This window comes from Heptranchias perlo, chromosome 38, assembly GCF_035084215.1.
Source record: "Heptranchias perlo isolate sHepPer1 chromosome 38, sHepPer1.hap1, whole genome shotgun sequence".
Taxonomy (NCBI): domain Eukaryota; kingdom Metazoa; phylum Chordata; class Chondrichthyes; order Hexanchiformes; family Hexanchidae; genus Heptranchias; species Heptranchias perlo.
The window spans coordinates 11,575,304-11,718,844 of NC_090362.1; the positions used below are offsets into that span (position 1 = coordinate 11,575,304).

At 47.0% G+C, this 143,541-nt stretch overlaps 4 protein-coding genes and 1 non-coding gene across 5 annotated transcripts; 2 read left to right on the plus strand and 3 right to left on the minus strand.

Annotated features, from left to right (window-relative positions):
- Positions 1-1,645: 1,645 nt before the first annotated feature.
- Positions 1,646-24,013, minus strand: snx33 (sorting nexin 33). Its single transcript, XM_067973443.1, has 2 exons — positions 22,225-24,013; positions 1,646-5,951 (listed from the first exon to the last, which is right to left on the minus strand). Exons 1-2 carry the CDS (start codon positions 23,663-23,665, stop codon positions 5,698-5,700), a joined length of 1,695 nt encoding a protein of 564 aa, XP_067829544.1. The 5' UTR covers positions 23,666-24,013; the 3' UTR covers positions 1,646-5,697.
- A 7,558-nt stretch (positions 24,014-31,571) lies between these two features.
- Positions 31,572-69,512, plus strand: LOC137304750 (sorting nexin-1-like). The gene is made up of 15 exons (XM_067973444.1): positions 31,572-31,711; positions 46,043-46,139; positions 47,316-47,446; positions 48,276-48,363; positions 51,552-51,595; positions 51,945-52,086; positions 52,635-52,713; positions 57,831-57,906; positions 59,230-59,343; positions 60,573-60,666; positions 63,194-63,399; positions 64,185-64,328; positions 66,003-66,083; positions 66,246-66,317; positions 67,594-69,512. Exons 1-15 carry the CDS (start codon positions 31,619-31,621, stop codon positions 67,642-67,644), a joined length of 1,512 nt encoding a protein of 503 aa, XP_067829545.1. The 5' UTR covers positions 31,572-31,618; the 3' UTR covers positions 67,645-69,512.
- Positions 69,513-83,291: 13,779 nt separating this feature from the next.
- LOC137304752 (sorting nexin-24-like) lies at positions 83,292-93,708 on the plus strand. Its single transcript, XM_067973445.1, has 7 exons — positions 83,292-83,773; positions 86,816-86,899; positions 88,182-88,286; positions 88,406-88,494; positions 90,812-90,844; positions 91,416-91,477; positions 92,825-93,708. The coding sequence occupies exons 1-7, from the start codon at positions 83,606-83,608 to the stop codon at positions 92,959-92,961; spliced, it is 678 nt and encodes a 225-aa protein (XP_067829546.1). The 5' UTR covers positions 83,292-83,605; the 3' UTR covers positions 92,962-93,708.
- Positions 93,690-98,753, minus strand: ppib (peptidylprolyl isomerase B (cyclophilin B)). Its single transcript, XM_067973446.1, has 5 exons — positions 98,577-98,753; positions 96,411-96,524; positions 96,081-96,174; positions 94,335-94,519; positions 93,690-94,033 (listed from the first exon to the last, which is right to left on the minus strand). The coding sequence occupies exons 1-5, from the start codon at positions 98,706-98,708 to the stop codon at positions 93,911-93,913; spliced, it is 648 nt and encodes a 215-aa protein (XP_067829547.1). The 5' UTR covers positions 98,709-98,753; the 3' UTR covers positions 93,690-93,910.
- On the minus strand, positions 96,241-96,384 carry LOC137304857 (small nucleolar RNA SNORA79). The gene has a single exon (XR_010958647.1). It is a non-coding gene; the product is annotated as a small nucleolar RNA SNORA79 (small nucleolar RNA).
- Positions 98,754-143,541: the final 44,788 nt, after the last annotated feature.

Sequence of the window (143,541 nt, forward strand, 5' to 3'; positions counted from 1 at the left end):
ACGCCTATGGAGGAGCCCAATCCAATATGGCAGGTGGCGCACTTCCGGCACGGAATGAGTGCGCGCACGCCGTCCGCCATATTGGACCCCTAGACTCCTGCAAAACCGCACAGCGCCATCGAATTTCTAGGCCTTGCTGTTTCTCACAGTTCACTGGACATAGTGTGAAGATTTTACATGGTCAGCAATTCCATAACTGGAACCTGAGTGATAAAACTGGATTACTTGTACTTGCTGAAACTCAACACCAGTTGCAAGTAGCAACGTAGCAAACTGGTCCTTGCACCAAACCTACAAAGCAAGATTATGTCTAATCACTGTGCATCTGATATAATCTTCTTTGAATATACCCACCTAAAATTGACCTTCACAGCTGAGGAAGTTTATAAGATTCAGGAGCAGTCCTGGGAGACGGGAAGTGAAAGGGCATGAAGGGGATTGAATATCTCAGTATCTCTAATATCCCAGAGGTGTGATGTTACGCCTCTGTGAGCTGCTTATTGCAAACTCTATACCCTTGCCATGACTCCACCCCCTCCCCGGCCACTGCCTCAGGCTGAACCAGCCTGTTCACAGCCACAGTGTCCTTTTTGACCCCTATTTGATACCCCCGTCCACCTCAACCCCTACTTCAGCGCAATTGCAACTAAAACCCCTCACCAGCGCCTTTGTTACCTCCAGACTCGACTATTCCAATGCTCTTCTGGCTGGCCTCCCATCCTGCACCCTCTGTAAACTTCAGCTTATCCAAAACTCCCATCTCCTATCCCGCACCAAGTACCACTCACCCATCACCCTTGTCCTTGCTGACTTGCATTGGCTCCCAGTCCCCCAACACCTCAAATTTACAATTCTCATCTCTTCATGGCCTCACCCCTCCCTATCTCTGTAACCCCCACCCCTCCCCTGAACTCTACATTTCTCCGACTCCTGGCATCCTGTGCATCGCCGCTCCCACTGCCCCATCATTGGTTGCCGTGCCATCAGGTGCCTAGGCACCATGCTCTGAAATTCCCTCCCTAAACCCCTTCACTTCTCTCCTCCTTCGCTGTTTGCCTCCACTCATCCTTCCCCAACTTAAATTTTCCTCTAATCCGCAAAGGCTGCAGGATGTGCTGTTAAGGATGGGTTTGATACTAGCCATTATGTGTCTGATATAAAGATACTGGCGTGTCTCAGGATGTTTCTAGCATTCCCACAAGATCAAGGAATCACTGTAAAACTTGGCGATATGTTCCACAGGAATCCTTTCAGCTCAACAAGCGAGCTTGGCTTGTGATCAGTGGATAATCCCGACAGCTACCACATTTATCCCAAGGAGTGACAGCCTCGAAGGAGACAATTCCTGTTGTCAACACTTATGATGCAGCGTGTCACATTCATCATAACAATGGAAATAGAAAGAGAGAGAGAGAAAGCTTCATACTTACACAGGGAGGGTAAAGGTCACACTCAGTGTAACAAATTCAGAGAATATTGCTCAGTCATTTCCACTGAAAGCAGTTCCAACAATAAGAACTTTCTGTTCCCTGACACCCAAAACCTGCTATCAGAATAATATCCAAAAGTATCACATTATCTTATCTTCCTTGGAGAGCAGATTCGGGACCAGCCAATCAGGATTTCTACAACAAGTACAAACGTATTTTCTGTTTTGTCATTTTATTTTGTATTTTCTTTCTCTGATGTCTGTGCACGTTATTATTCATTGTAGACAGAGTAATAAGGTCTGGGTCTCTGCCCATTATTACCCATTGTAGACAGAGTAATAGTGACTGGGTTTGTGCCCATTATTACTCATTGTAGACAGAGTAATAGTGACTGGGTTTGTGCCCATTATTACTCATTGTAGACAGAGTAATAGGGTCTGGGTCTGGGTCTGTGCCCATGATTACCCATTGTAGACAGAATAATAGGGTCTGGGTCTGTGCCCGTTATTACCCATTGTAGACAGAGTAATAGGGTCTGGGTCTGTGCCCGTTATTACCCATTGGAGATAGAATAATAGGGTCTGGGTCTGTGCTCATTATTACCCATTGTAGACAGAGTAATAGGGTCTGGGTCTGTGCCCATTATTACCCATTGTAGATAGAGTAATAGGGTCTGGGTCTGTGCCCATTATTACCCATTGTAGACAGAGTAATAGGGTCTGGGTCTGTGCCCGTTATTACCCATTGTAGACAGAGTAATAGGGTCTGGGTCTGTGCCCGTTATTACCCATTGTAGACAGAGTAATAGGGTCTGGGTCTGTGCCCGTTATTACCCATTGGAGATAGAATAATAGGGTCTGGGTCTGTGCTCATTATTACCCATTGTAGACAGAGTAATAGGGTCTGGGTCTGTGCCCATTATTACCCATTGTAGATAGAGTAATAGGGTCTGGGTCTGTGCCCATTATTACCCATTGTAGACAGAGTAATAGGGTCTGGGTCTGTGCCCGTTATTACCCATTGTAGACAGAGTAATAGGGTCTGGGTCTGTGCCCGTTATTACCCATTGTAGACAGAGTAATAGGGTCTGGGTCTGTGCCCATTATTACCCATTGTAGACTGAGTAATAGTGACTGGGTCTGTGCCCATTATTACTCATTGCAGACAGAGTAATAGGGTCTGGGTCTGTGCCCATGATTACCCATTGTAGACAGAGTAATAGGGTCTGGGTCTGTGCCCGTTATTACCCATTGTAGACAGAGTAATAGGGTCTGGGTCTGTGCCCGTTATTACCCATCGTAGTCAGAGTAATAGGGTCTGGGTCCGTGCCCGTTATTATCCAAACTATGAGTTCTCTGTCTCACTTGTTCATCGGGAACGTGCTGAGTGTTTCCCAGTGAGGAAGAGTGGGCCTTTTCCTAAATATTCGCTCTTCGTCTCCTGAAGGCACTGACTGTCGCTGAGGTACGGGTTCATGAGTGGCAGGCACTGCCTGATGCCTCCTCGAAATGGCCATCCTTCCTGTATGAGCCAAGACATTGAGGCCCCAAAAATCCACAGGCTCTGTGATTCTGGCACCCGGGAAGTTAGCGGTTTGTACAGCACCGAAACTCACTGAGTGGTGCATTTATATACAGCCTTCAGACTGTCAGTCCCTGGGAGTCAGTTTGGAAAAATGTTAGAGCAGTATTGGATTGGGATTCTGGCTTATCCCAGCCGTCCTCAAGCTGGGTTTACAGCTCAGGCTGTCTGAGATAAGGATTAGTCCTGCTCCCGCCCAAACCAAGTCCCCACTAAGATCCCCAAAGGTGAGGAGATGAGGGTATGTGAAGGACTGATAGAAATAACATGAATTCTACAGTTAGTGTAATCCCAGGCTTTATGGCTAGAGATGTGATGCAATAGTGTTTACATTACTGTCCAACTCCTGCTGTAACCAGCACGGTCAATTTACAGGTGATACCATAGCTTCAACATTTGGACAGAGATTTGTTGCTACATTGATGTCACTATTACTTCTCGAATAGCATATCTGGAAACTCTCTGATGAAGACACGCTACATCTTGACTGAGTACACTGCCCATCGCCTGCCCCTCTGAGTCACATTGATGTGTTCTCAGTCCTTCTGGAACATTCCATGCGTATTGATCATCATATATGGTTACCATTATGCAATCTTTATATTGAGAATATTAAATATTGCAGATATATCACTGTTTTATAATCAGGCCTGATTATCAGTGTACAATTGAAGAATGATATACAGCTCTGAGTAACATTGTAGTGGAACAGTTTTAAAGAATACAATCTAAAGTGCAGTGTACTCCTTGAACAGTCCGACACACCAGGAGCAATGTTATTGGCACATCACAACTACGGGCTAAATCACAGTGTCAAATTGTCACCAGGGGCCTTCACACCGGTTTGGAGTGCGATCACGCCCTTTATCTATCATAGCCTCTTATTACTCACACTCCGTCTCCATCACTTCATCTTCTCATGCATCCTGCTGTGAACTCCAATCCTCTCTCGTTTTCTCACTCTCTTCAGACTCTGCTGCTGTACATTCAGTTACCATTTGCCAATAATATGGTTTGAAGCCCAATACCATTATCCCAGCAAAAGCAAACCCAATATTCAAGAACATGGGCCTGCCAAACCAATAGGATGGTCCAAAGATTTCTAGCCTAGCGATTGCTAGCACGATGCTCTACCACAGTTTACATCCTACCTGTAAAACTAAAGGCTCCTCTATTTTCGCATGTCTCCCTGCACATCCCTGTGTAGAAAAGGGTTAACTATCACAACCGTTAAAACATCATATGAAGATATCCCATAACTGCCACAGTTAGATACCTAGAGCAAGCTCTGATGGCGGTTTCCGGGTGAAGCCATATTCCCTCTGCCAGAAAATGAATGTAAACCTTGGGAGCTGGGAGAAATGACCTGCAACCCTCATCTGAAATAATGTTGTGTCCCCCCTTTCGGGAAATAAAATCTCCTGTAAGTGTCATTAAAGATAAAACCGTCCTGAATTAGTGTGGCTGTCCCTGCTTCAAGGTGTCCTGAAATACATGGTCCCTCTGGAGTTGGATGTGGTTTAGCAGAATCTTGATGCCTGCCTTGGTTTGTAGAATGATCCACAGCAATCAAAGATTTCCAGGTAACACATAAAGAGGGTGGTACTGGTGAACAACACACTCTGAACTGGTTCTTAAAACACAACGTGTAAACGGCTCTGAGTTATCCATAGCGTGAAAACGCAATTTGAAGTGGTGATGTTGAGAGGCAAAATGTTCTTATTAAACATTGGACTGGCTGCCTTCAGTGTCACGGTTCCTTCTGAGTAGTGACTGTACCTGTTACTGGGTGCTGAAGGGGACTGGGGGAAGAGTCAAGGGGATTAGGGGAAAAGTCAAGGGGATTGGGGGAAAAGTCAAGGGCATTGGGGGAAAAGTCAAGGGCATTGGGGGAAAAGTCAAGGGCATTGGGGGAAAAGTCAAGGGCATTGGGGGAAGAATCAAGGGCATTGGGGGAAAAGTCAAGGAGATTGGGGGAAGAACCAAGGGCATTGGGGGAAAAGTCAAGGAGATTGGGGAAGAATTAAGGGCATTGGGGGAAGAATCAAGGGCATTGGGGGAAAAGTCAAGGAGATTGGGGAAGAATCAAGGGCATTGGGGGAAAAGTCAAGGAGATTGGGGGAAAAGTCAAGGGGATTAGGGGAAAAGTCAAGGGCATTGGGGGAAGAATCAAGGGCATTGGGGGAAAAGTCAAGGGCATTGGGGGAAAAGTCAAGGGCATTGGGGGAAAAGTCAAGGAGAGGGGGGGAAAAGTCAAGGAGATTGGGGGAAAAGTCAAGGAGACTGGGGGAAGAGTCAAGGGGGATTGGGGGAAAAGTCAAGGAGATTGGGGGAAGAGTCAAGGGCATTAGGGGAAAAGTCAAGGGGATGGGGGAAAAGTCAAAGGGGATTGGGGGAAAAGTCAAGGAGATTGGGGGAAGAGTCAAGGGGGATTGGGGAAGAGTCAAGGGGGATTGGGGAAGAGTCAAGGGGGATTGGGGAAGAGTCAAGGGGGATTGGGGAAGAGTCAAGGGGGATTGGGGGAAGAGTCAAGGATTGGGGGAAGAGTCAAGGGGGATTGGGGGAAGAGTCAAGGGGATTGCGGAGAGAGACAAGAGGATTGGGGAAAGAGTCTCAGCAGCCTTTCCAGCTGCTGATAGGCTGAAATTCTTCCTTGTCAAGCCGAAAGAGTTTCAGGGTCCCTCAGTTACAGCGTGTCGTACAAGTGCAGAGTCCGCTCCAGCTGCTGGCTGATCCGCTGATAGAAGAGGATCTGCTGCTGGAGGTAAGACTGCATCATGTGCTTGAAATCCACGATCCTGCGCTTGTGGAAATGGTTCATCTCGGCCTGTAGAGCAAATCCAACCACCCGGCAGCGCTTCTTTATCCCATCTGCCTGCTCCTGATCCATCTTTCCTTCATCGCTCATCCTCTGACTGTCCTTCACCTTGGCAAAGGCACCTGTAACCAACAAAGACACACACCCATCAGTCAGCACATAGCCCACATCAGACTTTCCCCAATTGGATTTGTTTGATTTCTACTTTTTACTACGTTACAAATTCCCACAAGGTACTTTTACCATTTTAAATACACAGCAGGACACAATCATCTGGTCACCAAAGCAATGATTTCACCGCAACACCAATTGTATCCACAGTTTCCAATATTTTTAAAGTGGGAGTTTTATTTTTGTACCCCCAGCTCCTTCCCCTCCTTTCCTGAAGGTGCTGATAGCCGTGGCTCAGTGGGTAGCACTCTCGCCTGAGTCAGCAGGTTGTGGGTTAACGTCCCACTCCAGAGACTTGCGCACAAAATCCAGGCCAACACTCCCAGTGCACAATGAGGGAGTGCTGCACTGTCGGAGGTGCTGACTTTCGGATGAGACATTAAACCGAGGCCCCGTCTGCCCTCTCAGGTGGATGTGAAAGATCTCACAGCATTATTTTACGAAAACAAGTGAGTGGGAGTTCTCCCAATGTCTTGGCCAATATTTATCCCTCAACCAACACCACAAAAAAAGAGATTAACTGGATCATTCATGTTATTGCTATTGGTGGGATCCTGTTCTGCACAAATTGGCTGCCGTATTTGTCTACATTAGAACAGTGATTATACTTCAAAAGAACTTCATTGGCTGTAAAGTCCAGTGGGATGTCCTGAGGACGCGAAAGGCACTGTATAAATGCAAGTCCCTTATTTCCAACTTTGATTCCTTGGGCACCAGCAGCCCTCCTGTACCTCAGCGAAGTAGCCTGTCTTCATGCACGAGCATAGCGGTGTTTGCTGGTTGGCTATTTTACTGTTGCCAGCATCACAGCTGAGCCCTCGCCCGCCACCGATACAAGAGTCACCAGACAGAAATTAGCCCCGGTGTATTGAGACTGACTAATGCTGCCCCAGTTGCGATCAATCTTTGGATGGTTCTGAATCTATATATCTCAGTTCCACACTGGATAATGCATTTACCAACTGAGCACTGGAGGAGCCTTTTTAATCAGAGTTTTAACCAACCTGAACAGTATGCGCTGCTGCAAAGACAGCGCCTCTCGCAGGGCCAATCTATTACTGCAGCAACATGGTGGCTCTGGAACAGACTGTTCCAGGAACCAATATCTGCTTCTCTCTCCACAGATGCCACCTGATCTGTTGAGTGTTTCCAGCGTTCTGTTTTTTTTAATTGGAAAAAGAGACTATAAAATACCTTAACCGTGTAACATTTCAAAGATGTGCCTTCATCCTCTACCTCACCAGCTCCAGCCATGACCCATGACGTTCTACTATGAACAGTCACATACTCAACAAAAAAACAGTTTGAATCCTTTGACCCTGTAAATGCATGACTTTTAACCTTTGACCCAATAAATGTATGACTTTTAACCTTTGACCCAACAAATGTATGACTTTTAACCTTTGACCTAGTAAATGCATGACGTTTAACCACTGACCCAATAAATGTATGACTTTTAACCTTTAACCCAGTAATGCAAAACCTTTGGCCTTTGTTCTTCCAACTAGCTACTAGTTAAGGTGCTTCCGGCACTTTATAATTGACTGATAAAGCTTTTTTGTTTCTAAGCTGAATGAACGTCAATGAAATTTTCTATATTTTATAAATGTTAAATAAAAGTAAGGTCCCAGCCCAACTACTAATGGGTGCTTCATATATGAGGAGCTAGTTTGAATTCTGTTTAACTGGTAGACAAAGGGGAAGGGTTAATGAATCTCACTGTTTTGAGCACAGCTACCGAGGATTCGAACACCCAAACACAGAATGATGGAGGAACAACTCCCGTGGGGCACATCAAACAAATGACGAGCAGCATAATATATCCAATCCAATGCATTAATTGACATCCAAACAGCACTAACAAGACTATGAATCAAATTGCTTGACAGTATAGAAACTCTCCTATCAAGGGTAAACCAGACCAGAGCTCCTGTCAGCAGTGTTTCTATAGTTACACTGAACTAGCTCTTTTGCCAATGGCATTTTCATAGCATGCCTAGACTAGTGTACCCGCTTTGGTGTGCCATCTTGCCGTCCGCCGGAAGCAGGGGTCCCCAATGGAGGGCTCTCGATGCAGGAGTCCTCCCCTGCACCATTGGGGATTTGGGACGGAGAGTATTTCACGGAGTAGTCTCGTCCAATAGGTTTTTAAGCCACTTCACGGACTCCCAGGCAGACTGTACCTTTTGCGGCCTGGATAACCCTGTGTTTCACGTTTATACGAGTGTGAGAGGTTACAGCCTCTGGCTCATTATTTGAAGGGGCTGCTCCTCGTCTTCTGGTTGCACTTCAGTCCCACGCTCCTGATCTTTGGACACCCGGTGCAGAGGGGGGCCGACAAGTCGGAGGACCTCCTCGTGGGTCTGTCCTGGGCCTGGCCAAGGTGGCCATCTGGGTTGGACATGGCCCATGGGGGAAGTCACTCTGGCTGCCTGCTTCCCTTCTGCGGCATTCTCTGTGCCCGGGTTTCCCTGAAGAAGGAGCATGTGGTGTCTGCTGGTACACTTGAGGCCTTCCGTGGCAGGTGGGCACTGCAGGGACTGGAGTGTGTAGTGGACAATGCAAATAATATTATTATTTAATTTGTTAAGTTTCCTTTTTCTATTTTTATGATTTAGTTTTCTATTTGTGCCCCTCTAAAAAGGGGACACTTCTGTTAGTTTATTTTGATTGATGACACTGGGGAAACCTAATGTCTCCATATGGCCAATTAAAAGAGTAGACTAGTGTAATTATGGAAACATGGTTGACAGGAAGCCTAGTTTAGTGTACCATAAAAATGGCCCTGATAGGCGTAGTTCAGTGGTGGTTATCAGTTGCATTTAACTAGACCATTCAATGATGCTTCCATAATTACACAAGATAAGACCTTGAACCAATCCTAATATCCACTCCCATGATTGAAATGATTCAGCAACAGGACGACAGGTTAAAGTCCTCCCACGTCCGTCACCTAGCTCTGACGAGCAACAGAACTCGGTAGACAAAAAGTTAATAACTGGAACCCAGTGACTCAGCTCCAGACTCTGGGTTCCTAGACACTGATGGTTGCCAGAAATCATGGGAGTGATTTCAGAATATGATATCATGTCCCAAAGCAGTCCTTTTTTTTTAAGAAGGATTAATGGAGATCATGCTGGGATAACTCGAAATTGCAGTCAAGACCAACTCACTCCAATAGAAAAAGACATTTAAAACCCTCAGAAACTAATTATGAAGGGTTTTGATAGAGGAGATAGGGAGAAACTGTTTCCATTGGCTGGAGGGTCGGTAACCAGAGGACAGAGATTTAAGGTAATTGGCAAAAGAACCAGAGGGAAGATGAGGAGACATTTTTTTTTTATGCAGCAAGTTGTTGTGATCTGGAATGCACTGCCTGAAAGGGTGGTGGAAGCAGATTCAATAGTAACTTTCAAAAGGGAGTTGGATAAATACTTGAAAATGAAAAATTTGCAGGGCTATGGGGAAAGAGCAGGGGAGCGGCACTAATTGGATAGCTCTGTCAAAAAAACGGTCAGTACAGGCACAATGGGCAGAATGGCCTCCTTCTGTGCTGTAATATTCTATGAAATGACATTACAAGAATAGAGCAACAGGTGTGGCCAAAAGGTCACCTTTCTGTCAGACTATAGATTGGACTGATCCAAGCCAGAACTTTAAGTATAGATGAGATGGTGGTAATCACAGCCCCCTTATCACCTCTACTGACTATGATCAGCTAATTCAGCACAGACCCAGGACCCAACCTGGGGGCCCTCACACTCTGCACCGTCCCATACTTCACTATGCACTCAGTTATACCCACAAAACCAAAAGGAAACCAGTTAACAGAATGTTTTAAGCCTACTTTCAAATCTGGGACTGTCAGGTCTTTTCTGTCCTCCAGCACTGGGTGAAGGAAAGGAGGAAGGAAGAATTCAAGCAAAACAAACACAGAAATAGGACAGGAATACAAATGGTTAGGAATGAAAAGGAGAGGAAATAATTAACTGAAGGAAAATTAATGAAAGAGAAAAAAAACTGCAATCAAATTTGACGTGAAATAGGCTTTCTATCTCAGAGACCCATAAAGATGTTATCAGGCCTTAGTACTCCATGTAAAACAAAACAGGCAGAAAAAAACTTGAGTGTTATTGTAGCGTGAGAGCACAAACAGCACTTCCGAGGGAGAGAGAGAGAGAGAGGAGAAACCCAAAGCTTTGGAAAAATGCACTCCTGGACAGCAGCCACTCTTTATGAACACAGCAGCTCAAGGTAAACAGCAGGACAGGAAACTTAACAAAACTTCCGTCAGCCTCAAGGAAAGAACAGTCTGGTTTTCGTAACATTTCAAATGGTCACGATGAGGCTAACCCTAACTGTAGTACCCTCTCTCTATGCTGTTGCTCGTTGGTGCATTATTCCTCTTCCTATGGAGGGGGTTGCTGAGTTATATTAAAGAATATTAAACTCAGAATAATATTTTAAAGGGCAGTTCACGCTAAAAATATTCCCAGCTATTTTCTTGTTCTCTTGAAATTTCTTTCCTGTGTCTTCGAGAGAAATAAGTGAAGTCTTCAGCTAGTCTGAGAGAAGCTGCATTTAGTATCTAAGCAATCTGGTCACCTTCTCCCCAAATCCCCAACCCCACCTATCCACCATGTCCCCAACCCCACCTATCCACCATGTCCCCAACCCCACCTATCCACCATGTCCCCAACCCCACCTATCTACCATGTCCCCAACCTCATCTATCCACCTTGTCCCCAACCCCATCTTCACACCATATCCTCAACCCCATCTTCACACCATATCCCCAACCCCACCTTCTCCCCATATCCCCAACCCCACCTTCTCCCCATATCCCCAACCCCACCTTCTCCCCATATCCCCAACCCCATCTTCTCCCCATATGCCCAACCCCACCTACTCATATCCTCAACCTCACCTTCTCCCCATATCCCCCACCCCACCTTCTCACCATAGTCCCAACACCAACTATCCATCATATTCCCAATCCCACCTACCCACCATATCCCCAACCCCACCTTCTCACCATATCCCTAACCCCACCTTCTCACCATATCCTCAATCCCACTTTCTCACCATATCCCCAATCCCTCTCTTTCCAGATACACATCTAATTATCTTTTGAACCCATTTATATTTTCCATTTTAATGACCTTTCTGGCAACTTATTATACAACTCTATTATCTAAGTATCAGCCTTGGCTCAGTTGTAGCACTCTTGCCTCTGAATCAGAAGGTTATGGCTCCTAGCCTAACACTTCAGTACAGCACAGAGGGAGTGCTTGGCCAACATTCTTCCCTCAACCAACACCACCAAAAGCAGATTATGTGGTCATTTTTCTCACTTGCTGTTTGAGATCTTGTGTGTAAATTGGCTGCTGTATTTGCCTACATAACACAGTGACTGAACTTCAAATTTAATTCATTGACTGTGGAACACTTTGTGAAGTCCTGAGGTCATGAAAGGCACTATATAAATGTACAAGTTCTTCTTTTCTTTGGGTGAAAAGATTTCACCAGTTCTTCCCTTCTTACTCCTAACTTCCTCATTTTAACTTGTACTCCCTGGGAATTGAACCCTTTGCTAGGGTGCAATATTTGCCTCTGTGCTAGTGTACGAAGGTCATTGGTACAGAGCTCAGCAAAGGCAAAGTATATCTTGCCAGCAGTTTCTGGGAACCTTGGGTTGATGCGGAGCTGCACTGTGCCTGATTCGGGGGCCCTCTGTAGAAAACTGCTGCATTCCTCAGCATGATCGGGAACAGGAAATGCAGGGAAATTCCCACAAAGATTAATCTGTTTACAATCCAGTGAACAAAATGTATGAGATGGGAAAAATGACTCAGTGATATTTCAGCAGAAGTGAAACATACATAAATGTTGTTTATTCTAAAGCCCCTGAAGAGAATGTAACAGACTGCAGGAATGACATTAGTGTCTATGTAGCTCCTTCTCAGAAGGTCATGGGTTCAAGCCCTGCTCCAAAGACTTGAGTCTTGAATCGCAGTTGACACTATTCTGCAGTACTGAGGGAGAGCTGCACGGTTGGGGGGGCAGTACTGAGGGAGAGCTGCACTGTCAGGGGGGCAGTACTGAGGGATCGCTGCAGTTGGAGGGGCAGTACTGATGGAGAGCTGCATTGTAGGAGGGTCAGTACTGAGGGAGTGTTGCACTGTTGGAGGGGCAGTACTTAAGGACCGCTGCACTATCGGAGGGGCAATACTGATGGATTGCCGCACTGTCGGAGGGGCAGTACTGAGGGAGTGCTGCGCTGTCGGAGGGGCAGTACTGAGGGAGTGCTGCACTGTCAGAGGGGCAGTACTGAGGGAGTGCTGCACTGTCGGAGGGGCAGTACTGAGGGAGTTCTGCACTGTCAGAGGGGCAGTACTGAGGGAGTGCTGCACTGTCGGAGGGGCAGTAGAGGGAGTGCTGCGCTGTCGGAGGGGCAGTACTGAGGGACTGCTGCACTGTCAGAGGGGCAGTACTGAGGGAGTGCTGCACTGTCAGGGGGCAGTACTGAGGGAGTGCTGCACTGTTGGAGGGGCAGTACTGAGGGAGTATTGCACTGTTGGAGGGTCAGTACTGAGGGAGTGTTGCACTGTTGGAGGGGCAGTACTTAAGGACCGCTGCACTATCGGAGGGGCAATACTGATGGATCGCTGCACTGTCGGAGGGGCAGTACTGAGGGAGTGCTGCGCTGTTGGAGGGGCAGTACTGAGGGAGTGCTGCACTGTCGGAGGGGCAGTACTGAGGGAGTGCTGCACTGTCGGAGGGGCAGTACTGAGGGAGTGCTGCACTGTCGAAGGGGCAGTGTTGTTTGTACAATAATGTTTGCGGGATCATGCTGTGCACAAATCGGCTGCTGTATACTTTGATGAGACAGCCTGAGGACATGATAAAGTGTTATTTCTTCAGCCAAGAGCTTTTCCCAGACCAAAATCCATTTGAGGAATCTCGTTTAGGACACATTGCTTGTGCTCCACAGACTATAAGAGTGAGTGTGTGAATGCATGAGAGTGAGAGTGAGTGCCAACATATGTGTGAGTGTGCATGTGGGTCACCCATACATGTACAATCTCTCTTTCTATTAATGATGTGGAGATGCCGGTGATGGACTGGGGTTGACAATTGTAAACAATTTTACAACACCAAGTTATAGTCCAGCAATTTTATTTTAAATTCACAAGCTTTCGGAGATTTTCTCCTTCCTCAGGCAAACATTTGCCTGAGGAAGGAGAAAATCTCCGAAAGCTTGTGAATTTAAAATAAAATTGCTGGACTATAACTTGGTGTTGTAAAATTGTTTACAATCTTTCTATTAAGTTTTGTTACTTTCCTTATTTACCTTGGAATAAAATATACAGACAAACATAAACATACTTGCTCACACACACTCTCCATCACACTTAAAACAAACACACAAATGTACACTCTCAACAAAACACTGAAACATATGCAGGCTCACTCATGACTCCAGCATTCACAAACACACACATCCTCACACGTAGACAGAACCAATACACATACATACTTGACACAAACATACACATCCTCTCACACGTAGACAGAACCAATACACATACACACTTGACACAAACAAACACATCCTCTCACACGTAGACAGAACCAATACACATACACATTTGACACAAACACACACAAGGTAACCCAAGATGTGGAGATGCCGGTGATGGACTGGGGTTGACAATTGTAAACAATTTTACAACACCAAGTTATAGTCCAACAACCCAAGACACAGATAAAGATTTACACTCACACACAACACCAATCCTCATTCACTCAGTCACAGAGAAAAACAAGACAACAGCTCAGCCCAAGTGATTGGAAATAAAGGAGCCGGTAACTGGATCAGGATCCAGACCCCAGTCACGGGCTCTTGAATTTCAACTTCAATTTCCAAACACAAGACAGGCTGGTACCGAGGAGCGAGACATCGCTGCTAAGGTTTAGTTTTTGTAAACAATTTTACAACACCAAGTTATAGTCCAGCAATTTTATTTTAAATTCACAAGCTTTCGGAGGCTTCCTCCTTCCTCAGGTGAACGTTCACCTGAGGAAGGAGGAAGCCTCCGAAAGCTTGTGAATTTAAAATAAAATTGCTGGACTATAACTTGGTGTTGTAAAATTGTTTATAATTGTCAACCCCAGTCCATCACCGGCATCTCCACATCAAGGTTTAGTTTGACCTTGATTCCCTGCACTAAGCAGAAGTCTCAATATTTCTCTTTCCTGCCCAACGACACTGCTCTTAGACTGGCTCACTTTCCTCCACATCAAACATGACCTGGATGTAGTTTTGGAGACTCACACGTACCACTGAAAGGATTGATTCTGCTGTCCCTTTAGCCTCGTGCCTGCCTTCTTTTATCTTTCTGGAACCGTCTCACTAATTTATCTACCTTCTTGCTTGCAATAATATCCTGATTCTCTATTTTTAAGTGCTATGGAAGGCAGGCCTGAATAGGGGGAGAGTGGTGTCTGGGTGGTATGGTGGGGTAGATAATGGCCAGACTGTTCAGATCAATCTCTTCTCCCTGCTGTAAGGATCGTATGCAGTTTCACTCAGTGAGACCAATGTGTGGAAAAATATGAGATGGGTGCAGTGCACGGTGGTCATCCGATGATGGGAACAAGACATTATTGGGGCTCAACATCTGGAAATAAAAGTGGAAGACGGGAGACTGGACAGGAGAGCATTAGAATAGTCGAGTCTGGAGGTAACAAAAGAATGGATGAGGGTTTCAGCAGCAGATGAGCTGAGGGAGGGGAGGAGACGGGCAATGTTACGGAGGTGGAAGTAGGTGGGTTTTGTGATGAAGAGGATATGGGGTCAGAAGCTTAGCTCTGGGTCAAATAGGACGTCATGGTTGCGAACGGTCTGGTTGAGCCTGAGACAGTGGCCAGGGAGAAGATATTAGATCAGCCACCCATTATAAATGGCTCTCAATTAAATGAAACATTGGGAGAGGTGTTTACCAGATGGCTGATCTGATATCGCCCATTTTACACTATTGCCCGAATTCAAAATTACCCAATGGCTTCGGTCTTCCAATCTTTAATTGAAGGAAATTGTGGCTCATCCAGGACTGGATGTTGGACCAGCAGACTAACAACACAGAGGCAGTGGAGGGGTCAAGAGAGGTGGTGGTGAGGTAGAGCTGGGTGTCGTCAGCGTACATGTGGAACCTGATGTGGAATCTTCGAACGATGTCGCCGAAGGGCTGCATGTAGATGAGAAATGGGAGGGTGCCGAGGATAGATCTGTGTCTATCCTTGGCCCCGTCTGCCTCTGTAGCTGCTATTGTGTTAATAATGGAACACTGGGAGAGCGACACTTAAACAGAGATTCAAACTGAGTCCTCCTGGCTTTTCTTTACCAGAATATCAACAGTCCCTACCGGCCCTTTGGAGGATCAGTTAAGCATTGCCACATTCTGCACTCCCCCCAATAGCTGCACCAGTGCAGCTCACTGATAAATTATCTAGAAATTTCACAGTCCTCCTGAGGAGAGGATGAGGTGTGAAGGAGGGTCATCACCTCCAGCTTTGATGGAAGGAAGCCAGAATTGGTGTAACTGCGTTTGAACATTAGCTTTGGGACGGATAATAACTCTCTGGTTAATTCTGAAAGTACCAGCTCTGTTCAGATCTAAAACACACCCAAGTAAAGTTGTTGCTGCTGAACCAGATTCACACACTCAGGAACACACTCGATTCCCTCTCTGGGTGCCTTGCCCTCAGGTTCCATTTCTCCCCATCTCCGTCATTCTGTAGGTTAAGCCACTGTTCCCACATTCTGTCGATGGACTAGGTGGAGTGGAGTAGGGTAATGGAAGCCAATGACCAGAGCAGCACAATCAGATTGTACTGAAATCCAGAAGGGCAACTTTAACCTAACCTGCCCATTGGGAAACTGAAGGGATGGGGGGGTCCAATGCTGGTTTTACACCCCGCCTGATTCTACTCTCCGTTGAAGTCAACGGAGACAAATATGGGGTGGGGTGTAAAACTGGGGTTCCACCTGATCCCGTGGGTTAACATTACCCCCGCAGCCTCAGCAGGTGAGCTCAGAAACACAACAAGACTATCAGAAGAAGTCCCAATCCATTGTACAAGTTAATTACAATACAAATAGTTACAATCACTTCAATAAAGTGTTCAGCCAACTTCCCAGCAATGAGTGACCTTTGGTTGGGTGTGGCGCTTTCAGACCAGTTCCTTTGTATTGCTAGTAAATATTTGCTGAACAGCTCACTCATCCCATGGCAACTTTCCTGTTGCAGATTTTCCTGCTTTGGTCCTTCTTATAGATGTTCTGACACTCGACTCGACCATAGGACCGGAAGATGTGAACGGAACCTTCTGGAGAGCAGCAGTTTCCTCAGATGTGAATCTTCAGAAGGTTCCATTCACACCTTCCAGTCCCTCTAGACTTCACCGAGTGTCTGGAAATTAGTTTCTTCCTTGGATTGGAAAGACATCCTGGAGAGATACAGGTCTGAGTGGTAAAAATGACGAGTGGTGTGAGAATGTGAGCCCATTAGACAGTGAGTACTGAGCGGTTGGCAGATCAGCCCGACCATTACCTCCCTGCGTTATTTATAACCACGTTCTTGCATTTCAATCTCACGACAGCACACAGGAAAAATCTCCCGCAGCCTTCGATCTGCTAGATTCTTCAGCAGAAGCCTCGATTCCGAAACATCATCTGCATGAACTTCAAAAGACCTTTTGCAAGAATCAAACATCAAAAGGGAAGTATGGAAAAGTTGAATAAACAGGAACGCTACTGGCTCAGACCCTCCGATTTATCATGTTTACCTCATTCTGAACCTAACTTACATCTTCGTGTCTGGCACCAGGGTCCAGGCTGGAGGGAACGGATCAGTACCAAAACCTACCGACCTCCATATGGCTACTGTACCCCCTCAGCCATCCTGGTACTCGCTGGCATGCCATATACTGTTCCTTTTTACCCACACTGGGAACCTACTGCCATGGGTCATGGGTCATTCACCAAACCACAGCTCACATCCATAGGACCTCATTCACGATCCTTGCTGGTTGCTGACGCACGGGGATTCCCCCTACTGTAGGGGATCTGAGACTCGGGATCCCCTTCACGTTGTGCATCTGGCTCTGAACTGCATAACAGTGAGATGACAGCAGTTCTCTGTTGGCGTCTGTTTGGCTGTTTTTTTTCCTGTCATTTGCAGTTTTCCTCTCATATTTTTTATAATGACGGGGGTGGAAGTGAATAAACCGCTATAGTTTATCTCCAAATTAACCTCTACAAAACCAGTAATTGGAGCCTAGTTACCCTGACTGCACCGTTGAGGGGCCTGTAGTCAGTCTTGTAACCACCGCTCTGCCTGCAGGGTGACGATCGTGTGTGCGGTCTTGGCACGTGTCGCACTCTGCGCCAGGTCATGCTTCCGATCGCTGTATAGAAAACACACATGGTACTCGAGGCAGAGGGTGCGGTCTCTGGGGAGCAGGGGACACCTCAGCCAGTTAACATGGAATGATACAGCACAGAAGGAGGTCATTCGGCCCACTGTGCCTATGCCGGCTCTTCGAAAGAGCTGTCCAATTAGTTTCACTCCCCTGCTCTTTCCCCATAGCCCAGCAAATTTCTCCCCTTCAAATATTCAGCCAATTCCCTCTTGAAAGTTCCTACTGAATCTGCTTCCACCATACTTTCAGGCTGCGCATTCTTGATCATAAAGGGTTTTGATAGAGTTAATAAGGAGAAACTGTTTCCATTGGCAGGAGGGTCGGTAACCAGATTTAAGGTAATTGGCAAAAGAACCAGAGACGAGATGAGGAGAAATATTTTTACACAGCGAGTTATGATCTGGAATACACTGCGTGTGATTCAGTTTCTCACTGTCAAGGTCAGGTAAGCAATCGGGGTGTTAGACTCATTGCTGCTTTTATTAAAAATAAAATCAGAGGAAGCAGAATTGCAGTCAGAATAAAATACTGCATTATATCTATATCACATCATCTCTGACAAATCTTTCATGTCTTGCTACGTGGGGCTGTTCTTTCCCCCCATCTCTCTGTCTGGTTGTACATTGGATGCTGTTGACGGTGTGGAGCAGACTCTGACAGGCAGCTGTGATCACCTGTCGGAGAAGCAGGCCCTCCCTCCCTGCTTTGGTTAACTCCATGTCCTCGTTAAGAGTGGAATCATTAGATTGTGTGGGCTGGACACCAGCCAGATTGCCCATAATACTGGCACTGAGCTGCCTCCATCCAGCTACAGGCCAAACTTTAATGCAAATCCGGGGTGGTTTGTGGTACAATGATCAAATTAACCTCTGCAAGGGCGAGGCTTCACACTCACTCCGGCACTTAATCCTCTTCTAGACCCAGTACATATCCTCCTAGTCATGAGTTCTGAGCACCAATACTCCAAGACGAGTACTGGTGGGTGCAGGTCTGTCACTTTATAACACTGGCGTACAGTACTGGTGGGTACTGGTCTGTCACTGTATAACAGTCGGGGACATTATTGGTGGGTACAGGTCCGTCACTGGGGTATGGTACTGTACTGGTGGGTACAGGTCTGTCACTGTACAACACTAGGGTACAGTACTGGTGGGTACAGGTCTGTCACTGTGTAACATTGGGGTACAGTACTGATGAGTGTATGTCGGTCATTGTATAACACTGGGGGACAGTACTGGTGGGTATAGGTATGTGACTGTGAAACACTGGGGTGCGGGTCTGTCACTCTGTAACAATGGGGTACAGTACTGGTGAGTACATGTCTGTCATTGCATAACACTGTGTAACATTGGGGTACAGTACTGGTGGGTACAGATATGCCAGTGTAACACTGGGGTACTGTACTGTACCCATTATTCTGAAAACTAAAAAGGCCCAATTTTAAGGCAGTCGGAGTCTCGAGTTGGGCTTAGTACCCCTGCTTCAGGCTTCCTGGTCCTAAATTCTATCCAATGATTTCTGCTCACATGTGGGCGTTAGGTGATGGCTGAATGGGGCTCAGCCATGATACCCTTCATAATCAAATAGCTTGCCAAGACTGTTAGGCTCACTTGTGGAGAGTCGGCACTTGGGTGAGGCGAGGGACCCCGTGGGTCTGATCCGAGCCGAAGTACAGTGGAGGAAAGGGCAGGAAACTGGGAAAAGGGTTATATCACCTCCTGAAATAAAATCCCTGTTTTGTTTTTGTTTCTTTTAATTTTTTAAGTCCAATCAACAAAACAGGTGTGCCCAGAAATAAGAAGTACTGAGGGGCTTGCTCGCTGCGATGATGTGTATGTGGCACAAGTATGATAAATACTTTCCTGAACACTCAGAAATGAAAATCCTTCAGTGACTGAGTCAAACACCACTCCCATGTCCCGCTGCACGATTTGTACACAAGCACAGAACTTCTTGGACTCCTTCAAGAGAAACACAGTCTGTCTCGAGAGAGAACAACCTGCAACCTTTTGACCCACATTCCCATGTTCACTCAGATCCCCTCTACAACCCCGCCCCCCCCAACCCCGATACTTTTTTTGTCTGTGTACAGGTCTGGTGGGGCATGTATTGGGAGGGTACAATTACTGCTGGGCGTCTCCCAATACACCAAATCCTGTCACTCAGAGGAACATGACAAAGGTCTCAGGAAACGTCTCCTTACTTGGACTAATCCCCATGATGTTCATGGTGTTCACTCAGCACCTCCCCACGGCAGAACACCTAGAATCAGATGAAATTGGGGGCTGGATGCGATTGGGGGTTCCTTTGTCCCCCAACTTCATGAAAGAAAGACAGACTTGCATTTTTATAGTGCCTCTCCTGACCTCAGGGCATCTCAAAGTGCTTCACAGCCAATTAAGTGCTTTTGAATTTAGTCCCTGTTGTAATGTAGGAAACACATCAGCCAATTTGCGCACAGCAAGGTCCCATGGCACGGCAATGTGATAATGATTTAGTGATGTTGGTTGAAGGATAAATATCGGCCAGGACACTGGGGAGAACTCCCCTGCTCTTCTTCAAAATAGCGCCATGGGATCTTTTATGTCCACCTGAGGGGGTAGACGGTGCCTCGGTTTAACGTGTCATCCAATAGACAGCACCTCTGACAGTGCAGCACTCCCTCACTACTGCACTGGAATGTCAGCCTAGATTTTGTGCTCAAGTCTCTGGAATGGGACTCTGAAACCATAACCTTCTGACTCAGAGGTGAGAGTGTTACCCACTGAGCCACGGCTAACACATCATGACACTGCACTGTTGTACCGGCAGCAGGTCCGAAACATAAGGTGCAACAATCCAAACCGTCAAGGGGTGTGAGCTCCTGTCTCAGCTGTACAGCTGTATTGCCATGGAGAGGTACCTGGCACTTTCCCAGAGGAAGGGAGGGGGGAAAAAAAGGGAAAGTCACCCCTGGACTAATCTTCACATCAGCACTGCCTGCCACTTCTGGGCTGTAGTGGAGGCCAAAAAAGAGGGAAAGAGATTAAAAATACCTCAAAAAGTGGCTAATCTAAGTCTTATTTAATAATGAAACTCCATTAAACACTCAAAATAATTGCCCCTGTTGGTAAATCTCTAGCACTTGTAATAAACCGGTTTCCCTTAAGGAAGAAGGCAAGTAAATTCCACACAGAGAAACAAATACATTAGAAATTCGAGCTCCAGTAAAATCCTTTTCCAATATGTTCTCAAGAAGACCAAAACCAGCAAGATTTTGGGGTGTCCCGGTGAACTGGACATCACTCTGGTCGACAGGTGTGTGGAGTAATGAGAGCAGTCAGTGTTGTCAGCACACAGATTGTACACTTCATATACAGTCCATGCTGCTACCTGGGTAACGCACCCCCCCCCCCCCATGTGATGCAATGTCTAATCAGCTCCCTGTTTAGTACATTGTTCAGTCTATACAGCTCCCTGTTTAGTATATTGTTCAGTCTATACAGCTCCCTGTTTAATACATCGTACAGTCTATACAGCTCCCCCGTGTAATGAATTATGCAGTCCATACGTCTCCTCCAATGTAATACACTGCAGTTCATACAGCTGTCCATATGTGACATACTGTCCTTTCTGTACAACTGCTCTTATGTAATATACTGTTCAGTCCTTTCAGCTCTCTGTGTAATTTACCATTCAGGCTGTACAGCTCCTGATTACCATACTGGGTAATCCATGCAACTTCCCCTGTACACTGCACTATTTAGTCCATAAATGTCTCCTTGCGTGTAACACAGTCTTCAGTCCATACAGATCCCCATATAACACTGTTCAGTCCATACAGATCCCCATATAACACACTGTTCAGTCCATACAGATCCCCATATAACACACTGTTCAGTCCATACAGATCCCCATATAACACACTGTTCAGTCCATACAGATCCCCATATAACACACTGTTCAGTCCATACAGATCCCCATATAACACACTGTTCAGTCCATACAGATCTCCATATAACACACTGTTCAGTCCATACAGATCTCCATATAACACACTGTTCAGTCCATACAGATCCCCATATAACACTGTTCAGTCCATACAGATCCCCATATAACACACTGTTCAGTCCATACAGATCCCCATATAACACTGTTCAGTTCATACAGATCCCCATATAACACACTGTTCAGTCCATACAGATCCCCATATAACACACTTCAGTCCATACAGATCCCCATATAACACACTGTTCAGTCCATACAGCTTGTTCTATGTAATCCTAGGTCGAATCTGTATAGCTGTCTTGCTTGTACACTGCCAATAATATAGCTCCTCTGAACATGACAAGATCACCACAGATTACTAGTATATATACAATGAATGGCCGTGGTCCTTGATTTGTCAGATATATAAGATATCTATGGACCTAGACAGATAAGAAAACATTGAGGATTTTGACTGTTTCTATTTCTTTTCTGTACCTGACACAAACTCATTTGTAGTGAGCTCCCAGCTTCCTCACTGACATCAACGTTGAACCCAAAGCATTGTTACATAATGTTTGTCAAAAACCATTGATAAGAGCCATATCTAAATAAGACTATTGGCAAAGGTTGAGCACATCAGGGAGAACCTCACTATCTCAGAGATCTAGTGTATCTTGCAAGATTGGAGGGGATGAAAACAGCAGCTTACATCTGGTACCCAACGTGAATCAAACACGGATATCCGCTATAATTGTAAAATGAGCTTACCTTTCTGAACATGAATGATATCTGGGAAATTGGACAGCAGGCCTTGGTATAGAGAAAGTGTATCCAACATATGGAACAGATCATTCTTGGGTTGTCCTGCAAACATCTCCCCGATGGCTTCATACGTTTTCCCCGTGTTTGAAATGGCCTTGTTCAGAGGGACCGCCAGGTGTGGTTGGTCCATCTCAAACGCCTGACTTATCGAATTAAACGCGTTGCCCAATTTCTGAAATTCCTTCCTGAAGCCTCCAGCGTGTTTCCGGCAGAGATCAGCGGCCACGTTGCTCAGCTGTAGCACGCTGTCATCCAACCTCTTGGAGAAGGTTTTAAACGTGTCCACCCTCTCCTCCACATCCTGAAGATCCTGATGCTCCTGCGGGATTTGGATGGTGAGGAAAGAATTGGCGCCGACCAACTCGTCCTTCTCTGTCCGCCTCTTCCCCTGTTTCCAAGCCCTGTCATCCGTGCAGGTCAGAAAGTGCTGGAATCCTTCGTACTGGGAAAGCACTGGGTGGCTCGTCATGTGGTCCATCCACAGAATCAAGCGCCTCTTGCGTTTTTCAATGAAGTCATCTTCAAATCGGCCCGTGGCCTGTTTCTCGGGCAGATGTGGCACGGAAATCACAGAGAACTTATGCAGCAGCCTGTTATGCAGCCAGTCAAAGTGTTTGTAGCGACGATAGACGGGGTAATTGGTGTGACTAGGGGTCAGCTTGTAGGAGATGTAACTCTTGATGCCCTTAAACTTTGTCTGCTTGGTGGGATCCTCGATGGTGCATGTGAAGGGGTGAGGGCTGTCACTCCACTGAGGCCCGTTGGAACTCATCTCCACACAGTAGGTTTCAGAGGTCTTAAAGACCGAGGGCACCTCACCTAGGATGAAGGCCTCCCCACCAGATCTCACGAAACTTGAAAAACGGTTGAAGTTCTTGCCCACGGCGCTGCTTTTAGTGCTCAGCCTACTGGCGGTGCTATCCTGCCTTTCCACAGACGGCTTTTGCCGGTAAGCCACACTGGGGTAAGAGGAGGCAGTGTACGGATGGCCATTGGTGTCACCAGTCACCCCAGGTTCATCGACCACTGTGCAAGTGTCATCCCAGTCATCCCAATCATCATCGTCATCTTCCTCATAGCTGCCCTGTTGGTAGGGGGCACCAGAGCTTGGGCTGTAGAATGCGGACTGACTCCCTGGGGAGCTGGCAGGGCTGGAGTGATCAGTGAAAGAGGAGTTGGAGGTGTAGGAGGAGGGTGTACTGGGTTTGAGAATTTCCACATAAGAAGCTGGGAAAAGCCCTTTCTTCCCCCGGCTATTCTGGCCTTCCAGCCAACCATCCAAAGACTTCTCGTTAAAAACTAGCAGCTGCTCATTCTCCTCGATGCTGATCTCCTCGGGGTTCTCGCTCTGGAAGCTGTAGAGAGCTTTGGCCTTGATGGAAGCCATGGTCCAGAGGGATTGAAGTATCTCCGGGGGTGTCTGGCAGCCTGGAGATGGGGACTGGAAGGGTTGCGGGCAATCGCTGTCGCTCCAACTCTTTCTACAGCTCCGCTGACTCCATTATCCAGAGCCCAGCCGAGCGAAGCGATGCGAAGGGCGGCTCGGGGCTCCTACCCGGCTCCGGTTGCATTGCCCAGCCCGGCACTTTGCCCCTTTGTGTCCGACTCCCGGTCACAACCAAGACCTGTCCGGAGAGCCTCCGATCGCCAAGCGATGGCCGCGGCCAACTCCTCTTTGTTGTGATGAGCTCGGACTTTGAGGCGCAGCAAAAAAGTTTTGCTGATTGCAAACGAAGTTCTCGACTGCCCTCTAGGTATTGATCTTAGGCTGGCACTTCAGGCATCCAAAGAAACAGACGCAACACGTCCCATTATCCCGCCTATCCCAGCGTTGCCCATTCTGTCTCTTCAGTCAAACTATTTAGATCATTTTCTGAAGGCATTGACTGCTGCTGGGATCTGTCCCACAGGACTGCCCCCTCCTCCTCTCTGGTGTCTCATCCAGTTGGTCATCCTTCATGTGTAGGTGTTATCAGACTATTTGACTGTGATGGGCACAGCCACATCATGTCCTCAAGCGTGACCTTGAGCTGCTGGTCGCTTGCCATTTTAATTGTCCAGCTCACTCCCCCTCTATACCATTCCAATGAAGCTCAGCGCAAGCTCAAGGAACAGCACCTCATCTTTTGATCAGGCACTTTACAACCATCCGGCCTCAACATTGAGTTCAATAACTTGAGATTATCATCACTGCTCCCATGTTCCTGGACAGCAAGTGCTGGTAATGGTTCTGCTGTTGGCATTTACACCTCCTCTGGACCCATCTTTTGTTTCTTTACTTGTCCGATTACCACCCCCTTTTGCCTTGCACCATCGTCCCTTTCGTTATTTAATCACTCCTGCCCTCCACTCTATGCGAGAATCACAGGGGAGAGCAGAATTTGTCATTACCAAGTAGGTGGCGGATTTTCCATAATACAGATGTATTAGACTCCTAATGGCTAACCTGAAGAAGATGCCACATTCATTGAGATTGTGGATTTGACAGGAAACTGAAAGGGTCCTGGTTAAAGCACTTTCCCTTCTGCTCATTGCTCATCCTATAAATATACTTATGTAGGAGTTGGGCAAAATAATGGGCTAAGACTGGCTTCAAGCGTCTAAAACCACAGGAGCTGAGACGCTACACAGCCTGGCCCTTCCTCATCATCACAGACATTCCTGCCACAAGGCCTAATTACAAGTCTTTTATTTCATTCTTCAGATGTCAGAATTGCTGCTTTTCCCACCAGTCTCCAGTAAATTGGTTGATTTTATTCAGAGTCATTGCTTTAAATGCTTTGCGAAATGTTTTTCCAGTGGTTGACTGCGGGTATTTTCTGATATAAAATAGTTAACTAGCTTTTTTTAATTTAACAAGAGTGAAAGCACCATCTACTGGCAGAGTGTGGCAGCACAGCACCAACAAAGGCAAATCTCAGCAGCAGCGGCAACTACGCTTAGACAGCAGAAGTCCATAGTGTCGACCGACTGTGACTGCGCTGCATGGCTTCATTCCAAGCGTCAGAGAGTTCCACTGGATCGTTACTGATCCGATATATTCCAGTTAACCGAGGATGACCCCGTGATCACCTCCAATCCGGAGCAGGTCTGTCCTCGATTCCGATCTTCAGCGCCTGGTTTACGGGAACTATGTCGCTGAGACCAGAGTGCCCAGCGGTGATGATTAATGGTGACTTTAATCTTCTCAAATTCCGTTCTCGTTGCTACATCTGGGTTGTGGACGTTGAACAATCTAATTCCCGGCAGTCGCCTCTGGCAGCGCATATGAAATGCTTCCAGTCTCTTGATGTCTTGTTTAATCCCGATAGCGTCCATGTTTCAAATCCATAGAAAAGTATTGGAAGGACACAGGTCTGGTAGATCTTCTCATCTTGATAGGATTTTCCCATTACAAAGCCTCCTGTTACACAGTCACACCTGAAACAGCACACACTTCAGACACTAGATGGAGCTTCAGATCCCCATATCTACACCGACATCACAAATGGACTTAGGGAAATTCACTTTCTGTGGAAAACTCCATGGGAGATCCACTAGTTTGTCTTTAATTTTATTTGCCACTGTTCTACTACAGATGTTATCGGCATCCTTTTGTAGGTGCTTGGCGACCAAATTTAGTGACTATAATTTTGCCATTTCATTTTTAACACTTTATAACATTTGTTCAGATTACCAAGTATCAGGGTAGAATTGTTGTTGCACTGTACATTGGCCTGATCCTACAAATTGATAAAATAGTGAATAATCCAGGCTGAGGACATCAGAATGTGAACAAGCCCCACAGGCTTGTCCTCAGAGGCCATGAGTCATGCATAGGTTCCAAATGTGTACACACTCCCGCTGAATACAAAACCTGCTTCCAACTGAATCAAAGTTGGTAAATAATGGAATACATGAAACACACTCATTTTATCCTTTCAGACAGTGAATATTAAGAATGTATTTCTTAATCTGGGGGCACAGATACACAAATCACTAAAAGTAGTAATGCAGGTTTAAGGCCATAAAAAAAGCAAACCAAGCACTAGGGTTTATTTCTAAAGGGATAGAATTGAAAAGCAGAGAAGTTATGTTAAACTTGTATAGAACCTTGGTTCGACCACATTTGGAGTACTGTGAACAGTTCTGGTCGCCATAGTATAAAAAGGATATAGAGGCACTGGAGACGGTGCGAAAAAGATTTACTCGGATGATACCAAAAATGAGAGGTTATACCTATCAGGAAAGATTGAGCAGGCTGGGACTTATTTCTCTAGAAAAGAGAAGACCGAGGGGTGACCTGATAGAGGTCTTTAAGATAATGAAAGGGTTTGATAGGGTAGACATCGAGAAGATGTTTCCACTTGTGGGGGAGACCAGAACTAGAGGCCATAAATAAAAGATAGTCACCAATAAATGCAATAGGGAATTCAGGAGAAACTTCTTTACCCAGAGAGTGGTTAGAATGTGGAACTCGCTACCACAAGGAGTAGATGAGGCGGCAAGCATAGATGCATTTAAGGGAAAGCTAGATATACACAAGGGAGAAAAGAATAGAAGGATATGCTGATAGGGTTAGATGAAGGAGAAAGGAAGCTCATGTGGAGCATAAACACTGGCATGGACTTGTTGGGCCGAATGGCCTGTTTCTGTGCTGTATATTCTACGTAATTCTATGTATTTTTAATATTTATGTGCCCGTCATTCCCTTTATCCTTCATCATATAATTATTCTGCAGCTTCATTATATTTCCCTACACTTCAAAAGTACTTAATTGACTGTAAAGCGCTTTGGGACGTCCTGGAGTCGTGAAAGGCGCTATATAAATGCAAGTTCTTATGTAAATTTTCAAAATTGTTTTACTTGCATTCAGTACTGTAAAACAATTCAGGTTTTGTTAAAATTAAAGTAACTGAGTAATGCTATATAGCTTTAACTGAAAACAATTGTAATTAATAGGAGCCTTGCCTTCCATGGAGGGCAAATATGGTCAAGCATGAGATGTATCCAAAAAAACCTCATTCTCAGGATGTGGGCCGTGCTGGTGACACAGACATTTATTGCCCTTCCCTAGTTGCCCTGACTGAGTGGCTTGCTAGTCCAAAGAGGGCAGCTAAGTGTCAACCACATTGGTGTGGGACTGGAGGCACACATAGACCAGACTGGGTAAGGACGGCAGGTTTCATTCCCTAAAGGAAATTAGTGAACCAGTTGGGTTTTTACAACATCCGACAGCTTCATGGTCAATTTTACTCGTATTTCCAGATTTTAAAAAAACTGAATTCAAATTCTCAAACTGTTATGGTGGGATATGAACTCATGGGGGTAAAAATTGGATAGGGCCTGGTTTTGGGCGGGGGTAACGTGATCCACCATTACCCAGCGCCCAATGGCCCCTGCGCAGGCCGGACGAGACTTTCGTCAGGCCTGAGGACTTACCTGCGATCTGCGTTGGAAATCAGCGTTGAATGAGGATTCCATGCAATCTGCACTTTCCATCAACAGGGGGAGCTCCATTCTCTTAAAGGCAGGCTGTCTGTTAGAAATCTCTTAAAGGTACCTGTTATTTCCTGAAAATAACAGTCTGCTGTCTGCACGGAGTCTGAACAGATATCAGACATCACACTCGTAAAACACAGTGGGAGACACCGGGGGACGAAGTCAATGCCAGGCGCACAGCATCATGAACATGGATGCAGTGCAGGAAGAAGTTCAATGCTTTGATATGAGCGGTCAAGGTGAATGAGATCAACTGTCAAGTGGCGTCTCTTACCAACTGCACCACTAGCCGCATCCACTGCTCCACGCACTACACCCTCCATCACCCATATACCAACAAACTCTTTCCATCAGTACTCAATTCTTCCAATCAGATGCTTCCTTTCATCCTTACACATTACCACCGTTGCAAGCCGCCCACCCACAACTCACAGGCCACACACTGGCAGCTATTCAACCATGACAGGCACATCACCCAGATACATGTCCCGCTTTCTTGCAAGAGAAGATGACGCAAGTAAGTGGCAGTGGCATTTAGCCCCTCAAGCCTGTTCCACCATTCAATGAGATCATGCTGGACCTGTGACCTCACTCCATATACCCACCTTAGCCCCATATCCCTTAATACCCTTGGTTCAGAGAAAACTATCAATCTCAAATTTAGAATTCACAATTGAGCTAACATCAACTGCCATTTGCAGAAGAGCGTTCCAAACTTCTCCCCCTTTGAGTGTAGAAGCGTTTCCTAACTTCACTCCTGCACGTCCTGGCTCTATATGTTAGGCTGATGTCCCCGCGTCCTAGTATTTAAGTATAGGAGACCTCCAAAAACAGTTACAAATGCCTCGGCAGCCAGAAGCAATAATCCAGCCACTAACCTGTAAATCCTGCATGGTCCCTTTAAATAGCGCCGGTGCGGGTCCTTCAGGCAGTCTAAGACACGTTCAAATGGTCGGGGTTAAGACTATGTGTTGAGTTGAGCGTTAAGTGCCAAAATGGTGTCTAGCACTTTAAATCAGCTTTGCACACCGATTGTATCCATTTCTCCTTACCTTACATGCTTCCGGCGTTCGTTACCTGCGCCTGTGCTAACTCCTATACCAAGATGGTGTCCGGTGCACGTCACGCTAGAAAAGTGCGTACGCAGCCAAGACACCATATTGGCACTTCGGGAGGCTGCGTAGCACCGAAACAATGGGTGCTACATGGCTCAATTTAGCGCCCATGTTCTCTGTAACATCACCACCACAACACCATCCCATTCATCAATTACTGGGTTTGGACTGCCCTTGACATCAAGCAGCATTTGACCGAGTGTGGCACCAAGGAGCCCTAGGAAAATTGAAGTCAATGGGAATCAGGGGGAAAACTCTCCAGTGGCTGGAGTCATACCTAGCACAAAGGAAGATGGTAGTGATTGTTGGAGGCCAATCATCTCAGCCCCAGGACATTGCTGCAGGAGTTCCTCAGGGCAGTGTCCTAAGCCTAACCATCTTCAGCAGCTTCATCAATGACCTTCCCTCCATCATAAGGTCAGAAATGGGGATGTTCGCTGATGATTGCACAGTGTTCAGTTCCATTCGCAACCCCTCAGATAATGAAGCAGTCCAAGCCCGCATGAAGCAAGACCTGGACAACATCCAGGCTTGGGCTCATAAGTGGCAAGTGACATTTGCGCCAGACAAGTGCCAGGCAATGACCATCTCCAACAAGAGAGAGTCTAACCACCTCCCCTTGACACTCAACAGCATTACCATCGCCGAATCCCCCACCATCAACATCCTGGGGGTCACCATTGACCAGAAACTTAACTGGACCAGCCATATAAATACTGTGGCTACAAGAGCAGGTCAGAGGCTGGGTATTCTGTGCGGCGAGTGACTCACCTCCTGACTCCACAAAGCCTTTCCACCATCTACAAGGCACACGTCAGGAGTGTGATGGAATACTCTCCACTTGCCTGGATGAGTGCAGCTCCAACAACACTCAAGAAGCTCGACACCATCCAGGACAAAGCAGCCTGCTTGATTGGCACACCATCCACCACCCTAAACATTCACTCCCTTCACCACCGGCGCAGTGTGGCTGCAGTGTGTACCAGGATGCACTGCAGTAACTCGCCAAGGCTTCTTCGACAGCACTTCCCAAACCCGCGACCTCTACCACCTAGAAGGACAAGGGCAGCAGGCACATGGGAACAACACCACCTGCACATTCCCCTCCAAGTCACACACCATCCCGACTTGGAAATATATCGCCGTTCCTTCATCGTCGCTGGGTCAAAATCGTGGAACTCCCTTCCTAACAGCACTGTGGGAGAATCTTCACCACACCGACTGCAGCGGTTCAAGAAGGCAGCTCACCACCACCTTCTCAAGGGCAATTAGGGATGGGCAATAAATGCTGGCCTCACCAGCAACATGAACGAATAAAAAAAATTTATGGACTACAATCCATTAACAGTAGAATGGGATTTCTTATGAGACCACATTATTAATAATTAAGTTTAAGAAGCAGATTTATCTTGCAAAAATAATGAATGAATGAGGATTACACATAGTATGTATTGATAATGCAGGATATATACCAATGTAGGTTGTAAATGATATATGGTGGGGATGATAATAATGAGGATTGAACAAACAAGGGTAAATTTTCACTTTTAGATTAAAATGATTGGACAGAAAATCAGAGAGGTCTTGCAGCTAAATTCCCTGTGAGGCTCTGCACCTGGGACTGTTAAACATGAAAATTTACCTCGATGTGTATGTAGGTGGTGGATATTCTTGACAAGGGCTAAGCATCACAGATCATTTTTCATTTTCTTTCATTCTTGGCTTCCAAAAATAAAGAACATATACTCTAGAATGCTGTCATTGCACACTGGCTGGCCCCTCAGATCCTTTCTGAGAGACCCAATAAGGTACTGAATTAAATGCAGAGTATTATGTAAAGTAGTGCACAAAGGAAGGGTGATAGGCATCCTCCACGAATATTGTTGAAATAGGTAAGTATGCTCAACATGTCCAACCAGGGCAGAGCAGCAATCAATAAACCCAACAGAATGTGGAATCACATAGCCAGAACTGTAGAGTACAAGTCAAGGGAAGTTGTACTTGTGCCCTGGTCAGACCACATGAAAGTCATAGCATCTTACAGGACAGAAGGAGGCCATTCCACCCATGGTGCCTGTGCAAGCTCTTTGGTAGAGCAATCCATTTAGACCCACTGCCCTACCCTTTCCCCCTGCAAAGTTTTCCCTTTCAAGTATTTATCCAATTCCCTTTTGAAAGTTACTATTGAATCTACTTCCACCGCCCTTTCAGGCAGTGCATTCCAGATCATAAGAACTCGCTGCATAAAAAAAATGTCTCCTCATGTCGCCTCTGGCTCTTTTGCTGATTACCTTAAATCTGTGTCCTCTGGTTACCGACCCTCCTGCCACTGGAAACAGTTTCTCCTTATTTACTCTATCAAAACCCTTCTTAATGTTGAACACTTCTATCAAATCTCCCCTTAACCTTCTCTGCTCTGAAGAGAATAATCCCACATTCTCCATTAACCCTCGTGCCATTTAGGACCAACCTTGCTCGACGGTCGCGTGACGTCACGCTCCCGCCTGTCCGGGCCAGCCGGGAACAATAAAGAGTTGTTGACGGAGGGGGCGGGGCCAGGCAGGGCTTGTTGTTGGTGGGCGGGAACAATAAAGAGTTGTTGACGGAGGGGGCGGGGCCAGGAAGGCCCTGTTGTTGGTGGGCGGGAACAATAAAGCGTTGTTGACGGAGGGGGCGGGGCCAGGAAGGCCCTGTTGTTGGTGGGCGGGAACAATAAAGCGTTGTTGCCGTTGTCAGGTACAAAATGGCGGCCGAGAGGACGCCGCCCCCGTTCCCAGAGCTGGAGCGAGAGGACGAGAGTGGAAGTGCTGAGGGCGAGGACATCTTCACTGGCAGCGTGAGTCTGTGTAACAGCCACACCGGCCAAATCTACCCCGGCCTCGGGTTGCTAGGCCGCAGGGCTTGGCTGTTTTTCCCCGGTGTGTGCATCCGGGCTGAGGACACTTGGGCCCCGGGTCGTGGGCGGTGAGAGGGGTCCGGGCTGCTGTCGATTATCGCCTTCTCGACTGTGGGACTGACCAGATCCCGAGTAGCCGAGCGCTGGCCATATCCCACCGGCAGCCGCACGGATCGGGCGCTGGGGCGTGGGGCGCCTATACTGGGAAACAGGGATTCCAGCCGGTGGGTGGGGCATCAGAGGAGAGGTTTAGTTACACAGACAGGGGGTTGGAGGGAGGGAGGGAGGGAGGGGGGTTACTGTGACCCCTATTGGGAAGGGGGGGGGAGATGGAGTGGTGGGGGGGGGGGCTTACACAGACCCCTATTATGGAGTGGGGGGGGGGTTACAGTGACCCCTATTGGGGAGGGGGGGAGTGGGGGGGGGGTTTACAGTGACCCCTATTGGGGAGGGGGGAATGGAGTGGGGGGGGGGGTTACAGTGACCCCTATTGGGGAGGGGGGAATGGAGTGGGGGGGTTACAGTGCCCCCTATTGGGGAGGGGGGAATGGAGTGGGGGGTTACAGTGACCCCTATTGGGGAGGGGGGGAATGGAGTGTGGGGGTTTCAGTGACCCCTATTGGGGAGGGGGGAATGGAGTGTGGGGGTTTCAGTGACCCCTATTGGGGAGGGGGGGGGATGGAGTGTGGGAGTTTCAGTGCCCCCTATTGGGGAGGGGGGAATGGAGTGGGGGGTTACAGTGACCCCTATGGGGGGGTGGGGGAGATGGAATGTGGAGTTACACTGATCCCTATTGGAGTGGGAATTACACTGACCCTTATTGGGAGGAATGGAGTGTATTGGTACTGATTTCTTTTTAGAAGAAGTAGCAGTAAAGCTGATCTTTAATGTTGGCTGATGTGCTTCTTGTGCTCGTGTTACCTATAATTGCTCCCACCACCGACCGTTCTTTACCCTGCTGTTATACACCTTTTCTCCAGCCACAGTTTGGAAGGCCTATCTAGAATTGTGCTGCTGGGTACAATGTTGAGTTTTAAATGACTTGCTTGAGTAGAATGTTTAAATGTTACCTTCATTCAGGTGAGTCTTGAAGTCCCTGTTATTTAAATGCTTCCCATTGCTGCTGCTTTCTAATGGAAAGAGTTTAGCTACTTGTTTCATACAGGGTTGAGTTGAAGATCCCTTTTTCCCCATTAGCTCCATACATGATTGTAGTGACACTGGGTCGGTGTGTGCATCTTGCAAGTCTGTAGAATGTACCTGAGTATAATGCTGTCTATTTTTGATGGTAATGTAACCAGGTTGCACACACTGGAATTTTAGATCCCACAGCTTTGGTTCAAATCCAGTGTCATCAATGAGTGAGAAATTGACTCTGGAAGCAGCATTCAGCTTGGAAATGAGGAATTTGTTTTATGATCAAACTTGACCTATGAAGGTCAAAATTGATAACTGTCAGCACAGTAATAGAGATCCTTATCCTTGCAGCTTTGGCTGTTTCATTGTGATAATGACCAGACTGCCTGAACTTGTTGCAGTACATCTAATGTTCTGTTTAGCTTACTCAAGTTCAACTCTACACAAATAGGGATCAATGTTCGAAAGAAGTGCTCCCTGAGCATAACAAAAGTCACATTTACAGATGAGGATAGAGCTAATCGATAGTGTGATGGAATGTTGTTGTTCTTGCTCAAAGATGTGGTGGTGCTTTTGAGAAACATGTTTACAAATATAACCATAGCATTTTTTTTGCTGCTTGTAATAACTGGAATGAAGTGTTAGTGAAAAGTGGCTTGGTTTTCTGCTGTTTGTTCCTAAGATGTGTGTTGAACTTTTGGGGTCCCAACGGTGCTGGAAAATGAGTATCCTGACTTGTGCTGGTGGTTTGGGGGAAATGAGCAGCATGGATCTCCGTTCAGGCTGGTAACAAGTAAAGGAATCCATGTGTATTTGAAACTGTACGGGGGGAGGTGTATCTCTGGGCGTTGGTACTGGTTCAGACTTCTGTCATGGGGATTGCAATGTCATCTGTTCAAATTTTTACTTGATTTTCAACTTAAAATTTTAGGTCTTCATCTTGCCAATTGAAGTTATTGGCAGTCATCTTGTCCCATCATTTGCAAACATCCATTGCAACATCTTGTTTTTAAATAGTGACTTTCACTTCCCCAACTTGCTGGGAGGAATTGCTGAATAGGTCTGTAGCTGAAGGTTCATAGGGTGCTCCTCCACCATGCCCATTTGGGCTCACTGACCCCTTCGTCAGTTCTCCCATCTGCAATCTCCTTTCATTTAAAATGGGAACATTGTATGGTTGCGAATGTTCAGTTTGTAAAGGGGGTGACTCCCTTTTGAGTTGGGCGATTGTTTATATCTTGGTGCAGCTCACTGCTTGTGTTGACAGCTTTACTTTATGTTCCACATACTTTTTAGTAAACTTCAAATATTGCCACTTTTAAAAAAAAAAAAAAGTTGTACTTTGCTACACAATGGATTTCCTGCAAAATGGCCTGTCTCTTGCATGTTGGCTGCTATGTAAGATGTTATGGACAGAACGCAGGAAAGCTGATTCCTAAACTTCCTTAATGCAGTATACTCTTGATTTTTCTAGCTAGCTTTTTTTCTTTAGATCTCATGTGTTATTGGTCATTGAGTGACTGGCAGGCTTGCGTACTTCCGGTTCAGGAAGATGAATACAGTTACTTGAGAGTGGATTTGGATCGAGTTATTGGTTTTTTTGCATTATTACTTAGCTGTAAGTACTGCAGGTGAAACCCTGGGTAAATAAAAGTGATGGTGTCAGAGACATTAGTGCTACTAACTGAGTCAAGCTGAGCCAAAACTTTGGGTTTATGTGCATAATATGGGCTGACACTCCAGTGTATTACTGAGCAGGTGCCATCCTTTGGATGAGATATTGATAACAAGTTGGACACAGTATAAGTGAACTTCTGTAACTGTATCTCCCTCAACTCTTGCCTCTTCTAGTAAAGATCGCAAGGCACTACTGCAAAGGGAGAGGAGTAACCTATGAACCATAAGCCAGAAACCTTCAGTCACTGTGCCACTTTAAAAGGGTGTTAGCCCAATTTAAAGTCCAGCTCATCAACTCCTCCCAGCAAGATGGCCATCGGTGAAACATTCACTATTTAAAAGTGAGGTTGAAATGGATGTTTGCAAACATTTGGGAGTAAGATGACTGCCAATAACTTTGATTGTGAAGATTAGTTTTTATGACCTTGGTGTTTTTCTGGCTTCTTGGCCACCATTCCACCTTCAATCAAAAAGTGTCAGTCCCATTAAGTCTATAATTCTTAGGTAGAGGGGTCTTATTGGCAACAGAAGCACTGTTATTGGCTTGTACAGAGATGTAAGGAATTTCATGACTGAATTGGGCACCTTTTGCTGGCTTCAGCAATCTAATTGAGTACAGCAGCAAAAGTGCCACACTATGGGTCAGTCATTTCCAATCTGGTTTGAGATTATTCAGTGCATCTATTTAGGAAGTGCCATCATCTGCAGAATCCAGCTATTGGCTGTGATCAAGGTTAAATTGCACAGCCTGAACTGGATCAGGAGACGACCCTGTGTCAGTCAGACTTAACTACATTCAGTACATGTGTAATGAGAACTGCAAAAGCTGAGTGTAGAATCTTTGAAGATGTCAACAGGGAGATGGTGAAGCTGGGAGGAGCAAGAAATCTGAATCTGTGCCTAAGGTTCTGGCAGTTAAGTCAGCAGAAAGGAAACAGAGTGCATCTGCAATATCATACTGAACATTTAAAAAAAAATTGGAGTTTAGTGGTGTTACAATGTTGCCCTTTCACCTGCAGGATCTGGGTTTGGATCCAGACTGGGGGAAGAGGGAATTTTCCCTCCCTGCTGGCTGTATGTATTCAATAGTCAATGAGCTTGGAGTTTTAACCTAGCCCATGATGACTAGAACAGCACAGAAGTGCTGATAAATTGGCAATAGAATTTGGACCACAAGAATATGGTGTGGAAATGAAAACATTACATTAGTTGGGTGAAGACCAGAGACAGTGGCTGAAGTAAACTTTTTTGTAGCAGAGTACTAGGAGCTTTTCTCTATCTAGGAAAATCCAGGAAACTGCATGTAACTTGGCCCATGAATAACTAGAGAATGTTGGTTCATTGTTTTGTGTTTCTGGTAATTGAACAGGTGTTGCTGTGTTTAAGGAAGCAAATTCATCAGACACTGGGTTTGTATTTCCTTTCCACTTTCTATATGGACATAGCCCAGTATCCAGCACTGATACCAATACATTTTAAGATGGCAAACCCATTGTGTTTACAAACAGCTACACTTTCTTGCTTTGCAGGGAACCTATGCACTGCTTCTGAGGTGATCTTTTTGAATTCCATACTGCATGCCTCTCCCTTGTTGTGGAGATTTGAGTCAATTATGGTGCAGGCATGCTATATTTTACCTCCGACCGTAGAGAGACCAGATTGCAGGGTGTGGGTGTGTCTGGTAAAGTGAGAAGAATTCTGCTTGTCAAAGCCTGCTGCATCAGGCATTAGTGTGGGTAGTGCTATCCATCTATCTGTTTTGTGATGAGGCTTTGCTTTATAGGACTTGAGGTCAATCCACTTGAGCCTTGAAGTTTAACAATGAGTGCTGGGATCCTAAGTCCATCTTACTGGTGGCCAAAGAAATGCTTGCCCCTGTAGCTAGAGCTGATAAGTACTACTTGGAGAGTGAGCCCTTCCTGTGTGATTAGTCTCACATTATTTCTCTTCCACTTTAAAATGACGCAAAGAACATCTGTGCAACAGGAATCTTGCCTTGCTTGTCATTCAATCTAAGCTGTAATTTGACTCTGTACTAAAGGGGCTGAGTCCTTGGGTCAAAGCAGAGAAGGCTCTGCAGTGGTGCACATTGACTGCCTAAAATTAGAGTATTCCTTCCCTGTCAGGTATTCAGGAGAAACTTGTTTACCCAGAGAGTGGTTAGAATGTGGAACTTGCTACCACAAGGAGTAGTTGAGGCAAATAGCATAGATGCATTTAAGGGGAAGCTAATAAACACATGAGGGAGAAAGGAGCAGAAGGAAATGTTGATGGGGTTAGATGAAATAGGGAGGGAGGCAGCTCCTGTGGAGCATGGACTTGTTGGCTGTACATTCTATGTAAGGTATGACTTGTACAGACATAATCTTGGGTTTTCATTGCACTTAAAGCAACTGTGAATCATGGGGGAAGCTGTAGTGGACTTGTGACTAATATGTTAAAGCTGCCTGCTTTAAAAACCTTTTTAAATCCTTTTCTGCCTTCCCCTTGCTGGAGTATGGATTTATGGGCACCAACTGCACTTGTTACCTTACTCAAATGGCCTTTAATTTGAGCCTTGACAGTGTTGAAGGGCTGTTTGACCACAGTAGGCATCACAGCTGATCCTGTCTTTACCTTATTCATATGTGCACACTTCCAGCAGAGGTTGCTGCCAAGTGATCAGGAGTTGCAGCCATTTTTGTTTCATTTGTTCATCCCTCCCAGGCTGGTTGTAGTCCTCCTACCAGGTCCTTACTAGAGACCAGAAAACAGCACAGTCTGGGGATTGAACCAGAGGTCTTCCTGGTCTGTGGCACCTGCTATTCGGTCAAGCATTGCTCAGTCAACTGCAAAGTAAAGCTCCCTTTCCTCTACCCCAGTAATGTTCCCCAGCCCTAACTTCTCAAATGGTCCTTGTACTGCACTAGTGTGGGATGTTCTCATGCCACCCATCCTGGCATGAGTGAGCTTGTGAAGTTGTGTACCCATACCCAACAGCCGTGTCACGTAGCAGTGAGCAAGACCACTGTTCGTGCTGACTCAAGTCACATTTTCTTTTTTGGCGTAGAAGTCCAAGATTTACGCACCTTTTTTGAAAACGGCAAATCAGTGACCTAGATAATATGTGGGTCTGCGTGTATGAATTCCCCCTCGCCAGTCCACATCATGTACTTTATTGAACAAATGGAACATAGGAACAGGAGTAGGCCATTCTGCCATTCAGTTAGATTATAGCCGATCTGTATCGTAACTCCATCCACCTGCCTTGGTTCTGCTGTCGGGATCTAATGTCTAGAGTAGCCACAAGTGGAGGGGGTGCATGCACAAAAGTGATTGGCCTTTTTCCCTTGTGAATTTCCAGAAGTTAGTAATGACTTAATTATTAAAAACACAAAATGCTGGACATACAGAATCTAAGAGAAAAGGCTAATTTAATGGTTTTGTGTAGAGACCCTTTTGAAAATTTTCAAAATCCAAGCTCAGCATTTTGTTTATTTCATACTTTCAGCACTTGAAGTTTCTTTAGAGAATAGTCTACTCCAGAGTCCAACCATTTTTTGAACTTAATTATTGGATAATTTGATTTTCTTGTAATTAAACAATATGAATAATGCCAAGTGGGAATGTAGTGTTAACAATTTGAATTAAGTGACTCTTTGTATTGAGAAGCCTGTTACTTGTAAGATCAGTGGGGAACAGTTCCCCTACAACTGAAGGAGGATAGGTGTGAGGGAGAGGAAATTAACCACGAACGAGTGCAGTCGCTGACTCCTGCCACATCTATTGTGAACAATTTTACAACACCAAGTTATAGTCCAACAATTTTATTTTTAATCCCACAAGCTTTCGGAGGCTTCCTCCTTCCTCAGGTGAACGGTGTGGAAATAACATTTTCGAATCCTTCGCATTTTAAAATCACAGAACTTGTTGGACTATAACTTGGTGTTGTAAAATTGTTTACAATTGTCAACCCCAGTCCATCACTGGCATCTCCACATCACATCTATTAAGCACTGTATTTTAGTGCCTTAACCATGGCGCCCTCTGCTGATTGGAAAGTATTTAGTTTATTTGTTTGTTCTGTAATGCCTGTGGACGTAGGTTTTGTCGTGGGAGTGTAGAAAGCCTCGCCCCAGATGCTTCCACTAATCTTGCAGATTACAGGTTTCTAACAGGGTTGTCCATATTTTGTGTGGATCTTCAGTGAAGGATCATCGTGAGCAGGAGTACTTTTCCAACCTGGTTACGTTGGTAGTTGGAGCTTGGTGTGTGTGTTTGACCGTGACCCCTGCCAGATCAAAATCTTGGCATTTATAGAATCATAGAAAGGTTACAGCATGGAAGGAGGCCGTTAGCCCATCGAGTGTGCGCCGGCCCTATGCAAGAGCAATCCAGCTGGTCTCACACCCCTGCAGATTTTTTCCTTTCAAGTACTTATCCAGTTCCCTTTTGAAGGCTATGATTTGAATCTGCCTCCACCACCCCCTCAGGCAATGCATTCCAGATCCTAACCACTTGTGTTTTTTTAAAAAGAAGTTTTTCCTCATGTCACCTTTTTGGTTCTTTTGCCAATCACCTTAAATCTATGGTCCTCTGGTTTTTGACCCTTCTGCCAATGGGAACAGTTTCTCTCTATCTACTCTGTTTCGACCCTCCATGATTTGGAATACCTCTATCCAATCTCCTCGCAACCGTCTGTTCCAAGGAGAACAACCCCAGCTTCTTCAGTCTATCCACGTAACTGAAGTCCCTCATCCCTGGAATCATTCTAGTAAATCTCTTCTGCACCCTTTCTAAGGCATTCAATCTTTCCTAAAGTGCGGTGCCCAGAACTGGACACAATACTCCAGTTGTGGCCGAACCAGTGTTTTATAAAGGTTCATCATGACTTCCATACTTTTGTATTCTGGCTCTATTTATAAAGCCCAGGATCCTGTATGCTTTTTAAACTGCTTTCTCAACCTGCCCTGCCACCTTCAACGATTTGTGCACATCTACCTCCAGATCTCTATTCGTGAACCCCTTTTAGAGTTGTGCCCTCTAGTTTATATTGTCTCTCCTCGTTCATCTTACTGAAATGTATCATTTTTCTGTGTTAAATTTCATCTGCCACATGTCTGCCCATATCCTGTCAATATCCTCTTGAAGTCTATCATCTTCCTCACTGTTTACTACCCTTCCAAGTTTTGTCATCTGCAAATTTTGAAATTGTGCCCTGTGCACCAAAGTCCAAGGCATTAATATATTTCAAGAAAAACAGTGGTCCCAGCACTGACCCTTGGGGAACACCTCTATACACCTCCCTCCAGTACGAAAAACAACCGTTCACACTGTTTCCTGTCACTTAGCCTATTCTGTATCCATGTTGCTACTGCCCCCTTTATTCCATGGACCACAATGATGAAAAGCCTATCATGTGGCACTTTATCAAATGTCGTGTATATGAACTTTCAAAAGGCATCAACTGCATTGCCCTCATCTACCCTCTCTGTTACCTCATCAAAAAACTCTATCAAGTTAGTTAAATACAATTTGCCTTTAACAAATCCGTGCTGACTTTCCCTAATCAATCCACACTCATCCAAGTGACTGCTAATTCTGTCCTGGATTATCGTTTCTAAAAGTTTCCCCGCCACTGAGGTTAAACTGACTGGCCTATAGTTGCTGGGTTTATCCTTACACCCTTTTTTGAACAAGGTTGTAACATTTGCAATTCTCCAGTCCTCTGGCACCACCCCATATCTACGGATGTTTGGAAGATTACGGCCAGTAGCTCTGCAATTTCCACCCTTGCGTCCCTCAGCAACCTAGGATACATCCCATCCGGACTGGGTGACTTATCTGCTTAAAGTACAACTAGCCTTTCTAGTGCCTCTTTATCCCATCCAGTATCTCAACTGTATCTTCCTTTTACTGAGACTCTGGCAGCATCTTCTTCCTTGGTAAAGACAGATGCAAAGTACTCATTTAGTACTTCGGTCATCCTCTCTGTGTCCATGAGTAGATCTCCTTTATGGTCCCTAAGCAGCCCCATCCCTCTTCTTACTACCCGTTTCCAGTTTAGATGCCTGTAGAAGACTTTTGGATTCCCTTTTATGTTGGCTGTCAGTCTGTTCTCATATTTCCTTTTTCACTTCCTCTCTGAACTTTCTATATTCTGCCTGGTTCTCACTTATAAATCTGTCATACGCCCCTTTTTTCCGTTTATATAGAAACGTAGAAAATAAGATCAGGAGTAGGCCATTCAGCTCTTCGAGCCTGCTGTGCCATTCAGTATGATCGTGGCTGATCCTCTATCTCAATATCTCATTCCTGCTCTCTTCCCATACCCCTTGATTCCTTTTGTGTCAAGAAATCTATATCTCCTTAACTATATTCAGTGACTTGGCCTCCACAGCCTTTGGTAGAGAATTGCACAGGTTCACCACCTTCTGAGTGAAGAAATTTCTCCTCATCTCAGTCCTAAATGTTCTACCCCCTAACAGTAAGGCAAAATATAAATCAGGAAATAAGGGGGGCTTGTAAAAAAGGTAATGCAATAATCATGGGTGATTTTAACTTTCACATAGATTGGACAAATCAAATTGGCAAAAATAGCCCTGAGGAGGAGTTCATAGAGTGTATTAGGGACTGTTTCTGAGACCAATATGTCGGGGAACCAACCAGGGAACAGGCCATTTTGGATCTGGTAATGGGTAACGAAACAGGATTGATTAATGATCTCAAAGTAAAGGATCCCTTGGGAAACAGTGATCATAACATGATAGAATTTCACATCCAGTTTGAGAGTGAGGATCTTGGGTCTGAAACTACTGTTAAACTTAAATAAGGGCAATTATAAAGGAATGAGGGTGGAATTGGCTAAAATGGACTGGGTAAACAGATTGGATGGCATGATGGTGGATAAGCAGTGGCAAACATTTAAAAAGACATTTTATGACTCCACAAAAATATATCCCTGTTAGGAGGAAAGATTCCACAAAAAGGGTGAACCAACCATGGCTAACTAAGGAAGTAAAGGATGGTATCAGGTTAAAAGAAAAAGCATACAACATGGCAAAGATTACTAGTAAGCCCGAAGATTGGGAAAACTTTAAAAAACAGTGAAGGATGACTAAAAGAATAATAGAGGGAAGAAATATTAAAAATGACAGTAAAAGCATCTACAAGTATATAAAAAGGAAGAGGGTAGCTAAAGTAAACATTGGTGCCTTAGAAGATGAAACTGGGAAAATAATAATGGAAAACAAGGAAATGGCAGAGGAATTGAACAGATATTTTGTATCTGTCTTCACAGTAGAAGACACTAATAATATACCAATAATAGTAGAAAATCAAGGGGCAAAGGGGAGGGAGGAACTAAAAACTATCACTAGAGAAAAAGTACTAGGTAAACTAATGGGTCTAAAGGCTGACAAGTCCCTTGGACCTGATGGCTTGCCATGTTGTATGCTTTTTCTTTTAACCTGATACCATCCTTTACTTCCTTAGTTAGCCATGGTTGGTTCACCCTTTTGTGGAGTCTTTCCTCCTAACAGGGATATATTTTTGTTGCGAGTCATAAGATGTCTTTTTAAATGCCGGAATTCACTAGATTCTGGAAAGGTCCCAGCGGATTGGAAAACTGCAAACGTAACACCCTTAATCAAGAAGGGAGTGAGACAGAAAGCAGGTAACTATAGACCAGTTAGCCTCACATCTGTCATTGGGAAAATGCTAGAATCCATTATTAAGGAAGTAGTAGCAGGACATTTGGAGACTCATAATAGAATCCAGGAGAGTCAACATGGTTTTATGAAGGGGAAATCGTGTCTGACAAATTTATTAGAGTTCTTTTGAGGAAGTAATGGGCAGGGTGGATAAAGGGGAACCAATGGATTCAGTATATTTGGATTTCCAAAGGGCATTTGATAAGGTGCCACATAAAAGGTTACTGCACAAGATAAGAGCTCATGGTGTTGGGGGTAATATACTGGCATGGATAGAGGAGTGGCTAACTAACAGAAAACAGAGTCGGGATAAAAGGGTCATTTTCAAAATGGCAATCTGTAACTAGTGGGGTGCCGCAGGGCTCGGTGCTGGGGCCTCAACTATGTACAATATATATCAATGACTTGGATGGAGGAACAGTGTCTTGTGGCCAAATTTGCTGATGATACAAAGATAGGTGGAAAAGAAAGTTGCGACGAGGACAGTGTCTGCAAAGGGATATTGACAGGTTAAGTGGGCAAAAATTTGGCAGATGGAATATAATGTGGGAAAATGTGAAGTCATCCACTTTGGGAGGAAAAATAAAGCAAAATATTATTTGAATGGAGAAATACTACAAAATGCTGTGGTACAGAGGGATCTGGGTGTCCTCGTACATGAAACACAAAGTCAACATACAGGTGCAGCAGGTAATCCAGAAGGCAAACAGAATATTGACCTTTATTTCTAGGGGGATAGAGTATAAAAGCAGGGAAGTCATACTACAACTGTACAGGATGCTGGTGAGACCTGGAGTACTGCATACAGTTCTGGTGCCCTTATTTAAGGAAGGACATACTTGCAATGGAGGCAGTTCAGAGAATGTTAACTAGGTTGATTCTGGGTATGGAAGGGTTGTCTTATGAGGAAAGATTGAACAGGTTGGGTCTATACTCATTGGAGTTTAGAAGAATGAGAGGAGACCTTATTGAAACATACAAGATTCTGAGGGGACTTGATAGGGTAGATGCTGAGAGGATGTTACCCCTCATGGGGGAATCTAAAACTAGGAGGCATAGTCTCAGAATAAGGGGTCGCCTGTTTAAGACTGAAATGAGGAGGAATTTCTTCTCCCAGAGGGTTGTGAATCTTTGGAATTCTTTACCCCAAAAAGCTGTGGAGGCTGAGTCATTGAATACATTCAAGGCTGAGTTAGACAAATTTTTGATCAGCAAGGATATGGGGAAAAGGCGGGAAAGTGGAGTTGAGGTAAAAATCAGATCAGCCATGATTTCATTGAATGGCGGAGCAGGCTCGAGGGGCCAAATGGCCTACTCCTGCTCCTATCTCTTATGCTTGTATCCTGTGACTGTGACCCCTCCTTCTAGACTACCCAGCCAGGGAAAACATCCTCCCTGCCAGTCTGTCTAGCCCTGTCAGAATTTTATGTTTCAATGAGATCCCCTCTCATTCTTCTAAAACTCTAGTGAATACAGACCTAGTCGACCCAATCTCTCCTCGTATGACAGTCCTGCCATCCCAGGAATCAGACTGGTGAACCTTTGCTGCACTCCCTCTCTGGCAAGTATATCCTTTCTTAGGTAAAGAGACCAAAACGGCACAATACTCCAGTTGTGGTCTGACCAAGGCCCTGTATAACTGCAGAAAGATATCCTTGCTCTGTACTCACATCCTCTTGCAATGAAGGCCAACATACCATTTGTCTTCCTGACTGCTTGTTGCACCTGCATGTTTGCTTTCAGTGACTGGTGTACAAGGACACCCAGGTCCCTTTGTACATCAACATTTCCCAATCTATCACCATTTAAATAATACTCTGCCTTTCTGTTTTTCCTTCCGAAGTGGATAACTTCACATTTATCCAGATTATATTGTGTGCCATGTATTTGCCCACTCACTCAACTTGTCTAAATCGCCTTGATCATCTTACTCACTCACTTTTGCCATCCAGGGAGCTCTGGCTTTAGTTGCCCTACCTTTCTCTCTTGTGGAAATCTGCCTAGACTGCACCTGATCCATCTCCTCTTTAAAGGCCACCCACTGTTCAATTACAGTTTTGCCTGCCAATCTTTGATTCCAATTTACCCAGGCCAGATCTGTTCTCATCCCTCTAAAATTGGCCCTCCTCCAATTGAGTATTTTTACATTAGAGTGACCTGTGTCCTTTTCCAAAGCTATTCTAAACCTATGATACTATGATCAGTGCTCCCTAAATGCTCCCCCACCGACACTTGTTCCACTTGGCCCGCCTCATTCCCTAGAACCAAGTCCAGCAATGCCTCCTTCCTCGTTGGGCTGGAAACGTACTGGCCAAGAAAGTTATCCTGAACACATTTCAAAAATTCCTCCCCTCTCTTTGCCCCTTATTATTGTTATCCCAGTCTATATTAGGATAGTTGAAGTCTCCAGTTATCACTGCTCTATAGCTCTTGCACCTCTCTAATTTGCCTGCACATTTGCTTCTCTATATCCTTCCCACTAGTTGGTGGCCTATAGAATACACCAGTAGTGTAATGGTACCTTTTTTATTTCTTAACTCTAACCAAATAGATTCTGTTCTTGACCTTTCCAAGACATTCTCTCTCTCTCTCTCTCTCTCTCTCTCTCTAGTACTGCAGTATTCTCCTTAATCAATACTGCCACGCCCCTACTCCTTTCTTTCCTTTCCTATTTTTCCTGAACACCTTGTATCCAGGAATATTTAGTACCCAATCCTGCCCTTTTTTGAGCCAGGTCTCTGTTATCACCACAACATCATTCCCATGTGACTATTTGTGCCTGCAGCTCACCAACCTGCAGCTTTACCACACTTCGTTCATTCACATACATGCACTGCAAACCAGTCTTAGACATTCTTGCACTCTTAGTCTGATCCCACCTAATACTGTACTATTACTTGCTCTAGTGCTATCTTTCTCTCCCGATCCTTTGTGCCCCTTGTTTCTCCTTTTCCATTGCTACATCCTGGCACCCATCCCCCTGCCAAATTAGTTTAAACCCCCCATCATCCCCAAATGGTGAACGGTATGCTTGGAGTTGCTTTATTTTGCTTGCTTTTCTTTTTTTTTACCCCTACCCCCACCCCAGTTCTGCCATCAGTATTGATGATAAATTATTTTGGGAGTTACTTTTTTTTAAGACTTCTGTAGTATGCAGGCCACTTGGGCTTATTCCTCCTTCCACCCTCACCACCTCTTGTCGTCTTTCTCTCTCTGTCCTTCCCACCCTCTTGCAAAAGAACTTGTTTCTAAAAAAAAACTGTTAAAAGATGGAAGTTTTGGACTGAGATTGTTGAACCTTTCATAGGAAGTTATTTGAACAAGGTGGCCAGTTCTGTGGTTTGCTCACCTGGAAACCTGGTTCAGTAGATTGGGGCCCAGTGATGTGCACACTTACCTCATGAGCAAATGCACACTCCTAGCTGAATTCTGAAGGAAAATGAGATTTACTGGGAGCTGTACTTTGTACATTCTCAATAGTGAGAGGCATAAATGCTTGGCGATCCCCTGAGGGGTAATACCCAGAGAGCTGATGCCCGGTTTTGAGACTGGTGAGATGAGCTGATATAAAGAATGAACAATTTTTGGGTCACGCAGCAAGCCAGTGATGCTGCTCAGTGAGCCTTGACCTTGTTAACGGTGGTTGTATTAACTTGTATTGCCAATTGACATTTACCAAACTTGACCTTTTTTAAAAAGCTGTTCATCAATCTTAAGGTGCTAGTGCTTCTAACCCTTTTTAAGTGAATTTTAATGGCTTTTATAGACCAGCCCATCGGAGATGGATTCCACAAAGACTCCCAGCAGCAATTCCAAGACAAATGGTATACATTCTGATGACGATGAGCAAGATATTTTTGCAGGTAAAGAGTTTAAAACTCCAGTAACTATATAAAGCATTACTTTGATTCTCATTGTAAAATCTTTTAGTCTCTGGGCTAGCCAGTTCCATTTGTGTGTTCTGGCATCTGGCTGGTGCAGGGAGGAATCTCCTTGGAGTTACTTTACACAAGGAATGGCACAGGTGCTTGTGGGTGGAGAATCACTCTTTATATTGGAGAGTGACACTTCAGCAGAGACTTGCGACCACCCAAGTTCTGGTTTGCTTTTATTTTTAATCAACATGTCAGTATTGACTAGGTCTGATTGTCCATCTTTTCCACTGCCTCCCTCAAATCCTGAGCGCCGCCTAGTTGGCATGGAGTTTGCTTCATTCACGTTGATTTTCTGATGGGAGTATTGTGCGGCTTGGCTGTAGCACAGTCACAATATAAAAATAGCGATAGTTCTGTACCTATACTACAGATTCACACTGTCATTTTGGAGTAGGCCATCATGTTTTTAAAAGTTGTTTTGCAAATTTAAGAACAGGCTTTCTGTCAGCATTTAGGGGATCCTACATTGAAATTCTTAGCCAGGAAGTGCTTCTGGCGTCTGCAATCCTACACTGCCACCCCACCCTAAAGTTTGTCTCCACTGATATTCTCTAAGGGTAAGATTATGTTTACTAAATCTTTGAGGACTGCAATCCCATGCAGTGTTTCCCTTGACAGGTGTGCTCAGAAGTGCTCACCAGCTCCAATACACTGATATAGAGCATGGACCTGTGGCTGTGATTCACAGTGAACCCCTGAATTTGTGCCACCCTGAACAGTTGCTGTGTGGGAACTTACTGCCAAGGAGGGGTGGTGGGGAGCAGTGCTGTAGGGTTGAGATATGTTAAAACTCTAGGGAGAGACTTGTGCTGGATTCCACTTCCAGCAACTTTTTCAGAGCTGTGAATGGTGGCCTAAAAATATACAGAGCAGTAGATCTGCTGGAGTCTCAGGGTGTTGGCTATAAGTGCTCCAGGGCTGCATTATGAGTACTGTTATATTGAGATTGAGTATCCCAGCCGGTAGCAGGGAGATTGAGTATCTTTGTTGTAAGGACAACTCCTCTTCAACCTGTGAAAGATAATTGTGTGTCCTTTTCGTTGTGGTTAAAACATGCTGAGGGTGATACACTGTGGCTGCACCAAGAATGCTATCTCGTTGCAGAAGCCACTGTGGAGTTATCTCTGGACAGCCCTCCAAATGACAAGAGTCAGACCAAACCAGCCTCTACTGGCCTGTCAATAACAGTGCCACCCAGTACTGCTATCAAATCCCAGACCAAAATGTACCAGGAGGTAAGGATTCAATATGAAGTCTGGACATTGATGCTTTTGTTTAATGCAATTTTACGGTTGTGTTAGTAGACTGACTGCTATTCTTGTGGCTAGATCAGTGTTGGTGTTTGAGGGGGATGTTGCAGCCACCCCTGCTGCTGTTCACAAACACCCTTTCAGCAGGTATACAGGACAGTGATCAGTAGGAACTTTGGTTATTTTCCTCTTCCTAATGGAGTGCTGAAGTCAATAGTAATGCCTCTACCATTAATTAATAGTGTATGCTGGGGGTCAGATTGGAGCTTTCTGGTCTATACAGCTCAGCTTGTCACTGTTTAACTAGCTGGCCCATTGGGGTACTAGTATAGACTGTTCTATAAGTTAGCAGTAGAGTTGTGGGGCAGTGCTGCTTTATAAGGTGCTCTGGTTAACCAACCATCTCAGTTGAACATTCCTGAGGAAGATTAAATATAGAATGGATAATTGTTGAATGCATTTGATCCTTGAAAGGGGTGTTCACACTTGTAATGGACGTGGACTCTATGCATGCCATCCCATTGAAGTACTTTCTTTACTTCCAAGTCATCACCCAGAGAGAGGCCCACAGTGGTGTAGACATCTGATTCCCTGCTGCTTAATCCTTAATTCTTGGCAGTAATTGGCTGTTTTGAAATTGTTAGTGCTTTTCAGGCCTGTAATATTGCCTTGTTCCATCTTAGGAATACTGGTGCTAAGTAGTAAACAAAAGCATAAAGTAGCCATGTCTACTGAAATGTCTTTAGGTTTGCATGTCTTTTGCTGGGTTACTTTAAGGCCTGCTGACTGTGATGCATGTGCTTTCCTCCCTTAGCAATTGGAGGAAGAGGAGGAGGGAGAAGAGGAGGAGGATGAGGATCAATTTGACATGAATGTTACAGTAACTGAGCCAGAGAAAGTGGGTAAGTCTGTGATCATGTTCTAATCCAAATGAGGTCTGGGGAAAGAAGTGATTCACTGTAGACAGTGTTCACTTTATAAATGTTTGGGAGTATGCATCACTTGTGTAGGCTACAGCACAGTGTAGATTAATGCAATATGTGCTGCTTTCTCTGATTGTCTGTAAATGACTGGCAACTTAAGGATGCATTGCCATTCTTTATTTCTCTTCTTCTCCCACCCCCACCCCTACCCTTTAAAAGAGAATTTCAATGAGAGCTGGTGGGAAGGTCCGGTCAATAGGATCTGATCAGAATCAACTTGTTTTAAATTCTGAGTAACATAAATTTGTCTGATCATTACATTGTTCTACAGAGAAGCATCTTTTGTACTGCAGGACACAAAGGCCATTGGGGCCCATGCATGCTCATGCCTATATCTCTACCCCCTCCCTCCTGGGAGGGCTGGTAAAATCCCCGGACCTGTAGCCAATTCAGGAACATCTGTCAAATCCTATCTGACTTCTCAAAGATGATTAGGCAAGTCCCAGGTCACCCGCAACCCATTGCTTATTGCCTAAAGTCTTGCCTACCTTCTGCGTAACCTCGTAGATTTACAAAAATGCGTCTTAACGTCTTAAAGGACTGTTGGGGATCAGTACTCGTCATTGCCTCTGGAATGCTGTTTCACAAGTCAATCACTCTGAGAGGGGAAAAAAAAACTCTGCATATTCAACCTTGCTTCTTGCTATCTCTATTTAAATGGTAGCTCCTAGTTCTAGCTGGCCCCAACATTTCAAACAGTCTATCCACTTGTATGTTATTGGTGCCCTTAATAATTTTAAAGACCTGAATCAGATCCACAATGGGAAGTATTAAAAGGCCCATAGTTATAGTATGCTCTTAGTGATGCTTAACACCATTTGATGCCACAGTGTACTGGTGTAGCATCTAATCCCCTGCCTTCAGCACTGTTGTAGTCAGCTGGCAGCATTAACTACGGTGCTCCTGCAGATTGATGGCTCCACTGGTTTTAATTTTTTTTAAAAAATGGGATGACTGTTGGGGCACTAAATGTACAAGGACATGATGCTGGTGTGATGTATGGTGAGCTTCCCCACTGAGTTCCTAATCAGAGCTGTCACTATTGGGAAGCTCTGAGCAGAGGCCCAAGAACAGAAGTAAGAAGAGAGGAAAGAGTGGGGTGTTACTCCTGGGCCCCACACACCAGTTAGCGGCATAGTGCAGTACTAATGGAGGCATGGGAGGAGGCTGACCACACTTCGTATTCAGCCTGGGAGTTGAAGGGGAAGGAGGAGGAAGAAATATTTAGGGGAGGGGGACAAAAAGCAGAAAATGTTTTCATTGAATATTTGAAATGGGATTCCAGTGCTTCCTATCTAACATGACTTATCCAGGTTCTGCAAGAAGTGTCCAAAAGGTAGAACTGTCTTTATAATGTGTGTGAAGTAATTTAAAATATTTTTCTTGGAAGTTTTTCAGATTTCTGTTGTATGCAGTCGTGTCACAGTTGGCTTTCTATACTGTCACCAGCATGTACGTAATGTTAGGTTTAAATATCTCGCCAGAGCTTGTTGACCAATAGTACTTCTATACCCTTTCCAGAACCTATATGTTGAAGTAATAATCACTTCATTGCATTTACAATGTGCTGTTGAAATAAAAAAAATATTGGTTCCCTGCACTTGGCACCAGATTTGTATCCATGGCTTCCCAATTTGGCTTAATATTTGCCTCTAGTTTAGTCTTTCACACATCACCAGTTGAATCTGTCTGAAAACTTGTCTCTAAGGTGCTTGTTGGACAGACTTTTTAAACTAGTGCAAAAGTTATGTACAACCTCTTGATTTAAAAGTTGCTATTGCTGAGCTAAGGTAGTAACTGCTTTTTGGTGGCGTGAAGCATGGGGAACAGCGGTGGCATGTCAGTGGGTGTGTCAAAATACCAAACATGCCAACCCATAATTTGAGAATTGAGAGAAGTAGTGATTGGATGACTGTAGTGAGAACACTTCATTTGGCCCAGGGTCCAACATATGTTACAAGTTCTGATTTGTGTTGAGTTGGCAATTAATGCAATTGCCTTGCCTTAAAAGTTGTAAGTTAATCTAGTTTATACTAAACTAATGTTAACTATTTGCAGCAAATAAATTCTGGCCAAGGGAGGAGGAGGAGGAGGAAGAGGAGGGGAAAGATTATGTACTATTGTAATCATTTAAGATGATGATCATTGGTCCATCTAGCCTACCATTCCAAATCTGTTTCCGTACCATGATTCTAGGACTAATAGCCCTGTGCCCCCTGACTAACAGAAATCCATCCAGTCTTTTTAAAAAAAAACTCTGCCATGGTTTGCTGCTTCACCACTTTTTACTCTTTTCCACTGATAATCTTTTCCACAATTCTAAAAGTGTGCCTAAATTTCTTTAGTCCTCATTGATTAAGCTGCTTCTGTAATTCAATGCTGGTTTTGGGAACCTGGTGCCTCATAACCATTGGTCTCTGCCATTAGAATCGGGTGGAAGGTAACAAAACCATGTGTTTTCCATTGGTGTCACTTTTTAAATGTGAAATTCCAATGGGGCTCTTGGCTTGTTTGGGCCAATATTTCTGGAATTGTTCAGGGATTCAAAGCTGTACTAAATGAGCATAATGCTCACCTGATGTAGAGACTGAGAAAGAATCAACATAGATGTAGGAGTAGAAAGGGACAAACTGCTCCCAACCTTGGTGCTCCTTTCTCTTTGTATAGTCTGTAGGCGTTGCATACAAGTTATTCATACCCCTCCCTCCTCCCAAGAGGACAGCCATCCTGAGGTAGAGAGCAGTCATTGTCCCAATGTGTATGTACAGTGGTGCTCATGGTATCTTGCTGGCCTGGCAATCCTGTTGGTGTTCAGAACTGAAAGTTGATCTTTGGCCTCTCCACAGTCCTGGTGAGATTGTCTTGGTCAACACAATTTTGGCTTCCAATCACTGTTTGAAAGCGCAGGTTCTAGTCCTTCAGTCCGAACCTGTTTCACGAATCGTCCTTTGCTCTCAACTGCATAAAACAAGAGTATAACTGGATTTGGTAATCAGCCTGTTGGGCACTGTGGCTCTTGCCCAACCTGTGATTACTGTGTTGTATTTTTGGTTTGAGATAAAGCAGCAGCAATGTACTTGGAATAATTTTTTCTTTCACTTATTTAGGTGATGGGATGGCTGCATACATGGCATACAAAGTGTCCACTTTGGTATGTATTAGTAGTGTGTGGGTATCTGTTGCCATATGGCTTGGCTTTGTGGTATATATGACTCATGGTGAATCATGTAGCTATTCTGATCCATTGAAACAAAGGTCCTGTGTTGACTTGTTTGGCTTGTAAGGATTGCTGCATATTTTAAATGACATTGTGATGTATCATACATGTAAATTGGCTGAAATGGGTAAAATGCTGGACAATGAGAATTCTGGGCAATCTTGACTGCTTTCAGCCTTCTGAGGGGGAGACTGTTCATTCACAGCACTAGATAGTGTCTGATCTAGTGGACAGAGCCTAGTACTGGTGTATATGTATTATGTATGTGTATTTTGTTTTACAGACCAGCTTACCAATGTTCAAGAGGAAAGACTTCAGTGTCAAGCGAAGATTTAGTGATTTCCTGGGATTGTATGACCGACTCTCAGAAAAACATTCACAGAACGGCTTCATAGTCCCACCCCCTCCAGAGAAGAGCTTAATAGGTATGTCCATAATTAGAAGTTTAACTGTGCTTCAGTTTTATTTTCATTCTCCCTGCTGTCCTGTGTACTCTGAACTAGACTCAGAATTGCCTGAAGTCTGTTGCAAATCGTTCTTTTAAGAATGACCGACTTTTGAAAGGAGGGGATGGAGAAGAATGACATTTTTATTGAATTTTAAAGGAATGGTGCATGCTGTTTGAAAATGACTATGTAATTGCCCATAATATGTTCAACATGCTCTAAATCTGTTGCATTATGCTAATAACCTCTAGCAGCAAATATTAGTACCAGGGCATCTTATCAATGAGACCCAGGCCTTCCTAATTGGGAAGCCTTTTAGCAGGGTGAAATTGGAATGTTATCCTTGGTAAATGACCAAATCTAATACTGTCTGGGAGTGCTTTCAGTGCCTTCCCTTTCCCTGATTAAGAGGAAAACTCAATTTCACAACCATAGCCAGCAACCACCCCAAGTATTATCTCCACTGTCTCTTGGGGTTTTCCCCGTTTCAGAATGTAAATTGCTAATCCTAGTTTCTCTTTGGTAAGGTATGACCAAAGTGAAAGTTGGGAAGGAAGATTCCTCCTCTGCTGAGTTCCTAGAACGGAGGCGAGCTGCATTAGAAAGGTGAGTACTGAAAGAAATTAATGGAAGCCAAAAAGTACAATGTAGAGTCAACAACAACTTACATTTATATAGTACCTCTTAATGTAGAAACATGTCCTTTTGAGGTGCAAGGAAAACTGATGCTGAGCCAGAGGGAGATTAGGAGGGGTGGGGATTTGGGTTTTCAGGAGGGTCTTGGAGGTGGACAGGCAGAAAGACTTAGGAAGAGAATTCCAAGGCAGGTCTTGGTGGCTGAAGGCACAGTTGCTGATAATGCACAAGATGCCAGAATCTAAGGAAGAGTTTGGGCAGGGAGTTGTAGGGCTGGAGGAGGTTAGATGGGGAGGGTTGAGGCCATGGAGAATTTAACTACAAAGATGAGAAATTTGAGGTGAAGCAGGGTTTTGGGGGGGGGGGGGGGGGTTAGGAGCCAATATAGGTTGATGGGCAGGTGATGGGTGAGTGGGACGAGGTGTGAAATAGGTTACAGGCAGCAGAGTTTTGGATGAGGTGAAGTTTGTGGAGGATAAGAGGCTGGCCAGGAGAGCATTGGAATAGTTGAGTCTGGATGTGAGGGGCTGAAATCCTCACAGCAAAATGGACTGAATTAGGGTTGGAGACAGATGTTGGTGATGGATGTAGGTGGCCTTATCCCAATACTGGAAATAGTCTTCTATGGACATACGATTCTACTCTTGGATAAGGGAGCTGGATTTAACAGTGAAGTGGTGGGAGCCTACTGGTGGACATGGGTCTCCTGGAATCTGAGCTAAATGTGTGCTGGGGTAAAAATAGCTTTGTATATGTCTGGATTGTATCCATGCAGTGGTTGTGGCTGGCTGGAGTGGCCAAGTATAACCTCTTGGGTGCATTATTTTTGCAAAAAAAAATCCACAATTTCTAGTTTACACTGTCTTCTACATTGTTGTAATCCAGCAGGTTGGGAGCTATGTACTTTATATAGGAGCACTGGGAATGAGTCAACATAAAATACAGATATAGAAGCCTAGACCCTGTGAGTAATCTAGTGGAAAGCTATAGTCTTCATTGACCCACAAAACTACTTTTGAACAAAGTTGAGTAAAGTGCAAGTAAATGGCTCTCTAAATCCTGTTCTTGCTTTCAATCCCAATTTAAATAAATTTACAAAAAAATCAAAGAACTGATGCAAGCAAAACATAACCATAAGAGGTTTGACCCATCTTGATATGTCCTGCCCCCACACCCAGCAATGACAAAACTCTTCCCTCAATGCACTCCATGCACTTCTCAATCTGTTAATTTGAGTTATAACCACAAAATATCTAATGGGACAGTATTGTGAATGTGTGGTAAAGTACAGTAATTTCAGCAGCATGTGGCTGAGACTTTGTGGTACAATGTTAAATGTAGCTTGATTTAATGCTCAGTTCAAATGAACAAGGGGCATCCTTAGACATCCTTTTTAAGAGCTTGATGCTATGGTGCACCCATGGGAACATGTCTTCCAAAGCCTGTTGTGTATAAGGGCTTGTTCTTGTATGTGCTTTTCCCCCCTCTATTTTGTTGTCAGACATGAGGAAATATTTTTCCTTCCATCTAATTGAGTTCAACAGTTAATTTTTGATGGTATTGGTTTACAGTCCTTTGCAAAGCTTTTTGTAAATTTTCTTGGCCACTTATTTGAAACAGTAGCAGCTGAGTCATTAGTTGGTTTCCAGTTTTGGAATGCACTGCTACTTTTTAATTTCAGCCCTTTGTGGCTGAGGTGAATCAAATCCTTTCGCAGTTGTTTAATTGGCTCTCGTTGATGGCAGTGCCTACTTTCAAGACTCTTGTGTTGCCTGTCCTGGGTCCTCTTTTTACGTTTTGGATACTTGTGTTGATGACTATCTGTTCCAAAATATCCGATAGCAAAGGCCAAAAAGGAAGAGATGAGAAACTGCTTGGACAATGGGACAACTTGTGTGACTGAGTTGGGTTTCTGGCCATGAAATTATGTACTCCAGTGGAAACTGGTTTAGTGCCTGAAATTTGCCAAAGCCAATTTTGACGCTATGTTCAGCGACTGAGTTTGTAGTCTATTTGGAAGCCAGATTGCACACTTCAGCTCCCTTTTACAGCTATACAGCTATCAACCATTTTTGTTTACTTGTGTAAAGCCATAGTTGGAACTTAGTAAATATGCAGCTCCTGGTCTCATTAAATCTTGCTAGGCTCCCTCTTTCTTTTCTTCACCCCTCTCTTTCCCTGCCCCCCGCCACCACCACCACTCCCAAAATGTCTGAATATGGGCCAACAGTCTTCTACCATAGTCCCCAATTTTTAAAGAAGGTGGAAGTGATCTGGTCACGAGCCAAGTCTATGCTTGCAAGAATGTAGCCTGCTGGTGTCTTGTGCCTTATCCTCTTTGTAAATGAACTTTTATGGTGGCGATAGTGAGTGAATGCCCCACCTATTGCTGCGGTGTTTTTCCATGAAATGTCGGTCATTGCAAATTGTCCCATTTTATCTGCATTGCACAGTGCTTTCAGCAGTTCCCTGCGACTTTAATGAGCAGGTTTCAATTCTCAAAGTGCTTAATGGCAGCCTGTAAGTTAGCAAGCTCAGTCCATTACTGTTCTGTTGTGAATTCTGTCATTCTTCCCAAAACATCTACTTTAAGGAATTCCAAGGTTGGTTCCATCCTCTGCTTCCTTTTTTGAGGTGGGTGGAGGGGAGAAAAAAGCAGTGCTGTTAACCTTTCTCAATGGATATTGATCCAACTCTTAAAAATAAAACTCAAATTTCCACTTTAGGTCCAGAAATCAGTTGCCATTTTAGTTTTGCTTGTGAATTTATTTTTTGTAATAAGTACAGTGGTAGCTTAGCCTGAACTATCTAGTGTCTCAGCATGACTTTCTGCCTTTTTTTGAAGGGGGAAATGGATGATGGGCAACTTTAATGTGGGCCTTAGGTGCAAAATGAGGGTAATTGTTAATTGTGTGTGGCCTGCTAACACATTCACATGCATTGGGTTTAAGTTGTGATTTGTGGGTGGGGTCCAGTCTGTGTGCCTGGGTGGGGGGGCTGTGTAGAATATTGGAAGTCCAATGTTGAATGAGTTAGAAAGTAGAGGCACTGAAATCATTTTTCCTCCCCTGTGAAAATGTAGCCTGTTCAGGGCTCTTGAACTATGCAGCTGTCCTGCCCTAGATATAAACATGTACCCCTTAAGGATGAAAAGCTGTTTTTCTGGCCAGTTCTGCAGTTTCTGCATTGCTTGCACTAGGTGGCACCTCATCCACAATTTACACGGGAGTGAGAACCTCTCCGGCTTGTGCAGTATTGTTGAGGTTTGGCATCTAAAATGAGGGTGTCTCTCTGTGTAATGGGATATTCCAGACTCCTGTCCATTTCAAACTAATAAATACAGGGCTCTGCCAGTGTCCAGCTCCTGGAACAAATTCATTTTAATACTGGGAAATCTTGAATCAGTTTGAGTGGCTGTCGATTGTCTTGGGGAGATTAACAGCCCCGCCTGGTGATAGGCCATCAAACTCATGAATTCCAATTTTACATTCTCCCTTCAGTCCTCTAGCCTTCCACCTAAACTTTTGAAGGCACTGATGGTCTGTATTGTGTAACCATTTCTACAATGTGCTGATGTGGCAGTGCTCTGAAATCTGCTCAGTTAACATGAGTATTTGTAAAAATGAGACTGCACATGTGCAATTGATTGTAGGATGTGATTTAGTTATGGTCCTTTCCCTTAGGGACGTTTGCTCATGATGCCTGGGCACTGTCCTGTGGAGTAGCGATAAACATGGGTTGAAGTTGCATTTGGCTTAACTCCTGATATGAGCTACATTGAGCCAAAAACTGCATCTGAGCAGTTCTTGTGTCCTGGTTGCTGGTCAGATGGCATCCACAGCAGACAGAGGACACAGATTACTTGCCTCAGCTGCTAAGGAGTTTAGCCATGGAGGCTAAAGGATAATTCCAGAAAAGAGGCAAGATTTGCATAGAAATTACTGCTCATTTAAACAATGACTTGCATTTATATAGCTCCTTTCATAACCTCAGGATGTCCCAAAGTGCTTTACAGTTAATTAAGTACTTTTGAAGTGTAGTCACTGTTGTAATGTAGGAAACATGGCAACCAATTTACACACAGCAAGATCCCACAAATGGCAATGTGATATTACTTTTTTTTTAGTGATGTTGGTTGAGGGATAAATGTTGATCCAGGACATCAGGGTGAACTCCCCTGCTCTTCGAATAGTGCTGTGGGATCTTTTACATCCACTTGATGGGGCCTCTGTTAATGTTTCATCCGAAAGACAGCACTTCTGGCAGTGCCGTACTCCCTCAGTACTGCACTGGGCGTGTCGGCCTAGATTTTTGTGCTCAAGCCTCAAGTGGGGTTTAAACCCATGACCTTCTGACTCCGAGGTGAGAGTGCTACCCACTGAGCCACGGCTGAGACTTCACTTTAAATTTAAGAGGTCTACTGAAAAACACAATTTTGTGGCAGCCACATCAGATTCACTGACTCTCATATATTCCACACACACAACCTGACCAGAAGGGCACTAAGATAGCTTCTATCTAGGGGTTAAACCATTTTCAGGAATTTGGAGCTAAGAAATTTGATCGTCTGCTCGAACGTCTGGATTTTTGAACCCAAATTATGGGTCTAACCTCCACTCATGCTCAAAAGCAATAAGGGGATGGTGTTCAAGGAGCTCCAAATCTCTGCCAACAAAATACACACAGTTGAGCAAACTTCAGCTATTTTCGATTGTAATTTTGGAATTTGTATAGTGTTTCTCACATGCACCTGTCGTGGGTGATGTAATAGAGTAACTGTAGCTGTGATACAACAGCAGTGGCCTGCTTGAAGCCAGGGAAAGATAAACATCAACCAGCAGGCCCCAGTTATTCCACATGCTATGCTTCTTGAGAGAATTTCTGCCCTTGAATGCACAAAGCATTGTACCTATTCTGGGAACAAACCCATCATATTGTCCACAAACTCAATGGAATCAAAATGTCTATCTGTAAACTTGGAAAATGTAATCAAATATGTACAGATGTCTGGTCGCGGTTAACTGGCTTTCAAAAGAATTAACTCCCCAAAATAAAAGCCCCACAACCTTCTGGTTATCTTATTCCAGATATCTGCAGAGAATCATCAAGCACCCCACACTGCTACAGGATCCTGATGTGAGCGAATTCTTGGAAAAAGATGAGGTAAACCCCTCTTAGGGAGGAGTGTGGATGAGGGGGTGGGTCTGCACTTTTTTTTGGAGCTAGTTTTTCTTCTTGAAGGACGGAAGTGCTGACTGTTTCCAACATTCCACCTTTAATTTCAGACCTGCCTCTGAGGGCTTTTTCTCTTTCAGCCCATGCCACTTTTTTTGTTGATGGGTCTTCACCATCTTAGCAATTTGTGCTTTAATTTGTTTTCTAATGCCTTTCCATTGTGTTCCTGAGATGAATGACAATTTCTCCTTTTTTATAAGGTGATTCATCCCATTACGTTCCTCTCCTTGATTGGAATATATTTTCTTTCCTTTCTTTCTCTCCCCTGCTTTCAACTATAATGCTTATTTCAGTTCAAAGTTCTGCCCCAAATATCAGCTTGTCTTTTTGTCTTTAGATGCTGTCCAACCTGGCTGTATATTTCCAGCACATAGTGTTTGCATGTCAGTGAAGGACAGAGATATCAAACCTCAGTCTCCTGCCTCCTGTTTGCAGCAGTGTATACCCCTCTATTCCTCCCCCTGCAAACCTATAACCGTGAATATATGTAGCTTATCCATTGTGTGGCTGAATCTGGAGATGATGTACGATGATGATTCCTCAGTTTATACTGAGTGTTTACAATTGACACAATTGATCATGTTGGTAAGCAAGCTAATGCCATAGGCTTTGATCCACTGTCCATGGTTCACCTAATTTGCACAACCTTGTGTACTGATGTATGGTCACTGTTAGTGGCTTTTTCTGTACCTGGGGTGTCCCTATTCCATCAACAAATTCTGCATGTTCTTTAGCTGTCACTAAATGTAGTGAGATCTAAGCTACTGACTGACCACATTCCCCTGCTGTCTGAGACAGCTGATGAGATGAAGCAGGTAGGAGCTGATATTTCTCCTGCTCTGATGTGGGTATTTGTGCCTACCTGCTGCAAAATACAAAATGCAGTGATTATTGTGTTCATGGAAGGTGAGGTGAGACAAAAGATAAACTTTAAACCTAATTTCCAGATTGTGGTGCAAACGTATCACACAAACAATCCATCACCTGTTAGCATGTAGAATGTTCTAATTGTTCATATTTGGCTGAGACTGTAGAGGTACTGTTTTATTGAACTTTTAACATGAACAGGGATAAAAAGCTGATCTAATATTGGCTGTGCATGCTAACACTTCTGTCATTGGCTTTTTAGGATTAGAAATCCACTGAAAACTGTCTTGCAGTCTATCCATTGTGTGAACGTGTGGGTGAAAAATATTAAAGGTTTCTATTGAACTGTTAACTGTAACATTGACATTTCAACCTGATTTGCAGTTGCCGCGAGCAGTAAACACTCAGGCTCTGAGTGGAGCTGGTCTCCTTCGGATGGTAAACAAGGCTGCTGATGCAGTCAGTAAGATGACCATCAAGATGAACGAGTCGGATATAGTAAGTGTTTCACGGCTACTGTATAATGAGCAACGGTCTTCACTTTGCTGTTTAACTCTGCACCTGTGAGTGATGTAATTCCAGTCTCTGAAGCATGACTGAAGAGATTTTAAAAATGCTAAACAATGGGGAGAATAAGAGCTGCAGGTAATAGTTGAACCCATAAGTACACGCAGATCAGAATGCCCCACGTCCCATCTATGGTGTGTGCTGAGTTGGCCAATTCCAGGCATGGTAATCAGCGGAGGGGGTATAGGTGGCAGCTGAATCTGTGGGCCAGAGAGGAAAAGTCCTCTGCACACAACCTGATCCTTGAGGCTGGAGGTAAAGGGGGAGGTCAGGATTGCTATGGATATTTACTGTGACTGATTATCTATCTTGAGTGAGGTGATGGAGTATCTACCTGTAGAGCCATTCTTGGCTGGAGGGGGTGGGTGGTAGTGGAAGGAGGTGCAGAAGAGAGGAGAAAAGGTTAGCACTGAATGATGGCAATGAGGGAGTCAGCTACAGAAGCATTTTCTATTGGGAAAATGGAGTCAGATTTGCAGAAGTACTAAGCATGAGGTAAAAGAACATTGTACATCAGTTGGAGACTAGATTAATGGGAAGCTTCACAGGTTAAGTATCTCAGACCTTCATGTTCCAGGAGGATGAGGTATTGACTGGAATCCTTGTTTATGTGCAATGGAGGGGTCAGCACCAAGTTATGAGTGAGCTTGGCTATTACAAGAAGCTCTGGAACAGCAAATTGGATTTAGCTAGAAAATGAGAGCAAACATTTACCCAGTATTGGATGTGAATGTTGGTGATAACATGCTCTATTTGCAGTTTGGACTGTGCCCTGCTGGTGGGCTTATTGAGGGCCCACTCTTTTTTGGGTGGGGGAGTGCTTCTGCCCCTAGTGATTCCCTGGAGCTCCAGGTCCTGCCTGTGATCTATTGGTTACTGCCCTGGTGTGCTGTGTTGGAGGGAATGTGAGCTTGTGTAGTCGTTACTTCTGTTTCTCTGGATCTTTGCTTTTGGAATCAAAAAGCACAGAATTATCTTCTAATGTGATGCAGAATGGGGCTGTCACTGTGTACTGTGTTCAGCTGGGTATTTGTGTAATTTACAAGCTTTTTAATGAAGCCTTTGCATGAGGAATGTGGGGGTAATTCTGCTCACTCTTGCCATTTTTCTTTTTACCCCTCCCCCCTGCCGTGTGCAATATTTGTCTGTTCTGTCTCCAGTGGTTTGAAGAGAAGTTTCAGGAGATCGAGAATGAAGACCAACAGTTACGCAAACTTCATGCTGTTGTTGAAACACTAGTCAATCACAGAAAAGGTGAGGCTGGAGAGTTTGAGCAGTCAGCAAAGGAGGTATTATAGGTATAAGCTGATGGACTTGCTTTGTTGAAAGTCACATAATCGTATAAACTAATCTGTACTATAAACTATTGGGTTAAAATCTCCCATTGAAGGTCTCCTGTCTGGAGAGAACCAGGAGGTGCCATGGGTTAGAATGCAGAAACCTCATATCTGTAGGAGCAGTAGGTTTTGTAAGGGCCCCAATAGATCACTCTTTAGTTGGGCATAGTTCTGGGTAGATTGTGATCGGCACAATGTTTTGATGGATTACAGGGGTGGGGATAATGCTGCATTTCTGCTTGACTCACATTGCTGGGTGAGGACAATAGTTGCTGTTTTGCATTTTATTTTAAGACTGGGTGAGCCTGATGGGATAGTAGCTGTTGATTGATTGATTGATTGATTAACATCTTCTTGGCAATCAAAAACTCCAAATGCACTGATCTAACAAACCATAAACTCAATGTGCACTTGGCAGCATTTGCAAGTGGGGAGGGAGGGAGGGAGAGAGAGGTTCATAGTCTGAGCACTGAAAGCTAAAGGGGAACTTGAAGAACATGCATGTCATGACCCAAGTTTGGCATGGATGTCCACCCTGTTTAGTTCAGTATGACTGGGTACAGCTAGTTCAGAGTCCCATGAATATGGACAAGATTGATCAACTAGTCCAACTTCAGTCTAAATTCAGGATATTATAAAAGTCTGGTTGAATTTTAAAAGTAAAAGCATAACGTGAGAATCATGTTTAAACTGTTAGCTCATCAGGAAAGAGCCTAAGCAGTGAACAAATGTTAAGCAATAAGTAAGTTTTAATAACTGGCAAAATCATATTGGCACATGGCTTATGATTACACTGTGGGTGCTCAACTGTAGAAAAATGACTAGTACAGTAAGAGACTGTCACTTAGACATGTTGATGTGTAGAGGGAGCTTTACTCTGTATCAAACCCATGTAGTACCTGACTGGGAATGTTTGGGACAGTGTAGAGGGAGCTTTATTCTGCATCTCCCTGTGCTCTTAGGGATGGAGGAAAAAAAGGAACAAAACTGTATCTTGCTCGGTTACCCCAGAACACCAGCCTGTGGCCAATACAGACCATCAACATTGTATCACTTAATGTCCAGGGACTCCATCACCCAATCAAGCATGGGTGGGGGGGTGGAGGGAAGGGAGAATTCAAACCTCCCTACAGGCAGAATGGGTAGAGGTGGTATTTGTACAAAAGATCAATTTCACCCCACCCCCCTTTCCCAGTACACACCAAACTTAGTGACTGACAAATGCTGGCTTCACTTTGGGAGACAGCTATTCCTGGTGAGGATGGCGGTTCCTTACTAATAAAGTCAAATAGGAGAACCCAAAGCTATGCTTGGTGTATGCCCATCCTCCTTTTCCCATTCCTCCCACTCAACATATATGGAAGATATGGTGATCACAGTTGGATACCTAAACTATCTCCCCCACCCCATGGGATGGGGTGTCAGGAGAGACAGGTGCCCAGGCCAAGCAGCCACAGCAATCCGACGGCACTGTAATGATCTCGGGCTGGCAGATCTTTGATACTATACCCACAAAGGGGTTGGCCTGCCACTCGAGCCCATTTAAGTTATACTGCAAATAGACTACTTCCTGAAGCAGTCCCGCCTGCCTTGAGTTTCTCAATAATATAGAGCGACTAGCATCTCTGAATTACGCTCCAGCTCACCCTAGCCAGTCATCCTTTCTCTTTGTTTTCCCTCCTCCTCCCCCCCCCCCCGTCCCCGTCCCCGTCCCCCCGTCCCCCCAACCAAACCGGGTTAATCTTGCCTGTGACATTGCTGAGAACTGGGGATTCCCCACTGTTGGAACCACCAGTGCCAAGCCATATCCTCTCCTTCACCTCTACCAGGAGGTGCAAAGGGCTGTGGACACGGAGACCTGATACAGGCCTGAGGGAAATAAATTGTGACTAATCATTGGGTGCTGAGGAGCTCCTCTGGTATACCAGAGCCAAGTGCTATGGACAGGGTGACAGGCTGGGGAAGCACCTTGCGTACACCTCACAGCAGCAAGTACATGACTAGACTGTTGCATCAATCAAGTATGCTGATGGTCACTTCTGACCCTACTCATAATTTGCAAACTACTATGCTTTCTTTATTCTGGGTGCCAGGCCATGCAACATGAAACTCCTCTATCTTCAACCCTGCTGGGGATACTTGATAATGCTGAGTACCCAAAATGGAAAGTGCCCTGTCTCCCAGCTCAAACATCCTTCATAATGAGCCCAAAGAAAATGGTCTGTTGGGAGGGAAAGAAAGAGAAAGGAACTCAAGTTCTTGATACTGGTTTGTTTCTAGATGAAAGTGAACTTTTTTACTTGGGGATTACAGTAAGTCACCAGTGGTTGATGGAAGGGCGTGGTAGTGTTCTTCACTAAACCTGCATCTGTTCAGTTTTCCAATGTCGCTGAAGGCAGTAAACTGGCCTGGGTTTAGACCCTAATGATTGTTTCAATCTTCAGAGCTTGCGATGAATACAGCCATTTTTGCGAAGAGTGCCGCCATGCTGGGGAGCTCGGAAGACCACACTGCGTTATCTCGTGCGCTCTCGCAGCTCGCAGAGGTCGAGGAGAAGATTGAGCAGCTTTACCAGGATCAGGCCAACAGCGATTTCTTCCTGTTTGCTGAGTTGTTGAGTGACTATATCCGCCTGATTTCAGCAGTGAGGGTACCAGCAGGTGCTAATGGTGCCATTTTATTACTGAGCATCCCAAAGCACTCGTGCATTTTAGTGTAGCTGGGTTATTACCTGTCAGTTTATGTTTAGGTATTTTTCTAGATCTCAACCTCACCAGCTGAAAATAAATTCATTTTTCTACTTTTACTTTGTTTCTTCTACCCCCCCCCACCACACCAACCCTTATTTCCGTGTGATGAAGGAACCTGTAATGGTCAAGACTGGACTCATTGATACCTTCAAGCTTTTCATTCTTGCAGATGGCTGCAGTGCAAAGGCCTGAGGGGATTGCCCAGCCATCCTCTGGAGGATTGATGTAGCAAACCTCTTTCTTTGGGGAAGAGAACGATAAATACGATGGCTCTAGAAAGTGTGGGGCTGTTCTTTACTCTTCACCCCTGCCCCCCCCCCCCCCCCCCCCCCCGCCAAAAAAAACTTGCCTCTTGGGAAGATACGGTTCCATAATTGCAAGCTGCCTTCCAGTATCTTGCTCAAGGTGCCATTCTTCATCTGCCTAGATAGTGAGGGTCGGCACACTGTTTAAGAATAGGGGGTAACTGCAACTGACCCCCAATCCTGTTGTCGTCCAGCTTTACTGGGCAGTGAGCAGGAGCCCTGACCCCCTCAGCAGTAAACCTCCCACGGGCCAATAATTGAACCTGGGACCTTCTGATTTGGACGACCCAGTTGTACTGTTGATTTACTAATTGAGCGGTTGGGATAATTTTGTGTTGGAGTTTTAAGCTGAGTGCTGTGGTGTGGCTGTCCTGGTGCAGGGAGTGTTTGACCAGCGGATGAAAGCATGGCAGCGTTGGCAGGATGCTCAGACCACGCTGCAGAAAAAGCGAGAGAACGAAGCACGACTCATATGGGCCAACAAACCCGACAAGCTACAACAAGCCAAAGATGAGATAACTGAGGTACGGGGCACAGTGGGATCAGCTGCCTGTCTGATACTTGCATCTGCTCAATTGTTCTGTATTTGCAGTGACCTATCTGCAGGTACCGATTAACTGGGCAGCCCTCTACGTTGCTGATATTGTGTGTAACTTCTCTAACTCTAGGCAGTGCAGTTAGTGTTAGACTGTAGTAAAGGAGGTATCAGTCAATACAGCTTGCACAAGGCTCCTCTGAAGACAGCACAGATCTTTACATCACCAATGGGTCTTAATAATTCACTTGGTCAGTATATAATGGATTATCTCCCATCTGTAGATGTCTACAAGTAACGTCTGATGCAGGGGGCTGAATATGGAATTATACTATGAGATGATTGAAAACTGTTTGAATACAAGGGCTAGCTTCCGGCGTGGATGTTATTAAAGGCTGAGTTTTGGAGACCAGAAATGTTCCGAGTTTTATCATCGACCTGCGCTGTGGGCTGATCTCTGGGTGGTGGTAGGACTGCTAAAATTGGTCTGTGCCCCTGGGCTAAATGAGGATGTTCCCGATGGCTGGGGAATCCAGAACCAAGGATCAGAATCGGGATACGGGATATGCCATTTAGAACTGAGATGAGGAGAAATTTCTTCACTCGGAGGATGGTGAACCTGTGGAATTCTCTACCACAGAAGGCAGTGGAGGCCAAGTCATTAGATGTATTCAAGAGGGAGATAGACTTATTTCTTAATGCTAAAGGGATATGGGGAAAAAGCAGGAACGGGGTACTGAGTTAGACGATCAGCCATGATCATTTTGAATGGCGGAGCAGGCCCGAAGGGCTGAATGGCCTACTCTTGCTCCTATTTTCTATATTTCCCCAACAACTGTCCAGTAACCCTTGCTGGGAAGTGTAAGTTTGGATGTCTTGGTGAGGGTGAGCTTAGCTTGTGGCAGCTTTCACAGTCTAATAACCTGCCAGTGCCCATTGTCTAGTTTCTCTTATGAAGTGACTGCTTGGTCAGGGTACCAGAAGGCCACCTGCACCAGTGGGGCTGTCCAACAGCAGGAGTTGATGCCTTCAGAAGAAGTAAAATTGAGGAACTAATGAAGATTGCAGTGGATCAGCTGCAGCAGATTAATTTCAATGTGAGGCTTTGAGTGGAGGAGGGGGGAGACTTCTACCTTTACCTGCCATCCCCGGCTGACTCCTGGGGGTATAGGTACCCCGTCCAACTGGCCTTTGTGTGAGCCAAGATTGAGTGCAGGCTATTTGAGCTCTGCAGCAGCAGTCCGACCCATACCTGTCCTCGCCAGCGTGCACTTCCAGTACAGGCTGCTGCACAGTGATCAGAAGGCAGAACTCTGGCTTTAGTCCCTTTGCCACCTGGAATACCCAGGGTGCTGAGACCTTGCAGCTCCAATACCACCACCACAGCTAATTCTACACAGTCAAACCTGAAGCTTTGCATAGCTCAACTACTTGCTGGATAAACTCAGGCATTGGGGAGCTCTGAGAAGGACTTAGTAAAGTAAGATTGGGCAACTGAGTACAAAAAACAGATGCCTAAGTTTTTTTTTTCCATGTTGTTGCCTTTAGATTGATGTAAACCTGGAATCTACCTTCTAACAGGGAATACTGGGAGAGCTGTGCAGTAAACGGTGAAAGCTAATGGATAACCAGAGTGATACTAACTAGTCACTATCTTTTTCAGTGGGAGCCCAAAGTTCTACAGTGCGAGAGAGAGTTTGAGCGGATCTCGGTCACCATTCGAAAGGAAGTTGCTCGGTTTGAGGTAAGCAGTTCTGTTGAGAGGGTGTCCATGCTGCTTGTCTAAACCTGGGTCTTGGTTTCGTACACGCCCCACTTCAGCTGGGGACACTGAGGCTGTCGCCTGGGTTACAGTTGTACCCCACTATACATATTTTAATTCTCCTGCCTTTTTGTACACTTTCAGAAAGAGAGAATCAAAGACTTCAAAAGCCGGGTTATTGTGTATTTGGAAACTCTTCAGAACTCTCAGCAACAGGTGAGCAGCTTTAGCTCATGGCTTTAGATAGAATTTCACACTCCACAGGTACTGCTTTGTGTGAGGAACTAGAGCCTGGGTGTGGGAGTGGTGAGAGTTGGATGGAGGTAAGAGATTAGGGAGGGGGAGAGTTGCTTGACACTGTGCCTTGAGTGGGGAGAGATGAAAATTACTGTTAGATTGCTGATTTTCAGTGACTACAATAAGTTGCTCCTGCCTTGGAGCACAGCCTACCCAACACATGCTAATAGTTGAAGATCAGACAGAAATTTGATAAAGTAAATGAAAGCAGATCTCTTTTGCTGTTGCTAAAAAGGGTGGTAAATGTTTGACATAATCTACCAGATGAGGGAGTAGAATTGGGGTATTCAAGATGTAGTTGGATACTGAACTGGGGTGGGGGGTTGCTCACGCATAGAGGTGAGCTTGATGGGTTGCAAGACATTTTCTTATCCCTGACATTTGTCAAGCTGTTTAATGGCGATGGGCACAGCCAATGAAAGTCTGCAGAAAATGTGGACAGTTTTCTTTTTCCACCCAACTGACTGCTTTCTTAAAATGGAACTTCTGCTCCCACCCATCAAAGTAGGGAGAAGGGGGCAAAATGGAAGAACAGTTAAACTAAAGGGCAGGGTAATTATGGTTGGCTCGTGGACCATTTCCTGATCTGGGTTGGGCACAAAACCTGCTATAGGACCTCAGCAATTCAGTGATTTTTGGCAAAAGAAATATTGTCACCATCCACTGTGTAGCAGGAATGACTTGAGATCCAGAATCGACACCACTCGTACAGACTTTTCCCACACTGTTCGACTCAGACACTGCAGGATTTGGTAAATTCTGCAGATGATTTGCAGCTTTCCTGATTCCAGTAAATTTCTGGTGGGTTGGTTCAAGTTATCACATTCCTGGAAAGGAATGGTTCACCAATGCTGAGCAACGGAGGCTCTTGTTGCATTACTTTCGGTCTCCGAATCACTGCCATCTCTTCGTGGCATTGCTTACATTGGTACCAAAGAAAGAGGCAGGCTGAAGAGTTTAAGTTGGTTTGTTTTCCATGTCGTGAGTTTGCAACTTTGCCATGTAGCAAGTTGGAATAGCAGAGGCTGGGTAAGCACAACCAGGCTATAAGCTGAGTGGGGGCTCTGCAGGTGAGACTGCAAAATGAGAACCAGGAAGAAACATGAATGTGTTTTATAGCTGGAGTTCAGTGTTTAGCAAACAGGATCTTTTTCTGGGAAATACTTCTAACCAACACTCTTGTTTCTTTTGACAGCTCATAAAATACTGGGAAGCTTTTCTACCAGAAGCGAAAGCAATTGCATAGTGGAATTGAGTTGAGTGGACACTTGCTGCCTTTTATACAGAACCTCCAGCCTATAAGTGAATCTGCAGTATTGCCTATGAAAGGGGGACACTCCTTCAATGGCTGCAGTTCTTTTTTGCTCTTCCTATGATAAATCTTAAAGTATAATCTTTAGTTTCCATATATTTTCTTATGAATTGATCTGTGGGAAAGCCACATTTAGTGATGGAATTTGAGATTTTTTTTGCCCATTGTACTTGTGGGTTTGGGAGGGGGAGAGGAGGGAGGTGAGTCAAGGGCATTGCTAGTAATTGATCATAACTTGTGCTGTTAGCACTGCACCCACCTCTCTTCTGATGACTAACTCCTGCATGCCCTCTCCAGATACGGAACTGCTATTTTGACGTGGTACTCTTAAAAGGATACAGAAACCTGTCTTTCCTTCGACTACCTGATTTCTACAGGTCTAAGCGAGGACCAAAGAGACATTTGGGGGATCTGACTAGTAATAGCATTATGGCCAAGACCAGGCACTTCACACATTTGTATAATGTAACATTGAAATGGTTTTGAACTCCAGTCGAGCTTTCAAAGCAAAAGTAATAACTGCCCACAGTTGACCTGGGAGTTCAAACTGCATGTACTAGTGTCTTAAGGCCAAGCCATGGCAAATTGCAATTCATGAATAGGGAGTGATGTGAAACAGAAATGCCCTTTTGTTTTCTCAAACTACCCATCCATGTTTTTCTTTCTGTGCTAGTTCTTTGAATGTGATTAGCATTAGTTAGTTACCAAGGCTGCTGGAGTGGGGGAAGAGAAGTGGGAGTGTCTCAACAAAATGGGTTTGTAGAACTTGTTCTCAAATACAAATGATTTGTAGAAGGAGCATTGTGAACATGGACGGTAGAGGTGGTTGCATAGGACTCCATGACAGTGAGCTGGTCTGTGTGGTTGAGATAACTCTTGGGTGTGATTCTGTCTCTGAGATGACTACCTGGGTGTCTCTTATCCAGGTTGACTTTCAGGTCCTGTGCTCCATTTTTAATTTTCCTCCTTGAATCTGTTTGAGACACCGGACTTTATGAATGCCAAAACTAACTTTGATGCTTTAACTGGAACGGGTACACTGATCCAACTGGAACATCCATCTCGTGGCCTAATTTAGCCTGCTACACTGACTGGGCCCATGTAGATAAGAGTGGCATTAGTTTCACTTACCACCTTGCTCCATACTGTCATTTTGTTAGCTGATTGTGTAATCTAAATGCAGAACCATGTAGCATTTGGGGGTGAAAGATTGAGGGTCAAGATTGGGCTTCTATTTTGCTTGTCTTGTTACCTTTTGATAACTTACAATGGTATTGATTTATTACCGTGGCATGGAACAGGAACAGTATTATCATCAGTATATTTGGCTCCAGTCCCATCAAGCTGCCATAACAGAACTCTTCCTCTTCTCCCCACCACCCCCCCCCAGCCCCGGCCATTGTCATTGAGCCTCCGTAGTAATCACCTGGCAGTATGTGTGCGTCTGACTGCAGGGCAGAGAATCTTACCCTAAAGCTGTGACGTATGAAGCCAAGTAGCCTTGTCTGCTTTCCTGATTGAAGGTAAAAGCAGACAGTCAGGGTGTAAGAATCTTCTGCTCTGTTTACATTCCTGTTACCATGTTCATGTCCTGCCCTTGTGTACACAGTATATAATCTTTGCACATTATGCACTAAAACCGTTTTTTGGTTTTTGTTTTGTTTCATGAAATGCCCAGAGGAACTAAGATCATCATCTTCCCCTTTCACTGTGTTTGAGAACAGTGTAGAAAAAAACTGTTTTGTTCTGTCTGCTTTTGTGACCTCCACTTTCACAATAAAGTTCATAAATGATTTACCAGATCCTTTCTCGTTTCTTTGTCCTGTTATTGATGTTAAAGCAGTGAGTCTGTACAGTAACAGATATATAAGCAGTCTGGTGTTTGCCCAATTGCTTGTAATACTACCCAGTGTAGTGTGATATGATACAGATCAGAAACTCCCAAATCTCAGCCTGTGCTGAGCTAACTGATCTTTGATGGGATGCTACAAAGGGTCTCATCAGCCCTGGGTAGGTGAGGGAAAAATCAGCCAGGGTTCTTGCTCCTGACACTAGATAGTGGTATGTACTTATATGTGAAGAATGGTCACTTGAGCAAGAATCATTGGTTACACCACAGGAGGAGGCCATTCGACCCATCGAGTCCATGCCAGCTCCAGAGCAATCCAGCTAGTCCCACTCTTCCACCCTTTCCCTGTAGCCCTGCAAATTTTTTCCCTACAAGTACTTATCCAGTTCCCTTTTGAAAGCCATGATTGAATCTGCCTCCACCACTCCATCAGGCAGTGCATTCCAGATCACAATCATTTGCTGTTTATTTAGAAAAAAGTTTTTCCTCATGTCACCTTTGGTTCTTTTGCCAATCACCTTAAATCTATGTTCTCTGGTTCTTGACCCTTCCACCAATGGGAACAGTTTCTCATCTACTCTGTCTAGACCCTTCATGATTTTGAATACCTCTATCAAATCTCTCAATCTCCTCTGCTCTAAGGAGACCAATCCCAGCTTCTCCAGTCTATCTGTGTAACCAAAGTCCCTCATCCCTGGAATCATTCAGTAAATCTTTCCTGCACCCTCTCTAAAGCTTTCACATCCTTCCTAAAGTGCGGTGCCCAGAATTAGACACACTACTCCAGTTGTGGCCGAGCCAGTGTTTTATAAAGGTTTATCATAACTTCCTTGCTTTTGTATTCTGTGCCTCTATTTATAAAGCCCAGGATCCTGTGTGCTTTTTAAACTGCTTTCTCAACCTGCCCTGCCACTTTCAATGATTTGTGCACATATACCACCACCCGCCCCCCCCCCCCCAGGTCTCTGTTCCTGCACCCCTTTTAGAATTGTACTCTAGCTTATATTGCGCCTACTCGTTCTGCCTACCAAAAGTATCACTTCGCACTTCTGTGCATTAAATTTCATTTGCCATGTGTCTGCCCATTCCACCAGCCTGTATGTCCTCTTGAAGTCTATCACTATCCTCCTCACTGTTCACTACACTTCTGAGTTTTGTCATCTGCCAATTTTGAAATTGTGCCCTGTACACCCAAGTCCAAATGATTAATATATATCAAAAAAAGCAGTGGTCCTAGTACTGACCCCTGGGGAACACCAATGTATACCTTCCATCCAGTCTGAAAAACAAGCATTCACCACTACTCTTTCCTGTCACTTAGCTGATTTCATAATCCATGCTGCCACTGCCCTTTTTATTCCATGGGCTTCAATTTTGCTGACAAGCCTATTATGCGGCACTTTATCAAATGCCTTTTGGAAGTCCATGTACACTACATTAACTGCATTGCCCTTGTCAATCCTTTATTACCTCATCAAAAACTCAATCAAGTTACTTAAGCATAATTTGCCTTTAACAAATTTGTGCTGGCTTTCCTTAATTAATCCACACTTATCCAAGTGACTTATTTTGTCCCAGATTATAGTATCTAAAGTTTCTCTGCCACTGAGGTTAAACTGACAGGCCTGTAGTTGCTGGGTTTATCCTAACACCCTTTTTTGAACAAGGGTGCAACATTTGCAATTCTCCAGGCTTCTGGCACCACCCCTTTATCTAAGGATGATTGGAAGATTATGGCCAGTAGTTCTGCAATTTCCACCCTTGCTTCCCTCAGCAACCTAGGATGCATCCCATCTGGACCGGGTGACTTATCTACTTTAAGTCCAGCTAGCTTTTCTATTTCCTCCTTTTATCTTTTTTTTAGCCCATCCAGTATCTCAACTACCTCCTTTTTACTGTGACTTTAGCAGCATCTTCTTCCTTGGTAAAGACAGATGCAAAGTACTCACTTAGTATCTTAGCCATGCCCTCTGCCTCCACGTGTAGATCTTTTTGGTCCCTAATAGGTCCCACACCTCCTTACTACCATTTACTGTTTATATGCCGAAAGAAGACTTTTGGAATCCCTTTTTTGTTAGCAGCCAGTATATTCTCTTTGCCCCTCTTATTTCCTTTTTCACTTCCCCTCTGAACTTTCTATATTCAGCCTGGTTCTTGCTTGTATTATCAACCTGACCTCTGTCTTACCCACCTTTTTTCTGCTTCTCTTTTTGTCATCCAGGGAGCTCTGGCTTTAGTTGTCCTATCTTTCCCCCTCATGGGAATGTACCCAGACTGTACCTGAACCATCTCCTCTTTAAAGGCTGCCATTTGTTCAATTACAGTTTTGCCTACCAATCTTATATTCCAATTTACCTGGGCCAGATCCGTTCTCATCCTGCTGAAATTGGCCCTCCGATTGAGTATTTTTACTCATGCTCCTTGTCCTTTTCCACAGCTAATCTAAACCTTATGATACTGTGATCCCTGTTAGCTAAATGTCCCCCCCCCCCCCCCCCAACTGACACTTGCTCCACTTAGCCCACCTCATTCCCCAGAACCAGATCCAGCAATGCCTCCTTCCTCATTGGGCTGGAAATGTACTGGTCAAAAAAGTTCTCTTGAACACACTTCAAAACTTCCTCCCCCTCTTTGCCCTTTACACTATTATTGCAGTCTATATTAGGATTGTTGAAGTCCCCCATTATCACTACTATATGACTCTTGCACCTCTAATTTCCCTGCAAATTTGCTCCTCTATATCCTTACCGCTAGTTAGTGGCCTATAGAATACACCCAGTAGTGTAATGGCATCTCTATTGTTTCTTAACACTAACCAAATAGATTCTGTCCTTGACCCTTCCAGGACATCCTCTCTCCAGCACTGCAATATCCTCCTTAATCATACTGCCACCTCTTGGCCCCCCTCCTTTCTTTACTTCCCTATCTTTCCTGAACACCTTGTATCCAAGAATATTTAGTACCCAAACCTGCCCTTTTTTGAGCCAGGTCTGTTATTGCCACATCATATTCCCATGTGGCTAATTGCGAATGCAGCTCACCAACCTTATTTACTACGCTTAGTGTGTTTACACACAAGCACTGTAAACCTATCTTAGATTACCTGGTATTCTGTCATAGTCTGATCCCACCTAATATACTATCTCTTACTCTTGTGCTATCTGTTGCTCCCAATCCTTTGTGTCCCCTTGTTTCTCCTTTCCAATGCTACATGCTGGTGCCCATCCCCCTGCCAAATTAGTTTAAACCCTTCCCCCACAGCACCAGTGAACCTCCACATGAGGACATTGGTCCCAGCTCTGTTGAGGTGTGACCCATCTAGCCTGTTCAGGTCCCACTTCCCCCAGAACTGGTCCCAATGCCCCAGGACTCTAAAGCCCTCCCTCCTGCACCATCTCGCCAACCATGCATTCATCTGCTCTATCCTCCTATTTCTATACTCACTAGTGCATAGCGCTGGGAGTAATCTGGAGATTACTACCTTTTTTGAGGTCCTGCTTATTAATCTTTCCTAGCTCCCTAAAATCTGCCTGCAGGATCTCATCCCTTTTTCTACCTATGTTGTTGGTACCAATGTGGACCACGACCTCTGGCTGTTCACCCTCCCACTTCAGAACCTTCTGCAGCTGCTCAGTGATATCCTGACCCTGGCACCAGGGAGGCAGCATACCATCCTGGACTCGCAGCTGCAGAAAAGCCTTTTTGTTCCCCTAACTATTGAATCCCCGATCACTATTGCTCTCCTGACCTTTCTCCTCTGCCCCCTCTTCCCTCCGCGCGTGTGCACACACACCCTATTCCTGGACATGTGGAGCCATAAACCAGCATGATTCAGTGCCTTCAGAGCAGGTGAAACTCCTAACAAGATTTATTTTTAACTGGATGATTTGAAAGAATCCATGTTTTTTCTGTGGATCGGTAGCCCATCTACCAGTTAAAACACCCGCTCCCTCCACCACTGGCGCTCCCTCGCTGCACTGTGTACTATCCATAGGATTCACTGCAGCAACTCGCCAAGGCCTCTTCGTCATCACCTCCCAAACCTGCAACCTCCACCATCTAGAGGGACGAGGGCAGCAGGTGCATGGGAACACCATCACCTCCACCTCCAAGTCACACCATCCCGACTTGAACATATAGCGGCCGTTCCTTCATTGTGGCTGGGTCAAAATCCTGGAACTTCCTACCTGACAGCACTGTGGGAGTACCTTCACCACATGGACTGCAGTGGTTCAGAAGAAGGCCCACTACCACCTTCTCGAGGGCAACTAGGGATGGGCAATAAATGCCAATCTTGCCAGCAATACCCATATCCCCAGAATGAAGAAAGATATATTAAGGCATTCTTTGGTTTGTGAGTGCTTCCCTGCCCTTCTGAAGAACAATGTTTGGGTAAGTGGAAAGGGTTTCCTGCTAGATGGATAAAGGAAGACTGGCCCTGGCTGCAAGAGTGGGAGGAAGAAAAATTACTGACTGGACAAGTATTGTGGTCACCACACCCTCTGTGGTTGACCATTCTGCTCTCTAAAAACAAACATCAAATTTTAACAGAATTTTTCTATTCGGAAAACCCAAATGATTTTTGCATGCAGTAACTGGGTGTTCCTGTTGAGGCTTGTCTGCTTGCCTTTTCCAGAGGTGTAAGCTCTAGGCAATGTAAATTAGCCACCAAAAGCACATTCCAACAGATCTGTTTGAAGGGTTTGCCAATGAGCTTTCGTTTCTCATTAGACTTTTGTGTTGAGTTCTGGCTTCAAAACTTGCTTGTGTGAAAAGCCCTCTTGATTGTGAATTTTGCCTGCAGTGTTTTTCCATATATCTCTCTCTTGCTTGCTCTCTCTAGTTTTGCATAATGCAAATGGCATTTATTGCAGCTAAGGTTGAAGCAGTTTGCAGCTGCTGACTCCCATTGGAAGCTATTGTCCCTGTTCCCACAAAGAAAAGATATTCAAGAAAACTTTGAATTAGAAGCCTTAAATCCTCTTGTCAGCATTGATGTCCACTAGTAAATATCTCTGAATTCCACGTGCCATGGGACGGATGCTACTGTCTACAAAGCTGGAGGTTCTTTTGTTGACCATCTGTATCACACTTGGTCAACCCTTTACTCTGGACCTCTGTTTTTAATCTGACATTAACTCTGCCTTCTTGCCCAGTATGTGCGATTAGAGAAGCAGTGTCACTAGTGGGCCTTGCTTGAGGGCCATTATCAGAGATGGAATAGGACGCGGCCTGTACCTATGAGACCGCTGGTTGGGCAGGTGCCTGCTATAAGCTCACTTCCCATAAGCAGGAAGAAAAAAACCTATAAACGCAATGGCACGATGTTGGGCCCTTTCACTTGCTGTGTGGCAGCTGGAATAACTCTACCTGCAAGGTCTCTGCCAAAAGGGCTGTGAATCGAAATAGAGAAAAGTTTACTGAGGGGTGGGGCAGCAGTTCTGCTAAAGGCCCTTGGGGGGATAGTATGATAAGTACCATTGAAGTAGAGTTTTATAATAGGATTGGATTTGTAAATGATTGAACAAAAGACATCTGAGCTGTACTGAAAAGGGGAAGTGGAACAAGCTGATGTGACTGTCTGGTTACCCACAGTAGTAATCTGTGTAATAACCAGGCAGCCAACTTCCCCGAGGTTAAAGGAACTAGGAAAACAATTTTTCTATCCCCTCTGCAAATAATGGGTCAGATGAGCAAAGATACTTCCTGTGTGTACGATAATCACACGTGCACAGTTCAGGGTCTCTCCCCTCTGTACGTTCCCCCCAGACTGTACACCATGGGGGATGCAGTGTACCCACTCTCCTGTGTACAGTAACCCCATTGTTCTGTACACACTGGCATGTGCAGGGCCCTTCTCTGTGTACACTAATCCAGTACTTCCTTTAGTTTGCACATGGCCAGCTTGATGTGAGCCAGATTGATGTCATTATTGCAGCATTTGCATCTGACTCTGCTGAAGGTCCTCGTTCAATAAAGAACAAAAAAAGTTTTCCCAAATGCTTTCTCATGAAGACCTGTCTGTCCCCCTTTAACACTTAACAGGTATTACAGACACCTCCTTGTCTGATAGGGGCACAGTTATCACTGAGAGAAAGGGGCAGAAATTGGCACTACACCATACAGAACTCCATTCTCTACTGCAGTTGTTTCTAGCAGTTCCCCAACCAGTGACCCATGAGCAGAACATTCCAGACTTGTAAGTCACAAGAAAATGAAAATGTGTTTATTCTACCTTCAAAGAGAAACTGTTTGGAGTTGGTACTGAGTGAATGCTTCATTTCCTCTGATTTATTACAACTACCCAGACTTTGCTACTGTTATCCCACTCACTCACCCTCCCTCACACAGAACCTATTCACCTAAATCACAGGGAATCAAATGCTGATTTACTCAGTAACTGTTTTATGAGCCTTTTCCAAAAACATTCCAGTTTTCTCCTCTCTCTCCCCCCAGTTGCTGACTTGTGCTGAGGCATTGTTCCATGGGCACTGCCCGTCCCTGGCATCTCTGGCCATTCTTCAAACATCAGCCCAGACACTAATTATTGGCAGGCTATGGACACGGCGAGGTGGCACCATAACTGAGCCCCATCCTGTGATGCACTTGGCTTCACTGCACAGTGATCAGGAGCAAGACCCCTGAGTGAATTTCCCATCCCTCCCTATCCCAGAGTGCTGAAGCTCATGGTTCTCCACACATTGCCTTCAGCCACTGCGAGCTAACTCTGCACAGACTGAGCAATTGCTCCTGGTCCCTGTGGCACAGAACCACAGGCAGATTTATAATTTCTTAAAATCAGTCTGGGTGTTCCCAGGGCACTGAGCAGATACGTGCTAACAGGGAAATATTATATGGAGCTCCAACAGTTGCTTTTATAGGTCACATTTCAACATCCCTTGTTATTTACTTTCATTGAAATACATACAAGTTACAACATGGAAATATCAATTCGGCCCAACCAGGCTGTGTCTGCGTTTACTCTTCACGCGAGCAAATAGTTCTAATCACATTTACCCGCCCTGTTTCCATATCCTTCAATACCTTTTCCTTCATCCACCTCTCCCATCTAATCTTGAATGTTGACATAATCAAATTTGATATTCATTCTGCAATAACTATTTGAAAATCTCCCTCTCAAAACACTTAATTGCTAGTTAATGAAAATTGACCATTAGTTACTAATTTATTTAGGGATCTCCCTTTATTTTTTGGCAGTTTGTTGTCCGCTCCCTTTATTCCAACTGACCTTTAAAAATTGCCTGTAATGATCTTGTTAACCTGTGGTTTCTAATTTCCACCCACCTTAATACAGTCCTCCCACTGACAGGTATTCTGTCCCTTGTACTGTCCCCTCTCCCCTTCCCCAGTCCATCCCTCGCACTGTCCCCTCTCCCCTTCCCCAGTCTGTCTCTCGCACTGTCCCCTCTCTCTCCCCTTCAGCAATCTGTCCCTCACACTGTCCTTTCTCTCTCCCCTTCCCCAGTCTATCTCTCGCACTGTCCCCTCTCTCTCCCCTTCACCAGTCCATTTCTCGCTCTGTCCCCTCTCTCTCTCCTTCCCCAGTCTGTCTCTCGCACTGTCCCCTCTCTCTCCCCTTCAGCAATCTGTCCCTCACACTGTCCTTTCTCTCTCCCCTTCAGCAATCTGACCCTCACACTGTCCTTTCTCTCTCCCCTTCCCCAGTCTATCTCTCGCACTGTCCCCTCTCTCTCCCCTTCCCCAGTCCATTTCTCGCACTGTCCCCTCTCTCCCCTTCCCCAGTCTGTCCCTCGCACTGTCCCCTCTCTCTCCCCTTCCCCAGTCTGTCTCTCGCACTGTCCCCTCTCACTCCCCTTCCCCAGTCTGTCTCTCGCACTGTCCCCTCTCTCTCCCCTTCCCCGGTCTATCTCTCGCACTGTCCCCTCTCTCTCCCCTTCCCCGGTCTATCTCTCGCACTGTCCCCTCACTCTCTCCCCTTCCCTCCTATATTTTGCACACATTCTCCTACCTCTCTTCTCTCATTCCCCCTCTGAACGACTGAAAATAGAAATGAAAACAGACAGTTAGCTACAGATAAACATCTGGCTGCAGCAGAGGCTCCGTGCGGCCTGGGACATAACCCCCCCTCTCCCCACAACAAACACCTCATAATTAGTTTTACTCGATTTCTCAATCCTTTACAGTACGTTGCGATTTTGCTTTTCTTTCCCTGTCTGTGGATACAGGGCTCGAGGGGCCTGTGGTGTCTCCTCTGGGCCGTGTCCAATATTGCATCAAAGTAGAAAGCTTCCTACATCACAACTCAAACACAAGTAGGGAGAAACTTCGTGACCTCTGAGGTAGGTGTGAAAACATTTTTGCTGTTTTTAAAAAAAAAATTGAGGCCCCCGCATTCGCAGAAAACAACATCCACTATTTTTGTCACGATTTTTATCTGTATTGGAACCGGAGTAGGCCATTCAGCCCCTCGAGCCTGTTCATTCAGTTAGATCGTAGCTTATCTGTATCTTAACTCCATCCATCTGCCTTGATTCAGCAGGTTAGAGCACCTGGTGCCCACAGTCTGTGCCCAGACACCCGGCTCTCTCTCTGTCCAGCCCAGGTACAGCCTCTCTCTCTGTCTCTCTGGCCCGGGTTCGGCCTCTCTGTTTGTCCGGCCCGGGTTCGGACTCTCTGTCCGGCCCGGGTTCGGACTCTCTCTCTGTCCGGCCCGGGTTCGGACTCTCTCTCTGTCCGGCCCGGGTTCGGACTCTCTCTCTGTCCGGCCCGGGTTCGGACTCTCTCTCTGTCCGGCCCGGGTTCGGACTCTCTCTCTGTCCGGCCCGGGTTCGGACTCTCTCTCTGTCCGGCCCGGGTTCGGACTCTCTCTCTGTCCGGCCCGGGTTCGGACTCTCTCTCTGTCCGGCCCGGGTTCGGACTCCCTCCCTGTCCGGCCCGGGTTCGGACTCTCTCCCTGTCCGGCCCGGGCTCGGACTCTCTCTCTGTCCGGCCCGGGTTCGGTCTCTCTCTCTCTGTCTGGCCCGGGTTCGGACTCTCTCTCTCTGTCTGGCCCGGGTTCGGTCTCTCTCCCTCTCTCTCTCTGTCTGGCCCGGGTTCGGTCTCTCTCCCTCTCTCTGTCTGGCCCGGGTTCGGACTCTCTCTCCGTCTGGCCCGGGTTCGGACTCTCTCTCCGTCTGGCCCAGGTTCGGACTCTCTCTCCGTCTGTCTGGCCCGGGTTCGGACTCTCTCTCTCTCTCTCTCTCTGCCTGGCCCGGGTTCGGACTCTCTCTCTCTCTGTCTGGCCCGGGTTCGGACTCTCTCTCTCTCTCTCTGTCTGGCCCGGGTTCGGACTCTCTCTCTCTCTCTGTCTGGCCCGGGTTCGGTCGGTCTCCCTCTCTCTCTCTCTCTCTCTGTCTGGCCCGGGTTCGGACTCTCTCTCTGTCTGGCCCGGGTTCGGACTCTCTCTCTGTCTGGCCCGGGTTCGGACTCTCTCTCTGTCTGGCCCGGGTTCGGACTCTCTCTCTGTCTGGCCCGGGTTCGGACTCTCTCTCTGTCTGGCCCGGGTTCGGTCTGTCTCTCTCTGTCTGGCCCGGGTTTGGACTCTCTCTCTGTCCGGCCCGGGTTCGGTCTCTCTCTCTCTGTCTGGCCCGGGTTCGGTCTCTCTCTCTGTCTGGCCCGGGTTTGGACTCTCTCTCTCTGTCTGGCCCGGGTTCGGTCTCTCTGTCTGTCTCGCCCGGGTTCGGTCTCTCTGTCTGTCTCGCCCGGGTTCGGACTCTCTCTCTCTGGCCCGGGTTCGGTCTCTCTGTCTGTCTGGCCCAGGTTCGGTCTCGCTCTCTCTCTGTCTGGCCCAGGTTCGGTCTCGCTCTCTCTCTGTCTGGCCCAGGTTCGGTCTCGCTCTCTCTCTCTCTGTCTGTCTGTCTGGCCCGGGTTTGGTCTCCCTCTCTCTGTCTGGCCCGGGTTCGGACTCTCTCTCTGTCTGGCCCGGGTTTGGACTCTCTCTCTGTCTGGCCCGGGTTCGGTCTCTCTCTCTGTCTGGCCCGGGTTCGGTCTCTCTCTCTGTCTGGCCCGGGTTCGGTCTCTCTCTCTCTGTCTGGCCCGGGTTCGGACTCTCTCTCTCTGTCTGGCCCGGGTTCGGTCTCTCTCCCTCTCTCTGTCTGGCCCGGGTTCGGACTCTCTCTCCGTCTGGCCCGGGTTCGGACTCTCTCTCCGTCTGGCCCAGGTTCGGACTCTCTCTCCGTCTGTCTGGCCCGGGTTCGGACTCTCTCTCTCTCTCTCTCTCTCTCTGCCTGGCCCGGGTTCGGACTCTCTCTCTCTCTGTCTGGCCCGGGTTCGGACTCTCTCTCTCTCTCTGTCTGGCCCGGGTTCGGACTCTCTCTCTCTCTCTGTCTGGCCCGGGTTCGGTCTCTCTCCCTCTCTCTCTCTCTGTCTGGCCCGGGTTCGGACTCTCTCTCTGTCTGGCCCGGGTTCGGACTCTCTCTCTGTCTGGCCCGGGTTCGGACTCTCTCTCTGTCTGGCCCGGGTTCGGACTCTCTCTCTGTCTGGCCCGGGTTCGGACTCTCTCTCTGTCTGGCCCGGGTTCGGTCTGTCTCTCTCTGTCTGGCCCGGGTTTGGACTCTCTCTCTGTCCGGCCCGGGTTCGGTCTCTCTCTCTCTGTCTGGCCCGGGTTCGGTCTCTCTCTCTGTCTGGCCCGGGTTTGGACTCTCTCTCTCTGTCTGGCCCGGGTTCGGTCTCTCTGTCTGTCTCGCCCGGGTTCGGTCTCTCTGTCTGTCTCGCCCGGGTTCGGACTCTCTCTCTCTGGCCCGGGTTCGGTCTCTCTGTCTGTCTGGCCCAGGTTCGGTCTCGCTCTCTCTCTGTCTGGCCCAGGTTCGGTCTCGCTCTCTCTCTGTCTGGCCCAGGTTCGGTCTCGCTCTCTCTCTCTCTGTCTGTCTGTCTGGCCCGGGTTTGGTCTCCCTCTCTCTGTCTGGCCCGGGTTCGGACTCTCTCTCTGTCTGGCCCGGGTTTGGACTCTCTCTCTGTCTGGCCCGGGTTCGGTCTCTCTCTCTGTCTGGCCCGGGTTCGGTCTCTCTCTCTGTCTGGCCCGGGTTCGGTCTCTCTCTCTCTGTCTGGCCCGGGTTCGGACTCTCTCTCTCTGTCTGGCCCGGGTTCGGTCTCTCTCCCTCTCTCTCTCTGTCTGGCCCGGGTTCGGACTCTCTCTCCGTCTGGCCCGGGTTCGGACTCTCTCTCCGTCTGGCCCAGGTTCGGACTCTCTCTCCGTCTGTCTGGCCCGGGTTCGGACTCTCTCTCTCTCTCTCTCTCTCTGCCTGGCCCGGGTTCGGACTCTCTCTCTCTCTGTCTGGCCCGGGTTCGGACTCTCTCTCTCTCTCTGTCTGGCCCGGGTTCGGACTCTCTCTCTCTCTCTGTCTGGCCCGGGTTCGGTCTCTCTCCCTCTCTCTCTCTCTGTCTGGCCCGGGTTCGGACTCTCTCTCTGTCTGGCCCGGGTTCGGACTCTCTCTCTGTCTGGCCCGGGTTCGGACTCTCTCTCTGTCTGGCCCGGGTTCGGACTCTCTCTCTGTCTGGCCCGGGTTCGGACTCTCTCTCTGTCTGGCCCGGGTTCGGTCTGTCTCTCTCTGTCTGGCCCGGGTTTGGACTCTCTCTCTGTCCGGCCCGGGTTCGGTCTCTCTCTCTCTGTCTGGCCCGGGTTCGGTCTCTCTCTCTGTCTGGCCCGGGTTTGGACTCTCTCTCTCTGTCTGGCCCGGGTTCGGTCTCTCTGTCTGTCTCGCCCGGGTTCGGTCTCTCTGTCTGTCTCGCCCGGGTTCGGACTCTCTCTCTCTGGCCCGGGTTCGTTCTCTCTGTCTGTCTGGCCCAGGTTCGGTCTCGCTCTCTCTCTGTCTGGCCCAGGTTCGGTCTCGCTCTCTCTCTGTCTGGCCCAGGTTCGGTCTCGCTCTCTCTCTCTCTGTCTGTCTGTCTGGCCCGGGTTTGGTCTCCCTCTCTCTGTCTGGCCCGGGTTCGGACTCTCTCTCTGTCTGGCCCGGGTTTGGACTCTCTCTCTGTCTGGCCCGGGTTCGGTCTCTCTCTCTGTCTGGCCCGGGTTCGGTCTCTCTCTCTGTCTGGCCCGGGTTCGGTCTCTCTCTCTGTCTGGCCCGGGTTCGGTCTCTCTCTCTGCCTGGCCCGGGTTCGGTCTCTCTCTCTGCCTGGCCCGGGTTCGGACTCTCTCTCTGCCTGGCCCGGGTTCGGACTCTCTCTCTGTCTGGCCCGGGTTCGGACTCTCTCTCTGTCTGGCCCGGGTTCGGACTCTCTCTCTGTCTGGCCCGGGTTCGGACTCTCTCTCTGTCTGGCCCGGGTTCGGTCTCTCACTCTCTCTGTCTGGCCCGGGTTCGGTCTCTCTCTCTCTGTCTGGCCCGGGTTCGGACTCTCTCTCTCTCTCTGTCTGGCCCGGGTTCGCTCTCTCTCTCTCTGTCTGGTCGGGTTTGCTCTCTCTCTCTCTGTCTGGCCCGGGTTCGGACTCTCTCTCTGTCTGGCCCGGGTTCGGTCTCTCTCTCTCCCTGTCTGGCCCGGGTTCGGACTCTCTCTCTGTCTGGCCCGGGTTCGGACTCTCTCTCTGTCTGGCCCGGGTTCGGTCTCTCTCTCTCTCTCTCTCTCTGTCTGGCCCGGGTTCGGACTCTCTCTCTGTCTGGCCCGGGTTCGGACTCTCTCTCTGTCTGGCCCGGGTTCGGACTCTCTCTCTGTCTGGCCCGGGTTCGGACTCTCTCTCTGTCTGGCCCGGGTTCGGACTCTCTCTCTGTCTGGCCCGGGTTCGGACTCTCTCTCTGTCTGGCCCGGGTTCGGACTCTCTCTCTGTCTGGCCCGGGTTCGGACTCTCTCTCTGTCTGGCCCGGGTTCGGACTCTCTCTCTGTCTGGCCCGGGTTCGGACTCTCTCTCTGTCTGGCCCGGGTTCGGACTCTCTCTCTGTCTGGCCCGGGTTCGGACTCTCTCTCTGTCTGGCCCGGGTTCGGACTCTCTCTCTGTCTGGCCCGGGTTCGGACTCTCTCTCTGTCTGGCCCGGGTTCGGACTCTCTCTCTCTGTCAGTCTGGCCCGGGTTCGGACTCTCTCCCTCTGTCTGTCTGGCCCGGGTTCGGTCTCTCTCCCTCTCTCTGTCTGGCCCGGGTTCGGTCTCTCTCACTCTCTCTGTCTGGCCCGGGTTCGGACTCTCTCTCTGTCTGGCCCGGGTTCTGTCTCTCTCTCCCTGTCTGGCCCGGGTTCGGTCTCTCTCCCTCTCTCTGTCTGGCCCGGGTTCGGACTCTCTCTCTGTCTGGCCCGGGTTCGGACTCTCTCTCTGTCTGGCCCGGGTTCGGACTCTCTCTCTCTGTCTGTCTGGCCCGGATTCGGACTCTCTCCCTCTGTCTGTCTGGCCCGGGTTCGGTCTCTCTCCCTCTCTCTGTCTGGCCCGGGTTCGGTCTCTCTCTCCCTGTCTGGCCCGGGTTCGGTCTCTCTCCCTCTCTCTGTCTGGCCCGGGTTCGGTCTCTCTCTCCCTGTCTGGCCCGGGTTCGGTCTCTCTCTCTCTCTCTCTGTCTGGCCCGGGTTCGGTCTCTCTCCCTCTCTCTGTCTGGCCCGGGTTCGGTCTCTCTCTCTGTCTGGCCCGGGTTCGGTCTCTCTCCCTCTCTCTCTCTCTGTATGGCCCGGGTTCGGACTCTCTCTCTGTCTGGCCCGGGTTCGGACTCTCTCTCTGTCTGGCCCGGGTTTGGACTCTCTCTCTGTCTGGCCCGGGTTCGGTCTCTCTCTCTGTCTGGCCCGGGTTCGGTCTCTCTCTCTGTCTGGCCCGGGTTCGGTCTCTCTCTGTCTGTCTGGCCCAGGTTCGGTCTCTCTCTCTGTCTGGCCCGGGTTCGATCTCTCTCTCTTTCTGTCTGGCCCGGGTTTGGTCTCTCTCTCTCTCTCTGTCTGGCCCGGGTTCGGTCTCTCTGTCTGTCTGGCCCGGGGCCGGGCTATATCTGTCTGTCTGGCCCGGGCTCTCTCTGTCTGTCTGTCTGTCTGTCTGGCCCGGGGCCGGGCTCTCTCTGTCTGTCTGTCTGTCTGGCCCGGGGCCAGGTGTGCGGGGGGCGGGGCTCAGCTTCACTCCCCGAGTCACTGAATGAAAACGCGGTTCGCCTTCACTCCAGGACTTGGCGCCCCGGAGACGGACACACTCAGCCCGGAGTCCCGGACCAGACCCGACCCGCAGCCGCTCCCCGCGATGATCGAGGTTCGGATCCCGTCCATCGGGCAGGAAGCGACCGGAGACTCGGACAAAGTGCACACGGTGAGCGGGGTCTGGGGGGATAGAGTCCCTGGGGGGGTGGGGGTCTCGGGGGGAGTCACCGGGGTGCGGGGGGTCCTCAGGGTGCGGGCGGGGGGGTCTGTTTTTCTGGACGTTGATTGCAGCCTCTCCTGTTAAAGGGACCCCCCCCCCTTTTTTTGACCATTTAAAGGGACAGGCGGGTGTTTCTCTCCCCTTCCGCCCTCTGATACCCCGCCCGTCTCTCAGTGAACCCGGACAGTTATTCAACCGTGGGGAGCAGCACAGCCAAGTCCTCCCCCAGCCTCCTGGCACTGAGCAGGGATGAGGCTCCCTGGATGATTTGCCTCTTTCCAGCCCAGGGACGCTGAAGCAATCGCAGCCTCCCGACTGCCCCCTCCCTGGTAGCCTGGATCAGCCACCTGAACCTGCAACCTGTGGTCTGAACCGCTCCAGGCGAGGAGCTCCCTCACTCTCATGCCCAATACTCTACAGTGCATTCACTTTGGGGCCAGATGGCAGGTGTCTGGCTGTTTGTGCATTGAAATTCAGACTGTACATTGCTTCTGTAAATGCAGTGGTAGTTTGCTGCCCGTATCCTAAGTGGCACCAAGTCCCGTTCACCCATCACCCCTGTGCTCGCTGACCTACATTGGCTCCCAGTTCCCTGGGGCACAGTGTGTAGCTTGGAACCCCTCGGCCCTCCTCTGTTATTGGGTTGTGGTTTCAGGGCAGGGTTGGTTTTCTTTTAACGCTGCTGAATCAGTGAACCCTGACTCTCGTTCTGAAATTAATAAAATTATCAGGGGCTCTGATTTAAGTTTTCAAGATTACTGAGGGAATTGACAAAACTGGTCCAGAGGGCGTGATGGTGAAGGCTTCAAAATCCCAGGGGATACAAGTTAAAAGATCAGGACGCGAGGAATAAGGAAGATAGTCGAGCTGTGGAACAAGTTACGGGGTGAAGGACGGTGGAAATGGGGGTCAAGGGACAACTGGGATGTGTTTGTGGGGAGGGAAAGTGTTGAAGGGGAGTAAAGGGGTCGTATTAAAGGGACATTTCCACATCCTGCTCCTAAACGTTCTGTTCTAAAGGGTTTGAAATGTTTCGGTGATATTTGCGCAGGCTTGCAATGGTGCATGTGTAATGGCAAGTGTGCAACAGCATGACGAGTGTGCAACAGCATGAGTGTAAGGGCGAGTGTGTAACGACACGGTGAGTGTGTGACGACGTGCAATGGTGATTGTGTCTCTGGTGTAAAGGTGAGGGAATTGCTTGATGCCCGAGGAAGTTTAAAACAGCCCATTCCAGTGCAAACACTCGGGTGTACAGAGCTCGTTTGGTTAAGAATCTCGACATAAGCAGATACTGGACGTAACCATAGCAACACCATGGTGCAAGAAATTGCCTATAACCATGGCAACGCCATGTACTGTGTTTGAGTTATAAAAGAAAATCTGTGTTTTGAATGAACCTAATCTGATGCAAATTTGATCTGATCATTATATTTTGTTCATTTGATGCTGTCCTTCAGTGACAGTGGGGAGATTTTAAGTTGCAAAGGCTGATGGAGGGGCTCAGGATTAGCCCTGATGGAAAGGTTTGAGCCTGGGGCTGGGAGTATCGGAACTGATATCTCGAGGCTCTAATGGAGGAAGATGCTGGATTGCTGAGATAGTGAGAGAGTCGACTGCCTAGGGTGGTTTTTCTAAATCAGAAGAAAAAAAGACTTGCGCCTTTCACAACCTCAGGACATTCAAAAGTACTTCATTGGCCGTAAAGTGCTTTTGAAGTGTAGTCACTGTTGTAATGTAGGAAACACGGCAGTCAATTTGTGCACAGCAAGATCCCACAAACAGCAATGAGATAATGACCAGATAATCTGTTTTACAACAACAACTTGCATTTGTATAGCGCCTTTAATGTAGTTAAGCGACCCAAGGCACTTCACAGGAACGATTATCAAACATAAGGAGATATTAGGACAAGTGACCCAAAGCTTGGCCAAAGAGGATGGTTTTAAGGAGTGCCTTAAAGGAGGAGAGAGAGAGGTGGAGAGGTGGACAGGTTTAGGGAGGGAATTCCAGAGCTTAGGGCCTAGGCAGCTGAAGGCTTGGCCGCCAATGGTGGAGCGATTAAAATCGGGGATGTGCAAATGGCCAGAATTGGAGGAGCGCAGAGATCTCGGAGGGTTGTTGGGCTGGAGGAGGTTACAGAGATAGGGAGGGGCGAGGCCATGGAGGGATTTGAAAACAAAGATGAGACGGGTAAACAGATTATCTCATTGCTGTTTGTGGGATCTTGCTTTGCACAAATTGGCGTTTCCTACATTACAACAGTGACCACACTTCAAAAGTACTTCGTTGGCTGTGAAGCACTTTGGGACGTCCTGAGGTTGTGAAAGGCGCTATATAAATGCAAGTCTGTCTTTATTTAAAGAGCTGGAGACTGCTGCACTCCTGCACTGAGCCAGCACTTTGCCATAATCCTGTTTCACAGTGAGTGAGGCACAGCTGCGACCGGCCTGTATGTGTGGATCAGCACTGCTTCAATGAGCTCCATTCACAGCTGTGCAGTGATCGAGGCCTCACTCACCCCCCGGAGGCAGCTGAACCAACACTGGGAGCTCCAGGTGCCTCTCTCTCTCTCTCTCTGCCCGTTAAACACTCTCTGAGCTCGGGATGAAGGAAGACTTTGTCCTGAGGGGCCACGTGATGGGAATGTCTGCTGAAGTCCGCCTCGCTGACCTCCGGAATGTTCCGTCAGCGGTGCCAGGTACTGCGGCGGGGTGGGTGGGGGGGGAGATCCTGGAACAATTATCCTCCCCCTCATTCCCCTGCACCCTGTCCCTTCCCTGGGGAAAAGTGGCTGCTCCCTGCGGACTACCTATTAACAGCCCCTCTGATTGGTCCCTCCCTCTTTTCTGGGGGGCCGAGTTTCCCTGTTTGTGGTTCAGATGGAGAGACTCCCCCTCCTCCCCGCCCCCTTCCCCCCCCCCCCCCCCCTTCCCCCCCCCCCCCCCTCCCCCAAGGTCTGCCTCCACTGATGCTGTTTCTCGTTGACAGGTATTCCGGGTCGAAGTTCTCACCAATGGGAGGAAACACGTCGTCGATCGTCGCTATCGAGACTTCCAGACTCTTCACAAAAAGGTGAGAATCCAGAGCAATGTATCTGGGAGGTCCAGGGACTGAGGGCTCCCCTGCGGCCTGGTGTGCCCTACATGGTTAATCAGCTGCAAGAGGCATCGCATCCAACACCCAGACCATCGCTCTGTGCTGAGTTAACAGATCTTGGGCTCTACACTTGGCCTCAGTGCCCAGGATGGGAAAAACCAGCCCGGATTTCTGTCCCAGATCCCAACAGTGACCCAAGGCATCCAGACAGGACCGGGCTCGGCCCCCAAGGTTGAATAGCTCACTGTCTGGGCTTGCACACATGGAAATATACTGATGGTATTTTGGGATGAAGATCCCACGACTTTTTGGGGTGGGGTCAGATGTAGGTTCAGGGTAAGATTGAGATTCAAAGAACTAGGGGTGCAGAGCTCCATCGCTGACCTTTCACCTCTTGGATCTGTGTTCAAATCCAGCCAGGCTCAATCTCAGTCCAGGTCTGTGAGTCGGAGCTGACAATACAGAACTCTCCCTAACTTGGTATTAAATTGGGTACAGAGCGGCTGGTGTGGGAAATGGAAGAGGTGTAAAGAAGGGCACAATTCTGTGAGTGATGAAACATAACACTGGGATGGTGTAGAGGGAGCTTTACTCTGTATCTAACCCGTGCTGTACCTGCCCTGGGAGTGTTTAGTAATGACACTGTGTCCAAAATGGGAATGTGCCCCATTCCCTGGCACTAATATTCCTCAGATGTAGTTTGACGGGCTGGTTGTATTAGTGGTTCCCATTGCTAGAGGTCACTTGTCTGCAATCTGTCTGGGGGACACTGGTTAGACTCCAGTGTCACTCGATCAATCCTCTTTAAATAGTCCTGATGTTGGCTGTAAACAGATTGAGACGAGGGCTGTGGGACGCTGGTGTCAGTGAAGGAATGTCTAGGAAGCAAGAGCTAATTACAGCCCTGTGATGTCAATGGGGTTGGGTTACAGGTTTATTTGAGTGCACGTTTAACATCACAGCGCAGCATTAGAATGAAAGAACAGTGCAGTGGGCAAAGGGTGATAGCACGGCCCTCACACACAACTACCCAGGCCAGGCCCGTCTCACTGACCAAGGGAACCGAGGGGAGCAACATTTGGACTTGCTGCCACATCCAATACATCCTCCTCCCCCCCCCCCCCCCACCCCCCCCAGCTCTCTTCCTCCCCCCTCCCCCCCCCCCCCCCCCCCCGGCTTTCCTCTTCCTCCTCTCCCCTGCATGAACTGTGTGCCGAGCTCTCAGGCTGACAATGTTTCTTTTGACTGTTTCCAATAGTTAAAAAAGACAACAAAAACTCCAGACTTCCCCCCAAAGCGAGGTCTGAATCGGCGGCCAAAGGCCCTGGAGCAGAAGAGAACTGGATTGGAAGCATATTTACAGGTGAGGAGCTTCCCGGAGTGGGGAGGGGAGGGGAGAGGGACCGAGCCCGAGAGAGGGACCAGGGCGGGGGGCCCAGGAGTGTAATGCTTCAGACATTGACCGGTCTGTCTCTGACACAGGGCCTCATGTGTGACGGTCAGCAGCTGCCCCGGGAGATTCTCGACTTCCTGAACATCAAACACGTCCCGTCCAGAAAGCAGACTTTGAGGTCAGTCCCCTCACTCCTCGTACTCGGGTATTGTTTACATTTCACTCCCTGCTTTACGGGGCTCACTCGTAGGAGAGATACGCACGATTAATACGAGGACAGGTTGCATAGACTAGGTTTGTATTCTCTTGCGTATAGAAGATTAAGGGGTGATCTAATTGAGCTGTTTAAGATGATTAAAGGATTTAAGGATTGAGAGAAACTATTTCCTCTGGTTTGGTTGGAGGGGTGGGTGGAAAAGAGTCCAGAACAAGGGGGCATAACCTTAAAATTGGAGCCAGGCCGTTCAGGGGTGATGTCAGGAAGCACTTCTTCACACAAAAGGGAGTGGAAATCTGGAACTCTCTCCCCCAGTTGAGGCTAGTTGTCAATTGAAAACACCAAAACTGAGATTGATAGATTTTTTTGTCGGGTGAGGGTATTAAGAGTTACGGAACCAAGATGGGTAAATGGAGTTAAGATACAGATCAGCCATGATCTTATTGAATGGTGTGACAGGCTCGAGGGGCTGAATGGCCTCCTCCTGTTCCTATGACATCCCATAGAGACTTGGAAGGAAGAGTTAGAGAGTCACTACTGTAATGTAAATAACTTTAACTATAATTTGAAACTTGGGCTATTTTAACTCTCAGAAATGCAGAAGTTGTGGTTTTTCTCCCCCCCCGCCATTATTGGATGAAGCCGAATGCTCCACCTGGTGGCCACGATGAGAAATGGCAGCTCAGAGTCTCCCATTGCTGAGAGTGATGCTTTGGCCCAGTGCCTCTCTGACAGAGGATTCCTGGGGCCCTGGGCATCGTAGAGCATTCAGGGCCCCTCCGCACAAACCCCCCCCCATCATCCGTTTCAGATGAGACGTTAAACCGAGGCCCCCTTCGTCCCCTTGGGTGGATGTGAAAGATCCCATGACCCCTATTGGAAGAAGAGCAGGGTAGGTCCTTGGACCAATGTTTATCCCTCAACCAACATCACTTAAAAAAAAAACACAGGGACAGCATTTCCAAACTAATTCATTGACTGTGAAACACTTTGGGACGTCCTGAGGACATGAAGGGGTCTGTCAAAATGCAAGTTATTTCTTTAACTGCCCTCCATTCGCGGGATCCTATCCGCTTCATGTGGAGAATTCCCAGAACACCTGTTTTGCTCTTGCTTTCCAGAGGAAAAAATCTCTGAAACCCCCTCTGAGACGGAGATACTGACACAAGGAGTCACCATTAACCCTGGTGATCCAAAATTTCACACTTAGGAATTGTCCAGTGTTGAGGGGTCTAGTTGCAGTGCGACGGGGCACTGGGTGGGGGTTTGCAGTGCGACGGGGCACTGGGTGGGGGTTTGCAGTGCGACGGGGCACTGGGTGGGGGTTTGCAGTGCGACGGGGCACTGGGTGGGGCAGCAATGTTGCAGCCCAGTACCGTCCAAGAACCAAAAGTGTCAGACCCACTGTGCGTATAGCAGGGCCTTACCCAAAGTCAGAGGGAACATAGAAACAGTAGGAGACCCTTCACTTCCCCCCCCCCGAGCCTGTTCCACCATTCAGTTAGATCATGGCTGATCTGCGCCTCAACTCCATTTACCTGCCTTTGCTCCATATCCCTTGATACCCTTAGCTAATAAAAGAAAATCTATCCATCTCAGTCTTGCCTGCGATAACTCCCTTGACCTGCCCCTGCATGGTCTTCACGTCTGATTGAAATGTGTGCCGGGACCCATTAATAGCCGTGTCCAGGTGAAGGGCCGGGGCCCACGGTGTCAGGTATCGCTGAGGCCAGAAAGAGTAGGAGAGAAGTGGAGGTAAATCTAGGAGTGGTTCAGTGATCTCGAAGCATGGGTTTCAAACTCCTGTAGATTGTGGGAGGGAGGGAGGGAAGACAGGGAGCTGAGGAGAGGCAATATAAATTAAACGGTTCAATTTTAAAATGGGGGGCGCAGGAACAGAGAGGCCTGGAGGTTTATGTTGAAGAAATCTTTGAAGGCGGCAGGACAAGTTGATAAGGCTGTTTTTAAAAAAAAAAATCATACAGGATCCTGGGCTTTATAAACCGAGGCATGGAGTACAAAAGCAAGGAAGTTATGCTGAACCTTTATAAAATACTGGTTAGGCCTCAGCTGGAGTATTGTTTTCAATTGTAGGCACCACACTTTTTCGGAAGGAAGGATTGGGGATTAGGAGCCAAGGATTAAGGGAGGAAAAGTTCAGGGGAGCACTGACCATGATAATATTGATAGAGACAGGCAAGAAAAGTTGTGACCTGAGATTGGAGTCTTTCTCTGTTTATCACTTTGTTCTGCTCTAATGTAATTCCTTTCCTTTTAGTGCCCTGGATGAACTCGACTTGCAAAACTACAGGTGAGCACAAGGAACCTCTAGCTCTCCTGGACAGCCTCCCATCTTCCACCCTCCGCAAACTTAAGCTCATCCAAAACCCCTCTCCTAACTCGCACCAAGTCCCGTCACCCCTGTGCTCGCTGACCTACATTGGCTCCTGGTTTAAAAATTCTCATCCGTGTTCAAATCCCTCCGTGGCCTCGCCCACTCCCTATCTCTGGGACCTCCTCCAGCCCTACAACCCTCCGAGATCTCTGCATTCCTCCAGTTCTGGCTTTGTGCATCCCCCGCTTCCTTCGCCCCTCCATTAGCGGCCGTGCCTTCAGCTGCCCAGGCCATAAGCTTCTGGCATTCCCTCCCTAAATTCCCCTCTACTCCTTTTAAGATGCTCCTTAAAACCTACCTCTTTGACCAAGCTTTTGGTCGCTTGCCTAATATCTCATGTGGCTGGGAATCAGTCTTTGTTAGAGTAGAGCCCCCACTACACTGTCCCATCAGACACTCCCAGGGCAGGTAGAGCCCAGTGCGAAGTAGGGAATTGATGCTGTTATTTTCGCACTAAGCCGTCTCTCCCTCCTCCCGTTTGTTGCAGGTGTTTCCGTCGCGAGGTGGTCAGTTTCACAAAGGATGCCTTTGCCTATCCGACTGCTGCAGGTAATGGGGGTGAAATGAAGTGGGAGGGCGATTGCTGTTAATGAGCAATTCAGAAGCAGGGAGGCGCAGAAAGTCCATTGCAGTCAGGGGCAGGACAGGCAGCTGTGCAGCTCTGTGTTCTAGAAGGGGATCATGCGGCAGAAAAGATGAGGGTAACAGGCCAATAATGGGGAGACACCCATTGTTGGGAGAGGGAACAGGGCAGTTAACGGGAGGGGCTAAATCTGGGGAGATGGTGGGGAATAAGGACGCAGTGTGGGGGTAGGTAAGGAATTCCATGGAGTGCTGCACTGTCGGAGGGTCAGTACTGAGGGAGCGCTGCAGTCGGAGGAGCTGCCTTTCGGCTGAGGTTGGTGAGGTCTACCTGCCAGGCCAGACGGTAACGATCCCACAGCACCATACACATTGGGACTTCCTCCCCAACACACCTAACTGATCATCGATCTGAGTGCAGTTTGGGGGCTGATGTTGGCAGTCTGCTCTTTGAAAACTAATTCACTGTGGGAAGCTTTGCAATGTTCCCATCTGATATAAACTAAAGGGCACAATTCTAAAAGGGGTACATGAACAGAGATCTGGGGATATATGTACACAAGTCGTTGAAGGTGGCAGGGCAGGTTGAGAAAGCTGTTTTTTTTTTAAAAAAAAGCATACGGGATCCTGGGCTTTATAAATAGAGGCCTAGAGTACAAAAGCAAGGAAGTCATGATGAACCTTTATAAAACACTCGTTCGATCACAACTGGAGAATTGTGACCAATTCTGGGCACCGCACTTTAGGAAGGATGTGAAGGCTTTAGAGAGTGCAGGAAAGATTTACTGGAATGATTCCAGGGATGAGGGACTTTAGTTACGGGGATAGACTGGAGAAGCTGGGGTTGTTCTCCTTGGAACAGAGACGGTTGCGAGGAGATTTGATAGAGGTATTCAAAATCATGAAGGGTCTACACAGAGTAGATAGAGAGAAACTTCCCATTGGCAGAAGGGTCAAGAACCAGAGGACATAGATTTAAGGTGATTGGCAAAAGAACCAAAGGCAACATGAGGAAAAACTTTGTCAAGTAGCGAGTGGTTAGGATCTGGAATGCACTGCTGTGGAGGGAGGCAGATTCAATCATGGCCTTCAAAAGGGACCTGGATAAGTACTTGAAAGGAAAAAATTTGCAGGGCTACAGGGATTGGTGGGGGATGGACTTGATGGGCTCCTTCCCTGCTTGTAACCTTTCTATGAGGTGCTGTCTGAATGCTGGGATTATTTACTATTCAATAGGGAGCCCTGGGTCAGTTGGACCCCTCAAATCTGGACTCTGTTGTGTCAGGACTCATTCTCTCTCTCCTTGCTTTTCAGACCTTCTCCCGAATGTGATTGTGGCAGGTGTCCTTCAGGGCCTGTACTTGACTGATCCCGACTTGGAGACCCACCATGGACTGGACTTTGCCGGAAGAGCCACACTGCACATCACGGGCCCAGAAAGCATTGTCTGACACAGTCTTTCACTAATATTGATTCTCTAAGCAACCCTTGCTCACGGCAAAACAGTCCCCAAGCTTGTTATTGTATACTGTTATGTAATTTTTAAAACCAATCACTTTCCCTCTCCACTTCCATTCACAGTGCAAGGGTTAAGGTGTGCTACACGTCCTGGGTTAGGTGGGAAGTGATTACGAGTGTCAGAAAGCATGATAATTAGAGAGGAAAGGTGAGCGACTCTCTGCACCGCCTGTTAAAATCCAGTGCAGATTGATGGGACTATTGCCTCTTGCCAGCTGATGAGCACCTGTAAGGGTCATACATGAAATAAGTTTGAATTCACATATCTTGGTTCCTCATATCATGGATGAGAAAAGTGGAGAGATTGTCATGGTGATGGTAGTAGTTACTGGGCTGAGGGATATTTAGCTTTTGACAGAGTAAAGCTTCCTCTTCTGGGCGTGTTTGATGGGACAATGCAAAGTGTTCTATTCTCAGCATTAGTCTCCCTCACTCACTCTGAACACCCGTTTGTTTTTAATCACAAGCAAATTTCACTTTTGTAAAGTGTGTAATTTTTAATCTTGCCATCTGCTGGAATGCAGGCTTATAAACCTCACTCCATATACCATTGGTTTCTGTAAGTGGTTCCCTGCACTGTTTCATGTGCTGCAGTCGTTCAGTCCAGTGGTCCATTTGTACACAGGTTCCAGAATATTCCAATTTACACAATAAACCAGTCTATTAGAAAACCCATGGCATTTATTAGAGGTATGGATATTTTTTCTTTACAAAGGTGATAAGAACCAGTGTTTCAGGAATGTTCGGATATCAACAAGGCATGGAAGCCCAGGTTCGATATAAAGTTAAACAGATCTCCCAGCTCGGTCATTAGTGCTGAAAGCATCCTGCCAGGGCAGAGGGCCAGTCTCTGCAGCTCACTGCCCGTCGCCAGCGGACAGGTTACTCTTTGGCAATGGCATAGGGTTTCTCCACCTCGATTGTGCCGCAGGCTGCGATGACCACGTCCTTCAGCGGTCGATCTCGGCTGTCTGTCTTCGAGGCCTCAACTTTTTTTATAATGTCCTGCAAAAAAAGGCAGCGTTAAATTCTCAAGCCAAAGACAAGGAATCTATTAAACGTGGGATGCAGAGCCTCACCTCCCCACTCCAGGTGTGGAACACAGCCTGTGATGGGAGAGGGAGTGTGTAACAGGCCTCAGCTGGCTCCAGCTTTCATTCTCATTTTGGTGCTTAAAATACACAGGAGACGGTCACCCACAACACTGCCAGAGAGTCTGGTTGTTTTCTGTGCAATTGCCTTTTTTTGGGGGTTTGCTGCTGAAATTACAGAGTGTGGGGGGAGGGGAGATGTCAAAAATCCGTACCATTCCTTCTATGACTTTCCCAAACACGACATGCTTCCCGTCCAGCCAGGTGGTCTTGACCGTGGTGATGAAGAATTGGGATCCGTTGGTATCTTTGCCAGCGTTGGCCATACTGACCCAGCCCGGGCCATAGTGTTTCAGCTTGAAGTTCTCGTCGGAGAAACGGTCACCGTAGATACTCTTACCTGAAAAGGGAGTTTGGGGGGAGAGAGAACAAACAGTCAATCCAGTCCCTCTAGTGGGAACAGCCTCAATGTCTGCATCAGCCCATAAACCACAGCAAAACTTAGAAGATCCTGGCACATTTGGTAGTCCATTGGAATGTTCAAAATGAGAGATAAAGTCCCATCCACTATAGAGAAACGTCAGGGGGAAAAAAAGACAAGGGAAATCAACTTGGATTTGTTAAAGGCAAATTTTGTGTTTAACTAACCTGATTGAGTTTTTTGATGAGGGCAGTGCAGTTGATGTGTATATGGACTTCCAAAAGGTGTTTGATAAAGTGCTGCATAATAGGTTTGTCAGCAAAATTGAAGCCCATGGAATAAAAGGGGCAGTGGCAGCATGGATACAAAATTGACTTAAGTAGTGGTGAATGCTTGTTTTTCGGACTAGAGGGAGTAGTGGTCCCCAGGGGTCGGTGCTGGGATCACTGCTTTCCTCGATATATATTAATGACTTGGACTTGGATGTACAGGGCACAATTTCCAAATGACACAAAACTTGGAAGGGTAGTGAACAGTGAGGAGGATAGTGATAGACTTCAAGAGGACAGAGACAGGCTGGTGGGATGGGCGGACACATGGTAGATGAAATTCAACACAGAAGTGCAAAATGATCATTTTGGCAGAAAAAATGAGGAGAGACAATATAAACTAAAGGGTACAATTCTAAAGGGGGTGCAGGAACAGAGAGATCTGAGGGTGTATGTGCACAAATCATTGAAGGTGGCAGGGCAGGTTGAGAAAGCGGTTAAAAAAAGCATACGGGATCCTGGGCTTTATAAATAGAGGCATAGAGTACAAGAGCGAAGTTATGATGAAGGTTTATAAAATACTGGTTCAGCCATAACCAGAGTATTGTGTCCAGTTCTGGGCACCGCACTTTAGGAAGGATGTGAAGGCCTTAGAAGAGATTTACTAGAATGATTCTAGGGATGAGGGACTTTAGTTATGTGGATAGACTGGAGTAGCTGGAGTTGTTCTCCTTAGAGCAGAGAAGGTTGCAAGGAGATTTGATAGAGGTATTCAAAATCAGGAAGGGTCTAGACAGTAGATGAGAGAAACTGTTCCCATTGGCAAAAGGGTCAAGAACCAGAGGACATAGATTTAAGGTGATTGGAAAAAGAACCAAAGGCGACATGAGGAAAAACTTTTTTTTTAAAAAAAGCAAGTGGTTAGGATCTGGAATGCACTGCCTGAGGGGGTGGTGAAGGCAGATTCGATCGTGGCTTTCAAAAGGGCATTGAATAAGTATTTGAAGGAAAAAAATTTGCAGAGATATGGGGAAAGGGCAGGGGAGTGGGACTAGCCGGATTGCTCTTGCAGAGAGCTGGTGGACTCGATGGGCCGAATGGCCGCCTTCTGTGCTGTAACCATTCTATGATATGGAAGGCCTCGCCCCCCCCCCCACCCGCTGCAGGGTGCACGGTACAGCCCCGCCCCCCCCACCGCAGGGTGCACGGCACGGCCCCGCCCCTTGCAGGGCGCAATACAAGTTTATGACAGTACAGGCTCACTCACTCACCACCAGTGCCATCTCCACGGGTGAAATCCCCTCCCTGGATCATGAAATCTTTGATCACCCGGTGGAATTTGCTGTCCTTGTAGCCAAAGCCTTTCTGCAGAGAAAGTAGGAGATTAACCGGGGGGAGTGACAGCTGCCTGACCCCAGAACAAGTGTCTGTGTGTGTCTGACTCCGCAAAATTCAAAACACAGATGGACAAACCCGGTTGTCCCAGTGCGTTCCGAGTGAATAAAGTCATGTTTAATCTCCGACGACATAAAATCCTGAAGCCGGAGCTTGGGGCAACAGGAGGAACAGTCATCGTGGGAAAATACTGGGAGAATACTCACCTCTCCCGTCGCCAAAGCAACAAAGTTTTCAACCGTCTTAGGAACCGTCTTCCCAAAAAGACCAAATACTATACGGCCTGCGTCCTCATCTCCGATCTTGATATCAAAGTACACCTATAGGAGGGAAATCAGACAGGAGTGAGCTCACACTGGGCAGGAGCATATACTGGTTAGTCACACAATGGATATTACATATGCTCAGGGCAGTGAGTGAACAAGGCGGTGTTCCAAGTGTCAGGATTGAATGGGGAGAACCACATTAAACCATCATTCTGTATCCAATGTGGCTGACCTGCTGGATCCAATCTCACTGTGTACCATAGGCAAGGAGAGAGCAAGGAGATGGGCACAGGAAGGGGGGGGGGGAAAAAGAGCATGAGGGGCATTTTCTTGTTTTAAACTGATCGGAGTTGAGTTGGGTGGGTTGCGATCAGAGAGACTCCCAGCCCTTGCACTGTGACAGTCACCCCAAGGTGCCTGGCAGTAACCATGGTCACTGCAGCTGCCAAAGTGCCCCGATAAGATAGTAACTCGGTGCCTGGCACCTCCCGTGTGTGCACACTTTCCACAAGGTTACCCAGGGAAAGGTTAAGATTAATTTTGAAAGCAAAAATTCCCCTTTTCTCAATCTAACAGGAAGTGTACAGTAACAGCCCCCTCCCCCAGAGAGACCAGGGAAAGAGTGTGGAACCCAAGCCACCGCCCACCGTGGCACCCATGTGGCCCATGTTAGCTGTACAAGGAGTTGACTATTGGTACTTGCCCTAAACCCCAGTTCAATTACTCTGCAGTTCCAGTCACCTGGGGGAGCATAAAAATGCACAGTTAAAACAATGATGCCACACTGTGGGGTGAGTGTTCCAAGACATACAGCTGAAGGGAATTCCATTCACAGCCTGCAGAGAAAGTGCTACCGGGACAGAATGTCCTCCCTGGGCTGGTGGAGAGTCCTGGAACACTGAACATCACCTGCCCATCTTCTCCCAGCACCCTAGCATAGGCTTCCTAGGGAAACTGAATGGTGGGCAGCAAGGCTACAAAAATTATCCAATAATAAAAACAGAAAATGCTGGAAAAGCTCAGCAAGTGAGGCAGCATCTGTGATGAAAGAAACAGTTAATATTTCACGTCGAAGGACCGTTCAATCCAATAAAGTAGGAATAGGTAATTATTTCAACCAAATGACCCTGATTTGCAGGAGCCAAAGTGTGTGGGAGCAGATCTTTTACATCCACCCGTTTAACATCTCACCTCAAACACAGCATCTCCGACAGTGCAGCACTTCCTCGGTACTGCACTGGGAGTGTTAGCCTAGATTCTGTGCTCAAGTCTCTGGAGTGGGATTGAACCCACAACCTTCAGACTCACGGAAGAGTGGTACCCACGGAGGCACCCCCCACCCCAGATCCCCTTCCCCAACCTGACACCTCAGGGACCCCATGTGATGCCTTCACAGATCTCCCAGGAGCCAGTAACCCAGTTTGAAAGATAACGGCTGGTCACGATTTCATTTAGAACCTTTCTCCACCCCACCCCAGTTCTTCTACAGATTCCTCATCCCATTCCCAGCCCAGGAGATGGCACTAGGTGTTAATGGATTAGACCCATCCCTGCCACCTCCCTTCCACTCACACCAAAACTGGGGAACATCTCTCCCAATCTCTCTCTGGTTTAAACTCAGAGTTCTTGTGACATCCTTTGGTTCCACTTTCCTGTATTTACTCCATCACCCATGATATTGACCCAGCATCCACAGTCCCCCCACCCCACAGTCCCCCTCCCCACCCCAGACCCCCCCACCGTGTCCCCCTCCCCTCCCCACACCCACAGTCCCCCCACCCCACCGTGCCCCCCTCCCCACCCCAGACCCCCCCACCGTGCCCCCCTCCCCACCCCAGACCCCCCCACCGTGCCCCCCTCCCCACCGTGCCCCCCTCCCCACCCCAGACCCCCCCACCGTGTCCCCCTCCCCTCCCCAGACCCCCCCACAGTCCCCCTCCCCCCAGTGTCCCCCCCCACAGTCCCCACCCCCCACACACAGTCCCCATCCCCACAGTCCCCCTCCCCACCCCAGACCCCCTCCCCCAACCTTGCCAAACCCCGCTATCTCTCCCCCACGACATCCCCCCGCCCCAGACCAGACCCAGATTTGCCTCCTCCCACTACCTTGATAGTAATTTTCGGCCCCTTTTTCTTTTCGTCGGCCTGCGAGGCCCCGGGGAGCAGCAGGAAGGTGAGGGCAGCAGTAAGCAGCGCGGCGGCGAGCAACAGCTTCATGTTCCTGTCGGAGAGGCGCATCCACCGGCCTGGGGAGTGGGGCCAGATTGAGGCCGGAGGGGCAGCGCCGCCCCGCAAAATGGCGGCTCCAGGACCACCCACTACGACCCAGGGGGGGAAACACTAATCACAACCCGCAGCAACAGCACTCACAGCTCAGCCCGACCTGCACCAACCAATACACCTATATTATTCAAAACTATTCTCCCCAACTGGCGGCTTACAAGGCCCGCCGCAGGTCATATCGGAATCCAATTGTTAATTATGTGCCTAACCCCCTTCCTTGGGAATGGTATAGTCCAAGCCCCAGCTCGCCACTCACGCGCATGCCCCGCAGGTAAGGCAAAACTATTCTGCACACCGGGGAGTTTAAAATCGGCTGTCAAAGAAAAACATCAAGAAATGGTCTAATATCATCGGCGAATTGGACAGAAATAAAATAAAATTAAAATAACTTCAGTTTCGAAAGGCTTCTTGATTTTTTTTTACATTTTCTTTCTGTATTAGCAGTGAATTACTGATCACCCCTGACCTTTGTGGTATATTCCGAAGCCCCGCCATTTCCAAAGACTCGAACGTGCCACGTTACTCGCTCATGATTGGCCTACGGGTGTCAGCGGCTAGACCAATCAGAACTGACAGACTGGAGGCATCAGCCAATAGAAATCCGAATGAGGACAAAAGCCGTTCCGCCCCCAACCAAGGACCACGTGGCCCTGAGGCGGCCAATGAAAAATTAGTGTCTGCTGTTGCTGGGTAGGTTTGGGGCTTAGCCTGAGGGCTCATGAGCCTGGGGCTGCTTTACACCAGGAATCACTGGGCAGTGATCAGGAGTGGGAGTCCTGGCTGGTTATTGACCTCTCACCCCCAGCCAGGGGGTTGAGTTGAGGTAAATCTGCACTATTAGGAGGGTTTAAGCTGGATCCTGCTGGGAGTTTATGGCTGAGCATCGTATTCACCCACTGAGCAGTGGGGCTATGGTGTAAACTTGATGCATTTATTGCTAATTAACAACCAAATGGCCATATTGTATGATTGTATATTTTTGGAAGGATTCATGCAACAGTACAAGCAATTAATTAACAATTTTAGGAAGAGGGAAAAGGCCTAATAAACCTGTGTCTTTTTTTGTAAATCACTTCTCTCTCCAGAAACACATCCAAGCACTGGAACCCATTTAACTTTGTAAATTAACAAAGCATTTAAGCTCCATCATGTCACAGCGTGGCTGCAGTATGTTCGATTTACAGGATGCACTGCAGCAATCCATCTAGGTCATTTAGACAACACCTCCCAAACCCGTGACCACCACCACCTAGAAGGACAAGAGCAGCAATGTTGTGGGAACTGCATCACCTCCAAGTCACACACTATCCTGATTTGAACATGTATTGCAGTTCCTTCACCAGTCAATAACCTGGAATTCCCTACCTAGCATCTAGTGAGAATTGGCGCTTTCAGGAACTGTACCCCAGTAAATGTCAGCACCTTCAGGAACTGTACCCCAGTGAGAGTCGGCACCTTCAGGGACTGTACCCCAGTGAGAGTCGGCACCTTCAGGAACTGTACCCCAGTGAGAGTCAGCACCTTCAGGAACTGTACCCCAGTGAGAGTCGGCACCTTCAGGGACTGTACCCCAGTGAGAGTCGGCACCTTCAGGAACTGTACCCCAGTGAGAGTCAGCACCTTCAGGGACTGTACCCCAGTGAGAGTCAGCACCTTCAGGAACTGTACCCCAGTGAGAGTCGGCACCTTCAGGGACTGTACCCCAGTGAGAGTCAGCACCTTCAGGAACTGTACCCCAGTGAGAGTCAGCACCTTCAGGGACTGTACCCCAGTGAGAGTCAGCACCTTCAGGAACTGTACCCCAGTGAGAGTCAGCACCTTCAGGAACTGTACCCTAGTGAGAGTCGGCACCTTCAGGAACTGTACCCCAGTGAGAGTCAGCACCTTCAGGAACTGTACCCCAGTGAGAGTCAGCACCTTCAGGAACTGTACCCTAGTGAGAGTCGGCACCTTCAGGAACTGTACCCCAGTGAGAGTCAGCACCTTCAGGAACTGTACCCCAGTGAGAGTCAGCACCTTCAGGAACTGTACCCTAGTGAGAGTCGGCACCTTCAGGAACTGCACCACATAGACAGCAGCGGTTCAAGAAGACAGCTCACCACCACGTTCTCAGGGCAATTAGGATGGGCAATAAATGCCGGCCTTGCCAACGATGCCCACATCCCAAGAACAAAGAAAAAACTGTACACCTCAATCTCCTTTCCTGATTCACAACCCACTCTTCCGAGGCCTCCTATGCGCCCGGGTGGCCCCAGAACAAGATCATGTGGTGCCCAGCAGTTTGACCCCTCCTGTGACCGGAGGGCAGTACTGGACACAGTTTGCGATATCGATCATGGAAACAGCGTCTAGATTTAATTCCAAAATTTTAGTTTGACGAGACAATTTGTATTAGTGGTGCTCTCCCCTCGGGAGTTCACAGGTAGTCTGCAGTCTGTCTGGTGGCATAGGGCAGGGTCCAGTGTCAATCTATCAGTCCTGATTCACAACTGGATTACCCATGGGGTGAAAGAATGTTCCCTCCACTTTCCTTCTAACTTCCTCTTTTTAACTTGTGTCCTCTGGGGTTTGAATCCTCCACAGTTGTGAACGACATGTCTCGTTCAAATTTCTTAAACAGCATCAATTAGACGTCACTGGTAATTAATATTAATCACTGAGTTCACTGTCCCTAGCTGGCCTTTCCAGGAGGGTTTGCTGTGGGTTAAGGATCTGACGGAGACCTCTTGTGGTGAGTGGTGAAAAGTACAAGAGCTCCAGTTCCAAGTGTGTTCAATTCCACACAGACAGGGAGTGTTCAAACTCTACATGGGCTGAATCGGTCTGTACCACAGATCTGCAGGGTCCGTATCTAAGGTTTAAACCCATGTCCCCATTAATCTGCTGCTATCTCAAGCTGCTGATACTAACAGATCCTGCTGTTCCGATTTAGGATTTAACCACTGAGAAACATCACTAAGAACAGCCCCTTCCCAAACCTCCAGACCCATAAAATTCAAACAGGATAATCCAACCTGCTCGAAATCTAAACAGAAATAAGGCTGAGTTTGGAGGGCTGGATTTCCAGAGATCGGGTGCTGCGGTTTAGATACTGTAACTCATCGTGTGTCTTACTCGAGGTCACTCTCAGGAACACTGCACCCCACGGTGATGGGACGGGGGTCTGTGTCTGTGATTCCTTCACACGGTGATGGGTCTGTGTCTGTGATTCCCCCACACGCTGATGGGACGGGGATCTGTGTCTGTGATTCCCCACACGGTGATGGGACGGGGATCTGTGTCTGTGATTCCCCACACGGTGATGGGACGGGGGGTCTGTGTCTGTGATTCCCCCACACGGTGATGGGACGGGGGTCTGTGTCTGTGATTCCATCACACGGTGATGGGACGGGGGTCTGTGTCTGTGATTCCCTCACACGGTGATGGGACGGGGTCTGTGTCTGTGATTCCCTCACACGGTGATGGGACGGGGGATCTGTGTCTGTGATTCTCTCACATGGTGATGGGACGGGGGTCTGTGTCTGTGATTCCCCACACGGTGATGGGACGGGGGGTCTGTGTCTGTGATTCCTTCACACGGTGATGGGTCTGTGTCTGTGATTCCCCCACACGCTGATGGGACGGGGATCTGTGTCTGTGATTCCCTCACACATGGTGATGGGACGGGGGTCTGTGTCTGTGATTCTCTCACACGGTGATGGGACGGGGGGGTCTGTGATTCCCCACATGGTGATGGGACGGGGGTCTGTGATTCCCCACACGGTGATGGGACGGGGGTCTGTGATTCCCCACACGGTGATGGGACGGGGGTCTGTGATTCCCCACACGGTGATGGGATGCAGTCTGTGTCCCAAAGGGAGGGAAAAGAATGACTGAGCCAATGTTTGATTTTGACCTATCACTTGTTGTACAGACGTTGGGATAACTCTTCCCACAATAACATTACAGTACTTTCTTTTGCTGTGGAGCAAGGAAAGAAAGATCTGAATCCCAGAGATACCCACAGCTGTGATGGAGCAGTAAGTGGGCAGGGGAGCCACAGCTGAAGGGGAGAAGGGGACCAGGATTGTTTCCCGGGATGAGGGACTTCAGTTTTGTGGAGAGACTGGAGAAGCCGGGGTTGTTCCCCTTAGAGCAGAGAAGGTTAAGAGGAGATTTGATAGAGGTGTTCAAAATCATGAACGGTTTTGATAGAGTAAATAAGGAGAAACGGTTTCCAGTTGCAGAAGGGTCAGTAACCAGAGGACACAGATTTAAAGTAATTGGCAGAAGAGCCAGAGGCGACATGAGGAAACTTTTTTTTTACCAGAGTTGTTATGATCTGGAATGCACTGCCTGATAGACAACGGTAGACAGACAGATAGACAGGCAGACTGTCACCCAGATAGTCATAGACACCACCAGAACACGGCAGTTGAGAAAAAGACAGGACTCAGTTGGAAGTAAATTCCCACTGAAGCTTTCCATCAACAAGACAAATTGCAGAATTCTAATCTCCCCCAAGAAAAAAATGAAGCAAATATCCAGTATTTATATTAAATATAAAAAAGTGCCACTGCCTGTTTCAATCCAGCAGGTCCAACTTAAAATGTAATTAAACAATTTGTATAAAGGTTACAATCATTTTTCAATTTTGCATGTCCAATTTACAAATGAAACACTAAGATTAATGGTGACTGCGCTAATGTTTAAAAAGCTCTTAGCCTCTTTGTCTGACAGGGTTTGATGTTACACCAATGTCACATTTAAAGGGATAGAACTCCTTTAGTGCAATGGAATGCAAAATTATCCTGGCACCAGCTGCCCTTATGACAGTGAAAGTCAGCACCTTCAGGAACTGTACCCCAGTGAGGTTATCATAGAATCATAGAAATTTACGGCACAGAAGGAGGCCATTCGGCCCCAGCATGTCTGTGCTGGCCTAATCCCACTTTCCAGCTCTTGATCCGTAGCCTTGTAGGTTACGGCACCTCAAGTGTATATCCAAGTACCCTATAAATGTGATAGGGTTTCTGCCTCTACCACTCTTCCAGGCAGTGAGTTCCAGAATCTCACCACCCTCTGGGTGAAAAAAATTCTCCTCAACTCCCTTCTAATCCTTCTACCAATCACTTTAAATCTATGACCCCTGCTTATTGACCTCTCTGCTAAGGGAAGTTGGTCCTTCCTATCCACTCTATCTATTCCCCTCATAATTTTATACACCTCAATTAAATCTCCCCTCAGCCTCCTCTGTTCCAAAGAAAACAACCCCAGCCTATCCAATCTTTTCTCATAGCTAAAATTCTCCAGTCCTGGCAACATCCTCATAAATCTCCTCTGTGCTCTCTTTAGTGCAATCACATCTTTCCTGAAATATGGTGACCAGAACTATACGCAGTACTCAAGCTGTGGCCTAACTAGTGTTTTATACAGTTCTAGTATAACCTCCCTGCTCTTATATTCTGTGTCTCGGCTAATAAAGGAAAGTATCGCATATGCCTTCTTATCCACCTTACCTACCTGTCCTGCTACCTTCAGGGATCTGTGGACATGCACTCCAAGGTCCCTCTGTTCCTCTACATCACTCAGTATCCTCCCATTTATTGTGTATTCCCTCGCCTTGTTTGCCTTCCTCAAATGCTTTACTTCACACTTCTCCGGATTGAATTCCATTTGCCACTTTTCTGCCCACCTGACCAGCCCACTGATATCTTCCTGCAGTCTATAGCTTTGCTCCTCACTATCAACCGCACGGCCAATTTTTGTATCATCTGCAAACTTCTTAATCATGCCCCGTACATTTAAGTCTAAATCATTGATATATACCACAAAAAGCAAAGGACCTAGTACTGAGCCCTGCGGAACCCCACTGGAAACAGCATTCCAGTCACAAAAACACCCGTCCACCATTACCCTTTGCTTCCTGCCAGTGAGCCAATTTTGAATCCAACTTACCACTTTCCCTTGGACCTCATGGGCTTTTACTTTTCTGGCCAGTCTGCCATGTGGGACCTTGTCAAAAGTCTTGCTAAAATCCATGTAGACTACATCAAATGTGCTACCCTCATCGATCCTCCTCAAAAAATTCAATCAGGTTAATCAGACATGACCTTCCCTTAACAAATCCATGCTGACTGTCTGTGCCTTTAAAAATGACGATTAATACTGCCCCTCAGAATTTTTTCCAATAATTTGCCCACCACCGAAGCTAGGCTGACTGGCCTATAATTACTCGGTCTATCCCTTTCTCCCTTCTTAAACAACGGTACAAGGTTGTGGTGGTGAGTGTAGGTAGGGCTGAGGCTATGCTAATTATTATAGCTGGGCTTAAGTTGGTGATTAGTGTTGTTTGGTTTGAGGTTTTTGGTTCCGTAGGGGGGCCTGTGGTTGCTAGTTACCGTGATTAGGTTTCAGTTTGCTGGTTAGCGTAGCTAGGCCTGAGGTAGTTAACTGCATGGATTCCATGTTCTGTGAGCTTCTTGATGTAATAATGTCTAGAACTTGGGGGCATAGTCTCAGGATAAAGGGTCGGCCATTTAAGACTGGGATGAGGAGTTAATTTCTTCACTCGGAGGGTTGTGAATCTTTGGAATTCTGTACCCCAGAGGGCTGTGGATGCTGAGTCGTTTAATATATTCAAAGCAGAGATGGATAGATTTTTGGACTCGAGGGGAATCAAGGGATATGGGGATCGGGCGTGAAACTGGAGTTGAGGTTGAAGATCAGCCATGATCTGATTGAATGGCGGAGGGGGCTCGATGGGCCATTTGGCCTTCTCCTGCTCCTATTTCTTATGTTCTTTTATTCTCCATTGACATGAAACTCAGGAGGTCCCTCATTGCTCAGCTGTCCTGACCTTCCTGCTTCACACAAAACAGAGCCCAATGATTCAATAACTCAGCCTGGTTCTATCCACATTGGGTTCTCAACATAATCATATACTGTGACCAACCACATCTCCAGCAGCAGGTTCGCAGCTCAGACTGTTCCCCAAACCACCTGTCCCTCACTCCGCTAATTAAACCAATATCATTACACCTGTCACCATCTGTGGTGACCTATGACCCACGTATTCATAGCATCCAGCTGCCCCTGTTACCACAGCTGTAATACTGTCTCCTTATTCTAATCAATAGTCCTTCATCAGTCCATTGGACACAGTGAATAGACATGTCCCATTGATGAGTCCCCAGGTTAAGAGGCACATTCCCTCCAGAGCCCAGTAATAGGGGGCTGTGGGACAGTATTTGCCTAATGAGGATGATTGGATAAACAGAACCATTAGCTTGTTGTGGAAGTTCCACTGACAAATTAAATACCTTTGGAAACATGACATCTATTAATGACAATTGCATTTATCAGTGGAAATGCAAATCTGAGCCAATCTCTCTGTCAGTCTGTCTCTCGATTTGTTTGCCCGTCTCTGTCCTCCTTGTGTCTACCTGTCTCTGTCTGTCTGTCTGTCTGTCTGTCTGTCTCTCTCTCTCTGTCTGTCTGTCCCTCTGTCTCTGCCTGTCTCTGTCTCTGTCTGTCTGTCCCCCTGTCTCTATCTGTCTGTCCCCCTTGTCTCTACCTGTCTGTCTGTCTGTCCCCCTTGTCTCTACCTGTCTGTCTGTCCCTCTGGTCTCTACCTGTCTCTGTCTGTCCGTCTGTTCCTGTCTCTGTCTGTCGGTCCCCCTTGTCTCTACCTATCTCTGTCTGTCTGTCCCCCATCTCTGTCTGTCGGTCCCCTTTGTCTCTGTCTGTCGGTCCCCCTTGTCTCTGTCTGTCGGTCCCCCTTGTCTTTGTCTGTCTCTGTTTGTCTGTCTCCCTTGTCTCTACCTGTCTCTGTCTGTCTGTCCCCCTTGTCTCTGTCTGTCGGTCCCCTTTGTCCCTGTCTGTCGGTCCCCCTTGTCTTTGTCTGTCTCTGTTTGTCTGTCTCCCTTGTCTCTACCTGTCTCTGTCTGTCTGTCTCTGTCTCTCTGGCCCCGATATTTACGGGGAGGTGGGGAGGGGGTGAGGGTTGGGGAGGTCAGTGACCGGGAAACCCGAAAGTGGGGAGGGGTCGGATTGGGCCGGATGGGGGGGAGGGGGGGTCGGAAGAGGGGAGGTTGGGGGGAAAGCACTCCTGCTCCTCCTGGCCCACGAGCAGTGGGGGAAAGGCATTTACTTGCTGGATCTGGCAGTTCTCGCCTCTCTTCAGCTGCCTGGGAAACCTGGCCCACAGGCGTTAAATCTGAAACTCAGAAAAAAATCTTAGGCACGCAGCCTCATTAAAATATTTAAAGTACAGACCCGCCTGTGGAGAGCAGGTTAGTGGCACTGCCCCCCCTCCAACCACCTCGTTACAACCAGACGTTGGAGATGGGTTGGAGTCGGGTTTCCCATTTAAAAACTTTCAAACCCCCCACCCGTCCTGAGGGGTTAAAATTACCCCCATCCGTCTGTCTGTCTGTCCCTCTCTCTCTCTCTCTGTGTCACTCTGTCTCTCTCTCTCTCTGTGTCACTCTGTCTCTCTCTCTCTCTGTGTCACTCTGTCTCTCTCTCTATCTATCTTTTTCTCTATCTCTACCTCTCTCTGCAACGAAGGTTCACCAGATTAATTCCTGGGATGAGAGGGTTGTCCTTTGAGGAGAGGTTGAGTGGAATGGGACTATTCTCTCTGGAGTTTAGAAGAATGAGAGGTGATCGCATTGAAACATAAGATTCTGAGAGGGCTTGACAGGGTAGATGCTGAGATAATGTTTCCCCTGGCTGGAGAGTCTAGAACTAGGGGGCATAGTCTCAGGATAAGGGGTCGGCCATTTAAGACTGAGATGAGGAGGAATTTCTTCACTCAGAGGGTTGTGAATCTTTGGAATTCTCTACCCCAGACGGCTGTGGATGCTGAGTCATTGAGTATATTCAAGGCTGAGATCGATAGATTTTTGGACTCAAGGGGAATCAAGGGATATGGGGATTGGGCAGGAAAGTGGAGTTGAGGTCGAAGATCAGCCATAATCTTATTGAATGGTACAGCAGGCTCGAGGGGCCGCATGGCCTATTCCTGCTCCTATTTCTTATGTTCTCTCTCTCTTTGTCCCCCATCTCTCTCGATCTATCTGCCCCCATCTCTCTCTCTAGCTCTCTTTCTCTCTTTCTGTCTGTCCCGTCTTTCTCTCTATCTGCCTGCCCCTCTCTCTCACTCTCTCTCTCTCTGTCCCCCGTCTCTATCTGTCTGCACCTCTGCGTCTCACTGTCTGTCTGCCCCTCTGTCCCCCTGTCTTTCTCTCTCGCTTTCTGACTGCCTGTCTATCCCCAGCCTGTGCTGATTTAAATGATCTCAGGTAGGGGACACTATATTGGGTACCAGTGTCATTAGGTTAGGAATGGGGAGAATAATCAGGCAGAGTTCCCTGTTAATTGTATCCATGTGATTTATATCAATTAGTGTTAATTATATTCAGGCTGTGCGTATCAATTGGGGACTCTCTTGTATCCATTTATCTGAGAGCTTATCTAGGGTGTGTACTGTGGGTAATGGGGATTTGTGAATAAAGGCTTGGAAGCAACTGAAGATCAGGCTCTAGTATTCTATCCTTCACTACCTGGCTATCCAATATATGACATTCCCGGCCCAGATTGTCTCCCAGAGACCTGTGATGGACGAGTGTGTGTTTGGATATCAGGAGAGGCCGGGATTAGACTGAGCTCAGTTTCCCCCTCTCCCGACCATAGGTTCTCCATTCAATACTTGGTGTCAGGGCTCACACGTGGCCGTTTGAATGAGGGATTGAGGGGGGTGTCCCAATTCCCCCTACTCCCCCCACGGGGCAATCACCCCAGCTCCAGGAGTGGAAGGGCAGAAACTGGGAGTGGGGCTGGATTCCTGATGCTGGCTTGGGTTTATCAGTGTTCCCGCTCAGTTAGTCGCTCAGTGTTTGAGAAAGCGAGCGGCTGAGGGAGCCAATTATTTCCCTGGGCCTGTCAGTAGTCCAGAGTTAACCCTACGTTGCTATTGCAGGTTGCCATTAACACTGCCCAAACTAATGGCTCCTGATCACTGCCCAGTGGCAGAACTGGAGCAGCCAGATCAACACCCTGGTAAAAAAGAGAGATCAGAGGCTGGGTATTCTGTGACAAGTGACCCCTCGAAGCCTTTCCACAAGGCTCGAGTCAAGACTGTGATGGAATCCTCACCACTCTCCTGGATGGTGCAGCTCCAACAACACTCAAGGAGCTCGACACCATCCAGGACAAAGCAGTTCACTTTATCAGAACCCCTGCCACTGGGCTCCCATCTACTCCCTCCATCACTGGCGCACCGCGGCTGCAGTGTGTACCATCCACAGGATGCATTGCAGCAACTCGTCAAGGCTTCTCCGACAGCACCTCCCAAACCCGTGACCTCCGCCACCTAGAAGGACAAGGGCAGCAAGGACAAGGCAAAATCCTTCGAGATACATTTTTTTGATACTTTGTGTTATTGTAATTTTGCAAGTTAGAATAAATTTTAAATTGTCATTTTGGAATTTATTCTAAATAACTATAAAAACAATTATCTGTATATTCAAAAAACCACTGCACCACTTTTGTCGAATGCTAACAAATTTTTTATACTGAATACCTCTGAATTTTTTTTTTGCGTTTCCATGGGAACACCATCACCTACAAGTCACACACCATCCCGACTTGGACATTTATCGCCGTTCCCTCATCATCGCTGGGTCAAAATCCTGGAACTCCCGACCAAACAGCACTGTGGGAGAACCGTCACCACACGGACTGCAATGGTTCAAGGAGAGGGACCACTATTTTCCCAGAACAACTAGAGATGGACAATAAATATGCCCTTGTCAGCATCACCCACATCCCCAGAACAAATATGCAAGTACATGAGCACAGGATCAGGGCTTGGCTGTAATGCGCTGCACAGTACAGTTGAATAGCTTGCTAATGCACGGCACCTGAACAATGACTTCGATGAAGTACAGAATCCTGCAAGTAAGGGGAGTTGTTAAAACTAAAGATCTAACCTCTGCCTCTGTGAGTCAAGGAAAGCCCTGAAAATGTCGCCCCTTCAGGGCCATGGCACAGGGGTAGTCCCCGAGACCGAGGTGTGGTTCCCGGGACCGGGGTTTGGTCCCGGGGATGGGGGTTTGGTCCCGGGGATGGGGGTTTGGTCCCAGGGTATAGTGCTGCTGACTCCAGTTCCACAGTTTCGGACATACTCAATCATACATGCATAATCGCTGAATAATCCTTCCTTTGGTTTACTGCCTTCAGGCAGAACAAATCAAACAAACATTATTCCATCCATTTTCATTTTCCTGGTCATCTGCTCTGATTTTGAGTGCTTTAGTTGCTTTTCCAGATTGTTAACCCTCTGATTAGTTTTTAAATGTTGGTCTTTCCAACCTAGGTGGCATGTCTCAATTTCTGATTCTTTGAACTTAATCTGTATTAATTTGTGTCCAATTTGGAGTGCAAGATATTTCTTTTCTCAAACATTCCAACATATACGTCTTCATTTTAGGCAGTTAAACAGTCTCCTCGGACTTGACAACTATCAGCTCCCTACCGCACACCTTCTGGTCCCTGAGACAGGAGGAAGGATGGAAAGAGTGACGACACCCAGCTCTACCTCTCCACAACCTCTCCCAACCCCTCCACTGCCTCTGAGTTGTCAGACTGCTTGTCCAATATCCTGCAATTTCCTCCAGCGAAACTTCTTCCCGCCACAAACTCCATTCCTTCATCACCGACCTCACCCCACTCCCCCCTCAGCCACTGTCTCGCGCTCGACCAGACTGTTTGCAACTTTGGCCATCTCTTTGACTGAATTTCTGACCCCGTATCATCTCCATCACCAAGACTGCCTACTTCCGCCTCCTTAACATCGCCCCTCCCTCAGCTCATCTGCCGCTTAAACCCTCACCCATGCCTTCCAGACTCAATTATTCCAATGCTCTCCTGGTTGGCCTCCCATCCTCCACCATCCGGAACTCTGTTGCCTGTAACCAATCCCACACCGAGTCCCACTTGCCCCTTCCTCACCAACCTGCGCTGGCTCCCGCACCCCAACTGCTCAAATTTAAACTTTGCACCCTTGTGTTTAGATCCCTCCAGGTCCTTTCCCCTTCCGATCTCTGTAACTTTTATTTTTATTTGTTCTTGGCATCTGGGCCTAACTGGCAAGGCCACATTTATTGCCATCTTTTTACTCCTTCCATCGCCAGTGTACCTCATCATTCTCACCTGTCATCTCTTACTTTCTTGTTTGCTTCTCTCGCTCTGGTTTCCTGTCACCTATGTTTAGTTCTTCTTCCTAAGGCTGTTTTGAAGCTTCACTGTGTTGTATTTTCCTCTCATTTGATGGGGTCTGTCGATTGGGGGGTCGGTGGGGGTTTGGGGGGGGGTCGGTGGGGGTTTAGTGGGGGGTTTGGGTTGTTCTGGGTGTATAAGATTGTCATGAGTACAGTGATGGTCGAACAGAGTGTTCCAGGGAGTGGGCCGATGATTGTGAGGAGATGGGGTGAGATCCCAATCAGTGATTTGTGTGGCTTGTTACAATGTCCGTGATAGTTGCTGCCATGAAACCCTTACTGGAGGCTTCACCACGTCTTCATTCAAAGCAAATCCTTCAGGGATCACCAAACTCGAAAGATATGGTGCTACAATACCAGCAGCTCTAATTATATTGCTCTTAGCAGTTGTTGTGCGGACAGTTTGGGAAAAAGAACACATTTCTGTAAATATGTAGATAGAGCCCTCTCCTTCCAAATTTCCACACCAATTAACAGAGGGGCCAGAATAACTGGAGTTGTTGTTTTAGGGCTGAGTTTCTAGTGTGTTCTGTCAGGTGCTGTAAAGATTAGTTGAGTTCATTAGACAGATAGCAAATGTCGTCAGAACCTTGGGCAAAACAGGCTGATTAAAATTCAGTAAGTGGCGACGAAAGCAGGAAATACTCCTTGTTTAATTACTACAGTTTGAACATTTAATTAATTTGTTTTGTTTGTGGAGGCATTTACTAGGACGATGCTAGTGGGGACGGAAGATTGTAGAGCTCAGACCTTCCAGTGACAGCACTCAAACAACGGCATGTGAGTAAGGGAAGAGCAGTCAAGAAAATCTCATCCTCAACTAATTCCCTATTCTCTGATTGAAACGAAAAGTTAGCAGTGGCTCTGATAGGATCCATTGCTGCATTTTAGAAACATTAATTCTGGGGATGCGGGCGTCGCTGGCAAGGCCGGCATTTATTGCCCCTCCCGAGTTGCCCTGAGAAGGTGGTGGTGGGCCTTCTTCGAGTGGTTTGACTCTGGGTGGGTTTGCTGGGTCTCTTCAGAGGGCAGTTAAGAGTCAACCACCTTGGTGTGGGACTGGAGTCACATATACTTCAGACCGGGTGAAGCCAGCATGGGAGGAGGGGAGGAGACGAGAAGGGGAGAAGGAGAGGGAGGAGGAGGGAGAGGGGAGGGAGGGAGGAGGAGGGGAGCTAGCCTCTGGCGTGGCCTCACAGAGAGAGCGCAGTCCAATGAACATTTCCCTCTAAAGCAATTCCAGCTTCTCTGAGCACATCAGGCACCACATGAAAAGGCAGAGGCTTCAAGAGAAAGTGAGCAGCTTTTAAAGTGTTACATTTTGAAGAGAATACCTTATTCCTCCCAGGCATTAAAAAACATATTTTATGCTGCTTATCTCTGACTAGATGGTGATCGAGAACAGTGAACAGAGATGTAAGGAGACAAGGATAAACTTGTCTGATCACAACTCCTTCTCTCAGCTCTCGCCTCCCTCTCTCTGCCTGCCTTGTAACCGTCTGTACCTCTCTCTATTCTGATCCTACATCGATCTACTGTGATCCTCACTGCAGTGAAATCCAGACTCATCGCCTTGTCTCAGACTCTATCTCATTCTTTCCCCAGACCACAAACTGTGGGACTCCACCCATCCCACAGTCTTCCCCTCCTTCTACAATCTATGGGCTTTTATAAACCTAAGCTTGGTCTCCCAGAACCATTAACTTGCTGCTTGCACATTAGGCCGCAACCCTTCACCACTTCAAAAATAATTCAATACCAATTTTTTCCCTTTTTTTTAAACCAACACAAACAAATCCCAGTGAGTCTAACAATAGAGGGACAATCAAAATGACATATCAAAGCGAAAAAAAATCAAAACTCCCTCTACACTGTCCCATCAAACACTCCCAGGGCAAGGACAGCACGGGTTAGATACAGAGTAAAGTTCCCTCTACACTGTCCCATCAAACACTCCCAGGGCAGGGACAGCATGGGCTAGATACAGAGTAAAGCTCCCTCTACACTGTCCCATCAAACACTCCCAGGGCAGGGACAGTATGGGTTAGATACAGAGTAAAGCTTCCTCTACACTGTCCCATCAAACACTCCCGGGGCAAGTACTGCAGACATTGCTGATATTCTTTCTCTAACAGATGCTCCGTTGACTGTTTCTCTGCACTGATCCCACCTCAAGGCTCAAGTGTTCAGTAAATGACACCATTGGCAGTTGCAGATCAATCAAGTTGTGAGATTTTAAAAAAATGTTTGTCCCTTCATTCAGAAAACAGCAAAATCCTGAAATATTCCCTTAAATAGCAAAACTGATCCAGCTAAATTATTCCCTGTGATGAAGAGTTGAAATCCTAGGGGATACAATTAAAAGTGAGGAAGTGAAGAGTGAGACGGGATGCCGGGGGAATTTTATCATTCAAAGGGAAATTGAATTGTTGAATAAGTTCCGAGTGTAGGACATTGCAGAGAACAGTGTAAATGGGCTAAGAGACAACTAGATGTGTTCCTCAGAGAGAAGAGACTGAAGGAGATGATGAGAAGGTGGGACTGAGGGAGATGGTGAGGAGGTGGGTAGGTGGGACTGAGAGAGATGATGTGAAGACGGGTAGGTGGGACTGAGGGATACGGTGAGAAGATGGGTAGGTGGGACTGAGGGATACGGTGAGAAGATGGGTAGGTGGGACTGAGGGATACGGTGAGAAGATGGGTAGGTGGGACTGAGGGATACGGTGAGAAGATGGGTAGGTGGGACTGAGGGATACGGTGAGAAGGTGGGTAGGTGGGACTGAGGGAGATGGTGAGGAGGTGGGAAGTTGGGACTGAGGGAGATGATGAGAAGATGGGTAGGTGGGACTGAGGGATACGGTGAGAAGGTGGGAAGGTGGGACTGAGGGAGATGGTGAGGAGGTGGGAAGGTGGGACTGAGGGAGATGGTGAGGAGGTGGGTAGGTGGGACTGAGGGAGATGGTGAGGAGGTGGGTAGATGGGATTGAGGGAGATAGTGAGAAGGTGGGTAGGTGGGACTGAGGGAGATGGTAAGAAGGTGGGTAGATGGGATGATCTATCCAAAAGGCTGGGGTTTGTTGGGTTTAACGGCCTTTCTCTGGTCCTCTACCCTACAGTATGTTTTGACTTCACCTCTTCCAGCTCAATTTAAAAATGTTCCATTTCCAGCTGCCCCATCCTCTCCTGAAGGCACTGAGCCTCGCTGGAGTGTAAGGTCCATCGAGCAGCTTCTTGCCTCATTGGCCATTGTTCAATGTGTGAGCCTGGAGAGCGAGTGCTAGCAGGAGTGGGCCAAGGCAGTGGAGCCTGATCTGGTCCACACCTGATGTGTACAGTTGTAAGGAATCTTACAACACCAGGTTATAGTCCAACAAATTTATTTTAAAATCACAAGCTTTCGGAGATTATCTCCTTCGTCAGATGAATGAAGGAGATAATCATTCATCTGACGAAGGAGATAATCTCCGAAAGCTTGTGATTTTAAAATAAATTTGTTGGACTATAACCTGGTGTTGTAAGATTCCTTACATTTGTCCACCCCAGTCCATCACCGGCATCTCCACATGATGTGTACAGTGGTGGAGAGAGTTACCACAGTCAGTGAAACTACTGCAGCAAGAGTCAGACAGGAGAAAGAACCTGCATTTATATAGCACCCGACCACATCCCTCACGAACATCCCAAAGTGCGTCTCAAACAATTAAGTACCTTTGAAGTGTAGTCACTGTTGTAATGTGGGAAATGCGGCAGCCAATTTTCACACTGCAAGGTCCCACAAACAGCAATGAAATAATGACCAGATAATTTGTTTTAGTGACGTTGGTTGAGGGATAAATATTGACTAGGACACTGGGGAGAACTCCCCTGCTCTTCTTCGAATAGTGCCATGGGATCTTTAACGTCAACCTGAGAGGGCAGACGGGGCCTCGGTTTAATGTCTCATCCAGAAGGCGGCACCTCCGACAGCGCAGCACTCCCTCAGTACTGCACTGGGAGTGTCAGCCTGGATTATGCGCTCAAGTCTCTGGAGTGGGACTTGAACCCACAACCTTCTGAATCAGAGGCGAGAATGCTACCCACTGAGCCAAAACATTTGGGAAGAAAGCAGAGCTGGTTAAGGTTAAGAGCGAGAGTGTCTGTGAGCAGAGCCACGATCTTCTGATTGTCTAGGTGTGTTATATTAAAGTTACCCACTGACATACGCCAGAGAACAGAAATGTGTTAAACCTTGCACAGCATGGACTGGTACAAACAGCAACGAAAATTGAAGCATTTGAGTCTGGCCTCTCTTTTATTAAGCGAGAAATCTGCTGCTGTGTTTGGGCAGCATGGAGAACCCTAGAGAACAGGCAGTGCTGACAATTACATACTAATGTCTGAATAATCTCCAGGGGTTGTACGGATCAAAATATGTAATGCATGTGTAATGTGCTCCCGCAGAGATACTTCCCCTCATCCTGCATCCATAAATAGCTGCATTGCAGGCAGAAACACTGGCAATCCATCTTTCGACTTAACATGTCTTTCTGTGTTCTATCTATAGTCAGAGCTTCTCTGAACATTCCTCTCTAGTACCCCTAAAACTCCCCTTGAGCTCCGCCTCCTGCTCCCTCCATCCTCACTGTTGAAATCAAGATTCATCGCACTGCCTCCTACTCTAACTAATTCTATCCCAGGAGCTCACACTGGGGAATTCCTCACCTCCCCCCATTCTCCCCATCCCCCAGTCTTCCTCCTGCCATCTCCGGTTTTATAAAATCCAAGTTCGACACCCATCCCCCCGATCTAGCTCACCTTCTCTGCTAGTCTTTGATACGATGTGGAGATGCCGGTGATGGACTGGGGTGGACAAATGTAAGGAATCTTACAACACCAGGTTATAGTCCAACAATTTTATTTTAAAATCACAAGCTTTCGGAGATTATCCCCTTCGTCAGGTGAATGAGTGAAAGATTCTCAAATCGCATATCTTATATTAGGCTGGGACAGCATCACACCAATCAAAAGGTGTCGTTGTTGTTCAAACAGGCCAGTCACGGAGAACAGCACGTCCCAGTACACTGGATATACATTGTGTCAATTACACAGACAGAAAGAAAGAGACCCAAATGGCAGAGAGAGAGAGAGAGAATATTAAAACACATAACTTTTTTTTCCCTTTTTGCTGGTGGGGTTATGTGTAGCGTGACATGAACCCAAGATCCCGGTTGAGGCCGTCCTCATGGGTGCGGAACTTGGCTATCAACTTCTGCTCGACGATTTTGCGCTGTCGTGTGTCTCGAAGGCCGCCTTGGAGAACGCTTACCCAAAGATCAGTGGCTGAATGTCCTTGACTGCTAAAGTGTTCCCCGACTGGGAGGGAACCCTCCTGTCTGGCGATTGTTGCGCGGTGTCCGTTCATCCGTTGTCGCAGTGTCTGCATGGTCTCGCCAATGTACCATGCTCCGGGGCATCCTTTCCTGCAACGTACGAGGTAGACAACGTTGGCCGAGTCACAGGAGTATGAACCATGTACCTGGTGGGTGGTGTCCTCTCGTGTGATGGTGGTATCCGTGTCGATGATCTGGCATGTCTTGCAGAGGTTGCCGTGGCAGGGTTGTGTGGTGTCGTAGACGCTGTTCTCCTGAAAGCTGGGTAATTTGCTGCGAACGATGGTCTGTTTGAGGTTGGGTGGCTGTTTGAAGGCGAGTAGTGGAGGTGTGGGGATGGCCTTAGCGAGGTGCTCGTCGTCATCGATGACATGTTGAAGGCTGCGGAGAACATGGTGTAGTTTCTCTGCTCCGGGGAAGTACTGGACGACGAAGGGTACTCTGTTGGTTGCGACCCGTGTTTGTCTTCTGAGGAGGTCTATGCGATTCTTCGCTGTGGCCCGTCGGAACTGTCGATCGCAAGTCGAGCGTCATATCCCGTTCTTACTAGGGCGTCTTTCAGCGTCTGTAGGTGTCCATCGCGTTCCTCCTCGTCTGAGCAGACCCTGTGTATTCGTAGGGCCTGTCCACAGGGGATGGCCTCTTTGACGTGGTTAGGGTGGAAGCTGGAAAAGTGGAGCATCGTGAGGTTGTCCGTGGGCTTGCGGTAGAGTGAGGTGCTGAGGTGCCCGTCTTTGATGGAGATTTGTGTGTCCAAGAAAGAAACCGATTCTGAGGAGTAGTCCATGGTGAGTTTGACGGTGGGATGGAACTTGTTGATGTTATCGTGTAGTCTCTTCAGTGATTCTTCGCCGTGGGTCCATAGGAAGAAAATGTCGTCGATGTATCTGGTGTATAGCGTTGGTTGGAGACCATGCAGACACTGCGACAACGGATGAACGGACACCGCGCAACAATCGCCAGACAAGAGGGTTCCCTCCCAGTCGGGGAACACTTTAGCAGTCAAGGACATTCAGCCACTGATCTTTGGGTCAGCGTTCTCCAAGGCGGCCTTCGAGACACACGACAACGCAAAATCGTCGAGCAGAAGTTGATAGCCAAGTTCCGCACCCATGAGGACGGCCTCAACCGGGATCTTGGGTTCATGTCACGCTACACATAACCCCACCAGCAAAAAGGGAAAAAAAAAGTTATGTGTTTCAATATTCTCTCTCTCTCTCTCTCTGCCATTTGGGTCTCTTTCTTTCTGTCTGTGTAATTGACACAATGTATATCCAGTGTACTGGGACGTGCTGTTCTCCGTGACTGGCCTGTTTGAACAACAACGACACCTTTTGATTGGTGTGATGCTGTCCCAGCCTAATATAAGATATGCGATTTGAGAATCTTTCACTCACTCACCTGACGGAGGGGATAATCTCCAAAAGCTTGTGATTTTAAAATAAAATTGTTGGACTATAACCTAGTCTTTGATATGCCAGTGTCCTATCTAACCCGTGCTGTACCTGCCCTGAGAGTGTTTGATGGGATAGTGTAGAGGGAGCTTTACTCAGTATCTAACCCGTGCTGTCCCTGCCCTGGGAGTGTTTGATGGGACAGTGTAGAGGGAGCTTTACTCAGTATCTAACCCGTCTCTACTACACAGTGAGATGAAGCCCCAGAGTTACACTCTCTGGAGCAGGGTTAACGTGGGTGTGTGTGTCATTTCTATCAGTTTAAGGCTGTGAAGCTATTTGAGAGGTGAGAAGTCGATACTATCAATGTGGGCGAGGATGGGCCAGCCTCCCAGAATTGTTAATAAACGATGACTGCCAATGGGAGAGATGTGGGAGTGCACGTGGGTAAACATTTGTGTTACCGCCCAAAAACCTCAGGCAAACAATGAGTAGAGACTAAAATACAGAAAGCACGCGTCCGATTGCTTATCAGACTTACAGGTGGAAGGAAGGCGTCCGATGAATGATCAGTGCCAAACAATTCACCTCAACCACGCGCTCTGGCTGAGAATGAGATGTGTCGGATTGGGAGAGAGTTGGAACGCAGGTGAATCTCCCTCCTTTGAACGGGTTCTTTGCATTTTTTTTTCTCGTTCACAGTTTCTGACCTAAAAAGTGGGGAGATGATTTAATTTTCACGGCAGAGGAGTGAAGGTGTTTTCAGTGCTGAGACTGTGCTGTGGCTCCACCCCAACAGTTACAGGCAGCTGGCGGTGATAGACCCACACCAAACCCTACGGCACCTACACTCACATCTCCTCATTTCAGCATCAAACGCACAGGCTACCACTGTACGCAGCCCAGTTTGTTTTTCACACTCTGGGCTAAGAATATCCTGTTAAGCAGCGAATACAAAATTCGTTACCATGATGACTGGGTGCAGGTTAAATTGCTCACTTGCAACAGGAGCTGTACTTTTAGTGGAGAGGCATCAGCCCTCGATTCAGAGCGTGAGATAACGCAATCTGTTACAACATCGGCTATTCACCATCAGAGACCCCACCTCCACCCAGTCCAACCTGGCACAACAATCATTCCACCTGGTAACAGGGAGCCATCCCCAGTGAAATCAATCTTCGATCATCACCCAGGTACAGCACGGGTTAGATACAGAGTAAAGCTCCCTCTACACTGTCCCATCAAACACTCCCAGGGCAGGGACAGCACGGGTTAGATACAGAGTAAAGCTCCCTCTACACTGTCCCATCAAACACTCCCAGGGCAGGTATAACACGGGTTAGATACAGAGTAAAGCTCCCTCTACACTGTCCCATCAAACACTCCCAGGGCAGGGACAGCACGGGTTAGATACAGAGTAAAGCTCCCTCTATATTGTGTGATATTTTCCATTTCCAACACGAGCCACCCTGGAGCCATTGTTGTTTGACCCAGTGCTACGTTAGAGGGAGTTCTGTGCTGTATGCTTACCCCTACGATGAATCTGTGCTGAATTTGTTTCATGTTCGGCCCTTCCTATCAGTAGGGAGAGTAGACCTTCACTCCATCAGTCTGGACAGGATTTAAACTAGGACCCAGTGGTGAAAGACTGGTGTGTTCATGATCCATCTCCTTAAGTAAAAGCAAGTTTCTAAATATAGCGAGATGAGAATTTATGCACTTACACCCTGTGCACATGTAATCGCTGTAATCCTCCAGAGATCTAAGAGCGGAGACAGATGGAGTAAGTTAGCAGTAAGGGATATGGAAGTGGGTTTAAGAGAGAATTGGATGTGTTTCTGGAGACGTGGTTGAGGGATCCGAACATACGAAAATGACGGGCAGGAAAAGACCAGCTGGTCCATCGAACTCGCCCTACACCATGACGGCCAGAGGATTGTGACTAGACTCTTCCCCTCCTCTCCTCCATACGATGAGATTCATGTAAGAAAAAGTTGGGTTTGTTGATTCTAACCGTTTTGCCTGTCCCTAAAAATTCTTGTGTCCTAGTATAAATGGTGAGGTGATTGGGCCCAAGCAATAAACATTCCTGAAAGGTGAGATTCAGACTGAGAAGTCATCCTCCTGTTCGGAGAACGGAAAGACTAACCTCGCGGAACTCAGCACTGACCTCTCCTCATCAGTCGGTCAAAAACCAAGTACTTTCCTCGTACAAAACTGAGAAACCTTAGCTGTCCTCTCCTGAAGGTCCAGCTTCACATTGGGCTACAGTTCCACTGGCAACAGAGCCCCTAGAACCTCATTCTGTGCTGTAAACGTCTCTGCTTGTCTTTCTTGCTATCCATCACACAAGAGTCTCTCCATTGAGCACTGGCTGTCCTTTGGAGGAAACGTTAAGCATAGGCCTTGTCTGCCTGTTCAGGTTGACTTGCCAATGGCATTAATTGAAGAGGAGCAGGGAGCTTCCCCGGTGTCCTGGCCAACATTCATCTCCCCAACCAATTCCTTCAAAACTCAGGTTAATTGGTCATTCATCTCATTGCTGTTTGTGGGATCTTGCTATGTGTATCTGCACAGGTCACTGCTCTTTGAAGTAACTTGCTGTATGTAAAATGTTTTGATATATTTCTGAGAGATGTGACTAAGTGTTTTTACTAATAGTAACTGATCTCCCCTGGCATTGCTCAGATGGTGCCTAGTGTTATAAAAACATAAGAACATAAGAAATAGGAGCAGGAGTAGGCCAATCAGCCCCTCGAGCCTGCTCCGCCATTCAATAAGATCATGGCTGATCTGATCCTAACCTCAAATCTAAATTCATGTCTAATTTCGTGCCCGCTCCCCGTAACCCCTAATTCCCTTTACTTCTAGGAAACTGTCTATTTCTGTTTTAAATTTATTTAATGATGTAGCTTCCACAGCTTCCTGGGGCAGCAAATTCCACAGACCTACTACCCTCTGAGTGAAGAAGTTTCTCCTCATCTCATTTTTGAAAGAGCAGCCCCTTATTCTAAGATTATGCCCCCTAGTTCTAGTTTCACCCATCCTTGGGAACATCCTTACCGCATCCACCCGATCAAGCCCCTTCACAATCTTATATGTTTCAATAAGATCGCCTCTCATTCTTCTGAACTCCAATGAGTAGAGTCCCAATCTACTCAACCTCTCCTCATATGTCCACCCCCTCATCCCCGGGATTAACCGAGTGAACCTTCTTTGTACTGCCTCGAGAGCAAGTATGTCTTTTCTTAAGTATGGACACCAAAACTGTATGCAGTATTCCAGGTGCAGTCTCACCAATACCTTATATAACTGCAGCAATACCTCCCTGTTTTTATATTCTATCCCCCTAGCAATAAAAGCCAACATTCCGTTGGCCTTCTTGATTACCTGCTGCACCTGCATACTAACTTTTTGATTTTCTTGCACTAGGACCCCCAGATCCCTTTGTACTGCAGTACTTTCCAGTTTCTCGCCATTAAGATAATAACTTGCTCTCTGATTTTTCTTGCCAAAGTGCATAACCTCACGACAGCAGTATTTCACCACATAATGTAATGACAACTGCTGCTGTCTTTAATGTGGCCTGCCCCTTTAAGGCCGTAGAGCTTAAATGATGTAAACAGGGATATCCTGAGGTCAATTAGACCTTAAAGGCTGTTGCTGGGAGATGTTTATACATTGGCAGATGCTTGTAAATTCCCAACTCCAGCTCAGAAGAACTCATCAGGAAATGTCTGGGTTTCTGACTCTTCTTAAAATACTTTTGACATTTTGAAGTGGATCTAAATTTTTTATGCGGGTAGATTAGATAGGTAGATTAGGTAGGTAGGTTAGGTAGCTTCCAAGAGAGATGAGAGAATCCTTTATGAAGGAAATACTGCCCCAGTCTTCTCTAAAATGGGGGGAGAAGGGAGCAGAAAATCCGATCTTTCTTGAAATGAAATTCTACAGCATCAAATTAAAAAAAGATGAAACCTTTCATTAACATTGTTAATTGATTTCATGAGTTGACCTAGTGTTTAAACAGGAAGGGTGAGATTGGGGCCATCCACCCTTATTCGAGAAGGGGACAGTTTACTGGCTCTCTCACAAATAAATTCATAATTTCCATTGCTGTCTCATTAAATGTTTTATCTAATCTAATATAAAAACAGAAAACGCTGGAATCACTCTGCAGGCCAGGGATCATCCGTGGAGAGAGAAACAGAGTTAACGTTTCAGGTCGATGACCTGTCAACAGAACTCTCTAATATTGTTTTACAGTAAGAGATGCAGGCACAGATGAATCTCTCCTACAAACCCTTCTTTATTTTCATAGAATCATAGAAAATTTAAGACACAGAAGGAGGCCATTTGGCCCATGGTGTCCGTGCCGGCCGAAAATGAGCCACCCAGCCTAATCCCACTTTCCAGCACTTGGTCCGTAGCCTTGTGGGTTACGGCACTTCAAGTGCACATCCAAGTACTTTTTAAAATGTGATGAGGGTTTCTGCCTCTACACCCTTCCAGGCAGTGAGTTCCAGACCCCCACCACCCTCTGGGTGAAAAACATTTTGCTCAGCTCCCCTCTAATCCTTTTACCAATCACTTTAAATCTATGCCACTGGTTATTGACCTCTCTGCTAAGGGAAATAGGTCCTTCCTATCTACTCGATCTAGGCCCTTTATAATTTTATACACCTCAATTAAATCGCCCCTCAGCCTCCTCTGTTCCAAAGAAAACAACTCCAGCCTATCCAATCTTTCCTCATAGCTAAAATTCTCCAGTCCTGGCAACATCCTCGTAAATCTCCTCTGTACCCTCTCTAGTGCAATCACATCTTTCCTCTAATGTGGTGACCAGAACTGTAGACAGTCCTCAAGCTCTGGCCTAACTTGTGTTTTATACAGTTCTAGTATAACCTCCCTGCTCTTATATTCTATGCCTTGGTTAATGAAGGAAAGTATCCCATATGCCTTCTTAATCACCTTATCTACTGTCCTGCTACCTTCAGGGATCTGTGGACATGCACTCCAAGGTCCCTCTGTTCTTCTACACCTCTCAGTATCCTCCCAATTATTGTGTACTCCCTTGTCTTGTTTGCCCTCCCAAATGCATTACCTCACACTTCTCCGGATTGAATTCCATTTGCCACTTTTCTGTCCAACTGACCAGCCCATTGATATCTTCCACAAGTCTATAGCTTTCCTCCTCACTATCAACCACACGGCCAATTTTTGTATCATCTGCAAACTTCTTAATCATGCCCTCTACATTTACGTCCAAATCATTAATATGTACCACAAAAAGCAAGGGACCTGGTACTGAGCCCTGCGGAACCGCACTGGAAACAGCCTTCCAGTCACAAAAACACCCGTTGACCATTCCCCTTGGCTTCCTGCCAGTGAGCCAATTTTGGATCTAACTTGCCACTCTCCCTTGGATGCCATGGGCTTGAACTTTATTGACTAGTCTGCCATGTGGGACCTTGTCAAAAGCCTTGCTAAAATCCATGCAGACTACATCAAATGCACTACCCTCAACGACCCTCCTTGTCACCCGTTTTGTTCAATGGGATTTACCAACCATGTCCTTTTCTTGCTCAGCTTGATTTGATGAGCATCCTTAAGCTTGAATCCTCCTAATCCACCATTTGTTCTTCAAATAAATCGTTCCATTATCCGTCACACAATATTTACTATATTTTTTTATCTTATAGACGAGCCAGTGCTTTAATCTCGATGTGAGTGATCCCTCGAGCTTTCTCTGAAATGTGGCCCAGTTGATAAGACTTTGCTCTAATCGCAGGGCTCGATGGGGGTCACACAAGAGTATTTCTGTTCAGTTTTCAAAGAGCTGAGATTCTCCTGCCCCACTCTCACCTCCCACACATATGGGTGAATAAATGCTTTCGATGTGCAGAGATTAAACCATAAAACCTTTCTTTAAATAGGTTGTTAGAATGTGCAGTCACACGTTAGTGGACGGGTGCCATGGTGACGCATCACTGGAAATGCTGATTGATGTCAGAGTGTGATAGTCCTCATAGAGACAGTCCGGGAGGTATCAACTCCTGGTCTGTACGATTCAATCTCACACCCAGTCCAGGTCTGTACGATTCAATCTCACACCCAGTCCTGGTCTGTACGATTCAATCTCACACCCAGTCCTGGTCTGTACGATTCAATCTCACACCCAGTCCAGGTCTGTACGATTCAATCTCACACCCAGTCCTGGTCTGTACGATTCAATCTCACACCCAGTCCTGGTCTGTACGATTCAATCTCACACCCAGTCCAGGTCTGTACGATTCAATCTCACACCCAGTCCTGGTCTGTACGATTCAATCTCACACCCAGTCCAGGTCTGTACGATTCAATCTCACACCCAGTCCTGGTCTGTACGATTCAATCTCACACCCAGTCCTGGTCTGTACGATTCAATCTCACACCCAGTCCTGGTCTGTATGATTCAATCTCACACCCACTCCTGGTCTGTGCAGGTCAATCTCACACCCAGTCCTGGTCTGTACGATTCAATCTCACACCCAGTCCAGGTCTGTACAGGTCAATCTCACACCCAGTCCTGGTCTGTACGATTCAATCTCACACCCAGTCCAGGTCTGTACGATTCAATCTCACACCCAGTCCTGGTCTGTACGATTCAATCTCACACCCAGTCCAGGTCTGTACGATTCAATCTCACACCCAGTCCAGGTCTGTACGATTCAATCTCACACCCAGTCCAGGTCTGTACGATTCAATCTCACACCCAGTCCTGGTCTGTACGATTCAATCTCACACCCAGTCCAGGTCTGTACGATTCAATCTCACACCCAGTCCAGGTCTGTACGATTCAATCTCACACCCAGTCCTGGTCTGTACGATTCAATCTCACACCCAGTCCAGGTCTGTACGATTCAATCTCACACCCAGTCCAGGTCTGTACGATTCAATCTCACACCCAGTCCTGGTCTGTACGATTCAATCTCACACCCAGTCTAGGTCTGTACGATTCAATCTCACACCCAGTCCAGGTCTGTACGATTCAATCTCACACCTAGTCCAGGTCTGTACGATTCAATCTCACACCCAGTCCAGGTCTGTACGATTCAATCTCACACCCAGTCCAGGTCTGTACGATTCAATCTCACACCCAGTCCAGGTCTGTTCAGGTCAATCTCACACCCAGTCCTGGTCTGTACGATTCAATCTCACACCCAGTCCAGGTCTGTACGATTCAATCTCACACCCATCGTGGTCTGTACGATTCAATCTCACACCCAGTCCAGGTCTGTTCAGGTCAATCTCACACCCAGTCCTGGTCTGTACGATTCAATCTCACACCCAGTCCAGGTCTGTACGATTCAATCTCACACCCAGTCCTGGTCTGTACGATTCAATCTCACACCCAGTCCTGGTCTGTACGATTCAATCTCACACCCAGTCCAGGTCTGTACGATTCAATCTCACACCCAGTCCAGGTCTGTACAGTTCAATCTCACACCCAGTCCTGGTCTGTACGATTCAATCTCACACCCAGTCCTGGTCTGTACAGGTCAATCTCACACCCAGTCCAGGTCTGTACGATTCAATCTCACACCCAGTCCTGGTCTGTACGATTCAATCTAACACCCAGTCCAGGTCTGTACGATTCAATCTCACACCCAGTCCAGGTCTGTACAATTCAATCTCACACCCAGTCCAGGTCTGTTCAGGTCAATCTCACACCCAGTCCTGATCTGTACAGTTCAATCTCACACCCAGTCCAGGTCTGTACGATTCAATCTCACACCCAGTCCAGGTCTGTACGATTCAATCTCACACCCAGTCCAGGTCTGTACGATTCAATCTCACACCCAGTCCAGGTCTGTACGATTCAATCTCACACCCAGTCCAGGTCTGTACGATTCAATCTCACACCCAGTCCAGGTCTGTACGATTCAATCTCACACCCAGTCCAGGTCTGTACAATTCAATCTCACACCCAGTCCAGGTCTGTAAGATTCAATCTCACACCCAGTCCAGGTCTGTACGATTCAATCTCACACCCAGTCCAGGTCTGTACGATTCAATCTCACACCCAGTCCAGGTCTGTACGATTCAATCTCACACCCAGTCCAGGTCTGTACGATTCAATCTCACACCCTGTCCTGGTCTGTACGATTCAATCTCACACCCAGTCCTGGTCTGTACGATTCAATCTCACACCCAGTCCTGGTCTGTACGATTCAATCTCACACCCAGTCCAGGTCTGTACAGGTCAATCTCACACCCAGTCCAGGTCTGTACAGGTCAATCTCACACCCAGTCCTGGTCTGTACGATTCAATCTCACACCCAGTCCAGGTCTGTACAGGTCAATCTCACACCCAGTCCAGATCTGTACAGGTCAATCTCACACCCAGTCCAGATCTGTACAGGTCAATCTCACACCCAGTCCAGGTCTGTACAGGTCAATCTCACACCCAGTCCAGGTCTGTACAGGTCAATCTCACACCCTGTCCTGGTCTGTACGATTCAATCTCACACCCAGTCCTGGTCTGTACGATTCAATCTCACACCCAGTCCTGGTCTGTACGATTCAATCTCACACCCAGTCCAGGTCTGTACAGGTCAATCTCACACCCAGTCCAGGTCTGTATAGGTCAATCTCACACCCAGTCCTGGTCTGTACGATTCAATCTCACACCCAGTCCTGGTCAGTACGATTCAATCTCACACCCAGTCCTGGTCTGTACGATTCAATCTCACACCCAGTCCAGGTCTGTACAATTCAATCTCACACCCAGTCCAGGTCTGTTCAGGTCAATCTCACACCCAGTCCTGATCTGTACAGTTCAATCTCACACCCAGTCCAGGTCTGTACGATTCAATCTCACACCCAGTCCAGGTCTGTACGATTCAATCTCACACCCAGTCCAGGTCTGTACGATTCAATCTCACACCCAGTCCAGGTCTGTACGATTCAATCTCACACCCAGTCCTGGTCTGTACGATTCAATCTCACACCCAGTCCAGGTCTGTACGATTCAATCTCACACCCAGTCCAGGTCTGTACGATTCAATCTCACACCCAGTCCAGGTCTGTACGATTCAATCTCACACCCAGTCCAGGTCTGTACGATTCAATCTCACACCCAGTCCAGGTCTGTACGATTCAATCTCACACCCAGTCCAGGTCTGTACAGGTCAATCTCACACCCAGTCCAGGTCTGTACGATTCAATCTCACACCCAGTCCAGGTCTGTACGATTCAATCTCACACCCTGTCCTGGTCTGTACGATTCAATCTCACACCCAGTCCTGGTCTGTACGATTCAATCTCACACCCAGTCCTGGTCTGTACGATTCAATCTCACACCCAGTCCAGGTCTGTACAGGTCAATCTCACACCCAGTCCAGGTCTGTACAGGTCAATCTCACACCCAGTCCTCGTCTGTACGATTCAATCTCACACCCAGTCCAGGTCTGTACAGGTCAATCTCACACCCAGTCCAGATCTGTACAGGTCAATCTCACACCCAGTCCAGATCTGTACAGGTCAATCTCACACCCAGTCCAGGTCTGTACAGGTCAATCTCACACCCAGTCCAGGTCTGTACAGGTCAATCTCACACCCTGTCCTGGTCTGTACGATTCAATCTCACACCCAGTCCTGGTCTGTACGATTCAATCTCACACCCAGTCCTGGTCTGTACGATTCAATCTCACACCCAGTCCAGGTCTGTACGATTCAATCTCACACCCAGTCCAGGTCTGTACGATTCAATCTCACACCCAGTCCTGGTCTGTACGATTCAATCTCACACCCAGTCCAGGTCTGTACAGGTCAATCTCACACGCAGTCCAGATCTGTACAGGTCAATCTCACACCCAGTCCAGATCTGTACAGGTCAATCTCACACCCAGTCCAGGTCTGTACAGGTCAATCTCACACCCAGTCCAGGTCTGTACAGGTCAATCTCACACCCAGTCCTGGTCTGTACAGGTCAATCTCACACCCAGTCCTGGTCTGTACGATTCAATCTCACACCCAGTCCAGGTCTGTACAGGTCAATCTCTCACCCAGTCCAGGTCTGTACGATTCAATCTCACACCCAGCCCAGGTCTGTACAGGTCAATCTCTCACCCAGTCCCCGCCTGAACGATTCAATCTCACACCGGAATGTAGATCAAATAACAAAAAAACGATTTTATCTTAATCACTTAAGACCTCATGTTTTGATTTATTTTATCAAACTCTCTGCTCTTCTAATATCTTCTCGACATGAACAGTTTTTATTGACTTCGGACTTTAAGCTACTGGTTTCCCTTCTGTTGGGCAAGTGATTGGAGCCATGGAGTGTATGAGTCAGGTCTGATCATATTCACAACCCCCCCTCCTGCCAACCCCCAACCTCCTCGGCTCCCCGCCAATCTCACACTTTGATAATTCCCAGCAGGATATAATACTTAGCAGGAACACTGACTGATTTTCTTTTCTGTTACTCAGTGACCCTGAGGCCAATTGCAGAACAAGTGCTGCCCTCCCACCTGGAGATATTTGGTGAGATGAGGCCAGATACAAATCGTTAAGTTGCTTTATTTCACAGACAGTAAGCGAACAAATCGAACAACAGACCTAAACAGATTCAATTCAATCAGTTGAATCCCCCATCATAACCTTTTGCTAACATGATTCCAACCAGCTACTTAGCCAATGTAATAGCTTTCTTATAATCCTGACAGATCTAACTTTTTCCAATAAACTTTTTTGCCTTAGAGGGGGTGCAACGAAGGTTCATTAGATTGATTCCTGGGATGAGTGCATTGTCCTATGAGGAGAGATTGAATAGAATGGGCCTGTATTCTTTGGAGTTTAGAAGAATGAGAGGCGATCTCATTGAAATGTATAAAATTCTTAGTGGGCGTGACGGGGTAGATGCTGAGATGCTGTTTCCCTGACTGGAGAGTCTAGAACTAGGGGTCATAGTCTCAAGCTAAGGGGTCGACCATTTAGGACTGAGATGAGGAAAAATTTCTTCACTCAAAGGTTTGTAAATCTTTGGAATTCTCTACCCCAGAGGGCTGTGGATGCTCAGTTGTTGAGTATGTTCAAGGTTGAGGTCGATGGATATTTGGACTCTAAGGGAATCAAGGGAACGGGGATAGGGCGGGAAAGTGGAGTTGAGGTCGAAGATCAGCCGTGATCTTATTGAATGGCGGAGCAGGCTCGAGGGGCAGTATGGCCAACTCCTGCTCCTAATTCTTATGTTCTTATGTTCTGCATCTGGTGAAAGACTACTCTTGCAGCGATCTGTTTAAACCCTGACTCTCAGTGTGTGTTTCTGCTCCTTTTTAATTCCCCTGTTGTTCACAACCTGATGGAGGACCTTTGCCAAACAAACCCTGCTGGCACCCATGACTGAGGATCTCCCAATACAATGGGCGTGAGCTGTTTATCGATTACTGAGATAGGCTAATGAACTGCCAATTATTTACAGTCTTTGGCGAATAACTTCAAGATCCAGGTGGTTTGCAATTTCACCATCTTTTGTCTCATTACTTTTTAAAAACTTGCGTGAATACAATTTTCTTTAAGAACCCAACATTTGAATATGATTCTTTTATCCGAGTGCTTTTTGGTGGAAAAATGATCAAAAATCCCCAAACGCAAAGTCTTGGCTCTGCCAACCTACACCTCAATATTCTAGGACTAGGTAAGTGGGTCGTGTCCCTCACACCAAGATACACACAGAGTTACCTGTATCACACTGAGATACACAAAGAGTTACTTGTTACACACTGTGATACACAGTTAACCGTATCACACTGAGATACAGTTACCTGTATCACACTGAGATACACACAGAGTCAGCTGTATCACACTGAGATGCACATAGAGTTACCTGTATCACACTGAGATACACACAGAGTTACCTGTATCACACTGAGATGCACACAGAGTCAGCTGTATCACACTGAGATACACACAGAGTCAGCTGTATCACACCGAGATGCACATAGAGTTACCTGTATCACACTGAGATACACACAGAGTTACCTGTATCACACTGAGATGCACACAGAGTCAGCTGTATCACACTGAGATACACACAGAGTCAGCTGTATCACACCGAGATACACACAGAGTTACCTGTATCACACCGAGATGCACACAGAGTTACCTGTATCACACCGAGATGCACACAGAGTTACCTGTATCACACCGAGATACACACAGAGTTACCTGTATCACACCGAGATGCACACAGAGTTACCTGTATCACACTGAGATACACACAGAGTTACCTGTATCACACCGAGATGCACACAGAGTTACCTGTATCACACCGAGATACACAAAGAATTATTTGTTATACACTGTGATACACAGTTACCTGTATCACACTCAGATTCAGTTACCTGTATCACACCGAGATGCACACACAGAGTTACCTGTCTGAGTTGAATTTTATAACAGACTAGTGAAATGTTTGCAAAATGTCCGACACCCAACAGGGAGCTATGAAGAGTTTGAGGAGGTGATTGAAGGTGAGGTTGGAAAGTGGGGGAGAGATGTAGCACGGTTGAGGAGTTTAGGGAGAGTGTTTCAGAGTGCAGGGGCTCCCGGCTTCTGGTACTGATGGTTCAGGGTGGGGGAGGGAACATGCAGTGGGATTGCAGGAGCGGGGAGTGTGCGGGAGATGTAGGATTGGAGGGTAGAGTGAGATAGCCAAGGAGGGATTTTAAATAAGTTTAGCAAGTGACACCTCACTCTTATTGTCTAAACATGGAAGAGTGGACTGCAGGAAGGCACAGACAAGGATGTGGTCTGTTCATTTGCCCTCTGGTGAAAGAAGTTAGTTGATAAACAGAGGATGTAGGAGAAAAGTACTGGAGCACATTAAAAAAAAATGAGAAGACTGTAATAAAAGCTTTATTTAATTCTATGATAAGGCCTAAATTGAATTCCATATTTAGAGGGCACGGAATCAAATAGGAGGGCGGCCAATCATTAAACATTACAACACAGATAAAATGTCACAGTGACATTGTCATAATTAAGATCACAAAGGTTAATGAAAGGGAACGTGGCAGAACAAAGAAAAAGTAGAGGATTGAGATGAAATGTCTTGTTAGGTCTCACAATACTTAGTGCGCAATGAATTGAAGGATAATAAGAGCTTGTGTTACTGCGCAGGAAGAGCTTTGAGTTTTAAATGGCTCTCTCTCAGAAATGGTTTCCCTCAAGGATTCTGAGGAATTTCAATCAGTTGAAGAAAGCTTATAGACTTCCCCAGAAACGAACTTCTCTCACGTTCTTGGATGGGCAGCAGATGAGCAGGGAGATTCAGAACGGTAGAGACGAGGTGTGGGATCACACTGCAAGTTCCCAGTGTTAGTAATTGGGAATCTTCATCCTGGTTAAAGTATCGCTGACTCTCTCAGCCTCACCATTTTTTAGTGGGAGACATTTTATCCAGCCTTTCTTTAACACGTTAGGTAACAGATGTAACAATTTCCACACTGAGATACAGTCTCCAAACCACCTTCGATTTTTGCAGAACGAGGCCCATTTTAAATGTAAGGTTTTGTTTCTTGTGTCAAATTGGGAGATAGTTTTCCTCTAAAATACAGCTAGCCCTGTAGATCTGGGTCTGTTCCAGTTGCATGTGAGGCTTCCTGCAAATTTCAAAGTCCAAATGATCACTTCGCCTTTTCAGTCTCCCCCTCCAACAGGCGGTGCCCGGACCTGAGAATTCACCGTTTAAAAATGGTCGTTCTATTTGCCATTATAAAAATGATAGTTAAGACCAGAGCCAGTGCCTCATAAAGCCATGGAACTGATACATTTTCCATTGACGTTAATTGCCTAGTTGACCCTTTGTGAACCCACCACACAGCCAGCGGTCACCAGCTCCAATAAACCGAAGCAAAAGAGTCCTTCTCAAGGGTGTGGGTTAGAAGACGATTCACATTAAACTGAGACGCTTCTAAGAAATACCCTATAAACACCCTGTTAATAGTTTTATAGACCCTAATGATATGTGCAAGAGATGTATTAAGAATTTAATGGAGGCTGTTAACCCTGTATATAAAATGGCACAACAAGGAGACTTTCATAAATCATCAGTCGGGAATATCTCACTGTAAAGATACACAATGGCAAACACATGAATCAATTCTCTTCCCCCTGTTTAGCTCCTTCTTTTCCCCCCTCAGCGAGGAAGGCTGTCACCATCTTTACTGAGGCTCTCAGGAAAGGACACCAACCAAGGGTGGACTGAGCTAGATCAAGAATAACAGCCCAACCTATATAGAGACTTTAAGGTAAAGAAAAATCCCAAGACTCTTCACACACAGGCATCAGGAACAATAGACGCCAAGCCAGGAAGGGAGAGGTTAGGAGATCTGAGAAGGCTGTTAAAGGAGAGAGAGAGATGGCGGGGTAGAGGGGGGCTAGGGAAGGTAAGGCCAAGGCATTCAAAGGCTCTGCCAGAAATGGTGAGGCAATGGGGGAATGGGTAACAAAAGATTAGAGTGAAAGGACAAAGTGTTCAGGGTGGGGGGTGTGGCAGAGATAGGTTGGGGCAAGGCCATGGAGGCATTTAGAGACAGGGAGCGAATGGGCTAGGGATGCCAACTCTGGTTGGGCGTATTCCTGGAGGTTTTGTCACATGACCTCCCGCCTCCAACCACCTCACCCAGTCGAATAGCCTTTTCTCCCCCATCTCCAAAATTTGATAACTAATAAATGAAAGTGTTCAATGAAAAAAACAATTGATTTCATTGCTCCTATGATTTTTCTCCCGGTCTTGCTCGCAGCAGTGTCCCGGAGGTTAATCTTTAATTCCTGGAGACTCCAGGACAATCCTGGAGGGTTGGCGACCCCTAACTGAGAGGCCCGAGGCCGGCCGACATTTGGACCTCAAGCCCCATGAGCAATTTTTAATCTGTCGTGCCCCTGCAGGCAGCTGGTGTATTTTAACATGGAAGATTATCAAGCCGCTAACCTCGTCTGCAGCAGCTCGAAGGTAAGTCCTGGGAGGGGTCTAATCGCTTGGAGTGTGGAGACAGGGAGCATTCCTACTCCTCCCGCTCCACAAGAAGGCTTTTTAAAATAAATTTTGTTCAAAGAAACGTACCTGAAGCTGACGGCCGCTGAAGAATCATGAGGTGGAGGGAGCCGCGAGAGGACATAAAGTAGGCCTCAGGCCCCTCATTTACATATTTAAGGGGGCCTAACGTCTGTTTTAGGCGGCCATCAGGGGCACGACACAATTTCAGGGCGAATGTCTCTCGGGCGTATTTGGGGCGAGGATGGTGGTCCCCGAAATCAGGCGCAACGAGGTTCAATTTCGACCCCAATCTCCCTGGTGACTGTACACCACCTTGGTCATATTTCAGATGGCAAACAGTTATGATGAAAAACACTTCAGGTGAAGCTGTCCTTTCAATGATTATAATGAGATAAAAAGGACACTGACGCTTTTCAAACAGAGAATGGCAAGGCTGAAGGATTTAGTGCTGTCAGGTTTCACGGGCCATTGGAGAATGGCACTTACTGGCTGCTCGCCGGAGAATCAATAAAAACCTCAAAAGAAAAACTTCTTGTGTCAAAAATATCTTTCAAAGTTGAATTATTTAATTGATGGTCATTTATTATCACTAAAAACATCAGAGGGTTGAATAACTCCAGCCAGACTGTGTGATAGACACTGGCCCACTTATACCATTCAGTGCCAGCTCCTTACTCTCTCGCAAAATCACTTGTCTGCAGAATCGCAAAGCTTCTCGTCTGCAGATTATCATGATCGATGACATTTTAGTGACACATTATGACTGGTTGTTGTTGTCTGAGAGATAATCTCTCTCTCACCTCTAGCCTCCGATCTTTCTCTCTTCATCACAACCTCTCCTGTCTCATTGATGGCAATTTGATCAGTTCTCCTCTGGAATTTCCTCTCTTGTTCTTCTTCGGCTCTAAGCATCCCGTCTACATATTATTCCTCTTCCCTCATCTTCAGACTCATCACACTGTCCCTTAATCCCACTCTTTTGCTCCTCACCTCCCTCAGTCCTCTCTTTCTCCCAATTGACAGGCTTTTAAAACCTGTAGATTGAAAACTTTAGTGGAAACTTGACTCATTGCTCTCATTCTCACCTCTGAGTCAGAAGGTTGTGGGTTCAAAGGCCACTGCATGATTTGAGCAGGTAATCTCGGCTGACAGTCCAGTGCAGTACTGAGGGAGTGCTGTACAGTCAGAGGGTCAGTACTGAGGGAGTGCTGTACAGTCGGAGGGTCAGTACTGAGGGAGTGCTGTACAGTCGGAGGGTCAGTACTGAGGGAGTGCTGTACAGTCGGAGGGTCAGTACTGAGGGAGTGCTGTACAGTCGGAGGGTCAGTACTGAGGGAGTGCTGTACAGTCGGAGGGTCAGTACTGAGGGAGTGCTGTACAGTCGGAGGGTCAGTACTGAGGGAGTGCTGTACTGTCGGAGGGTCAGTACTAAGGGAGTGCTGTACTGTCGGAGGTCAGTACTGAGGGAGTGCTGCACTGTCGGAGGTCAGTACTGAGGGAGTGCTGCACTGTCGGAGGGTCAGTACTGAGGGAGTGCTGTACTGTCGGAGGGTCGGTACAGAGGGACTGCTGCACTGTTGGAGGGTCAATACTGAGGGAATGCTGCACTGTCGGAGGGTCAGTACTGAGGGAATGCTGCACTGTCGGAGGGTCAGTACTGAGGGAGTGCTGCCCTGTTGGAGGGTCAGTACTGAGGGAATGCTGCACTGTCGGAGGGTCAGTACTGAGGGAGTGCTGCACCGTTGGAGGGTCAGTACTGAGGGAGTGCTGCACTGTTGGAGGGTCAGTACTGAGGGAGTGCTGCACTGTTGGAGGGTCAGTACTGAGGGAATGCTGCACTGTCGGAGGTCAGTACTGAGGGAGTGCTGCACTGTCGGAGGGTCAGTACTGAGGGAATGCTGCACTGTCGGAGGGTCAGTACTGAGGGAATGCTGCACTGTCGGAGGGTCAGTACTGAGGGAGTGCTGCCCTGTTGGAGGGTCAGTACTGAGGGAATGCTGCACTGTCGGAGGGTCAGTACTGAGGGAGTGCTGCACCGTTGGAGGGTCAGTACTGAGGGAGTGCTGCACTGTTGGAGGGTCAGTACTGAGGGAGTGCTGCACTGTTGGAGGGTCAGTACTGAGGGAATGCTGCACTGTCGCAGGGTCAGTACTGAGGGAGTGCTGCACTGTTGGAGGGTCAGTACTGAGGGAGTGCTGCACTGTCGCAGGGTCAGTACTGAGGGAGTGCTGCACTGTCGCAGGGTCAGTACTGAGGGAGTGCTGCACTGTTGGAGGGTCAGTACTGAGGGAGTGCTGCACTGTTGGAGGGTCAGTACTGAGGGAGTGCTGCACTGTCGGAGGGTCGGTACTGAGGGAGTGCTGCACTGTCGCAGGGTCAGTACTGAGGGAGTGCTGCACAGTTGGACGGTCAGTACTGAGGGAATGCTACACTGTCGGAGGGTCGGTACTGAGGGAGTGCTGCACTGTCGGAGAGTCAGTATTGAGGGAGTGCTGCACTGTCGGAGGGTCAGTACTGAGGGAATGCTACACTGTCGGAGGGTCGGTACTGAGGGAGTGCTGCACTGTCAGAGGGTCTGTACTGAGGGAATGCTGCACTGTCGGAGGGTCAATACTAAGGGAATGCTGCACTGTCAGAGGGTCGGTACTGAGGGAGTGCTGCACTGTCGGAGGGTCAGTACTGACGGAGTGCTGCACTGTTGGAGGGTCAATACTGAGGGAATGCTGCACTGTTGGAGGGTCGGTACTGAGGGAGTGCTGCACTGTCGGAGGGTCAGTACTGAGGGAGTGCTGTACTGTCGGAGGGTCAATACTGAGGGAGTGCTGCACTGTCGGAGGGTCAGTACTGAGGGAGTGCTGTACTGTCGGAGGGTCAGTACTGAGGGAGTGCTGCACTGTCGGAGGGTCAGTACTGAGGGAGTGCTGCACTGTCGGAGAGTCAGTACTGAGGGAGTGCTGCACTGTCGGAGAGTCAGTACTGAGGGAGTGCTGCACTGTCGGAGGGTCAGTACTGAGGGAGTGCTGCACTGTCGGAGAGTCAGTACTGAGGGAATGCTGCACTGTCGGAGGGTCGGTACTGAGGGAGTGCTGCACTGTCGGAGAGTCAGTACTGAGGGAATGCTGCACTGTCGGAGGGTCGGTACTGAGGGAGTGCTGCACTGTCGGAGGGTCGGTGCTGAGGGAGTGCTGCACTGTCGTATGAGATGTTAAACTGAGGCCCATCTGCCTGTTCAGGTGGATGTTAAAGACCCTATGACACTATTTGGAGAAGAGATGGGAGTTGTCCTTGCCAACATTCCTTCTTTCAATCAACACAACCAAAAATAGATTAACTGGTCTTTCACCGCATTGCTGTTTGCGGGATCTTGCTGTGCTTAAAGTGGCTGCCACATTTGCCTACAAAACAACAGTGACTACACTTCAAACACAATTCTTTGGCCATGAAGCACTTTGGGTCCTGAGGGTGTGACAATGTGCTGGATACGTACAAGTTCTTTTTTCCTCTCTCCTACCCTTTCCAACCTTGGTGCTGTCCTCACTTTGATTCTTCAGTCAAAGATTGCTCGTCAGACATCCAGTCTTGGATGAGCCACAGCTTCACTCAGTTAAACATTGGGAAGATTGAAGCCATTGTCTTCGGCCCCCCGCCACAAACTCTGTCGCCTTGTCATCGACTCCATCCCCCTCTCCCACCACCGTCTCAGACTAAACCAGATATTTTGCAATCTTGCCGTTCTATTTGACCCTGAGATGAGCTTCTGATCTCATATCCGCTCCATCACCAAGATGGCCTACTTCCACTCTGTAATATCGCCCGTCTCCACCCCTCCCTCAGCCCATCTGCTGCTGAGACCCTCGTCCGTGCTTTTGTTACCACCAGACTCGAGTACTCCAATGCTCTCCTGGCTGGCCTCCCATCCTCCACCCTCCTTAAACTTGAGCTCATCCAAAACTCTGCTGCCCGTATCCTAACTCGCACCAAGTCCCGTTCACCCATCACCCCTGTGCTCGCTGACCGACATTGGCTCCTTTCACAGCTTCAAAGATCTGATGGTTCGGGCCCTTTACACTGTTGGTTGCCGTTAATGCTGGGGTAGTGCAGAGGCTTCATGAGTCTTGACATCAACACCTGAGGCTGCGGATACTCAGAGATGAGAAACATCGATCTGCTGAAACACTCGATTTTGATCTGTGGTGAAAGGAGGCGAGAATGTTGGCTGTGCCCAATAGGAACTGCATCTCTAGAAAGTTATTATCTTCGTACCAAATGAAGCAGATAGAAAATCGCAAAGCCATGAATTATAAAGACCAAAAAATGATTATGTGCCAAAGTAATTAAACAAGAAATGGGGATTGATATAATTAATCCAAGTGTAAGTCTATGATTAGTTTAAACCATGCGATCTAATTAGAGAATGAATTAAGAGCAGTGTGAAATATATCAGAAATGAGTAATTATATCCAATGAGAACAGATCAGATATAAACCACTCTCTCGATCTGAAGGGGAAAACCTTTGTATTTAAAGTGTTAATCTGAAAGTTTATATAAAGCTCATATTTTGTCCTTTCCACTTATATAATCCTTGCTATATAACCCCTCATATATAATTGCTTTATGTATAAAACTCCACCTCATATAATCTTTGATAGCCTCCTCTTACATAACTCCCTATGATGTAACCCTTGCTATAAAACCCCATTGAATAACCCAATTATATAACACTCGATATATATAACCCTTCCTTGTATAAACACTGCCTTACATAAACCACCCAAAAACCCCATTTTTAAAAATTCTTTCATGGGATGTGGGTGTCGCTGGCGAGGCCGGCATTTATTGCCCATCCCTAATTGCCCTTGAGAAGGTGGTGGTGAGCCGCCTTCTTGAACCGCTGCAGTCCGTGTGGTGAATGTTCTCCCACAGTGCTGTTAGGAAGGGAGTTCCAGGATTTTGACCCAGCGACGATGAAGGAACGGTGGTATATTTCTAAGTCGGGATGGTGTGTGACTTGGAGGGGAACGTGCAGGTGGTGGTGTTCCCATATACCTGCTGCTCTTGTCCTTCTAGGTGGTAGAGGTCGCGGGTTTGGGAAGTCCTGTCGAAGAAGCCTTGGCGAGTTGCTGCAGTGCATCCTGTGGACGGTACACACTGCAGCCACTGTGTGCCGGTGGTGAAGGAAGTGAATGTTTAGGGTGGTGGATGGGGTGCCAATCAAGCGGGCTGCTTTGTCCTGGATGGTGTCGAGCTTATTAAGTGTTATTGGAGCTGCACTCATCCAGGCACCCATACTTATATATGCCCTCTATGTAACCCCCATATATATATAAAATGCTCTGTGTTTAACTCCCCTTATATAACCGCCATTAATATATAATTCCCTGTTCCCCTCCTCATTAAGGGTCTTTGACACTCCAGCTATGAGAATGGAGACCCCCAATCTCCATCTCCTGTGCTTACCATGTGGGAACCATTACTCTACCCGCTATTAGATGGGATAAGCTTTCCACAGGTGAACGGTTAAGGGGTTTTGGTGAGTGAAACAGGGATGTGCTCTGGCTAGCCAAACAAGTATGGAAAATATGAAATAATGGGTTAGGATTTAGCTTCAGACAGTCTACACTTCACCCAAGACAAAGTCGAACTTTAGCTACCTCTCTCCCTTCCCCCCTCCCCCCTCCCCCACACCCACCCTCACCCACCCTGAGTGCGCCCAAATTAGCCGTGACTCAGTGGGTAGCACTCCCGCCTTTGAGTCAGAAGGTTGTGGGCTCAAGTCCCACTCCCGAGACATGAGCACAACATTCAGGCTGACGCTCCAGTGTAGTACTGTGGGAGTCTTTTGGATGAGACATTAAACTGTTGCCCCGTCTGCCCCCTGGATGTAAAAGATCCCACGGCAGTATATCGAAGAAGAACAGGGGCGTTCTCCCTGGTGTCCTGTGTTAATTGTATCCATGTGATTTATATCAATTAATGTTAATTGTATTCAGGTGGCGTGTATCAATTGGGAACTCTCTTGTATCCATTTATAAGAGAGCTGATCTGGGGTGTGGGGGCGTAATGTGGAGCTCTGTGAATAAAGGCTTGGAAGCAACTGAGGACCAGGCTTTAGTATTCTATCCTTCACCACTGGGCTATCCAGTTTATAACATCTTGGACAATATTTATCCCTCAAACAGCATCACTAAAACAGATTATCTGGTCATTATCTCATTGCTGCTTGTGGGATCTTGCTGTGTGCAAATTGGCTGCTGCGTTTCCTACATTACAACAGTGACTACACTTCAGTGGCTGTGAAACGCTTTGGGACGTCCTGAGGTTGTGAAAGGCGCTATATAAATGCAAGTTCTTTCTTTTTTTCAAGTCAGGTAGAATAATGATTCCGATTAAATTGACAGCCTCAGGGACTGGTACATTTAAGAAGCTGACATCTCCATGTCCTGCTTTGGCCTCTTGCACTCCTCCTCTTCTTTATTTTAGGACCATTTCTTTCCTGACCTGCACGTTTCAACCGGAGACGGGCAAGGTTTGAAATATAGCTCCGTAAATGAGCACCAGTCTCCAGAAATTGCTTTGCTTCCCATGGGCTTCCCCTGAACCCATTTCAAAATACATTTGAAACATATTATCCAAACTCTTTGCTGAAAATAGCTGGGTCCCTGGAGGAATCTCCAGGCTGCATTTGACATTTGTCATCACAATATTTGGCCACTATTCTACTCTTTCCCCCCAAGGACTGTTACAGTACATCTGTGAATTTATTTTTGACGTTTTAGCCATTTGGCCAGTTTGAAGGAAACATTTTATAATGAAAATCAAACCACAATATCGCCCAATCTGCAATTAAAGAAAATGAGAAAGAGCATTTTCAGTCCAGCTCATGGAAATGATCTCGCTCCTTGTTTGAATGTGCTCCTGATTGCTCAGTTCTGCTAATAATTCAGGTGGTTTGGGTCAGTTTTTCTCTCTCTCTCTCTCTCTGTGGGATACCAGCACTCTCAGCTTCGGGGCTTGTGTGCGCACAGATTGGTAACTTTGACAGTCATTTAAGGCCATCAGTGTTCTTCAACCAGCTTCCATTCACCGTCACCCACGACAAACACTGACCCTACATTTCAGCAATGTGACCTCCAACAGGGCCCCCTGACTCAAAGAGGCCTCAGGATTCACAGAACACATCACCGAACTGCTGGGCTACGGGTTCCACGGGCACTGACTCTCACTGGGGTACGGGTTCCACAGACACTGACTCTCACTGGGGTACGGGTTCCACAGACACTGATTCTCACTGGGGTACGGGTTCCACAGACACTGATTCTCACTGGGGTACGGGTTCCACAGACACTGACTCTCACTGGGGTACGGGTTCCACAGACACTGACTCTCACTGGGGTACGGGTTCCACAGACACTGACTCTCACTGGGGTACGGGTTCCACAGACACTGACTCTCACTGGGGTACGGGTTCCACAGACACTGACTCTCACTGGGGTACGGGTTCCACAGACACTGACTCTCACTGGGGTACGGGTTCCACAGACACTGACTCTCACTGGGGTACGGGTTCCACAGGCACTGACTCTCACTGGGGTACGGGTTCCACAGACACTGACTCTCACTGGGGTACGGGTTCCACAGACACCGACTCTCACTGGGGTACAGGTTCCACAGACACTGACTCTCACTGGGGTACGGGTTCTGGGTGGTGGGGGAGTCACGATCGCAGAGAGGATGGGAGGATAGTGGGGGGGTGGGGTGGCGATCGAGGGGGCCCATGGAGGCAGTGGCCCAGATTATTTTTGTGGGTCACTCCTGCTCCTCCGGGACACACGAGAATAATCTGACACGTTCCTTTAGCCGGGGCCTCTTGGTTTCCATCGCCCGTGGTGATCAGAGTGAGTGCGGCTCAGCCTCTGACCTAATCTGACCGATCAGGGCCCCAATTTCTATACCACAAAACTGAAGTCCCTCATCCCTGGCATCATTCTAGTAAATTTCTTCTGCACCCTCTCTAAAGCCTTGACATCCTTCCCAAAGTGTGGTGCCCAGAATTGGACACAATACTCCAGCTGAGGCCTGTCTGGTGCTTTATAAAGGTTTAGCATAATATCTTTGCTTTTGTACTCTATGCCTCTATTAATGAAGCCCAGGATCCCATATGCTTTTTTAACAGCCTTCTCAACTTGTCCTGCCACCTTCAAAGATTTGTGTATGTGAACCCCAGGTTACTCTGTTTAAAATTGTATCCTTTAGTTTATATTGCCCCTTCTCATTCTTCCGTCCAAAATGTATCACTTCACACTTCTCTGCGTTAAATTTCATCTGCCATGTGTCTGCCCATTTCACCAGTCTGTCCATGTCCTCCTGAAGTCTGTTACTATCCTCCACATTGTTTACTACATTTCTGAGTTTCGTGTCATCTGCCCTTCACCTTATCACAGACCTTTCCCTTATGTTAGTCCCCTCCCCCCCTTTCCTTGACCCTGTACTAATTGTTCAATCTCCAACATCTTCCAGTTCTGACGAAAGGCCAAAGACCTGAAACATTCACTCTGTTTCTCGCTCCACAGACCCTGCCTGACCTGCTGAATATTTCCAGCATTTTATGTTTTTATTTCACATTTCCAGCATCCGCAGTATTCTGCTTTTGTCACAAATGTGTTTAAAATGTTAAAAAAAAACAAATCAGGAGAAAAAAAGCACAAGGCCCTCAATTAATCGCACTCTTATTTCTCTCATTGGAATTGGAAGTCTCGGGGAGTCAGTGAGTTGGTCCTTCAACACTTTCACCGTAGCCCTGTAAATGGGAAACAGATGTTGTCAGACTGCTCCAGCTCCTTATTATCAAATTCCTGATCTGGTGTCACATCAGTTTTGGAGGAATGATGGAATTTGCTTCAGCCAAGGCTCGGAAGGCCTGTCTGGAGAGCTGGCCGACAGTATCAATTGTCCGTGTGACAAGTGAAATCTGGCCTTTGAAACTCTGCCACACTGCGGTGTTTATATCTGTGCATGTGGAAGGGAAGTGAGAAGCAAGCAGCCCTGAACAATGTTTCATTGAGAACTCCTCTTTATGTCCAGCAAATAATAGGTTAAAATAAAGCAGGGCAGTTCTGAAAAGACTGTACCATTTTTCACGTTTGGAGGGAGGGTCTAAATAAAAACTCTGAATGTTTATTCAAACAGAACACTTTAACAATACAAAATACTGTTACAGAAATGTTCAAAAGAATGATGCAAATTTATCACATCTTTTATGTTTTACATTTCTTAGTCCCAGACCCTAAATGGGATCCTAGATGTAGAGGCGCTGGGTTCAGTTTCCCTCAGACGATATTTCAAAAGTAATAATAATATTTTTTGATTCTATCTGTGTGCCCATCTGCTATTCAGCGGGCAGTGCTGTCCTGGGCTCCTGGAAATCGTCTGTCAGGCACGATAAAAACTATTTACCCAAACACAGTGGAGTCCCGTGCCTGACAGCGGGAGCAAGAGTGAGATTACCTGTGTACGAGAGGAATAGAAATGCTGGTGAAACACGGAGGGCCAATGCAGACAGACAAGCTGCTGGTTTGATACCTGAGTGGGGACAGTGCTCTCTCCCCCTCATTAATGAGCGGTGATTCAAAGAAAAACACATTAGATTCAAAGTCCAAAACTTGAATTTAGAAATCAAAATCTCGACCTGAAGTCTGAATTCGAAACAGTGGTTTAATTTACTCCAAGTGTTAGTGAAGTGCACACTCCCAGTGTGTGTTAGTGAAGTGCACACTCCCAGTGTGTGTTTGAGGTGGTACAAACTCCTTAAGTGTGTGTTTTATGCATTAATATTAACAAAACATTTTTTCCTCACACAACTGAATGACGTGCAAGGACGAACTGGGACATCAGGAACTGGAGGGGGGTGGGTGGTGCAGAATCCTCCTAGATGGGGGGTGGATTCACATTGAGGGTAGAAAGGTTCAGAGATGAGGAGAGTGTGATGAGGAGCTAGTAGCCAGTACCTTCTAGCAGAGAAAGGCGCTACAGAATATTTATCACTCCAGCATCTTTCCTAAAATGTTCAGATTTATCGAAAATGAGATGGTTAATCAGGTCATAAAAAAAGCAAACCAAGCACTGGGGTTCATCTCTTAGAGGGATAGAATTGAAAAGCAGAGAAGTTATGCTAAACCTGTACAGAACTTTGGTTAGACCACAGTTGGAATACTGTGCACAGTTCTGATCTCCATATTATACAAAGTATATAGAGGCACTGGAGAAGATGCAAAAAAGATTTACTAGGATATACCAGAACATCAAACAACTTGCATTTATATAGCGCCTTTAACATAGTTACATTTCCCAAGGTGCTTCACAGAACTGAGAGGTTGTACCTATCAAGAAAGATTGAGCAGGCTGGGGCTCTTTTCTCCAGAAAAGAGAAAATTGAGGGTTGACCTGATAGAGGTCTTTAAGATTATGAAAGGGTAGATGTGGAGATGTTTCCACTTGCGGGAGAGGCCAGAAATAGGGGCCATAAAAATAAAATAGCCACTAATAAATCCAATAGAGAAACTTCTTTGCTCAAAGAGTGGTGAGAATGTGGAACTCGCTACCACAAGGAGTAGTTGAGGTGGTGAATAGTACAGATGCATTTAAGAGGAAGCTAGATAAACATGAGGGAGAAAGGAATAGAAGGATATGGTGATAGGGTGAGATGAAGAAGGGTG

What these genes read in the sequence shown, in the direction of transcription:
- LOC137304750 (XM_067973444.1), top strand. Translation starts at nt 31,619, where the DNA reads ATGGCGGCCGAGAGGACGCCGCCCCCGTTCCCAGAGCTGGAGCGAGAG. An exon ending in AGACCAAAATGTACCAGGAG is followed by an intron (nt 47,447 to 48,275) that starts GTAAGGATTCAA and finishes TTCCTCCCTTAG; the next exon opens with CAATTGGAGGAAGAGGAGGA. An exon ending in AGATGAACGAGTCGGATATA is followed by an intron (nt 59,344 to 60,572) that starts GTAAGTGTTTCA and finishes TTCTGTCTCCAG; the next exon opens with TGGTTTGAAGAGAAGTTTCA.
- LOC137304752 (XM_067973445.1), top strand. Translation starts at nt 83,606, where the DNA reads ATGAAAACGCGGTTCGCCTTCACTCCAGGACTTGGCGCCCCGGAGACG. An exon ending in ACTCGGACAAAGTGCACACG is followed by an intron (nt 83,774 to 86,815) that starts GTGAGCGGGGTC and finishes TCTCGTTGACAG; the next exon opens with GTATTCCGGGTCGAAGTTCT. An exon ending in CTCGACTTGCAAAACTACAG is followed by an intron (nt 90,845 to 91,415) that starts GTGAGCACAAGG and finishes CGTTTGTTGCAG; the next exon opens with GTGTTTCCGTCGCGAGGTGG.
- ppib (XM_067973446.1), bottom strand. Translation starts at nt 98,708, where the DNA reads ATGCGCCTCTCCGACAGGAACATGAAGCTGTTGCTCGCCGCCGCGCTG. An exon ending in GGCCGAAAATTACTATCAAG is followed by an intron (nt 96,525 to 98,576) that starts GTAGTGGGAGGA and finishes TCCCTCCTATAG; the next exon opens with GTGTACTTTGATATCAAGAT. An exon ending in CCGTGGAGATGGCACTGGTG is followed by an intron (nt 94,520 to 96,080) that starts GTGAGTGAGTGA and finishes CTCCCTTTTCAG; the next exon opens with GTAAGAGTATCTACGGTGAC.
- snx33 (XM_067973443.1), bottom strand. Translation starts at nt 23,665, where the DNA reads ATGGCTTCCATCAAGGCCAAAGCTCTCTACAGCTTCCAGAGCGAGAAC. An exon ending in TATCATTCATGTTCAGAAAG is followed by an intron (nt 5,952 to 22,224) that starts GTAAGCTCATTT and finishes TGTTGGTTACAG; the next exon opens with GTGCCTTTGCCAAGGTGAAG.